This window comes from Amblyomma americanum, chromosome 8 (assembly GCF_052857255.1).
Source record: "Amblyomma americanum isolate KBUSLIRL-KWMA chromosome 8, ASM5285725v1, whole genome shotgun sequence".
NCBI lineage: Eukaryota > Metazoa > Arthropoda > Arachnida > Ixodida > Ixodidae > Amblyomma > Amblyomma americanum.
Genome location: NC_135504.1, coordinates 79,631,104 through 79,775,282, shown reverse-complemented (window position 1 = coordinate 79,775,282; position 144,179 = coordinate 79,631,104). Strand labels below are relative to the sequence as shown.

The 144,179-nt window shown below is 47.0% G+C and overlaps 3 protein-coding genes and 1 pseudogene across 3 annotated transcripts; 3 read left to right on the top strand and 1 right to left on the bottom strand.

Annotated features, from left to right (window-relative positions):
* Positions 1-4,675: 4,675 nt before the first annotated feature.
* On the top strand, positions 4,676-13,971 carry LOC144101956 (uncharacterized). The gene is made up of 3 exons (XM_077635196.1): positions 4,676-8,596; positions 9,439-9,582; positions 10,651-13,971. Exons 1-3 carry the CDS (start codon positions 8,282-8,284, stop codon positions 10,741-10,743), a joined length of 552 nt encoding a protein of 183 aa, XP_077491322.1. The 5' UTR covers positions 4,676-8,281; the 3' UTR covers positions 10,744-13,971.
* A 34,465-nt stretch (positions 13,972-48,436) lies between these two features.
* Positions 48,437-142,552, bottom strand: LOC144102536 (uncharacterized). Its single transcript, XM_077635785.1, has 3 exons — positions 142,309-142,552; positions 135,682-135,875; positions 48,437-50,309 (listed from the first exon to the last, which is right to left on the bottom strand). The coding sequence occupies exon 3, from the start codon at positions 49,946-49,948 to the stop codon at positions 48,437-48,439; it is 1,512 nt and encodes a 503-aa protein (XP_077491911.1). The 5' UTR covers positions 49,949-50,309; positions 135,682-135,875; positions 142,309-142,552.
* On the top strand, positions 74,404-80,759 carry LOC144101955 (uncharacterized). Its single transcript, XM_077635194.1, has 4 exons — positions 74,404-74,573; positions 74,659-74,818; positions 76,297-76,362; positions 80,327-80,759. The coding sequence occupies exons 1-4, from the start codon at positions 74,496-74,498 to the stop codon at positions 80,704-80,706; spliced, it is 684 nt and encodes a 227-aa protein (XP_077491320.1). The 5' UTR covers positions 74,404-74,495; the 3' UTR covers positions 80,707-80,759.
* LOC144100473 (uncharacterized) lies at positions 108,303-109,749 on the top strand (annotated as a pseudogene).
* Positions 142,553-144,179: the final 1,627 nt, after the last annotated feature.

The following is a 144,179-nucleotide window of genomic DNA, read 5'->3' as shown; positions in this document are numbered from 1 at the left end:
TGTTTCCACTAACTCTGTCAGCATGCCCATCACAGCACAATGAACGATGAAGTAGTAGGGATCCTTACTTGCCACTTGACTCCTTGGAAGAGGTGTCATTCTTGGTCCCCATTTTTTGCAACATGGAGCCTAGACTTCTCTTCAATTTTATGTCCGGCCACCTAAACTCGCAGCATGTGTACTCTGTAAAAGAATGAAAATGAATGTTAGAGACATTATTTAGGGACATATCTTGAGAAGTACAACCCAGAAACAATATGAGAAGCAATGTATTGCCATATACTGGCAAAACAGACAGGTGATGCTGCTTGAGCTATTTCCTGAATTTTGGTCAGTCAGCCAAGATGAATTGGAATTGAGATGAACTGGAATCCACTATGCCATATTGCAGTCAATATAATGCTGGTAAGTGCGGTAAGACTTGCTAGTGCTGCTGACATCAACACTGGGGTAACTACATGCTGGGATTCTGCACTAAGAATAATGGGTTCAGCTCCAGTCTGCGGCGGCAACAATGCATGTGAAAGGGCAGCAAGACATTGCAGGTGGCGCCACACACCGAAGCTTTCCTGTGCATAAAAAAATAACCTAGTTGCATCCAGCTAGGTTATTTTTAGTCTCCTGTGGCAAGTGCAATGTAATGCCCACCAGAAGCAGGCATGTAAGATATTTTCAGCAGCAAGATTTTTTCCTAACTCCTTAGCACTTTCATTTGTAGCAATGAACAATATCAATGCGAACGTCCAACCACTCAGGAAAACACTGCATAGACCATAATAAGGCCTATGCACTTGTCTCAAGGTGAAACATTAGGTGAAGAATGCAGCAGTGTAATGGCAACAATAAACCTTGAAGAGCCAGTAAGATGCAGTAACATCCAGGCGCATAAAACTATAGAAAGAGTGAGCGAGAGTGCTGACTTTAAATGCAATAACAGAGTTGGTCAGAAGATATTTAGGGAGAGAGAGCTGTATGCAGCACCGAAAAAAAGCAACCAGCTAAATGATGTCTCAATGTGAGCAAAAAGTGGTACAGTTGAGCTGGGCATGTAATAGCACTTGGAAGCAAGGCATAGAATGCAAGGAAAAAAATAGATACGAAAGGCTGCAAATAGGAAACCTGGAGGCATAGACTACACTTATACCGCCATCATTTTCTTTTATTATTTTCAATAAAATTTCTAAAACTCTGCTGTTGCAGATATTAACATACTGCCTCAGCAGTTGAACAACAAAGCCAAAATTTATGTATGCAGCAAACCACAGCACAAGATTTGTCAGTTTACAAATGTGTGCTAATTGCTTTGAGGTGCGATGTGGGCATACAGCAACAGCAGAATTATAGTCATCGATATGCAGGACACCTTTATTCAGAGCTGATTCTGTATAGCCAGCACTACGTTCAGGGTATAGGAAACTCAAAATGTGTGGCAGAAAGCATGGTGCACCAATCACTGTCCCTCCTGCAGAAAATGAGGGGTAACTTGGTCACCAGTGCAGATGACTTTAGCAACACAACCTCAAAGTTTGTGCTTACTGAATTGCTAAATTAAATGCGTTCAGATACTGATGAACTACTATTGCTTAGGTGAAACAAATGCCCTAAAATCATAAATTACAAAGGATCATTATCTAAAAAAGTTGGCCTTGAGCTATAGTTTATTGAGCATGTGATGCCTGCTATTTAAGTGAATGCCACTGAGAGGTGCAATGATAGTATCTGCAATTCCTGCTGAAATTCTTGAAAATTTTGTTTGGACATAAAAACAAATGGTGCAGCACTGAATAGGGTGCGTTTAAGAACAGGAAATATCATAAAGCCGTGAATCCTCTTGCAGCAAAAGTGATTGAGGCTGACACAAACTATGGCCAGAGTGGGTTTGAACATACTTTTGAATTCAGAGTATGTTACATGTGTCGAAGGAAGCAAATGAATGAGATGGATTACATGACGCAGGGCTGTAATGTCATCAGGATGGAAAATGTGGTCTCTGGAACCACATATTCCTTCATAAGCATTCATTATATTAGGGCATACTGCGAACAAATCAAGCAAGTTTGCATAAAAAAAGGACAAAGTGCTTTGTGCCTGATATAACAGAACTTCTTAAAAGCTTCACACAAAGGCAAACAATCAGCTTCCCGCTACGACTCTTGCAGGTAAACTAAAAATGCTATTGCTGGTTTTTCAACCTGAAATAGTATATGCTCGAAAAAATGCTCACATTTCAGCAATGAAGTCGCCTGTAACTAGAGAATGTCACAAAACGTAAAGGATTGTAGGAAAAAAATTTAGCCTAAGTAACCTCACTCTTCCTTGCTTTATTGCTTATGCGCAAATTTTCCTCCATTTCTTCGACATGAGAATCACTTAAAATGGTTACTGCATGTTAGTTATAAAAAGGTGGCATACCAAGGACTGCAGACGCTCTCTTTTGGTCCAATGCAGGTTTGACGGGGTTCTCCTTGTGGCTGTTTGCCTGCCGGCCAAAAAGTGCCTTGTTTAGCAATTCGTCATCGCTAAACACTACCCTTATTAATGCCCTTGCAAACTTGCAAGGAGCATCTCGGTAGCTCTCCTCAAGCCTGGCTAAAGTTGCTTCGGAGACCACAACACCTCCCCCAATATCTCGGTGCTGCAATAAAGAACACAACACATGAATATGTACACAAAGCATAACTGCATAGCTAAAGTACAAAACGTAAAAAATCTAACACAAAAACTACCTTAAGAAGACCCTGAAATGGCTTATTTCAGTTCCAGGACAGTGATGAGGCAGGGAGTATTGTGGGGGGAAGTGACCCCTTTGAGGTAGACTTTTCTTATTATGTTGACAATTAAGGTAGCAACACGCCAGTAAACACTGCTTTCCTTCTTTGCCGGGTCAGTCTGTGTTGTAGCTGGCTGCTCTGTCCCACACCGTAAAAACTAACCGTCAGTTTGACGAGCATCTTTTTATCTACCTTGACGAGCCGTTGGCGCAAAACGTGAAAGACTGCACCTTCGCCGTGAACGAGCGAGCGAGTAGAAACAGACGAAGAGCGCAACACAAAACAAGTAACTTGATTGGCTACCGCATAAGGGCACATCATGTGAGACACCAATGCGTGCTTCGGGCCAACACCCTCTAAAGGTTCGGGCCCGCAGTTGCGTGAAGGAGGGAGTCGTGCCTCGATGTCCTCCTCCAGGACAGCACCTTGGGCATGTAGGTTATTCATTTGTGACGGACAGTGCAGAACAAGCGGGACGGAAAAGAGACAAGTGCTGACTTACAACTCACTTAATTTTCAAGCAACGCCACTTTACACCTTCCACACCCACACCACAACACCTGTATCGCACCCATATTGCTGAAGCGACCCAACAATGGCCGCACAAATAATGGCCACACATCATAGATATGAATCAATGCGTAACAAAGCAAATTCATTCTTTGTCAACGCAAAGGATGGCATGCTTGTACAATGATCGCGCGGCCTCACTATTGAAGCTGCCTCTACGATTTCATGAACCAACTGCTCCTTGTTGTTTACCTATACTTTACACTTTCTGAATTCAGGCGCGCAGATTTTCAAGGAGCAGTCTCGACAATGAATACCTATATTTCTGCTGGCTTGTTCAAAATTGTTTGTGTTCCAAAAGCCTTTCATTCATGCTCCTGCCAGTCTACCCAACGTATTCTGTTCCATAGGTCACTGGCAATGAATGCACCAAGCCTTTGGTGCATTCCACAAACGGGCTTTGATGTTTTATAGTGCACCCCCGTTTCCTTTTGGTGGGGTTTTCATTTACTCCTCTGCAAAGACTTTTCAGTTTGTTAGCGACAGTCAGCATGACATTTAAGCCAACTTTTCGATCTATTATTTTTATGCGATGGGAAACGTTATGAATGTATGGTATCGTTACTACAGGTCTCTTTTCTTCCTTTTCCTTCGGCTCAATTAGCTGCTCAGGCATTGCCCGCATCAGGTGCTTCTTTATATGCTTGGCAACGAACACCAGCAGGTGCGAAGGGTAACCCGTGCTATCACTGAGTACAGGTGCGATCCACGACCCAATGGAAAGCCCATGTTTCTGCTAATGCTTTTTCATCCGAGACAACGTGGGTCAACCTAAGGTACACGCTAAAAGTTCCAAAAAAAGTTCTGTGGGCATCCTGCGGGCATTCTGAAATGCTACAACACCGTGCTTGTCTATGAATTCTTCAGCAGACATCGTAAGCTCATCTTGCGGAATAGAATAGTATAAATCTTTTACATCAACTGAGCATGCAGCAAAGTCACTGCTAGAATTGTTACTTCAAATTTTCTTTTGCTATGACATCTGAGGATTTTACCAGAAACTGGTCGTCAGTGATTAGTAGCTTTAGTTTAGCTTGCAAGAAAGCGCCGAGCAACTTTTGCCAAATGCCTCTCAGAAATCATTACCCTCAAGGGCCAGTTCAGTTTATGAGGTGTCTCAGAGAAAAACATGTCCAAGTTAGTTGCACGTTTTTATACCTCGAAAGAGGCTGTCAAGCTTAAGTTCTTCACAAAGCTTCATAGATGTTGATGAAGACAACACCTACGCAACACTGCCTAGCCCGCCCGATTCCTGTGATACCTGACAGCATGTCACTACTGTGATAACTGACAGTCGATATTTGCCTTAATAAGTCAAGCTTTTTGCAGCGAAGTAACATTTCGCTATTATTTGGAAGTTTGGAACTAATTTGAAGCCTGTGTTGTTGTGATGTCACATTATCTCCATCAAAGAAGCAGGGTCCGAAAAAAATCAGCTTAGTGCTGCGCCACATGCAGATTGCCAGCAATGGCGATTTATGTGCATGTGAATCTAAACATGCAAAAATCACATGGTTAACCCAGACCATTTGTGTCCTCAATGGTAGGACACTTCCCTTTACTATTTAGTCAACTTTTCAAAAGTTTGTGGGTCCCTTTGTTTAGGCATTAATTAAACTGGTGCTGAGAAGTTGATAGACAAGTGCTGCACGCCATACACTGAGCAAGTTTTTGGAGTACAACTCTTACCGTGTTCCCTTCAGGTTCGGAAGGCTTTGCTCCCTCAGCAGCTGATGTAAGCTGATTGATTGCCCGCTGCAGCCTTTTCAGCATTTTGGCAGTGTCTGGAAGAAGACGGTTTAAGAAGCTTAAGAGCGAGCGTTTCTACCACGCAGTAAGATGCACGGGAGCACCAACTACTGAAGAAACAGCTTTTATTAATGCCATGATAGGCAGCTTTGAAACTTCTATACAGGTCACGACACCTCACATTACTACGTGCCCATTCAGTTGTCTGCTTAAGCGGCAGCTACGAAACCTTGCATTTTATATTACTTGCCGCTTCTCAGTGTCCATTAATGTTAATCGTCTGCTTCAGCTTAAGCGATAGACACTTGGATATTATGAATTTCATTGTGAAACACTTCTATAGAATTAGAATGTGATAAAGACAGCACAAGAAGGTATTTAGGCCACTGGTGATGTGTATGACTAATCAAAAAGCACGTACCAATTAGATCTTTTTGCTCCTGGAGCTGCTTTTTTAATTCTGCACTTTCTTGTTTCAGGGCTTCCACTTCCAATAAATGGTCACAGCATGGCTTTTTCTGGAAAAAAATTGCTGAATTGTATAAAGGCAATGGCATGCAGCTGTCATTCAAACAGATGCCTGGGGACCTCGCGACAGTTGCTATTGCCAGTATGCAAGCTGAGGATGTTTGCACTCCATTATTGATTGAATGTTCTGCCCTTACCTTTGCCACAGTGTCACGTACTGCGCGTGCCGCTAGCTTTGACCTTTTCCGCTCCATTTTGTCTGCCTCACCTGCGGATATAATGCACATGGATACACATGCCTCTGAGCCCAGCAAATGCAGGCGCTGGGCGACTTGTACTAGTTCCACACTTCCAGACTCCACTTTTGGTTTTGAGACCCACGAAATGCACCCATAGAAGCCCGGTCATGTTTGCTTTGACTCGATGACTGTTCACTCGATGCAATCCGACGCATTGTGAGGTGGCTAATTGTTTTACGCAAAGTACAGCACGGCATGGTCGTGCAGACACCGTTACTGGGTATATGAACACTTTGCAGCAACGGGTACAACCTTCGGCATGCAGTGTTACCTTCCGCATGGCTCAAGATTACGAAAGCAGGGTGCTTATGTTTGGGAAAAAGATCCATACTGTACACGGGGTACACACGCACGAGCAGGCGATATAGCGCCGTGCGCAATATTCGCCCAGCTGGAAGGAGTCACATTTCGTAAAGGCTGAACCACACATCCGCGATTTCAAGCGCGACAGGCCAAACGACATCGATGAGCGACAAGTTCGGCTGTCACCCGCGCCGATTTATCGCCATCGCGCACATTATCGCTCAGCTCTAGGATTCTAGAGTGCCCGGAAGTTCCCAAAGCGATAAGCGTTTTGTCCCGTCATCGCTCGGTGAATCGCGCTCGTGTGGTTCCCACTAAAGTTGAGCGAAATAACGAAAGCTCGCGGATGCACACTTAGCGTATCACTATGACAGCAGCACAGACTCAGAAGGAAGCGCCGATTTAAAGCTCAAGTACCAGAACTGGTAGCAAGACAGATAAAATATAAAGTGCAGTTATTTTCACCATCACTTAGCGGCAGCCACCACGTATGCGTTACATGGCTCGTCTCCGTCTTTCCACACTATTTTAAACGTTTTGCCAGCTAAGGCCTCTACCACCGTCGGATCTTTTATAACCGAGGTGGCAGTGGCCACGTCGACCATACATCGACTTGAATAAACATCCCACTGCTCAGATGAAGCCCACTTAACTAAAATATGAGACATTACAAATGTTGTCTAAAGCTGAAGATCGTCGAGAACAAGAGAGTTGAAAAGACACAAAAGCACCTCGAGAAAGGCCGACAACTGGCTTGACTAGGCTACAACTATGGCTAGTACAACGTACTGAAGTCACAGCCGGGCATAGCTGAAGAAAACTACAGTCAGTTACCGAATTGAGAGTTGTTGCGCGGCGCCGCCACCACTGGCTGCGTTGATGTAGTTGAGGAGCGCTGCAGTCGTACCAGGCTACAAGGTTGTGCGGCGTTGTGTTTGCGAAGCGGTCGCTGCAGTGCAGTGACATTTTTAAATACACGTCACAAAGAAATAACAATTAATAAGTAGAAGTATACGAAAAAATTGATAATAAAATATAATTTGTTGTTAATGAGCACTTCTATTTTGTACTTGAACGTTGGATGTCAGTTTGGCGCTTGCTTGTTGTTGCGCCATCTATGTGCTTTTTTAAAAGCTAAAAACATTTAAAATACATTAAAAACAAGCATATTGTTACGTGGCGGCCAGCCGAAAAAAGAGACGCTATGATCGATGGCAATGAGATGATTTTAATGGCCGGTAGCCTAGCGCGAGCGCTCCTGCCCGCGCCACTGCACAGTTCGTCTTCTTCGTCACACTACCCGGGGCCACCGAGCGATCGTCTCGATCGGTGACAAAGAGACGCGCGAAGGATGGTTGGACAGGAACGAGAAAGGGGTGAGGTGCTGGCTGCCACGATGAATAAGATGGCTGAATGATTCCTGGCCTTGAAGCTTCCGGGCCGCAGGTCGCCAAGAGCTGACGGTCGAGTTCCCAGGACGCGCCGAACGGCCTGGGCAGGGGATCGATGTCTTCAGGTGTAAGCGCCATCTCGGGTCGGTGGGGTCGATAGGTCAGGTCCTTGCGTCGGGTTCAGTTCGTCGTGTTGAGTGGTCGGGGCGGGGGACGGGGCGGGGGGAACAACGGCGAGGTCGGTTCGGGTCTGAAAGGCTGGGGCACGGCCGAGCGACGCACGCCAAGAACTCACGGCTGACGACCACGGCTGACGCAGGACGCCGAAGCTTCCCGGACCAGGATGTCGATGGTACCCCGCAAGCTCCACCAAATGTTGCGTGGCGGCCAGCCGAAAAAAGAGACGCTATGATCGATGGCAATGAGATGATTTTAATGGCCGGTAGCCTAGCGCGAGCGCTCCTGCCCGCGCCACTGCACAGTTCGTCTTCTTCGTCACAATATATTTAAAACTTAGGCCTCCAGGTGGCTGTCGCGACTGCACAGTAAAAGGCGAGAAAACTCGCGCTACCGGCTCTCACCACGATGTAACGCCTGTGGTGGTTTCTGCAACGCAGGACATGTGACGTCTTTCAAGTAAGCGCAAGATACAGGCGCTGTACGTCGATGAGGTGACAATTTCTGCTGGAAATTACCAGCTACCGCCGTTTACCAGATTTGTTCTGCAGATATGCCGAAAAGATACCGAGAGTGGTTGTTCAAAGACAACGTTCCGAAACCTCGCTCAACAAAATTCAGACACGTGAAGAAAGCTGTTCATAGTGATGGCCGTTTGCTGCTTGGAGCTCCTGACAGAACGGAGGATGCAGCGGCTTCAGTGGGCATGCCGGCTGACGCTTTAAATGATGAGGGATCTTCAAGTGACGACCTCCTCGACGATCTAGACAGCAGTGCTGAAATGAACACTGCAGCAGACCCGTCCCTCGGCTTCATAAGTGATGGGCTTCCTGAAGCAAGTGATGGGCAGCTAAATATCGTGCAAAGTGTAAGTGCGAACAAACTACTCTAGTTTTTTTGCATGACCTGTTTTAACTCACAAATCTGCTATTGTGGCATCGTGAACGTTCGAATATATCAGTTTCTATTTCGTGCGTTCGCACGTAGCGTGGCCGGTGCACAGACAGGTAGAGAACAAGGCTAAGTCCACCATTAAACTTGAACAGTTCATTTGGCAAACTTGTGCCTGCAAAACAAACGAGGAAAAAAAACGGTGGTGGTGATAGCAGCCTGCGTCGACGTCTGTCGTCGAGCCGAATTATGCCCCTCTGGCTTGCACGTAATTTCTGACTCTGTTACCGAACTTATGGCTGTGCCACATTGATACAAATTATCGTCATTTGAGTTCCATCCTTTAGTTCCTTAACGGCACTAAATCCTGGTGTCGGTGCCACACGGTCGAGTTTAATGAACTAACAAATGTGCGACGACGATAGTTGTAGTTAGATTTGCGTTGCAAGCTTATCAGAAAATAACTGTCCGTTCAATTGAAAGGGTTTTTATAAAAAAAACATATAAACAGTGTTCATAGAAGTAACATGCCTATTAGTGCAGAAATCATTTGGCTGTACGAAAGTATTTGTTTATCGGCCGCTTTCAAGTGGACAGTGATTAGAAAATGGCCCTACTTTTTCTTTTAATTGTTACAACCTTCTCGCATCTGTTCAGCTGCACACTTTGAACTGTGTCAAGAAATATGCAGTTACTCTTTACAGTTGTGGCATTTGCTTTACATTCTCTGCAGTTATGTGCAATGACACAGTAAGTCCCATTAAGCCTGCATTATTGGTACACTCTTCTTAATAATACAGAACATGTCTTTTTCTGCAGGATTCAGAAGCAGGTTCTGTTACAGAAGAAGATCCTGCTGATGCTCTGCAGTATGACCTGCTGGATAATGTGTCCTCGTGCTCCAGTGATGACGAGGACTTGTCGCCCCAGCATGAACCTTTAGAAAACCAAAGATCAGAACCGGTCAGTCTTTTTAGTAGTCTTACTCATGGGCACTGGAGTCGTAAGGCAAGGACGGGCGGGTCTTTTCTCCTCCCGAAAAAAGTTCTAAGTGGGACCTAGTCTATTATTAAAAGGTTCATTCTTTCATAGTTTTGTTCATAACACTTCTGCTTGTCATGAAGGACTGTTCATTCCACATTTGTTTCTCTTTATGAGCTGTTCGTTACAAGTCACCGCGACTCCCATAACATGCCTCCGTTCGCGCTTGGCTGTCAGTTTTGCAGTTATGTGCGTTAAATTAGTCTAGTTCTGGAAATGGGCAGACATGTCTGTCTGCAGCCTTTTTCTTGGTATTCAACTAAAAAAGAGCGCATCTGTCTTCTCACGTCGTGAAGTATTAAATGAGACATTCTGTCATTACAAAAAATTGTACTGTTCAAGCAGGTGACCGTCCGCCCCTCTTTGCCTTAGCCCTTGTCATCCCCTGCACTCGTTCAGGGAAAATGGAAGAAGGTCAAAATGAGTGCTCATAACGTAATACTCCTTATGATGGATCCCTCCTCCGTCAGGCCACAATCACTGAACTGTACTAAGCACTGTTGCCACTAGTTTAGGGTAGAATTACTTCGACATATTTGACTTCTTGACACGGCGACTCATGGCGACTTGTGAAAGAACTTGAACATGATTTGCGTGCTGCTTTTTCTGAATATACACACATCAAGCACGTTGCGAATTGCGCAGTGAAGGGTGTTGTGCTTACCGAGTGTGAATTTACGGCCATTGAACTTAGGTATCTAGCTGATTAACGCAACACGTGTCTCAATAACCACAGAATAAAATAGTGCAAGCGAAGCAATTGAGTATGGAAGGAGAAGGGAAAGGAACAGGTAAATGAGAATTCTTTGTTTTGACATAGCTCGCACCTATGTGCTCCTCTTTTTTTCTTCCTTTTTGCTCACTTTCCTCACAAGGCTGAGTTTGCTTGTAAACTGACCAACCTGACAACTTTTATGTATTGTAATCCTGTATACAGGCTATGTGATGTATGACAGTTCAGTATTCAAAACTGTTTTTCTTATTTTGCAGGATGAGCAACTCTACCCTGGGTCACGCTTGACCATTGGTGAGAGCATGGTGCTTATTCTTGGACATTGCCTGCGGCATAACACCACTAACTGAGAGCCTTTTAAAGCTCATTGAAGCCCACGTGCCTAAGGAAGCTGCCATACCAACATCGATGTACATCTTTTTTAAGCAATTTACAAATGCTAAGGAGAGTGCCACACTGCACTTTTATTGCCCATCTTGCTTACTTTATCTAGGTGAGAGGCAGGCACAGGAACTCCACTGTTCCACCTGCGGTGTTGATTTTGTGGTCGACACACTAAAAAAAAAATGAAAGCTATTTTTTTACTTTTGACATTGCCAAACAAGTTAAGGACGAGCTTTCGCTCGATGAACTAAACTTCAAGTTATTGCCTAGACAGTTGTCCTATGATGTAGGCGAGCTGACGACTAGCCAAGGTTACCACAACCTGCCAATGTCTACTCATGACTTGTCAGTAACGTGGAATACAGACGATGTTCCTCTTTATGAGTCATCTGGGTACAGCATCTGGCCGCTGCTTCTTCAAATAAATGAATTACCCCAGAAACCTAGCTGGGTTGTGGTTTGGTACCACAAAACCTAAAATGTGTTCCTTTCTCAAGCCATTTGTTGAACAAATGAACATTCTTTCCGGCAGTGGTTTCCAGTGCACAAACCTGAAAGGAAATACTCTGAAGGTGCGAATTTTTCCAGGGTCCTGTTGCGTCGACACAGTGGCCAGATCCATGGTTATGAACATGAACCAATTTAATGGTTCTTATGGCTGTGCTTGGTGCATGCATGAGGGACAAGTTGTTAGGAAAGGCAGCGGTCATGTTCGTGTGTACCCTGTTGTCTCTTGTCGACCAGCGCCTAGAACACACAAGACATTTTTGCGAAATGCTGCTAAGGCAGAGGCAACACAGCAAGCCAAATGTGGTGTCAAAGGTTCAAACGTGCTGTTTCATTTGGCATTTTTTTCATTTCCGGCAGGTTTTGTTGTCGACTACATGCATGCTGTGTGTGCTGGCTTTGTTAGGCACACAGCATGTATGTGGTTTGACACCTCCGTGTTGTTTCCGTACAGTCTTGGAGGCAAAATTGATGAGATTGACCAGCAGCTGTGTGTTTTGAAACCTATCTGGGAGATTTCTAGGCTGCCGCGCTCGCTTAAAGTCCGGAAATACTGGAAAGCATCAGAGTGGCGTAACTGGTTGTTGTTTTATTCTCCAGTAGCGTTGAATAACATTCTACAAAGAGTGTATTACAAGAATTGGTTGAAGCTTGTCAAGGTGATGCACTTTCTTCTTGCTGACACAGTCGCTGTAGAAAAACTGAAAGAAGCTGGCAGGACAATGTATGAGTTTGTGAGGGAGTACCAAGATCTGTACGGAATAGCACATATGACATATAACACCCACCTTTTATTGCACCTTGTTGCATCAGTGGAAGTATGGGGCCCAATATGGAATTATTCAGCACATGCATTTGATGGCATGATTGGGCAGCTCGTTCAACTTGTAAATGGCACACGCTATGCTGGCTGGCAAGTGGTTGAGAAGTTTTATTTTCTATCAAACCTTCCCATAATATGGGGCAAATGTTCCCACTTTGAAGATGCCCATTCAAAGCACCTGCTAATGAAGTACTTTTTAAGGGGGTATAATTTGCGAAAGAACTCTCAGAGCACTTGTGGTGTTTTTTTTGGAAAGTGAGAGACTTGTAACCGTGGCATCTCATACAAAAAAGTGCTAATTGGTTCATTCCTCTACTGCATGAAAGGCCTTGATAAGTCACGCCGCCTTAACTCATTTGTGTGCATCAATGGCATATTCGGCCAAATCGAGAATATTTTGGCAACTTGTGTAGAGGGACATCAATCATGTGCATGTGTTCGCCGTGTTGTCTTTCATTTGCGCAAACTTCACATAGTAAGAACATTTGTTGCCGATAACTTGAGTGGAGCCATCATACATGAAGTTTGCATGACGTCAGAAGAAGTGGAGATGGTTTGCGAAAATCCACGAAAATATATGTTATTGCAGTCTTTGTCAAAGACATTTGTGTGCTGTGTTGCGAGCAAGTACATTTTTGAAGCAACATAAAGATGTTCTTGCATGAGGCAGAAGGTAGCCAGAAGCAACGAAATTTTTTATACTAAAATGCTAAGGGAGAAAATACTAAAATATCTTATTTTGAGCACATACTTGCTCATTGCTAGCATTTTTTTGGCAAAGCAACATTCTTCCATAAACTTAAACTGGTAGAATTTCGCAACAGTGTTGAATTTTAAATAAGAACCGATGGCACAAGTGCATTGCATTTTGGGGAGAATACTTTGACGCTTGCTTAATAAATTATAAAAATGATTTGAACTATAAGCGGCTCAAAATGATTATCACTACTTTTGTATCCCTCTCATACATGCTGTTCCAGCACTAAAAGTGCCGTTTCTCATGTTGTTGCTATAAGGTTTTTTGTTGTTGGCCCTGGTACATGCCGCTCAGTTGCTTGTGTTGTCTTGTCTACGGTAGGTGTAAATTAACCTAGTTTCTTTTGTGTTTCATACATAGGCTGCACACTATTTGTAAAAGCTTTCTTTATATAGAGGTGCAATTCAGCGCAACAGGTTGATGTATTTGTTTTCCTGGCATACAATTGTGCCTACACACGTTTATGAGAGTACATTATTTTTGTGTCCATGAAATTCTTTATTCAGTGCTCATTTCATAGACTTGAATTGCTCTCAAAAGCACTGGTCAAGTGCTCTCATACAATTGACTGAATGGTTTCTTTCAGAGCGCTAAGCCTGTCTTGCTCAAACGAAGTAAGTAAATTGGTTCATTGCTGTGAATTAGGTATAAAAACTGTTGTTTGTGCCACACAAATGTTTATTTTTTAGTATTTTGCCATAGCAGCGACACATGAATTAGTAGGTGTGCATAATATTGTACTTCTCTAACAATTGTTAGATTTTAATGTTTGAAACGTCTGTAGTTACGATCTATTTTGTTGACTTGCCTATGCACATAAATTTCATTACAGTGTTTCTGCTATGTCTTGTGTATTTCTTGGAAAATTAGTGTGCTCAGTGTGAAATCTTCACCTGAAAAGAATAACTACAGGTGCATATTGCATATATCTGCTTCTTCAGGTATGTGTCGCAGTTAACACATTGCCTGCAGTGGACGCCAACTAAATGTGATGTTGGCTTCTATTTCTGTCTTCATTGCTTTCAAGACCAAAAGTCTCATTAAGCTGCAAACTAGCACCTTTCAGTTCTTGTCAAAGCTTTTTTTTTGTAAATGAATGAATGCCAAATAAAGGTCGATTGATTGATGTATATATAACTACCTTTTGTTATCGCAGGCCTGTGTGGCCTGTAATTGTGTTCTGGTGAGCGGTTCTGTAAGCTTGTTGGAGTATAAACCTGCATACCTTCTGCAGGTCATACTTTGTTTTATGGGAATCCTATGGGTTAGCTAATGGGCATGCAAGAGATGTGCCATGAGATATTGAAATCTGCCTTAAATTGGGCATTCCTCTGGACATACCAGGAATGGGCACTCCAGTTTTAGCAAAAATCATGTACAACCCTGGTTTAACCTTAATTAGTGTTCTACTGATCAAACAAGTTTTGGTAGATGCAAGCAGGCATGATTTGTAACTAGCATCTGGCGTGAGACTGAGTGCAGAATAACCGTTATAATATATGACTTGCATCCACACTGAATTGACCGATAGTGCAACTGCTGTATTTAATGCAGATTACATAGCCACCACCTTATTTCAATTAATATTAATTGCTGTCGGTTGTAGGCACTCTCAGACTGTGTATCCGGTGGAAAGTTTAAAAAGGTAAAACTAAGGATAAAATGTCTTGGTTCAGTATACATGCATGCATACATACTTAAACACATTAGTCTGCAGAACATCTAGACCTAGTCTGCAGATTTTCTGCAGACTAGGTCTATATGAAGGTGTCTGGTGGGTGACTCACAGGTGACTGAAAGGTCAAACCAATTTAATCGTAATTATAAAATGTGTCATGGTTCAAAATGTATATATGTATATATATATACCTACACATTACACACTAGGCGCGCATATTAAAGACTAGTCTACTTGAAATCCGCTCGGCGTCTACAGACATTCTGCAGACTAAGTCTACAGGAAGGTAGAGTCTACAGGTAGGTGACAGGGGTGACTCGTGGGTGACTCATGAGTGACTGAAAGGTCAAACCCATTTTTGTAAGAGAATGCCTGTTAGCCAGTTTCCGAATGCGGAATTTATGCGCGAGAAACCTATCGAGGCTAATTTAATATTTTTTATGCTACTACGCGGATCCAGTAGTGACGCAGCTGGTCAATACATGCTGCTTCTGCAGTGCACAGGCTTGAAGCAGCCGCTGGTAGCTGCGGCAGCTGCGGTAGGCACGGGCAAGCGGAACCTGATTTGCCTGCGTAAATCGCTGCTAACATCAGCGCCACCGCATCTTCGTGACGTCGCGGGGTGAAGGAGGTCCCTAGACGTACTCCCAGCAGCAGCAGCGGCTGTAGTCCCAGCGGGGGTAGCCACGTTCCCCCTCGATGTGTGAGGATGTGGTTGTACAGTAGTTCCAGCCTCTCTTACGCTAGGTCGTGGCTGAACATCAGTTTCAAGCCTACTCGGTTTAGACCTGAATGTGTAAGGTTGTATTCTAACCGGTGCTGCAAATGTCGGTCTAAGAGCGAAACGAGCCATTAGTTTTAGTACACTGGTGGCCCGAGGGCGGCATCTGGCTGTAAGACTGTCCGGGCGAGGGAGCGCAGCTTTTTTATACATATGCCGTGACGTCAATCATAGCGCAGCGCCCCTAGCGGGAGGAGCGGGAGTCAGGTGGTGGCTGCGGCCGCGCGCGACCGCGCCAGTTGGGGCCCAGCTTTTCCTCCGTGACGTCACGCGCCGGCGCAGCGTCCCTAGCGGGAGTCAGGTGGTGGCTGCGGCCGCGCGCGACCGCGCAAGTTGGGGCCCAGCTTTTCCTCCGGCTGTCGTGACGTCACGTCACGTGGTTGCGCTAAAGGTCAATGGTGGCTGCCCGGCCGCGCCCAAGGGCTGAACTGAGTGATTGCAATATGCAACGCATAAAATGCAATGCAGCTCAGCACAGCGCGCAGTAAAACGACTGTCGGCGGAACATCACGAGCTACGCAGCCAAGCTTAGCTCGTACTGTGCAAAATGCAGCTCACTGCCACCACTTGCGGATGCGTATTCGATGTGACCGGAGTTAAAGCCAATGCAGTCAGCAACATTAACAACACTTGACGCCCTGCGGAACACCTGCGCCCCGTTCTTCATTGCATGAACACTGGCGCTCTCCAAACGGACCACACTTTTTCACCCTAAATGTGGTAAAGTTCTTCGTGAAAGAAAGAACAAGCCAAAACGCCAGTGCCCAAATACCGATTGCCTCATGGCAACTAGGGAAATTTTCCGCAGGTTCGCAAAGTCTGAGGCAGCTGGGCTTTAGCCCTACCGCTTTTGGATATGCAAAAGCTGCATCAGGCCTGCAAGACACTGCAGGATAGCTATCCTCAGAACCTGTTATAAATGTAATGTGTATGCTGGGTGTTGTGGCACATCAGTAGCTAAGGCTACCAGGCGCCAATCACAGCCCTTGAAAAGCGTCACTTCGATCCTCAGAGTTGCAGTCGGTTCTTCGGCGACTATCGTGTGTGTGATTTTCAATGATTTTATGATACCTGCCGTACAAAAGAAATCGAAATTTTTACGTTAACAGCATCCATATGGGACTGATATTTCCTGCGTTGTAAATTGTAGTCCCTGTTTCACATTCCTCTAACACGTCTCGCATACTACAAACACGCACGTTTGACCTGCCGTACTTGGCCAACCTGCTAACTTTCCGCTATTCTAAGCACTCTCATGAACTGCCAAATTGTCTACGTAGGCAGTCGCAGAACGAGGAAAACACATATTAGCTGTTAAACATTGGCACTAATTGCCAATAAACAGACAGGTACCATCAACAGTAGCGTCGATCCACGAGTATGGGAAAAATTAGAGGCCGAAAGAAACAGTCTAGCTCGATCGTTAGGGTCGCAGTTTTACCCTCCGAAGACCGTTACGAAAGCGGACAGAGCGGTCGCCCAACTGTTCGAAGTGCCCGGAGCTCGGCACAGAACATGCGAAAACGTTAGCCCGAAGGGCTCGGCGGTTGTGGACGTTGTGGTGAACACTGTCAAGAATGAAACTATTAGGCGTTCGCTATTTTTGCTGGCTCCTGTGGATATGCGCTGTCTTCACGCATGGAACACAAAGCTACATCATGACGACGCCTAACTTGGTCCGGTCAGAGGCTGAAGAAACTCGCGATCTTCAACCGGGAGTCCCTTAGGGCCGTCACCCTGACCATAGAGGACCATGCAGCGCGCCTGCGCACACTCTTCGATGATATCTCCCTAGGAGCAGGCAAGTCGGGTTGGGTTCGCCTGCACATAATCTTACGGAAGCTGAGCGCTGACAGTGCCGCTTCTCGGAGCGGACGTTAACACAAAGAGGTTCACATGGATAAAAGGAGGAGGTCCTGCTGCTAATCAGTGAGAGGAGCCACTACCTGCTGTTTCAGATCCCAAAGCCCTTGTTCGCGACAACACAGACCATCATTATAATAGGAGCTGTCTTGGGAAAGCATTTTGCTATCTATGGGTGGCCTCGAGAAAGGAATAATGTGCAGAACATAGTCATCTACCAGACCGTGCTGAGTGCAAAGAGCAACGCCACATGGATGGTCAGTAACTAGTAAAAGTTGCCGGAAAAGCCGATTCTCGGCAAGTAGAAGGCAGCCGCCACTTATGGTGCTCGACTGCCATGCGATCACCTATCCTCATCCTCAGCACTGCTCCTTAATTCAATGGCGCCTAAGGTTACGACAACCAAGAAAGACCCTAGACACCACAGGGGCTGCACCCGCGAACACAAACCGAAGGCACAGGCCTGTGAGCAGGTGACGCGCGCTCGTAGCTACCACTGGATAGCCACAGATAGCAGTCACTAAGTATACCCGCGCCACGCGTTGAGAAGTGTACCCTATAAAAAACCAAATGTCATTTATGGACCGGTTAAACCGATGACAGAACCATCATTTAAACAAATGTCCATGCTATCGCCACCCTGGTTCTCTTGTCTATTCACAATAATCATCGCAAACCAACGCACGCGCCACTTTGCATGGAACCATTTAAGACTAAAATTCGGTCTGCAGCGCTGCATCAAAGAATGTGTCCACCGATCTGACGCACAACGAATGAAAGCTTTGGCTTGCATAACCAGGGTTAGCTGAACCACGGCCGGTCTCGAGGGCAGCTCTTCTCTTCTTACGGCCTTAGCAATGGGGTCTGTTTCCGCCTCCCGCCGCACCTCGATGGGGTCGCCACTTACCCCACCGCTCCGCCTCTGCGACCGCCGTTCACGCGGAAGGAGAACGCGCGCTCGCTTCCAGTTCGGCCCGCGTCAGTGGTAACCGTCACGCCTTTATATTTTACCTCTTAAGCTTTACGCAAAGACCGCGTAGTCAGCCTCTTTGCCATCGGAGAAATCTGAAAGAACGGATTTACTATTGCGCGCCCTCTCTCCTTTAGCCCGACTGCGTATGGTCGAACGTATTGCTTCGAGAACTTACAGACTTACATCAGCTTACATAGTTCGTCTTCCGGCAGGTTCTTTATGACGGTTTGGTTTGGTTCGTGGGGGTTTAACGTCCCAAAGCAACTCGAGCTCTGAGAGTCGCCGTACTGAGGGGCTCCGAAATTTCGACCACCTGGGGTTCTTTAACATGCATTGAAATCGCACAGTATACAGGGGCCTCTAGAATTTCGCCTCCATCGAAATTGGACCGCCGCGTTCTTTATGAGTGTGTGGAATGATATGCGACATGCGACACTTGGATGGCAAGTTTCAAAGAGCAAAGAGATTCTGCAGCGTAAATATAGCTCGTAAAATTTCATGCGCAGCTTCTTTAGTTTTGCACTACAGCGGCATTAGCAAGAATTCATGGTGCTCCCCAGAAAACCGCATCATGTCTTTCGCGAAAGTAACGGGTATAGACGGAACCCAACCCTGCCCGCAGGATCAGAGCACACTTCCCGCACGCGAGTCCCGCACGAAGTTTTCAGCAACCTAACGGAGCTCCACTAAAACTCACAGCGATGCATGTTATACCAGCTGGCTTAGCTTACAATGTAAGGAACTGAAAATCAACATTTGCGATGCTTAAATCCTAATAAAAGTTCCCGAATTTAAGAAAATAAAGGGCACTGGACATTCAACTGCATAATCTGAGATCTTTTGCAAATATATTTAAACCAAATATCTTTAGGCAGCTTCAGGACATGCCGCTTCTGTTGGTAACGTTAGTCAGGCCAGAAGGACGACAAGGAAGCTTGCGTCCAAGTCGAAAATTGTTTATTGGGCTAACTCGTGTCCTCAAGCAGGCGGTGCCGCGATGAAACAAAATTTAAACGTGACAAGGAACTTTAAACTTTAGACGCCTAATGCGCTTACGACAATTTTGAACTGAAGAGAGACTTGTGCGCGGCTGCAGTCATTCCAGGGAAGTCTGATAGCCTCTCGCTTTACAACAAAATCGGAAAGGCCGCGTGGTGTTGGCTTCGAGCACGGAAGAATGCATTACAATCCTTTACGCTTGCTCGCACATTAGTAACTAGCATTCTTCTGAGCTATCGATACAGGTCTCTCGTTCAAGGAAGTTGTGATGTATATGAGGGTGAAAATAAGTACACTGAGGACGTGCGAAAAATTATATCGGTCTAATTAAGTACCATAAACATCTTCCAGCAATCGGCTTATTTGACAGTTCAGCGTTGGTGTACATTGCAAGTATCGTCTGAAGCCACCAGCTACGGCGCTATTACTGTAGCGCTATCGGATTTAAGCCTCACGCGTCGTAGAGAATATTTCCTCGATATAGTACATTTTTATGGGACGAGCGAAACACTTTCGTTCTCCAAGATTTCATTCTTTTCCCCTTAGCATTAACTTGTAATTTAATCACGGACCATGAGACATACGCGAGGAAGTGATCAAAGTATTTCCTTCTTGATTTAAAACCACAAATGCTCGACATAGATCTGAGAAACGTGAGAGTGATTCCGCATTTTAAATGCTTTCATCGAGCAAAGTTTGTAACGAAGAATCTGAACAAGCGGACTGTGTTGAATATACGCAGCTTAACTGCATTTTGTTTTCGGTGCTGCGCTCACCATGAACCAGCGGGCTACAGCGTGAAACCAGGCAAAAACCACCCGCCGCCGCACATGCAGGCGTGGAGTCAGAGGTAGGGTCGTCGCGCCTCTAGCGGCGGCGGCCGGCGTAACTATAGGAGAAAAACTCGCATTGGTTCCGCGGCGAATGCGAAGGCCGTATGAAAGAGCGCGCGCGCCCCTCTCGAGACCGGCAGTGGCTAAAAGAAGCTGCAGCTAGTTTTTTTTTTTCTCACTCTATCCACATTGGCCACTGTGCGCGTGTGTGTGAGCAAGGGGATAAGATCGGGTGGATCCGGTAAAGCATTAATGTAATTGATTTGACACGCGGTGGAAAAACCACTTTATTCTAACATTCCAGCCTTCGTCAAAGTGACCATTGTTTTTCCACCGAAAAATGGCCGGAAAATCTTTAGCCGAGGTGCACGAACAATATGATCCCCTTTTCATGAAAGAATGTCCGGAGGTCCCATGGATAGGGATAGAACCTGGATTATTGCCATCGGAATATTGCCTCTGGTGAGGTGCTTTCCTGCTACCAGGAAATGCGCGAAAATACTGCTCCCGGACCGGACGGCCTAACGGTGGCGCAGCTTGGTAAAATCTCCGTTGACGTCATCACTTTAACCGTGAATAACTTCCTTTCAGTACATTGTCTACCAGAGAACCTCCGCATGTTCAGAACAGTGTTTTACTAAAGCGTGACATCCCAGCTTTTTTTTAATGGACTCAGTCTCGGAACTTTACGGACAGAGGTTGCATACACAAACTAGTTTTGTTTAGTTTATGGGGGTTTAATATCCCAAAGCGACTCAGGCTATGAGAGACGCCGTATTGAAGGGCTCCGGAAATTTCGACCACCTGGGGTTCTTTAACGTGCACTGACATCGCACAGTACACGGGCCTCTAGACTTTCGCCTCCATCGAAATTCGACCGCCGCGGCCGGGATCGAACCAGCATCCTTTGGATCAGCAGCCGGGTGCCATAACCACTGTCCACTGCGGTGGGGTGAAAGAGATAGGAAAATGACAGATGGAGAGGAGGACAGGAAAAGGCGACTGCCGATTCCCCCCGGTCGGATCAGGCCGGAGGTGCCGTCTAAAGGAAGCTGGGGTCAAAGTAATGTGTCGCCTCCGCCGAGGGGTCTTAAAGGTCTAAACCATCGGCGTTGGCTCAACCACCAGGATCCCGCTTTCTCCGGACACGGCGATGCCACGCACGGCTAAGCGCGGGTCCTCGGGTCCGTTTTGACGCACTGTTCACCATCATCCCCACGTGGGGATGTGTCTGCGGATGCTCAGGAACCCGTGGTGTCGCCACTCACAAACATCTGCATGAAGCAGATGCCCCTGCAGGGCAAATTTTTCCTCGCATCAAACAACAGTGACTGACGATATTGCATCGTCGGATTTTGATTCCGCCCAAGAAACTGCGCAACATTACCACAACACAAGGGCACCTGTCTACCCGTAGGCTTCGTTAATCGCTTCTTGTATGTTCGTTCCTGCAGCAAGTTTTACGCTTCGCACTGATGTCATGAATGATATTCCTGGTTTCTGTATGGTTTCGACTTCATATGGGCAAGATTCACTTCCATCTGCTCAAAAGAGAATTGACTTCAGGGCCAGCAGAAATCAGCGCACTGACCTCTGATTTAGGCTCCGTGATAACCCAAAGCTGTTCGCGATGGCTGTGGAAGACTTCGAATCAGTCTTAAACCGTACAAAACGTCTTCAATAATAGTTTCTTATAAAACCAAAGCCATGCAGAGCATTTTCAACCAATTTAACGCCAAACCTCAGTATAACAAGGATATTATGAATTTTTGGCGTCGCCGTAAGGATTTGTACCTCTACTAAAGCAGAGCACACTGCGATTGCTCTAGCAGTGGCCGAAGGAAATAAATGAGGCGGATCCCTTTTGATCGTCTCACACTCTCAGACTGCCTGTCGGAATTGCCTAAGAGGCACAAGTGGCATTGAAGAAGTAGTGCGACAATTGGAATCAGGAGGAGGAGGAAGAGTTCGGATCCCAACAACAACTTTGGGAGACTGTGAGGACGAAAGCGGGCCTTTTCTACTGGGTGCCATGCCGGTATTACAAGCGTGGAGTTGCGGTTGGTGGGCCGTTCAACGAATTGGGCCTACTGCCATACTGACAAACGAGGTCATAGAACGAATGGACCCGCGCAAGCAAAGGCCGGCAGCGTTGGATGGCGGCGACGAAGACGCATTTTTCGCAACGGTGGAATCTGGACGACTGAGGGGTACACGAGTGGACCTCGTCGTTTTGGAAATCGCCATCGTGGAATGGTCCGCAACGATGGCGCGTGTACTCAGTGTGTGGAACAGGGAACGGCCGAGTGCTACTGTTATGGAGTTTCGCTCAAGTGCAGCGTTTGTCACATCGGCCACGGACCAACAGCAGCCTTGTTGCCCCGACATCGCCAACCTGTCAATACATGTAGATGAAATGTCCGCCCACTTTGTGAACGCGTTGGATGAATGCTTCGGTTTCGCTCCGGCTGAGAGCCTCCAAATCCACGCAAAATGCTGGCGACTGGACAGTGCCGACCACCTGACGCTATTTTCGAACGGGCCGCGTCAACTCACGCTCTCAACGCCGTTTGTGAAACGCGTCGCTAACTTTTTAGCGACGGTGTCATCCACGTGCAAACATGTACTGCTGCCCCAATTTGGGCTCAGGACTGTACAGCCAACCGTTTTCGCGCGTCTTACTGCCAGCAAGACTGGTAGTAACTCATTTGCCAGGGTCGATCTCGGTGAGTGCAAGCACCCAATGCCTCCGGAGATTATGGAAGCTGTGTGTCGGGTAGCATCAGAGTGTGTCGTGATCGAACATCGATTTTCTAACACAACACGATTGGGTCACAAAGTCACCGAAGGTAATCAAGTCTTTGGAAATTATTGCCGAGGATGCGGCGACAGATCAAATACGCGACTGGCTCCTATGCCCATTGCCGCGACTGCAATCGTGCTTTGTATCGCAAATATCGCCACTGTTAACGAGTGTAACACCGCATGTCCTCGTTCTTGCAAGTAGAGAATCATGAACGCGGCGGCGTAAGCGGAAAGGGAGGAGTGTCCCGATGGAAACGATAGTCTTAATTTGCGCAGCAAGTGTCTGGAAAGGTCGGTCGTGCAGTGAAGAGACTGCGTGTATACCGTTTCATTGCCGCGTTGACACGCATCGGGTGCACACAACGAGAGAAAGTGTGGTCTGGGTCTACCCACGCTGTACTTGATCGCGTCCGTCACAAATATAGTGACTAGTGCTCCGACTACGAAACACAACAGATAGACGTGTAACTTGCGAACTATGGAGGGTACGGATATCTTGAAGCATAACGTGAGTTTTCCATAGTACTCCCCACTCGAAGCATGGTGCGATTTCAATTCTACCCAACCCAATGTAAGGATCGGCAGTATCATGCACGTAGCGTATAGCATCGCGCCGGTAATCGTACTGTCTTTCTAATCGAGAGAGAGAGTGAGCGATCATCGCACGAGATGCGTGTGTGCACGGGTCTCAGTGGCGAAAAATATATCGCGAGCACGAGAATGGTAATTATTAATGTGGGTACTGCGTGCATTCCTATGACGATCTCGTATCGAGTCATGTTTCTCTCTGTCTTTCTTTTCGTTGCAGAAATGCTACATCGTGCAAGACATGCGTATGTTTATGTTCTCCTACGATTTGAAAATGATCTCCGAGGGTAACGTGTTGGAACTGAAGAGCTCCGGCAGCACCAACAACGTCGCTACACCTGTGATATCCTTTGAGCGTCTAACAAAAATTCTGAAGCCGATAAAGATAGTGTTCATCGGGAACAACCCCTGCTACATCTATGATGGTGATGGAGAGAAGCGCTTCGGGGAAGTGTGCGGGACTTTATCGTCGGCACATACTTCGGACATCGCTTGTACAGCGACATCGTGAAGCAGGCACTGTTCGATTCGACTAGATCTACCCGTCTCATTAAAGAAGTGAATGAAAGGAGCACCGCGGAGCAGTGCGACGAGTTCTACGACACGGTCAGGAAGCACGTGTTGCGCACCAACATGATAGTTGAACCGTTGCGTGAGCTGTACGAGCTAGACGACGCGTTTTGCAAGGCGGAGATCGAGGTTCGACACGTGCTCACGAATCCGGATTTGGAAGATGAGTGCGACACTGACATTCCAGGCAAGTGTTCCCCCCTTGAGGACTTGGAGGACGTAGCCAAACGTTTGGTTTCCGATCCCAACTTCATTAATGACCCCAAGATTCACGAAAAGTTCTTGGATGTGAGACGGTCTATGAAGGATTCCCAACTAATTCGCAAGACCAACATCGCTCACGTTGCTGTGAGTGCGCTCAAAGGCATGGGAGTGGCGTCTCAGAAGAGAGCTCAGTGGCTATCGACAAAGGCGGATGAGAGTGATGTGACTGATCTTATGATCGTGCTCAAGGCAGCTTGTCGATGCATAAGTGTCATGTCTATCGAGGTACGGGACGTGACTATGCTGAAGTTTGAAGCGACTGAGAAACTGCAGTTTCGTCGTCTGAAGTCTCTGGTGATTGCCAATTCGGCGGTTACTATAGATGCTATAGTTGACATGTGCCACAGTCTGACAATCGACTACTTCGAAATGGTGGATGTGCCCCTGTGTATGTTCAACTGCAGTTTCGAGAAGCTGTTTGGTGAGGTGAGCGATTTCATTGCAAATCACGTGAACTTTCGCCACGAGCACTCGCCCGCCGACGAGACTTTAATGCTACTGAAGGACCTGAGCGCGGAAATGCTCTCGGGACTGATTTCCTACGACAATCTCGGTCGCGCAAAGGAACTGTACGTTTCGTGCGTGGCTCAGTTTGTGGCCGTTCTGACTCGCGTTCGTCGCCGGTGTGTGAGATCAGTGCTTAAAGCCATGAACTGTATCAATAAGAACACCAAGCGCGTCACGCAGTCCGACCGTCTAGACATGAACATTGCCAACGACGCTAGCGAGGCTGAACTTGCAAGCATACTAGCTGCAAAGTTGGGAAATTTGTACGCCAACGTTAGCCCTTGCATGCCACTAAGTTGTGACTATACCAAGCCTCGGCACTGGCGTAGCGCGATGCAGTACTCTCTGTCTGGAAGCGGTGCCGACGCGGACGTGAAGCTAATCTTTTCAGTGGAAATCATCGCTATGAAAAAGGACGAACGAGTGAAAGATCAAGTGGAGTACCTTGTATCTGAAGTTGGAACATACCCCATCACCCGCGAAAGATACGTCAAGACTCGAGTGTTTGTCAATACAAATGGCTTGAAAGGACTGCCTACAATTGAGCAAGTGATAGGGGAGGAAGAGGCTACTCTCGTGATGATGGGTTGTAGTGACGTGGAGCTGAGCTTGGTGAACGTTCATCGCATCCTGAACAGAAACGATGACAGCGTCGGTAATCTGGAACGGTATATTGGCGCTGCAATTTCCATTTCAGTAAAGTACACATCTCCCGAAGAGTGTCTAGCATGAACGACGGCTCTTATGTTTTGAGTCGCATCGGGAAACTGTGTCGCAGTCGTTTGGACAGTTTGATCATTGCATGCAATCACTTCAAGACTAACGTAAAGTGTGACATGCACAAGTTTCTGGAGTGTACACTTGCGAGTGCGTTCAGTAAAGTCACCATCGACTCTGTAACGTGTAAGGTGGGAGACATGGACAACGACTGGATAGAGACTTTGGGTCGCAAGTTGGTGGAGAACAATGCTTGCATGTTGCTGAACAGCAAGCCTACTCATCCCGTGATCAGAGAGACTGTGAACTTGTTCAAGTATATCCCCATCACTTCCAGAGACATGGCATCTTACGACTCGTTCCTGACCGACCCCCTAGCCGTGAGATCGTTTGTGCGAACCAGTCCCCGCAACAAGTCTAACTCGCTGAACCACCTACTGAGCGTGTATTTGGGGGAAGATCGGGTCGCAGGTCTGACGATGCCCATAGTCGACTTAAGCATAAAGATGGTCATGTCTGACGAGCTGGAGTTTCTGTTTGGAGATCTGATGCTCGCGTTGAGAAGTCACGCGTATCTGGTCTTCGGTCACTCCTCGCGGAATGTCAGGGATTTTTCGCCCATGAACAGAGAGTTTCTGCAAAACAATCGAGAGGACTGGATCAAGGCTAGACAGACGGTCTTAGAATCGGAAGGCATTATGATGCGAGTGGAGAGGTGCACTAGCGACGATGTTTCTCTGGTGCGAGCGACATTCCCCAACAGCGTGCCTTCATTCCTGAGTGTGGCTGGTGAGAAACACCTGAAACGTAAGCTTTTGATTCCATTCGAAGAAAGTGTCAAGCGGGCGCGTCTCTGCAACGACTTTGTGAGTGTAGACAGCTATGACAGTGACAATGCCAGTGAGATTGCAGATGATAGTGAAACGTATCAGTTGAGTGACAATGAAGAAGAAAAAGAGAGGAAAAGGAGAGGAGGGATGTCTGAAAAAGCCGAGTCGTTGGAATCTCACAACGACAAGTCGTCGTCATCACCACCGCCTCAGACAGAGCTAGCCCTCCTGGAAGAAGACAAGGTGTCATCCCACATGGAACAGTATGAACAGCATGTCCAGGGACAAGACGCCCACTGGCAAGATACGCAAAGCCAAGAGGATCAAATGCAACTTGTAAGGGTTCGAGTGGTAACGGAGGAAGAACGAAGCAGCAGCACCGGCACAACAGAGAATGAAGAAATCATGAGCGACACCATCAGCAGCAGCAGCAGCTGCAGCAGCGGCAGCGGGGGTGTGATAGTACAAGAGGACGAGTCTCCTCAAGAGCACCATCTACGCCGGCGGAGCCAGAAACTGCGGAACGAGCAACGCGTCCAATTTACTGTAATTGACACTATTATTCATGATACTAATGTTGAGGATGATTGTGCTACCTTAATGACTAGTGTAGACATACAAGATGTCATTGTTATTAGCTACGAAGACGATAACTAACACTTATAACACTACGTGTGTGTATAACGTGTGTGAATAAAGTTTCGCGTATATATATTCTCACTACATTCGTCGTCCTTTCTTCTTCTTCTTCTTGTAGGAGGAGGATTACCTGCCGGATACTACCGAAGATCTCCACCTGGACGATTTTGTAGACGAGGACACTATTTTCGAAATTGTTAACATGAGTATACAAGACTTAACGGCTATAGTCTTGCGTGAATTTACGAACGAGGAATTTGCAGTATGCGAGGTGGATGCACAGAACCGGATCCGGGAAAGTGGTGAAAAGAATATGCCTCGCGTAACGGTCGCCGTGCGAACGTCTAACCGGCGCAGGCGAAAGCCAAACTCCAAGTGTGCTAGTGAATACGGCGCCGTGCGAACGTCTAACCGGCGCAGGCGAAAGCCAAACTCCAAGTGTGCTAGTGAATACGGCGCCGTGCGAACGTCTAACCGGCGCAGGCGAAAGCCAAACTCCAAGCGTGCTAGTGAATACGGCGCCGTGCGAACGTCTAACCGGCGCAGGCGAAAGCCAAACTCCAAGTGTGCTAGTGAATACGGCGCCGTGCGAACGTCTAAACGCAGACGAAAGCCCAACTCCAAGTATGCTAGTGAATATGATACGCAAACTCAACGAAAACCGAAAAAGCCATTGGACTTGAGAAAGATGAGTCTGGAGGAATTTCAGGAATTTTTGCGATGCGATTCTACACTGGAGGATAGCTCAGATGCGGAATGTACAACGACGTCGAGAAATCACTGCTATAGCCGCAGCAACATCGCATCTCAAACGATACGCGCTGTGGCATCGTGTAATAAAGAGATGGACATTCCACAGCAACTGCATGCGAATTGTGTGTAATAAAGTTGTACATTCCACCACTACGTGTGCATGTGTGTTGAACTCGTTCGTCCGTTTCACGAACGACGAGGCGAGTTCGAACGGAACACCAGTTGAAGTCTATTGACAAAGTCTCAGGCGCAATAGCAGGATCTTTATTTGTCAAAGTCTCGGTGTAATGTGGTAGACGTCGCGTACGAGTAACGTAGCAGGATCTTTATTTTTGTCAAAGTCTCGGTGTAATGTGGTAGGCGTCGCGTACGAGCAATGTAGCAGGATCTTTTATTTTTGTCAAAGTCTCGGTGTAATGTGGTAGGCGCCGCGTACGAGTAATGTAGCAGAATCTTTTATTTTTTCAAAGACTCAGGTGCAATGTAGTAGACGTAGGGATTGGCGTCGCGTACGAGTAACTTGTACGTAGCGGGATCGTACTGCAAAGATGACTTGATCAAGCGGCCACCGACGTGCTTGCGATTCGCAATCCGAACCATGTCCCAGGTGCTCTCTTTATGTCTCAGCCTGGAATAGTACGGGGACGCGAGTAATTCTTTGGTGATGTGCTCGTTCTTACGCTCGTAGGGTCGCGCATTGGTCTCGTTCCGCACCGCGTCGTCGTGCGCGGCGTACTGCTGAAGATGCGCAACTAGATTAGTTTCCATCACTCTTTTCTTGCGATGCGGTGGTGGTGGCGGCGGCGTCGGGAGTCGCAGCACGCTTTCTTCGCATACCGCTTGGCTATACACCCCAGCGTGCCTTCGGGGCACACGGAACACGCACACACCGTTACTTTTCCACGCCTCAAACGCTCACTAACGCACTCCTGACACGCGCAGTAACTGGTCTTATTTAATGGCGGAATGGAAGATATTTTGAGACTCTGTACGTCCAATTTGCAACGCTCGGTGTGTGCGTGTCGCGGATCGCCCGTAAAATTTTGTCGAAACGAGTCCCCTATGAGATCCACTATCGCTCTGCGCACGTCGGACCGGTGGCAGCGCTCACAATCCGTGTACATACCGTTCAGGACGGTGCCACACGAAAGTTTAGCCGCGAAGTATTTGGTGCGAGCGAGCGATACGGGCTCGTTGTCATAACTGTAGTGATTGCAAGGCGGCAGCGTCGCCGTCATGTATATGATCGATTGCGGCAGCACTATATATATATTGATACACGCGGAGCGGTTTTGGAGGAGGAAGAAAAGATGTATCTAGATTACATTATTGGATTACTTGAAAGATGGGGGGTGTCGTCGAGAGACAGACGAAGCCAGCGTACAGTCGTGGTCATGGACGACCCGTGGTTGGACCAGACCGCGGCGTCGTGCCCCGAGTACTTCAGCACGGACGACTGCGGCGTGGCCGGTTCCAAAGGAACTGTAAAGGGAGTTGGTAGATATCTGCTGTCGACGGTCGTGTACCTGCTCACTGCGTGGAGGAATAAGACTTTGGACTGCATCACATGCCCGAAAGACATAGTTGACAGACTGCATCGCGTATCCTCGTCTTTCTCGCAAGAACATTTCGGATCACGTACAGTTTGTAACTTCTTCTTGCGCGGCATCCGCAGCCACGTCGTCGTCATCCACCGCCGACACCGCGACAGCCAAGTCCAAAGTGAACAACGACTCTGCCATCTCTTTTCATTACCGCGTGTTGAACAAGTACATGGGGAACCGCATAGCCGAAGTGATCAACGCCATTATCGTGCGTCCCGAACGCTCGACTCGCCACCCTTACATATGCGGTGGTGGCAACAACGACCTGCTGCCAATCGAGGCGAAAAATTGGTACGTGTACTCTCACGCTCACTTGGAACGCGTCATCGACCACGTCTTTCGGACATGCGGCAGCATTATTGGCAGCGGCGGCAGTGACGCTATCGTGGTTACTGGAGAGTATAGCAACGAGTTCTGCTCAGTTCACGTCAAAGACGATCAGTACGTTACTTACAACGTCCACACGCAATTGCAACTCAAGAGAATGCTTCGCATGATGACTCCTAAATGGTGGTGGGGCGGTGTTGACGAGAAAATTGTCGGCGTGTACGTGGATTACACTTACGCCAACAGCGCTTACGGGCTTCGCAACAACTACCAATACGTTCCGCCTGCCGCTGGAGCCACTACCGCTACTGACATCAATTTCGACAGCACAAGCAAAGTGGTGTACGAGGTGATTGTAAGTGGCAAGGACCGAGTCTTGATCACGGATAGGTTGGTCGATTCGAAACTGCTACAGGACGTACTCGTCAACGAATGGTTCGTGTTACCCACTCAGCAACAGCATCGTCAGCATTCCCAACAGCAGCAGCAACAGCCACCGCAGTCGCAACAGCAGCAACAGCAGACAATTGAGTGTGGTGGTAGGAAACGAAAGAAAAGAGACATTCTAGACGTTCTTTTATCGGACGATGAAAATACACGAGAAGACGACGAAGAAGTAGAAGAGGAAGAAGATGAAGGCATCGATGAGGGTGGAAAGATGAACCGTGGCAGCAGCAACAGCAACGGCAACACCAATCGGGAGGAGAACACCACCAGCAAGAAAGCAGCGTGTGGAGCAGGATATGCAGCGCCCTAGAAGCTGTAACTCTGTCGTACGTTCTACTCGGCGATGAATGTGAGAGACCGCCGCCAGAACTACGACTGCTGGCGACAAACGGGAGCGAGGTATCGACGCATTCCGCTGCGGCTACGGTGGTAGCGATGTTGGACTAGCACTCGTGCGTCGTGGCTACCGCGGACAAGAGAACGCTAGACTGTAACAGAGATTCTTCTTCTTCATCAGCAGCAACAACAACGACTGCCGCAGAGTCGTACGTGACGGTGTGCATATGCACTCGATCCTTTCACTGCGACCGCAAACGATGGTGAGTGCGTTGCGCACGCATCTGTTCGATAGGATATGGCCCAACCTCACGTCGTTGGATTCAGTTTCCATGAACAAGAGGGAATTCAAGGTGGTAGCACACTTGCTGCGCTACGGGTACGATGCTTTCGCTGGCATGGTGAAACGCCTCAAGTGCGCGCACGTCCCCTACACCATTCCCGACTGTGACATCGAGTACGTGAACATGGTGCTGAACAGCGTGTCGCCTCACAGCACCTCCCGCAAACGGTTCGACAAGAACATTGTCACGACATATTCGAGACGGGCTCGCATCGTGTGGTTCAACCACGTAGCATCGTGCAGTCCCATCGTGCTGGTGGACTACGCCAACAGTGGAAACGTGTATTACTTCTACAAGACGTCCGCACCGTACTTGCACACGTTCGTCACGTACATCATCCCAAACGCACACAGAGACTTGCTCCGATGCAGCTCGAACTGCACGTGTTGCCCTCATCGGGAACTGGTGGTGGATGTTGGTCACACGTTTCTAGACTTTTTCACGCTGGTCGTAGTACACGCATCTGTCATACACCAGCGAACCAACAAAGGGAACAGTTCCTGTGAGAGAAAGAGAATAGATTTCGTGTTCTGGGAAGGAAAAGGTATGGAATGTAACGACGAATTCTAGGCTTCGTTTGAACGTTCCATTTGTCTGCCCATGACTTGTCCTCCTGATCAATCGCACGCCACCGTCATTCTAGACATGAATGACCCGGGCCGCATGCTGTTCGATCGTCGGATACGATACAGCGTGGACACACGTCCTCCGTCCACCGCTACCACCAGTACCGCCACCACAGCGTCAGCAACGACGACAACGCCCGCGTGGTGGACGTCCACTAGAAGTCTACTGGGAGGCAGATTCACGCCGAGCGAGATGGTCGCGATCGGTAAAGTGTTCACCACAGAGAGAATAGGCGGCTGCAAGCGATACGACGGGGCCAGAGCGGTGGTATACGCGTACATGTCCACGCATCACAGCACGCACGTGTTTGAGGCGGTTACCGTAACATACCTGACAGATGTCCCCACACGACGGTGTTACTCGTCGTACAGAGATTTGGTCAGCGACCGCATGGGCTGGGCCGCTTCCATGCACAGACGCCCCACCAACGAGTGGACGCGAAGAGACGTGCTTCGCATCGTGACGGACACTGCGTGTGTGTTATCGGACGGCATCGACTTGAACGCCCCGATCCAATCGGTGACACCAGTGACTTTCGAGACGCTGGCGTATCTGAAGATTCTGACCAAGGAAAGACCCATCACGGTAGGCGAACGAGCGTGCACTACGGGACTTTACGCTTTCGTGGAGCACCACTACGAGAAGAATATGGACGCGCGACGAGTGGACGGTCTGGCCCAAGTTCTGGCTCGCAACGTGATCAACGGCGCCGCCGTGATACAAGCCGTGTTGAACGACGATCCCAACGAGGACAAAACAGCCCGGTGGTGCAAAATCAGAGACAGGATAGGTGTTGACAACATGGACGATTTGTTGGAGAGATAGGACGTTATGCTTTTGCAGCGTAACAACAACCTGTAGAGCAACCACAATTGCAGTAGTGTAATAAAAGATATATTATTATTGCAATTGCGAGTTGGAGTGTGATCGTCATAAACGTTCGTACTGTAACGCAATGGACGTCGTTCCGCTGCAGAAGTACGACGCGAGTAGTGCATATATTAAGTTCGAGTTTGAAAAATTTTCCATCATTGTTAAGTGGAAGCCCACAGGGCCGATGGTACCCCCCCCCCCCCCGCACCTGTTACCAGGAGCGGTCATGCCCGAGGGGGAATCGAGGAATGTACGTCAAGGCGTGTCGCCCGCGCTTAGGGTGAAAGGCGGCACTAATCCTTTCTGTCCCGACGCGTGGCAACCGGTGCATCGAATGCGCATGCAGCGAGCGGCGCATTCCACTGGGCTCGCGACAGCCCACGGGGACAATGCCACCCCCCCCCCCCCCCGCACCTGTTACCAGGAGCGATCATGACCCGGGGAAGACATTCCTTAGCTGTCAATCCGATGCGTGGCAATCGATGGAATGTGCATGCAGCGAGCTGCGTACGCGGAGTCACGCGCCCTGCACGTTCCAGGAGGAGCGGGGTCCACTGGGCTCCGCCCACGTGTACATTGCATGGCTATTGGTTCAGATTGGGCGAGAGCTGGTTTGGTAAAGCTCCGCCCAAGTATCGAAGGGTTTAAAACCCGTGGGAAACAACGATTTCGGACGAGCGCGCCGAGTCTCAAGCTCGGCCGTTTTTAACAGCCTTTTGTAAACAGCCTTTTTTTTAACTGCCTTTTACTCACCTGCCTTTTTATGTCAGTGCCGTCTTTAATAAATAAGTTTTGTTCTAAGAAGTTGGAACTGCTGCCCCAACCGGCAACGTGTCGCCGGACGAAGACCTGAAGTACTCTTCGTACTGCTAAAAGACGTCCCCATCTGTAGGAGGGCAAAAGGAAAGTTTAACTATCATCCTCTAGCTGTCAGTGTATCCGCATGCAATTGCGCAGAAACGCCGTTGTCTTGGGAACGTTGTTCAACCATGACAGCGGCAAACAGACACATATATATACACACTAATATCTTTATTTTCCAATATCACACGGTTCGTTCGTTGGTGTCGTCGTCACACACACACGCCCCCGGCAAATAGCAGTCCACACTTACTGAATATTCTTAACAGTGTACGATGTAGATTATTCTTCACCTTTATGCTTATTCGTATGCGACGCCACGCTACGACAATCTTCATGTGTGAGCGTGCTTCAAATCGAAAGTACACAGTCACACCGGTTTTCAATGGTATACGTGATTAGAATCGATCCTATATCTACACCTATATATACACGCTGCGATTGAATTTTGTGCAGTCAGTGCGATGGACCTAGACTCATCTACCTCGTCCGTGGAACCTGCCGCTACCGACGACGATGGCAGTGGCGGCGACGCACCGCCCCCCAGGCTTTTACCATACTCGAGGTACGCAAGTCCGCCGCGACTCGTACAAGAAACGCTAGGCTTTCTTTTACGGCACTTTGAACTCGACTGGGTGAAATCCATCACGGAACGCATCTGTGCAGTCAACCGGCCAGATTCGTGGCAGTTCGTACAGAATGGCATTGAAGAAGTAGTGCGACAATTGGAATCAGGAGGAAGAGGAAGAGTTCGGATCCCAACAACAACTTTGGGAGACTGTGAGGACGAAAGCGGGCCTTTTCTACTGGGTGCCATGCCGGTATTACAAGCGTGGAGTTGCGGTAGGTGGGCCGTTCAACGAATTGGGCCAACTGCCATACTGACAAACGAGGTCATAGAACGAATGGACCCGCGCAAGCAAAGACCGGCAGCGTTGGATGGCGGCGACGAAGACGCATTTTTCGCCACGGTGGAATCTGGACGACTGAGGGGTACACGCGTGGACCTCGTCGTTTTGGAAATCGTCATCGTGGAATGGTCCGCAAAGATGGCGCGTGTACTCAGTGTGTGGAACAGGGAACGGCCGAGTGCTACTGTTGTTATGAAGTTTCGCTCAAGTGCAGCGTTTGTCACATCGGCCACGGACCAACAGCAGCGTTGTTGCCCCGACATCGCCAACCTGTCAGTACATGTAGATGAAATGTCCGCCCACTTTGTGAACGCGTTGGATGAATGCTTCGGTTTCGCTCCGGCTGAGAGCCTCCAAATCCACGCAAAATGCTGGCGACTGGACAGTGCCGACCACCTGACGCTATTTTCGAACGGGCCGCGTCAACTCACGCTCTCAACGCCGTTTGTGAAACGCGTCGCTAACTTTTTAGCGACGGTGTCATCCACGTGCAAACATGTACTGCTGCCCCAATTTGGGCTTAGGACTGTACCGCCAACCGTTTTCGCGCGTCTTACTGCCAGCAAGACTGGTAGTAACTCATTTGCCAGGGTCGATCTCGGTGAGTGCAAGCACCCAATGCCTCCGGAGATTATGGAAGCTGTGTGTCGGGTAGCATCAGAGTGTGTCGTGATCGAACATCGATTTTCTAACACAGCCCCCGCTCCCCTTACGCTCGCACACAACGCGGCTGCTGCTCAGGCGCCGGGAACGCCGTACGTAAGGTATGCAACAAGTGTTCTGGCTTCATGCCATTGTAGAAGAGCCTCGAGTAGACTTCTAACGCCAGTTACTGCAGTCATCATTGCCAGCGTAGACGACAGGTTCCATGTGTACGCGCCGACGAAGTGCACTCGCTGCGGCGTTGTCGCATTTATGAAGCAGCCCCGACCGATGATGGAGCCTACACGCATGTAGATACTCTGTTCATGCAAGCCATACCCTTGTCGGATAGGGAATTATTGGCATATTTAACAAGCGGAGCGATCTGTCACGTAAAGAATATATATATCTGGGTGAAACAATCGGAGCTGTAGGCGCTACAATAGTAAAGTTCCTTGCCAACTTTAAACACTTGAACAATCTAATCACCTTACTGCCGCGATATTGTTCTCGCGCGTCACGAAGAACTTTCATCCAGTCTATTCAGAAGAACTGCCCTAGCCTACATCGCATCTGCATGACGCGCAGATGCGACCGGAGAGATGCGCGTTAGTTTCGCGTAACGGGGTGGTCGCGCCGCCCAGTTGTAAAGATTATATAGTGTCAAGAGTGCAATGGGACAACGACGACGATGACTTGCGTGCGCCGACAGCAGCTGCAGTAGCCGCTTTCACTCGATGCACACTGTCGTGCTCACACACACCTTTCGCTACTGAAGGCCTGTATTTATTCAAATATGTGTAACCACATGAAAGAGTGCATGTAATGGTTGTAAAAATATATATTTCTTATTGCCATATTCTATCTGTTCACACTGTGTTACATTGAGCCTTGTAAAAGATTCACACTCCGTACTTTATTGGAAAGTAAGGCGAATACGCACACCTAAAGCAGTAGCAAATGTTCTTGGAATAAAATTGTTCTTCCGACGATGACGCCGATGATTCTTCGCCACCACTGTTAAAGTGCAGAGATTGCACGCGTGGCAACCTAGAGAAACAACACGATTGGGTCACAAAGTCACCGAAGGTAATCAAGTCTTTGGAAATTATTGCCGAGGATGCGGCGACAGACAGTTGGGAAGGAACGATTGTCTTTGCACTCAGAGACAGTTGTTCTATCGGATCCAGCAGTGAGTGTTCACACCCAACCACAGCCATCACGCGCGTCAATGCAGACTTTAGAAACTTGTGTGCTTTCGTTTACTCGCGCGCCACCATTTCCAGCAGCTTGGCGTTTTCGGTGCCGTGACACGCGCAACTGTCCGTGTCGTTTGGGACCGGCGGAGATCTGTATGATGCAAGATAAGCATTCACAGGACTTTTCTTCGTTGATTTCTTTACCCCACGAGCGCTCACAGTTGCTGCTACGCCCTTAATCAGAGTGTCTGACATGTCTGCATCCACGACGATCCTGCTCCAAATGGGACTTTGCATACACGCGCGGTTAACCAAAGCCACTTCACTTTCTTCTCGGTGGCGGCGCTTCGCGGGTATGTCGCTGTCGCTGGGAAGAGAGCGCTTGCGTCGTTGTTGCACCGAAGCTGCCGCATCACTCAGTTTCAGTATAGCATCCGAAAAGTCTTGGAATCTGTGGCAGTGTTTATTCATCATGGCAGTCACCTTGTCTGTCAGTTCGGAAGCAGTCAGTGTGGAACCGGCAAAGTGAAGCCGCAGTTCGTTGATCAGAGCGGGATGATTTCTGTACACCAGAAACGACAGCCAGTCCCAACCTTGTAAGGCTGTGTCCTCGGTGTCGTTCTCACGGACGATCGCAGTGATTGCCCTGCGAAACTCGGTCCTGTTGCGTAGCACCGCGGTAATCACCGCCCGAATCGAGCGAGCGTCGAATCTGCACACGGAAAATTCAGTCAGTGTGGCTTTAGGTCCACCCTCGCGCACGATCGCGTCGCAAAAGTCTTCCGTCTGGCGCTTGCAATGTGTCCACATCGATACCGAGTAGAGATTCTCGTGGTGGGCGACCCAGGGTCCCAGCTCGAGCGGCGCGTGCTGCCACTTTTCGTGGAGGACGTATAACAATTTCAGTTCAGTCAGCTTTTCCCCCACCTTGGTAGTGGTAAGTGCAGTGCTCAGTTTGCTCTCGAACCATTGCAGGTACACGGGATCTAACCAGCCGTAGCCGCACGTGTTGTCGACGGTCTTATCGAATGAAATCGTGTCAAGTTCGAGAATGACGTCTGAGGCACTCTTTGCCGTGCACATCGTGAACATGCGAAGCGTGTTCGAGAGACTATCCACGTGCAAAATGTCCACGATTGTGTCCAACATTTGCTCCAACGCGATGTCCCCGGGCTTGATGAAGAATTCCAAAGACACCAATTTGAGGGCAGACGCCAAACTCACATTCATCACGTAACGCACGTCGACCGGCGCGTTCACATCACCATTGCAGCTAGAGATCACCTCGTCAACGTCAATGTTCGCACCAGGCTCGAACGCACTCAGAGTCGCGACGCTCCGGACTTTGAAGTCGACCGCGCACCCGTCGAGACTTTCTCTCATTCCCGCGCTGGGAAGGTACTGCACTCGCACGTTACGCTTGCTCACCTCCTGGATAAATTGCTCACGACCTTCGACAGGAATATCGTTACACTCGAACATGACGACGCTGAGGGGCATAGCTTTCAGGAACGCTGTCAGGGCCGCGCAATCGGTATCACTGTCGTCGTGCGCGAACTCGTTCTCGAGGAGCGCCACGCACTTGAGGTTGGGTGCACATTCCGCGATTTTCGGTCCCAGTTGCGCGTAATCTTCCGCCAGAACATTGGCAAAGCCGCTGAGTCTAATCATCTCCAGACCCAAATGTTCTTTCGTTAAGAGTCGAGAGACCAGATCGCGGGGTCGCGCGTTGAACATCGAGTCTCCGCTCATCTCCACCCGCTTTAGAGTTGTTGCATCGCACGCGCTGACGACTGCGGCAAAGGTGTGCAACTCGTTCAGGTTTCCAGGCTTGTTGATGCACATGGTATCCACGAGCAACGCGTGTTGTTCGCGGCCGACATTCTCGAACCGGTTCAGCATTCGTTCGGTCCAAGTGTACTGCAGGCCGGAATTGCGGACCGACTTGACTGCACTGGCGTGAGACGTGGCATACGGGCATGCGAAGCGTCCGACGTCCACTCCCTGTAGAAATATATAATCTCTCACGTCCACTTCCACGACGTTGACCGTAGTGGCAAGACTAGCGGCCCACGTAGACACGACGGAGTCTACACTTCCTCTCAACACTCTAACCTGAGTGCACAGTCTAAATCCCATGCGCAAAATGGAAGATGTAAGCGTGACATTTGCCGACTTGAGCAGTCCAGTCGTGCGCACATCCAGCAGCCGCACGTGATGAGCGTGAAAGCGCAGGAACAGGTACGTCGCGACGCGTCCCAGCATTCGGCGTGCGTCGTTGCAGTTCACGACGACGGTGACGCTAGAGTTTGCAGTGACGACCAACCCGACTCCGTACGGCGCGTACGCGGTGCTGGCGTTGCACGCTAGTTTCCAGTCCGCCTCCACGGCCTCGGCAGTGTCGTAGTCCCTCCGCTTCATATACTCCTCCTCCTCGTAATTGTTCCCACCACTGTACCTGTGGTGGTTGTGCAGCTCGGCGAGAAGACCGCAGTACATCCCGGTGCAATTCTCAAATTCGTGAATCCAACGAACCGGGGGTGTCGTTCTAGAGAACGCGTCGTTCGGTCTAGTGTTGAGACGCTGAATTTTCATGCTTCGAACCAGTTGATCGACGTCACCGCCTTCTTCTTTCGGATACGCGCGCAACTCCACTTGGCCCGGCATGTGAGGCTCGATGTACGCGTCGTCCCAATGCAGCAACTCGTTCCACGCTTCCACGACGCGCGCGGTGGTCGGCGGCGCAGTCCAATCGCTGGGCCCCAGTCGCTCCACCAGTCTCGCCACGCACTGATGAACCTGCTGCACACACTCCTGCAACACGACGTCGGACCCGTACACTGGTATCGTTAGTAAAGAGTCCTTGTCGTAGATGCCGCCGTGCTGACTGGAATACGGAGATTCTGTAACCATCCTAGGAATGGGACACATTATCTTGGGCACACATCTCTCCGTGTAGGCGGTCGCTTCTCGGTCCACGGTTACCGCGTCGTAGTCGACGTCGTCTTCTCGAGTCCAGAACTTGTTATTCACCACCATTTGGGGTTCGCCTCCGTTCTTGGCGACAGCAATCTCGATGTCGGGAGGATCAATGGTGGACATGGGCAGCGCGAATTTGAAGAATAGAATGGGACACCTCCAAGGTTCGCACGAAGACTCGTCCAACTTCTTGCTCATCATCTCGTCCGGGTAGACCATTTCGATGTTGGAACGAGCCACAGGTTCGCTTTCGGATTATAGAAATGAAATGTAGACTGAGAATACCACGTTACGAAGCATGGACGCGCTTCCCTTGACAAAGTATAGAGTGGTGTCTTCGAGCAGACGTACCATGTGGTTGAGGTGAAACGTGCATTGCTTGGGTATCATACACATCGGAAATATAACGGATGAAACTTTGTTCCTAAAGTCCTTGCTTTGACCGTTACACCAGTCACTGGAACGACAGCGAGTCGCCAGCCTGCTCACTACATCTAAATCTAGAGGTGGGATAGAGGGAACGCCGCATTCCTTGGCTACGACTGCGCACGCCCTTCCGTACAGCTTGGGCGGATAGCATACTTTCTCGCGTAGATCGCGCAGCGCGGAGAACATTTTGCGCTCTCTCTTCGCCGCGCGGAGTTACGGAGTCTATATATATATATATGAGCTGCGGCGCTCCGAGCGATGGCGCTTCGAGCGACCGCACTCAAGGACACACTCGAGATACCGAGATATGGAGACAAAGACTTTATTGTTCAATGGCACTCAAGGAAACGATAGTCATCGCTTATCAATCCGGTTCAATGATAGCTGCTTGTAGTCCTTGCACAACATTTAACTGTACACACATTTCCTCTATTGTTCAATGGCATTAAAAGGTACGATAAAAGTCCTCACTTATCAGTCCAGTACGATGATAGTTTCAGTTGCGCTTGCAATCCTTGCACACACACTTTTTGACTTTGGTTGATATGTATTTTCCGGTTCTATACGCTGCACACACACTTTCCTCACTCCACTTAGAGCCGATTACGTAGTCTCTGAACGCCGCGTCCGGGTCGTCGACAGTTGTCATGAAATCTTGCAAGCACTTTACCGAAACCGAAGCCGCCAGCGCTTCGTCTTCGGTCGCGCCGCGGATCAGCATGCGCGCCAAGATATTCTCGTTGCGTGCCCCGTTCACCACCTCCTCGCTCAGTTGTTCCGCAACGAAGTGATTCGGGTGCATTTCCGATGAGTACGGCTCACTGACTCTTTCGAAGGCCGGCAATCGTTTACTAGGCACCTTTTTTGAGAAATTGGCGATGCAGACCTTGCACGTCGCACCGCTAGTCTCTGTCAGCGCGCCGACGAGTATACAGCCAGCATCGACGTTGTCTCTGATGATCTCCCACACGTGAGGCAATGTTGCACACATATTGCCTAGCTTACCATCAGAGTCTCGTTTGACAGCGTCTTTGGGGACAGCGTCTTTGGTAGGATCTTTCCGGTGCCGTAACTCGTGTAGGCTCTGGGCAAACTCGTCGTACGAGACCTTGCTAGCCGCCAGTGCGATCGCCTCCTTGGCGTGACCGTCGCTGAGAATCCAAGAATTGCACATGTTGCGCACAACGAAAGGCAGATGTGGGTGGTCTCTGTACGCCATCAGAGAAAGCGGACCCCAATCGTATGATTGCTTCCCCGCTGCCAGAACGTACGCCGCTGCTCTGTTCAACTCCGTGGCGTTTCTTCGAACTGCGTTCATAACGCAGTCGTACATGGGAGCGACTCCCGTGCTGCAAGCCATGGTGCATAGCTCCACCAGTCTGTGGTTACGACGCTCAAATTCGGCGTTGTGTAGGGAGGTGTAGAACGTGTCAGTAGCGCGTCGCTCGGTCCAAAGTGTGAGGGAGCACAGCCTCTGCTTTGAAGTATCCGGTATCCACTCGGCAAGCGCTTCAACCGTGGTGCTGCTGCACACGCCAAACAGTCGCAGCTCCGTCAGACGCGACGCCAAGCGACACGAGAACAACGAGTTCATCACGACATGTTCTTCTCCCTTGCACAGTCTCGATTCGTTAGACGCCACTCTCTGCATGTGATCGGCGACGTACGGACTCGAGTTGCACGCCAGTCCCCATGTGGTTGTCGCTATGTGATCAAATGTTCTGAGACATAGAGTTTCCACTTCTAGGATGGGGCTTTCCAGGATCATGTTGACAACGTTGCACATGTCGCGGTTGCGAATGCAGTCCGGGGCCATGGGTGGCAACAGCACGGAAAGCGTTCTGATGTATTCCATGTGCAATACGCTGGGATCTAGCCATCCGGTGACCTTAATCTCGCATTCGGTGATGCGATCCACCGTGCGACTACGAGTAATCGTCCACTTCGCATTCGAACGCCTTGGGCAACCCCTTGAACAATTCTCCCCTTTCCAGATACTCCTCTTCGTTACACAGCGTTCGGGTGTACGCAGTCAGCGTGCCCTGTATGCTCAACGACTTTGTCTTGACTCGCAGTAGAGAGTGCTTCTTCTTCAGCGACGCTTGGTGTAGTCGAGTCTCTCCGACGGCGACCACGAAATCCCGGGGGTTTTTCTTCACATCCATCACTCCAATTTCGAGCAGCTCCAACGAGTCTTGAAAGTGTCTCACCACCTTGGTCCATTGCAAACTTGGCACAATGGGGATGTTGACACTCAGCGATCGAGTAGGCACCAAGGCTAGCTTGCGCAGCGGAACGTTCTCACACACGAAGTTCACGTCGACTTCGTGGACCGCGCGCACTCCGACGATGCGCAAAATCTCCAAGTGCATCATTTCACTCACTTTCATTTTCTCCAGAATATGCGACGCGACAACGTGCGTGGTGTACAATTCCACTGTGTTGCAGTTGTTCCTCTCGTCAACCAACTCAACTTGCTTAAGAGTCTCACAACACAACGCTGCCGCGCTCATGAACATCCTAATGGCGTGCATATCTCGGGGTTCCACCATGATCAGAGTAGTGAGGTGCGGGCGAAGAACGAGTGCTTCGGGCTTTGTGAGCAAGCTGTAGTGTACGGATTGCTGAGTGACGAAGCTGGGCGTGTTGTCGCGGTCGTTGGTGAAACAATCGTTGAAACAGCGTTTGACACGTTCTTCGGGCCACTCGCCATCGTGGCTCCGGCACGCAGTAGCAGTCACTGCGACGTTCAGAAGTCGTTGCGTCCAATCCATCGTCAAGCCGGATGCCGAAATTGAGCTCTCCCGAGACACCGATCCATTGGCAAAGGGAACGGCGCAAGATGCGTCGGGTCCTCGCGCCTGCACGGATCCCCTGACTTTAACGTCCACTATGTTGATGGTACTGCCCATGCTGGCCATGCACGCCTCGGCCAGTGCCGCGTCGGCGGCCTCGACGATTTGCACGCGAGTGCACATGCGCAGCGCGCGCAAAAGCACGATCGACAGAACGTCGTCGTTGGCGGGATACTCTCCGTCCGAGCTAGACACGAGCACCTCGAGTTTCCGCACGCGATGTCCGTGCAAATGTAGAAACACGAAGAGTGCGCACAGTCCAAGGACCTTGCGAGCGTCTTGGCACGCAAACACGTCGATGTCGGAGACGGCCGTTATACGCAAACTCACACCTCCGGTGGCCGATCCGTGCCATTGTCTCTTGGCAGTAATCTCGTCCACGTACGCGGCACTCGCGTCGTTGAGTTCAACTGCCGGGTTGCGATTCGTATTCTTCTTCTTGTCCCGCTTGAATCGTCGTCTGTTCTTCACACTGCTGTTGCCATTGTCGTCGTCGTCGCTGTCGCTACAGTAGCCACCGTTCGGTGCTGAGGTTACGCGGTGGCGATCGTGCTCGTCGAACCTGGACACGCTCTGCATGCGCTTCAAAGCAACCGGATCGTCGTCTTCGCAGTCGGGATCGGAGCTGTAGCCACATTCAATGTCGCCGCTCTCCACTTTCTCCAAATATTCTTTATATCTGCGCAAACGCTTGATTCCGGTCATATTTGTGAGATTCTTCCAGAACCTAGCCATGTGGACCGGAATCAGAGTGGCATCTTCAAGTCTGAACTTGCGATGCGTAAATGGAAAGAATTGGTGATGTCTCTGTAGTGAATCTTCTTCTTTCTTTTCATCTTCATCAGCCACTTCGAAGTAGTATTGGATGGATGCGCCACACAGCTTAAACAGGCCGTTCCACGCGTTCACCACGGCGTCGCAGTCGGGAGTCATACTCCACGCGCAACCGGGAGGCAGTGCACTGGAAACGACTTTGTACACTTCGTGGGCGTGCGTTGCACACTGACGCAGCACGATGTCGATCGAAGTCAAGTCAGTGGACATTTTCATCCTCTTACCGGACGAGAACGAAGACTGAGTCGTCGAACCGCTGCGCTTCCTACTCGACGACCGCTGCAGCACGGTGATTTCTTGCACGGCAATGTGCACCGAGTGGTTGCTGATCCATTCGGCGTCCATGTTGTGGATGGGCCTCTTGTCGAGCACGACATCTGTGTGCTGCTTGCTCTGAACGACGGACAAGTCCGCATCGCACCTGGATATCGACGTCGCTGGTAGCAGTAGCGTGGTGTTCCTTGAAATCCGCGTCGTGTTGATCCGAGAAACCAAGAGAGTCAGGCCAATCGTCATACGTCGCAGGAAAGGCAGGCCTTAGGGTGGAACAAACGGTGCAAAATCGCAGTGCTGCGCCACCTCCATTAGAGTCATACCGATGTAGTGGTCCGGCATGGGATGGTGATAAACACGACTGTATACATTCTGGAAGTTACTAACTTCAGTCTGCAGATGACCAGCTATCATCCATGGCGTCGCGGGCAAACCACAAGTTACTAGCTGCTTAGACGCGTGTTTAACTTTCGTGGTAGAATCCCTCAATTTGCAGTCGTAAACTATACCTCGCTTGGGCCAGCCGCCCCAAGACATTGTCACAGAGCAGACGGCAAACGGTGGTGATTCTCACTCGCTCGCTCGACGGCTATACACATACTCCGTCGTCTGACTATCAGTCTTTCCTTATCGCTGTCTGACTCTCGTGCAACAATCGACAAACGATTGCGCAGCATTGGCATACATCCAGAACACCAGAACAATAGAACAATGACATTATCTACTGTGACGTCAGTCAAGTGGTGCGAGAGTCCGCTATCGTACGGCTACATGTTCACGTCCTTCAAGATAGTCGGTCGTCCCGCGTGGAGATTGCGTCCTTCGATAGTCGGACGGCAAGACTGCGAGGACCTGATAGACACGCTCACTGCCATGAGCGGATGGTGGTGCGAGCAAATTGTGTCGCATCACATCGTATCCGAGCGATCGCCCGACAAGGAAATGCTGGCTGAGCTAACCGAAAACGTTCGCCAAGTGTATCTGACTTTGTTGATGCGTGGTGGCCACGGGACAGCATAGAGGACGTGAAGAAAGAAGTCACGCGCGTGCTGCAAAGTTTCATCGACCGAACAGACGGTTTCATACCCCCGCCAGTCTCCACGTTCGTGCCAAACGAAATCATGATGCATCCCGGAGTGAAAATTGCCTACAAAGACCTCATCACGCAAGAAGCAGTACGTCTCACGAACACTAGCGCACCAATCGCCCTAGGACCCGTGTTGTGGGAAATCGTGCGTCTGCTGTATTTACTCCGAGCTAGTACCGGAAAGTGGCGCGGCGAATCCGACGAACTATCGCTCATCTACTGGGTCGGTCGGTTGTTTACCGTGTGCGTGTGCGGTCTTCACGCGAGGAACTACGTCGTTCGATACATGACTCCTCGCCTAAAGCGAGCCGATCTCGCGACCATCGAGGGTTCGCATCCGAAGCCGTTGCGCCCGCGCGACTTTGACGAACACGTCATAAGCAAGCTCACGGCGCACAGCGACGCGCCGCACGTGGATATGAGCATAATCAACGCGTTGCACAAATCCATTCGACTAGATGCTCGGTCGCTGGACGGACAGGCGCGACATGACACGTTCGGGCTAGCTGGTCGCACGCCCCAGTTCTCGGACGCGTATTACGTGAGTCTGTGTGTGAATTCTGTACCCGTTCTATCCGCTCCGGATCTGGAAGATCTCCTGTTTTCCGCTTGTATAGAACCGAACGTGAAAAGCGACACGCAGCTGCGTCTCGTTCGCAGCGCGTACGATATAATAAGGTCCGTTTCCGCCGCGTGGAAGAAGACCAAGTCGTACGCGGATATGAACGAGGACAGCGCATACGATCCCACCGTCCACCCATCCCCCTATATCACCGTTGCACACGAAGCGACCGAAGTGATCGAAAAGTCAGTATTCGAGTACCGCCGAGTACAATCGGTGCACGCCGCCCGTGCAGCCGTTAATCTGTGCGAACAGTCTAGATACATGCTCAACACCAACACCACGACCGTCGTACAAGGAAGGGATGCTGTTCCTAACGATTGGTGGGCATGTTTCCTTCTCTTCTGGTCAATATACAGTAGTAGACTGAGTCCAGAGTTCTGCAAGACGTACATAGGCAAGACTAGTGTGACCGCGTTATCCATGTCCAACTTGCGTCGAGCGGCGTTGGCAAATGCAGATACCGACAAGCATCACTACTCGCACGTAGACCCCAGCAGCGGCAAGCGCGCGCCGGTAGGAATGCTGGCCATCAGAGACTTCCTGACTTACGCGGCTAACGCGCCGTCTTTGCGACGACACAGATGCGCCGAAGTAGCGCTTGTAACCGCCATAACGCGATCATACACCACCGATCCCACGATGGATACCATGCTTGTCGTGCTTAAAGCGTGGTTGTACGCCGAAACTGGTCTGACCCTGTGCGATTTCATCTACGACCGCGTCAACGTCTTTGGAATTTACAATAAACGTTGAAACTGTAGCGCACGTATTTCCCGCGTCTATATTTATTATCGTGTGCATCAACGCTATGGTAAACATCGACAGTCTCGACGATGAATCGGGGGAACGGATGGCAGATTGGGTGCACATGACGCCCATTTGGACCGCGTTACGAGTGTATGCGTTCTTCAACGCGTTTGGAGAAGACAATGTTCCTTACTTTAAGTTGAAACGAAACGGAAAGACGATCGTTGGGTTCGAGCGTTTCGAACAAGCGTCTAGGGTGATCGGTACGTGGCTGTTTCCCGAGTTTGACGGCGATTGTAAGGATTCACATCTCGCATTTGTGCGGTGGCTAACTAAGGTCGTACAAGATTTCATTAAGACGCACTTTATGGTCGCGGAATGTAGTGGTGGTGACGGTGTCGAACGCTATTTATACTACGCACGCAGACCAACCGCCGTACCGGTACTAGGAGGTGCCGTGCACACGTTCGTGCTACCCAGTCTAACAGCGAGCGCGTCTGTAATCGCGAACAATGTCGACGACGGAAACGAAGACATAATGCAAATGCTCGCAAACTCCACATTCTCCACGTTATCGCACGAGCGGCAACAACAAATGTCAGATTCGTTGTCGGCGTGCATCAACGATATACATGCGACGTGGACACCGGGCGAATGGCTTAGAGTAGTCGTGTACGAGCCTAACGAAACGAGCAGCACCGTTGCCGAGCTAACGTTCGAGCACAATGCCATCTCGTTCTTGTCGTTCAACATTCTGGAAACGCTAATGTCCTTAGAGCACGTTGAGAGTATTCGTTACGCACTGTTCGTCAGTGCGGGCAAAAATTCTACGATACTTTCGGCGGCGAGCGCCAAGGAGATGGCAGTAGTAGACATTGTACCGCGTCTGTTGTTGCTTCGCGAATGGAAGGACCCCCTCGACGCTCTACGCGAGGTATTGCGAGTGGCTCCGATAGTGTACTCTACGTACGCGGATGTGTCTCCTCACGCGGATAAAGCTCCGTCTGCCGCTGAAATGCTAGAATGGTTGAGCGACGAACCGCGGCGGCAACGCGACATCTACGACGGCGGAATGTACGCCACGATGGCAAACCGAATGTTTACGGTGCTGGACAACATGGCGACTGACTTTATGTACACTTGTTACATGATCAACGACTTTGAGATCTCGCATGAGACACCGTCACAGTTCTCGTTTCAGAACTGCGACTCGCCGTCCATGCACTTGTGGTATACTACAATCTCCGAGTAAAGCACACGCTCAAGCGACGGAATGGGCAGCAGTCGGTGCCACCGACTTCCTACCATTTCTTCCCCCAGCGGTCGATTGAGCGCCTCCAACGCTTTGGTCGTTAAAGTAGCGATGGCTTTATTCGACGCGGCCACCGCTAAACATAAAGCAAATGCCGCGAAAAAATAAGGTTGTGAAAAAAAAAAGAAGACTGTGCAAAATGGCGTCGATAGACAACAACTACCACAAGTACAGGTTCCCTTCTAATGTACAAATGGTCGCGGATGTGCTCCGCATGACCGTACTCAACACACACATTCCCGTAAACTGTTCTCCCGTCGTCGAATCGCCGAAAGGAACGGGAGGCGGTCCGGTTCGCAGATTCTCGCCGGACACCGCGCATCCCGTACAATTCACGCAGTACTTGAACAAGGCCTTGCGCGCGGCCAGATCCAGTCCCAGTCAGCGACACTCGGCGTACCTGGCAACTTTCAACACCGGCGTTTCTCCTTTGGTCTCGTATCAACTCGTAAACTCTCACGAGATACCCGCCGAGTTTGCCCCGAACAATGTGATATACAATCCCATAACCGGCGAGTTGCGCTTCATCAATCGCGGTCTTACCGATCGCGAAAAGCGAACCATAGCTCAGATTAAGCGCGCTCGCATGGAAGCCGGAGACCTGGGTAACGCGCTTCCCGATCGCGCGTACTACCAGCGCATGATCGAAAACGGAATATGTAACGTCGACGCGTCCGGGTCCAGACTCTCTGCCGCAGCAGATTCGTGTTTCGTGGAAACGACAATGGACGTGCCGGGATACTTACAAACCCATCCCGTGTTTAGAGGAGTACCGTCCAAATACGTTCTCCCGACTCGCGGCCGATCGATCGGCGTTAACGACTTCGAAACGTGCAGTCGCGTCAAGCCACCCGCCGGCGTGGTCATAGGTTTGGACTCGACACTAAGTCCGATCAACATAGTCGCTCGGCAGATGGCCACGGGCAACACGGTGACTAGGTACGTATCGAACGGCGTGTACACTCGTTCGTGCGATCCCGGCTCGACCGATCCGAGCTGCCTCAACACGACGGCTGCGACCGCCGGCGGCACGACCATCGCCCCCAACGTAGCGGACTCAGTCGCAGCAATCGTTCGCGCTTGCATACGGGAAAGCGAACGCATAGGCGGCGGATCGCTCGCTTCGACGGCGTTTGGAGTGGGCAAGACCAACAGCGAAACTGAACTGGCGATCCACGACATCATTCGTTCCAGTTCTACTCCCAGCGCGTTAATCGGACAGACCATGCAACATTTGCGATCGTTACCAGACACTCCGGTCAATACGCGCGCGGCCAGATACTTCATGGCAATTCTCGTCCATATCGGCTATCTAAATCCTAACGACAGCGCGGTACGCAGAATACTTTCGGCTGACGCGGACATTTCGCTCGCCGCGTCGCAACCGCCGAGAGGTGGTCGCGGTACGTGGTGAGCAAGGAACGAGTCTTACATTGAAAATAAAGATTCTTTATTATTGTTCAATCTAGACCGTCTGTGTCTGTGTTTATGCGTTCGGCGTGTTCTTTCGCCTGGAGCAGGGCGATGCGGTGAGTCTTGATCATCGATGATGGCGTCTTTGTCACAGCTCTTTTGGTCAATTCAGGAGCTATGAAGTGTTTCTTGATGTACTCTACGTGACCCAGTAGGACGAGGGGCTCCATGAACATCGGGGACGACACGCCGCCGCCGGTGTAACCCGCCGCTCGAGAGGGGCTCGGCGTTCCGAAAGCCCGCTCGCTGCACCGATTCAAGGCTGTGTTAACCAGTGCACACGGAGAAATTTCCTCTTTCTTCCAGTTATAACATAGAGTGAGGCACTTGGCATCCGGTTCCAACGTGCGTTCGAACAGCGAACGGTAGCGCAGCGGCACGTCGTACAACTCTTGAACACCGGGAATTGTCTCTGAGAACATGCGAGTGTCCTCGATGCCGGCGAGATCGGCTAGCGCTGCAAACACGTTGGCGTAGGTGACACTTGCCAGTGCGGGAGCCGATTCGACCGGCTTACATAGTGCTTCGCGCGCAGTGTCGCGCACCTCCTCTTCAGTCGACGTTTTGTCGTCGAACCCGTCTATAACGTATTCGCTGAAGCGATGACACTCGCTGGAGTCCCAGCCGTCGAAGACGTTCAAGTATACGATGCATATTTTTGCTCGAGGGAACGGCAACGGCGGGTCGTGGAGCGATAGTAATTGCAATTTGTTCAACATCGCATCCGCGAACACTGCCGACGTATGCTTAACACCCACTGTAGCGTCTCCCACCGAGGCCAGAGCCGCCACCGCGCTACCCACGCCCTTGGCTCGCTTTCTTTTCGCCGATGATGAAGTTCGTCCCCCGTCTTGAGTCGTGAAGTACTTCTCGTACGTAGGATTCAATTGCTGAGGACAGCAAACGTACGAGTACACACCCCCGCGAGGCCTGTACCCCACGTCAGTGAAGTACTCCATTTCTGCGATTAGTTCCTCCGCGGCAGCAGCAGCGTTGTCGCTGTCACCCTTCTTTTTCCTGGACGATCTCTTGTTGTCACAGCCCCCATCGTCGCTGTCGACCACGACGACTTCGTCTTCACTGTCGGGGAAACTGCAGTTCGCTGCGGCTAGGACGTCTTTGTAAACGACCTCGTCGTCATGGCCAACGGCGCTGCTAGCGGCGTTGCGTTTCGCGGTCCGTCGAACGACTCGTCGAATCACTCTATGAGCACCATGCTCCTCTTCTTCTTGTAGTCGCAGTCGCTTCTCTTTGGTGGAACCTTTGGAGATACCTTTGGAGATACCTTTGGAGGTACCTTTGGAGGAACTTAAACGCTTGATGACCGTCGTCTTACTCGAGCTACTGCGTTTGGTCTTTGGTGTGTTATTACTGTTAACTGGAGCAGTGGATTGCTGCTGAAGCAGTTGCTGTTTCTGTTTAGAGGCACGTTCCTCTCTGCGTTTCAATACTTCTTCCATAGGAACTAAGAAGCGTTTCATAGGCCCGGTCTTCGTCATAGTCGAGATTCTCGTGGTCTCAAAATGGATAACGACGTGGAAATAGAAAGGCCACCAACGTTTGAGCCAACTCAAGAAGACGCTACAAATGCGGCAATATACGCAGAGTATCGAATGAAGGAGAAATTTAAGACTCAATCACCGATAGGGTCGGCGTTCGCAACCAGAGGATTTGTCAAATGGCAGGAACACAGCGGCGATCTCAGCAAACCGGTCCCGTATCCTTGTATCTGGGACGAAAGCCACCAGGACGAGAGCACGCGAGCCGAGATGCGTCGTCAAAGATGTCCGTACGGAAAGTATGTCTTCACGAAAGAAGGCTGTCTCGCAGTCAGTTGCCGAGCCGCAGTGGATGGAGTGCCTGTAACGAAAGAGGCGTTTCTTAAAGAACCGAAAGATAGGGTGGGTAAATACACGTGGGGAGAGTTCTGCTACTTTAACGCGGACAACGTCGGCATACCAGACTACAAGCACCCCATGGACGCCGTACTCGAGCAAGACCCCGAACTCGCGGCTCAAAATCCGCTACTGTTGGGCACGCATTCGGTGCTTACTTGGTGGGACGAAGTGGCTGGTGCGTGCAGATTGGCACCCGCCGCGCTCGCGCTCACCGACCACGAACTGGTTACTGCCGACTCTCCCAAGTACGACAGATTATATCAATGGTACATTGAAACTGACTCGGACTGGTTCGGTCGTCCCGAGCTGGCAGCCACCAAGAGATACGTGAAGAAGGGAATGCCACTCCTCAAATACGACAGACCGTACTGCGAGGGTAAAGTGAAAGTGTCGTATAACCCATATTCAATGGAGTGTTATAGGAAGCCGGGTCAGTACATCCTTGAAGAATTCGTTATCGGGGGACTGTATCGGGAGATGTTCGGTTATCAGACTGATAACTGGAGAAGTCGAGTGCCTCCCAGACTGCCGTCCGAGTAACCTGGTCAGTCTTGCACCTCACGCACGCGTGCCATGTCGCCTTTTCGCAACGCCGCAGCGGCTACCAAAGCCGATCTGGCTGCTCATTTGCGAGCTCTAAAGCAACTCCACCATCAGTCGTCTCGGAGACGCGATAGCAGCAGCAGCAGCAAGTGTGACGGCGGTGGCACCATGCTACTCGACACGAGATACAAAGGTTCGAATTGGACTCGGACTCGCCAGAAACTCGGAGACATAATCGACTCGTTCGCGTTCCGCGTCGAAGTGTGTGCCGCTCACGTCGAGAAACTCCTCGGTCTTTTGGCAGTGTGTGTTCGGCGGACGTGGTACATCAACGGTTCTCGTAACCCGAGCAGCATTCATTCGGCGACCGTGGCGTTGGTCGAAGCTCCCGACGGGTACAAATACTGGGCCAGTCTAGTTCCCACTCCAGATTCCAAGTACATCGTCAGCGCCTCATCCGGAGCGTCGGCGTTACATTCGATCAAACACTATTGCGACGTGAGGAAAGAACGCAGGACCGCTTTCGCAGCGTCGCTCGACTTCGTCGACAACCCGGTGCACTATAATCGATTCAAGTTTGCATCGCGCCTGCTCTGGAACAAGGATCGAGTGGGGTCGCGCTGTCCAGACTGCATCAAGAACTTTGCGTGGCGAACGTACCGTCGCGGATACGTGGAATACTTCGGTCTTCGGCTAGCGGACGTTTCGTCTCCGCCAGTGTCGCCCGGTAATGAAGCGGCGATCGACGCGTGGAACGACTTCTTCCGGCATCTATAACTGCACCGAATGTGGACGTCGCATCACTAATTCTCCCGACGACACTTTAATGTCTCTGAAGGATATAATGGAGCAAGTATCAACGTCTTCGTCGTTCGTCGACGAGTACCTCACGAACAACAACGGCAGTGGCAAAGTCGACGGCATAGACGCTACACCACCTTGCTCTCTAGCTCACCAAACTGCCATCGCGGCGATAGAAGGTGATGAGGAACGCTTTCCGCTGACAATGCTCGACTCGATCGACGTGAAGCCGGCGGTTGACGACCACAACGTCAATGGTGGTAGAAACGGCGACGGTGGTGGCGACGGTGCCTCAAACAACAAGAGACTCGACGGATCACAAATTAGATTGTTAAATACTCTACTAACTGGAGCGACTGCGGAAGAAGTCCTTCGCTGCGAGAGAAAGTGTACAGAAGCCGCCAACAACAACGAACATTGTAAGACCAGTAAAGGCGCTCTGCATCAGACGGGTGGACGCGTAAACTCTATAATGGACTCTATCGCGAACTCTTTGAGCACGCTTCCGAACTCTGCTTCCATGCCCAAGAAGCTGCCGTTTCGCTTCATCCGAGAAATGGTGTAGTAAATAAATGATGTCGTATCCTTCATGTATGTTCTTGTGGTGCATAATGGAACCCGAGTACGTGCGTTTGCTGTTGTCACAACCGACGCCGATACTCAAAGACTTGTGTTCGTACTATGGATTGGCGTTCGCGTATCCCGATGTGGATCCGGCGCGAGACTACCCACTCGTGATCGAACTCGACACTCGATGCTGGCTCTTCGAAACAATACATTCGTGCTTGTTGAAACATTTTAACAACAACAACGACGAGGATCGTAGTTACAAGTTCTGGGTGTACATACCGTGGTCGGTAGACGAATGCATGCGATCGTTTAGGAGTTTCATGGGATTCTTTTACGTGCGCATAGAGTATCCCAAGTACGGTACTTGCGTCGACGTGTTTCACGGTATCAACTACCTTCCCTTAGGACCGTTTGTACGAGGCGACGTGGGCATGGGAATACTCGGTCGTATAATGGTGAAAGGCAAAGAGAAATTCTTTACCGCGTTTGAGAGCATATCACCGGACGTGCCGTACATCAGCAGAGACAACGTGCTCACGACGACTCGATATCGAAAGTACCTTTCGAGATGTCGCGGCAATTCGCGTCGCAGCAACGATTGCAGCGGCGGCGGTGGCGAAACTACCACGCGACTGCGGGGTGCTAGTACGTACGACGGAAAGAGACCGTTGGACGACCGAGCCAAACGCTCGATATGTTGCGTGTTCAAGTCGTACGCTACGACAGAATACGTCCCAGTGAACATCGTTCGGGGATACTTGTCGGGATCTTCCGTTCCAATCACTGTGGTATCCACGTATTCTCCCCACAGAGAGTGTACGGTACTAGACGAACGAGACGAGCAATTTGTCGCCAACTACTGCCCTAGACTGGCTGCCGCATGTAAGATGGTTCGCATGCAATTGGATAGCTGCACGGCCGGATACAAAGGCGTTAGCAACACCAATTCGTACGCGTACAAGACCGTAAAGCAACCGTCGCACGTGTTCATGGACCACGTTCAGAAGCAGCTCAGGAAGAACATACGCACACTGCAATGTTTCATTCTACCACCACCACCACACGGCGGCGAAGAAGAAGAGTACCATCAGCTCCATCTGCTCGCTACGATAATCCGCGTCGAACATGCCAACGCCAATGTCATGACTCCTCACTATTCCCGTTTCGTGCTATCGGCGACGTCCGAGAGCCCCATAGCCAGTCTCATCAACGAATATCGTGTTATCGTCAACTTCCACAAGACCACCAAACAATCGTACATGCGCCAAGTACAGACTTCGCAGTACGGTTACGTGTCGCCCATCGCGACTCCGGACGGATCCGAGATCGGAATGACCAAACACTTGCTACCGGAGACCGAATTCTCCTTTAGACTAGTGTCTCACGCGACGCGAATCGTACGCGAAGCGGTGTTGCGATGGTGGAATCGGTGGAACGCCGAGTTCGTATCCGTCGACGGAGACGAAGTGGACTTAGTCATGTGCTGCTTCAACAACGAGCCTATAGACCGCATGGTCGCGAAAGTCACGCAACGGGCGTTGGTGGACTTTTGCACGCGATTCAGGCACGTCGCGGTACACTACGAACCCCGAGTTGCCCTGCTCATGTCCGTGTCGGGAGGCACGCTGTACAACGTGAAACGAGGCGGGACGCTGTGTCACCCGAGTAGACCGACTGACTCGGTCGTAGACTCGAGTGCCGGGTACTTTGGAAGGCACAACGACGCGGCTCGCCACACGTTAGGATTTGGGATGGTGAAACAGGCCATGTCTCGCGGAGGCATGTGGATACGGAACGGAGAGACTAAGGCGCTGTTGCTGGATCCGGCGCCGGCGTACTCGACGGAAGCGGTCGTGCTACCCATGGCCATCGGGTCCTGCTTCGAGGACGGCATCGTGTTGAGATCGTCGTTCGCGAGACGCGCGGCGTACATACACGTCAAGCGTCTCGTCGTGCCCGCGAATTCGTGCGGGTGTCTAACATTTTCGGAACGACCCGTCGAATGCTCGGTGGGGTACGAAAAAGACGTGTGGGGCGTTCCACCGGGCACGGCCATCGTCAGACGAGATCAGCCCGTCGTGGTGGTGCAGACGGCCAACTCGTACGTCAGTGTGTTTTCGGGGAAACGAGGAGTTATAGGGTACGCCTTTCAGCACTGCTATTGGATTCTGAACCACCAACAACAACGACTCGCAATCGCCGTCACGAAGTGCGCCGTACCCACGCTGGGCTACAAGTTCGCGACGCCGCACGGACAGAAGGGAGTCGTGTGTCGCATACTACCCGACTGCATCATGCCTCGCGGCGAGGTCGACGGTCTCGTGCCTGACGCAATCGTACATCCGGTTACGATTCTCTCGCGCTTGACAGTCGGCCAATTGAAACGACCCGCCGGCGCGCTGCAGCGTTTCACGTTGCCGCCGGCGCTGTCCTCGGTCGGCGGCAGCTCGCCCTACACATCAAGGGAGCCAGCAAAGAAGAAAATCAAACAGCAAGTTACGTTTCATTCTACTAAGAAGCCTAGGCTCTCCAGCTTAAGTTCGGGTTCTCAAAGCCATCTAAGCTTCAGTAAGAGAGCATAAAAGAGCAAATCCTCAATTGCAGTGTTAAGGCTACTGCAGTAATCACATCTCCAGGGCGCAACTACTTCTGAAAGATGGAATGGACCGTATGGCACTTTCTTCTGGCGATTGTCCCTGTGGTTTTTATTTTTGCTTTGCTCAACGCCGGTTACCTGGATGCCACTGACTGGACCAATGCAGCGCTTCACCAGCACCGAACCGCGAGCACGAACACCAAACGCTAGTGGACTGGGCGTTCCTGGGTAGTGTGTATTAGTAGTCTACGTTTTGTTACTTTTGTGTGCTAGTGTTTGTGTCACATAGGGTATAATAAATATGCACCTGCGTGGGTACACATGTCGCCAAGTCCATTCTTTCGGTCAGAGTGTTCTCCGGGGACCCGTGACACAGAATCTGCACCCGGTGGATATATCCCACGCAGATTATACAGTAGGCCAAGCATACAATCTGCCCATAAAAAATGCTGATCATATATATATATATATATATATATATATATATATATATATATATGTTCTGGACTGTTGAACTAAAAAAAATCTGTTTCTATGTCAGAAGAAGAATCATCTTTGCCTTCAATATCTTTGTTGTTACTTTCTTCATTGGACGCACATGTACAGAAGCCAATGACAATAACACGAAGGGATCAGATCCCAGGATTTCGCCACCCAAACGCACACTTTTGCTTGAAAGTGGGTGTTACCAAGATAGCAACCAACGCCTCCTAGCAAAACACGCATACAAGTATTCAGCCGGGTGACGGCAACGGAAGCATAGCGCTAGTATCACAGACCTTCATGATAGAGTTGCGTTGGGGATTTGAAGATATACTGAACAATATTGAAAAAAATACGCTGTATATTTTGCAAGGTGTGAAGTTGCAACTTTTAAGCATGCGCTATACTGGAAATTATGGTACACATAATACGCAATGCTTTTCAAATAGCCATGCTTGACGAGAAGCACTGTTCATTTGTCACTGATATTGAGTGCCTTCAATTTTAACACCTTTCTAAACAATATTTTCTATAGAATATTTTTTACAATTTAAACAATTCCATGAATGGAAAAGACAGAAGAGAGCCAGGTGTGCAAGTTCATGATATCTGCAGGAGCAAAAATGCCGACCAACAGAAGAACAAGGATCTATTACACTTGTAACAGGTCATGAGTGGCACGACCAGGTCGAAGCAACAATACTCGTGCGATGAAAAGTCAGGGAAGCTGCCGGAGTGGTAAGACATGCCTTACATCACTACAAGAGAAGAGGGTACTGTCAAGGTCTTGCACCAAAGGTTGCAATATGGGCACGATGCAGACATTGCACACATGAGTACGAGTGACCGGGAAAGGGCAAGCATTGTGAAAGACCTTTCAAAAGGAGTGCTCATGAATTCAATATTGAAGAAAATAAGGGCATCTATGACAAGCAAGCTAACCGCTTTCCATTTGACAAGTTGCATGGACTAGCACATAAAGCAGCAATATAACCTCACAGTTCCTCAAAGATGTCATGAAAATTATGCTGCAAGTGTAAACATATGCGTGCAAGGCATGAGAAACAAGGGGCAACATGTTTGCTTGTAGATACAGCAGGGGGTTATTGACCCAATGAGCACCTTCATACTAAAGACTGCTTTTGCACTAATGGCAGAGCCGCTGGGAAAGGCGCTGAAGGTTTTGGGTACAGGAACAGTCTGTGTTGATTCCAGACAGGGAACAACAGGGTAGCACAATTTGGATTGGTGACTCTTCCCGGAAGGTGCTGGATGAGAATGGACCAGCACTGTATATGGCTTACTTCATCTGCAGCACAATGAATGAGAAAATGTTGGGAGCATTCTTTGAATCCATGAAGTCCTCCACAGGAGCCCTGTACACTAGAACTTTCATGACAGATGATGCATCTGAACAATTTGAGGCCTGGTCAAGAGTCAGGGTCCCACCTCAACATCGACTGCTCTGCACAAAGCATGTGGATAAAAACTGGAAGCGAAAGATTACTGAGAAGATAGAAAAAAAGAGCTCGCAGCAGATGTTTACCATGCTGTTTGTGTGCTGCTAGAGTGCCCCAAGAAGAGTGAGGTGGCTATGCTTCTCGAGTCATTTCTGGCCAACAAAGACTACAGGCTTCAGGAGTTTATTCGTTAATTAAGAGGAAACTATGCTCATCACCTGGAGATGTGAGTCTAGTTTTCTAGCTCGGCTCAGCGTCAACACAAACATGCATCCTGAAAGGATGCAGAGGAGTTAAAAGCGTAGTTTTCTGGAAGGTAAGAAGAATCATTGTTTGTAGGCTCAACTTTGCAGTGATAGACATGGCATACACCTCTTTGTGAAAGGAAACAGAACCAGCAAGATGAACCCGAGAATGACCAGATTTTCCATGGCAATTACTGCGTCTACCAAAAAGACTAAATATGGAACATGGACTGTGCAATCCCAGTCCACAATAAAGCCTTGCTTACAGGGTTTAAAAAGTGACAGGTGGTGCCAACTGCCTTCTGAAGTGCAGTGATTGCATGGTGTGTGGAACAGCTATTCATGCACTCGCCAAGAGCGCCGAATGTGCCTGACAATCTGCAAACACAGTCACTTAGTGGTCATAACAAGCACATCTGAAAGAAGAAATAGAAAATCTTGGAAACTACTCAAGCAGTGTCATCAAATTCAAAGACAAGCGTGGCTTTTGACGTCGTGGAAAGTGTTCAAACAGCAGAATCATCCACAGGCATGACGAACTTGGAATTGGTCTTGGCCAAGGTGGACGTGCTCAAAGATTATGTCACAGAGAAAAAAATTCCTCAAGTGAACAACAAGGCCAGCAACGTATTGCAGCCTGTATTGAAGATTTATGAAGGTACTAAGGAAAAAGAAATGCCCTACACATCAAGGAAGCCAGCAAAGAAGAAAATCGAACAGCAAGTTACGTTTCATTCTACTAAGAAACCTAGGCTCTCCAGCTTATGTTCAGGTTTTCAAAGTCATCTAAGCTACAGAAAGGGAGCATAAAAGAGTAAATCCTCAATTGCAGTGTTAAGGCTACTGCAGTAATCACTTCTCCAGAGCGCAACTACTTCTGAAAGATGAAATGGACCATATGGCACTTTTTTCTGGTGCCTGTCCCTGTGGTTTTTATTTTTGCTTTGCTCAACGCCGGTTACCTGGATGCCACTGACTGGACCAATGCAGCGCTTCACAAGCAGCAAACCGCGAGCACAAACACCAAACGCTAGTGGACTGGGCGTTCCTGGGTAGTGTGTATTAGTAGTCTACGTTTTGTTACTTTTGTGTGCTAGTTTTTGGGTCACATATGGTATAATAAATGTGCATCTGTGTGGGTACACATGTCGCCAAGTCCATTCTTTCGGTCAGAGTGTTCTCCGGAGACCCGTGACACAGAATCTGCACCTGGTGGATATATTCCACGCAGAATATACAGTAGGCCAAGCGTACAACCTGCCCATAAAAAACGCTGATCATAATATATATATATATATATATATATATATATATATATATATATATATATATATATATATATATATATATATATATATATCATCAGAAGAAGAATCATCTTTGCCTTCAATATCTTCGTTGTTACTTTCTTCATTGGGCGCACATGTACAGAAGCCAATGACAATAACACGAAGGGATCAGATCCCAGGATTTCACCACCCAAACGCACACTTTTGCTTGAAAGTGGGTGTTACCAAGATAGCAACCAACGCCTCCTAGCAAAACACGCATACAAGTATTCAGCCGGGTGATGGCAACGGAAGCATAGCGCTAGTATCACAGACCTTCATCATAGAGTTGCATTGATTATTTGAAGATATACTGAACAATATTGAAAAAAATACACTGTATATTTTGCAAGGTGCAAAGTTGCATCTTTTAAGCATGTGCTATACCGGAAATTATGGTACACATAATACGCAATGCTTTTCAAATAGCCATGCTTGACGAGAAGCACTGTTCATTTGTCACTGATATTGAGTGCCTTCAATTTTAACACCTTTCTAAACAATATTTTCTATAGAATATTTTTTACAATTTAAACTGTTCCATGAATGGAAAAGACAGAAGAGAGCCAGGTGTGCAGGTTTATGATATCTGCAGGAGCAAAAATGCCGACCAACAGAAGAACAAGGATCTATTACACTTGAACAGGTCATGAGTGGCACCACCAGGTCGAAGCAACAATACTCGTGCGATGAAAAGTCAGGGAAGCTGCCGGAGTGGTAAGACATGCCTTACATCGCTACAAGAGAAGAGGGTACTGTCAAGGTCTTGCACCAAAGGTTGCATTATGGGCACGATGCAGACATTGCACACATGAGTACGAGCGACCGGGAAAGGGCAAGCATTGTGAAAGACCTTTCAAAAGGAGTGCTCATGAATTCAATATTGAAGAAAATAAGGGCATCTATGACAAGCAAGCTAACCACTTTGCATTTGACAAGTCGCATGGACTTAAACATAAAGCAGCAATATAACCTCACTGTTCCTCAAAGATGTCATGAAAATTATGCTGCAAGTGTAAACATATGCGTGCAAGGCATGAGAAAAAAGGGGCAACATGTTTGCTTGTAGATACAGCAGGGGGTTATTGACCCAATGAGCACCTTCATACTAAAGACTGCTTTTGCACTAATGGCAGAGCCGCTGGGAAAGGCACTGAAGGTTTTGGGTACAGGAACAGTCTGTGTTGATTCCAGACAGGGAACAACAGGGTAGCACAATTTGGATTGGTGACTCTTCCCGGAAGGTGCAGGATGAGAATGAACCAGCACTGTATATGGCTTACTTCATCTGCAGCACAATGAATGAGAAAATGTTGGGAGCATTCTTTGAATCCATGAAGTCCTCCACAGGAGCCCTGTACACTAGAACTTTCATGACAGATGATGCATCTGAACACTTTGAGGCCTGGTCAAGAGTCAGGGTCCCACCTAACATCGACTGCTCTGCACAAAGCATGTGGATAAAAACTGGAAGCAAAAGATTACTGAGAAGATAGAAGAAAAAAAGCTCGCAGCAGATGTTTACCATGCTGTTTGTGTGCTGCTAGAGTGCCCCAAGAAGAGTGAGGTGCCTAAGCTTCTCGAGTCATTTCTGGCCAACAAAGACTACAGGCTTCAGGAGTTTACTCGTTACTTAAGAGGAAACTATGCTAATCACCTGGAGATGTGAGTCTAGTTTTCTAGCTCGGCTCAGCGTCAACACAAACATGCATCCTGAAAGGATGCAGAGGAGTTAAAAGCGTAGTTTTCTGGAAGATAAGAAGAATCATTGTTTGTAGGCTCAACTTTTGCAGTGATAGACATGGCATACACCTCTTTGTGAAAGGAAACAGAACCAGCAAGATGAACCCGAGAATGACCACATTTTCCATGGCAATTACTGCGTCTACCAAAAAGACTGAATATGGAACACGGACTGTGCAATCCCAGTCCACAATAAAGCCTTGCTTACAGGGTTTAAAAAGTGACAGGTGGTGCCAACTGCCTTCTGAAGTGCAGTGACTGCATGGTGTGTGGAACAGCTATTCATGCACTCGCCAAGAGCGCCGAATGTGCCTGACAATCTGCAAACACAGTCACTTAGTGGTCATAACAAGCACATCTGAAAGAAGAAATCAGAAAATCTTGGAAACTACTCAAGCAGTGTCATCAAATTCAAAGACAAGCGTGGCTTTTCACGTCGTGGAAAGTGTTCAAACAGCAGAAGCATCCACAGGCATGACGAACTTGGAATTGGTCTTGGCCAAGATGGACGTGCTCAAAGATTATGTCACAGAGAAAAAAATTCCTGAAGTGCACAACAAGGCCAGCAAGGTATTGGAGCCTGTATTGAAGATTTATGAAGGTACTAAGGAAAAAGAAATGCCCTACACATCAAGGAAGCCAGCAAAGAACAAAATCGAACAGCAAGTTACGTTTCATTCTACTAAGAAGCCTAGGCTCTCCAGCTTAAGTTCAGGTTTTCAAAGTCATCTAAACTACAGAAAGGGAGCATAAAAGAGTAAATCCTCAATTGCAGTGTTAAGGCTACTGCAGTAATCACTTCTCCAGAGCGCAACTACTTCTGAAAGATGGAATGGACCATATGGCACTGTTTTCTAGTGCCTGTCCCTGTGGTTTTCATTTTTGCTTTGCTTAACGCCGGTTACCTGGATGCCACTGACTGGACCAATGCAGCGCTTCACCAGCACCGAACCGTGAGCACGAACACCAAACGCTAGTGGACTGGGCGTTCCTGGGTAGTGTGTATTAGTAGTCTACGTTTTCTTACTTTTGTGTGCTAGTGCTTGTGTCACGTAGGGTATAATAAATGTGCATCTGTGTGGGTACACATGTCGCCAAGTCCATTCTTTCGGTCAGAGTGTTCTCCGGGAACCCGTGACACAGAATCTGCACCCGGTGGATATATCCCACGCAGATTATACAGTAGGCCAAGCATAAAATCTGCCTACAAAAACGCTGATAATATATATATATATATATATATATATATATATATATAATCTTCTGGACTGTAGAACTAAAAAAAATCTCGTTTCTATGTCAAAAGAAGAATCATCTTTGCCTTCAATATCTTTGTTCTTACTTTCTTCATTGGACGCACATGTACAGAAGCCAATGACAATAACACGAAGGGATCAGATCCCAGGATTTCACCACCCAAACGCACACTTTTGCTTGAAAGTGGGTGTTACCAAGATAGCAACCAACGCCTCCTAGCAAAACACGCATACAAGTATTCAGCCGGGTGATGGCAACGGAAGCATAGCGCTAGTATCACAGACCTTCATGATAGAGTTGCATTGGGGATTTGAAGATATACTGAACAATATTGAAAAAAATACACTGTATATTTTGCAAGGTGCAAAGTTGCAACATTTAAGCATGCGCTTTACCGGAAATTATGGTACACATAATACGCAATGCTTTTCAAATAGCCATGCTTGACGAGAAGCACTGTTCATTTGTCACTGATATTGAGTGCCTTCAATTTTAACACCTTTCTAAACAACATTTTCTATAGAATATTTTTTACAATTTAAACAGTTCCATGAATGGAAAAGACAGAAGAGAGCCAGGTGTGCAAGTTCATGATATCTGCAGGAGCAAAAATGCCGACCAACAGAAGAACAAGGATCTATTACACTTGTAACAGGTCATGAGTGGCACGACCAGGTCGAAGCAACAATACTCGTGCGATGAAAAGTCAGGGAAGCTGCCGGAGTGGTAAGACATGCCTTACATCACTACAAGAGAAGAGGGTACTGTCAAGGTCTTGCACCAAAGGTTGCAATATGGGCACGATGCAGACATTGCACACATGAGTACGAGTGACCGGGAAAGGGCAAGCATTGTGAAAGACCTTTCAAAAGGAGTGCTCATGAATTCAATATTGAAGAAAATAAGGGCATCTATGACAAGCAAGCTAACCGCTTTCCATTTGACAAGTTGCATGGACTAGCACATAAAGCAGCAATATAACCTCACAGTTCCTCAAAGATGTCATGAAAATTATGCTACAAGTGTAAACATATGCGTGCAAGGCATGAGAAACAAGGGGCAACATGTTTGATTGTAGATACAGCAGGGGGTTATTGACCCAATGAGCACCTTCATACTAAAGACTGCTTTTGCACTAATGGCAGAGCCGCTGGGAAAGGCGCTGAAGGTTTTGGGTACAGGAACAGTCTGTGTTGATTCCAGACAGGGAACAACAGGGTAGCACAATTTGGATTGGTGACTCTTCCCGGAAGGTGCTGGATGAGAATGGACCAGCACTGTATATGGCTTACTTCATCTGCAGCACAATGAATGAGAAAATGTTGGGAGCATTCTTTGAATCCATGAAGTCCTCCACAGGAGCCCTGTACACTAGAACTTTCATGACAGATGATGCATCTGAACAATTTGAGGCCTGGTCAAGAGTCAGGGTCCCACCTCAACATCGACTGCTCTGCACAAAGCATGTGGATAAAAACTGGAAGCGAAAGATTACTGAGAAGATAGAAAAAAAGAGCTCGCAGCAGATGTTTACCATGCTGTTTGTGTGCTGCTAGAGTGCCCCAAGAAGAGTGAGGTGGCTATGCTTCTCGAGTCATTTCTGGCCAACAAAGACTACAGGCTTCAGGAGTTTATTCGTTAATTAAGAGGAAACTATGCTCATCACCTGGAGATGTGAGTCTAGTTTTCTAGCTCGGCTCAGCGTCAACACAAACATGCATCCTGAAAGGATGCAGAGGAGTTAAAAGCGTAGTTTTCTGGAAGGTAAGAAGAATCATTGTTTGTAGGCTCAACTTTGCAGTGATAGACATGGCATACACCTCTTTGTGAAAGGAAACAGAACCAGCAAGATGAACCCGAGAATGACCAGATTTTCCATGGCAATTACTGCGTCTACCAAAAAGACTAAATATGGAACATGGACTGTGCAATCCCAGTCCACAATAAAGCCTTGCTTACAGGGTTTAAAAAGTGACAGGTGGTGCCAACTGCCTTCTGAAGTGCAGTGATTGCATGGTGTGTGGAACAGCTATTCATGCACTCGCCAAGAGCGCCGAATGTGCCTGACAATCTGCAAACACAGTCACTTAGTGGTCATAACAAGCACATCTGAAAGAAGAAAAAGAAAATCTTGGAAACTACTCAAGCAGTGTCATCAAATTCAAAGACAAGCGTGGCTTTTCACGTCGTGGAAAGTGTTCAAACAGCAGAATCATCCACAGGCATGACGAACTTGGAATTGGTCTTGGCCAAGGTGGACGTGCTCAAAGATTATGTCACAGAGAAAAAAATTCCTCAAGTGAACAACAAGGCCAGCAACGTATTGCAGCCTGTATTGAAGATTTATGAAGGTACTAAGGAAAAAGAAATGCCCTACACATCAAGGAAGCCAGCAAAGAAGAAAATCGAACAGCAAGTTACGTTTCATTCTACTAAGAAACCTAGGCTCTCCAGCTTATGTTCAGGTTTTCAAAGTCATCTAAGCTACAGAAAGGGAGCATAAAAGAGTAAATCCTCAATTCCAGTGTTAAGGCTACTGCAGTAATCACTTCTCCAGAGCACAACTACTTCTGAAAGATGAAATGGACCATATGGCACTTTTTTCTGGTGCCTGTCCCTGTGGTTTTTATTTTTGCTTTGCTCAACGCCGGTTACCTGGATGCCACTGACTGGACCAATGCAGCGCTTCACAAGCAGCAAACCGCGAGCACAAACACCAAACGCTAGTGGACTGGGCGTTCCTGGGTAGTGTGTATTAGTAGTCTACGTTTTGTTACTTTTGTGTGCTAGTTTTTGGGTCACATATGGTATAATAAATGTGCATCTGTGTGGGTACACATGTCGCCAAGTCCATTCTTTCGGTCAGAGTGTTCTCCGGAGACCCGTGACACAGAATCTGCACCTGGTGGATATATTCCACGCAGAATATACAGTAGGCCAAGCGTACAACCTGCCCATAAAAAACGCTGATCATATATATATATATATATATATATCCTCGTGAGACCCAGTGTACAATTTATTGCACACTCGGTCGCAGCGTCGAAGCCCTGCTGCAGCTGCGGTACGCGCTAAGTCCTCCTGTGCAATGTATTGCACAGACATGTGCTGCCATCTGGCCAAGATTGAGAGAAGTCAATCGCGCGGGAGCGCTTGCTGGGCAGGTTCGAAAATGGCGTCCATACCGACGACGTCGTTTTATTCAATGCGACCAAGTAAGTTGCCCCTATTTACTTAACCCTTTGCTAAATGTTCTGAACTTTGCAATGAACAGGTTCAGGAATGTACAGGCATCATTTTGAGCATAATTTATCGTGAGGCAAGCGCTTATTTTGTTCGTGGCCACTTTGAACTTTTTTGTGTACATTGTATTGCACACTGGGACTGAACTACAGCACATGGGGTTGTTTTCATTCTGTTCACCGTAAGTGCTTTCCTGCGTGGGAAGACGTTATGATGATGTTCAGTTTTACTCAAAAAGTTATTTCCAATTGATATGTAAGCAACGTTTGTAATTTAGGCTTTCTTTGGCCCCTGCCAGGGTTGAATCTGAGCAGGGCAGAGGCGATTTTGGAGGCCATCGCCTCCCAGGACGGGTCGGATCTCGACTTGTCGGATGACGAGTTGAACGAAAAGTCAACACAAGCGCCACAACCAGATGTTTCCTGTTCAGGTAAGTTTCTTAATATAAGTTTTTACAATGTAAGTGCAAAATGCGGAACTTGACGCCGTTTTTTTTTTTTTTTTTTAAGACGACTCGGACGAGGAAGATTCCGGCAGTGGGCCATTAACAAGTGTGGGGAAATTCCCTCCTTCGAGGCATGCTCCGTTTGTGTCATCTCTACCCGATGTTCCGGATACTCCGGATACTGAGACCGATTCTCGAACGAATTGGACAGCTCTGGACTATTTCAAGCAATATTTTTCTGAAGAATTTTACCGCAATATGCACGAAAAGAGTGAGGTGGGCTACCATCAAAGAAAGGGGACTCTGCTCAATAGCAGCACTGCCGAAATGAAGCATTTCATAGGTGCAACGTTCATGATGAGTTGCTTAGGATACCCACAGATTCGTCTTTACTGGGCAAGGCAAACACGAGTTGCTGCAATCGCTGATGTTGTGACTCGCGATCGCTTCTTCTTGTTGCGAAAAAACATAAAAGTTGTGAATGACTTGGACATCAGTGATGAGGAAAAGAAAGCCGACCGGCTGTGGAGACTGCGACCGTTCATCGAAATGATAAGGACGGCTTGCCTCCAGCTTCCAAGAAGCCCGTCAGCAAGCATAGACGAGCAAATAATACCGTTTACAGGCAGAACTACACTAAAGCAATACGTCCCTGGTAAACCTCATCCAACAGGGCTGAAGAATTTTGTGCTCTCCAGCCCATGTGGAATGGTTCTAGACTTCGAAATATATCAGGGAAAGTCTGCGCTCGCAGCTGACCGATCAGAGCTTGGTGTGGGTGCTTGTGCTGTGCTTAGATTGTCACAGTCCATGCCAACAGGCAGTTCTTTATTTTTTGATCGCTACTTCACTTCTGCACCCCTGCTTCGTCACCTCTCGAGCCAAGGCCTGCGTGGAACTGGCACCATAATGAAGAATCGCGTGCCAAAGGATTCTAAGCTCCCTGATGACAAAGCTTTGGTGAAGAAAGGCCGCGGATCCTTTTGCCAAACTGTCAATGTGGCTGATGGCATTTGCCTCGTTAAGTGGGTCGACAACAAGACCATTACGTTCGCTTCTTCACACATTGGTGAGGAGCCAGTAGGAGAATGCAAAAGATGGTGCAAGAAGGAGAGGGTCTATAAAGATGTACCTCGGCCAGCTATCGTAGAAGAGTACAATAAGAATATGGGAGGCGTTGACCTCTGCGATAGAATGGTGAGTCTCTACCCAAGCAAGGCAAGGACAACGCGCTGGACTCTTCGTTCTCTTTGTTTTCTTGCGGACGTGGCTGTCGTTAATGCATGGTTGCAGTATAAAGAAGACTCTCAACTCCTAGGAGTTGCCAGCAAGAACACACTAAGTCTACTGGACTTCAAACTGATAATTGCTAATGATTTGCTGAGAGCAGAATTGGATGTGGGCAGCGACGACGATGAGCCGCCAGCGAAGCGCCCTGCCAGTAAGACAACACCATTGCCTCCCGTCTCCTTCCGGACAGCCGGAGCAACACACATGCCCGAACTTTCATTGCAGAAGTCCGCATCAAGATGCCGTAACCCCTCCTGTTCTGAACGCACAAAGTTTCGTTGCACTCGCTGTGACGTTTTTCTTTGTATAACTTCTTCAAGAAACTGCTTTAAACAGTTTCATGCCTAGAGATATCATTGAAGGGCACAATAAAAGCCTTCTTGCCCATTATCCATAATCTCTCATGATATTGTTTTTTTCATCCGCTGAGTCCCAATGTGCAATATATTGCACATGCTTTGCTAAGCAAACAAAAAATACTTCATCAACAAAACTTTTTTTATCGTGATAAGATAGCCTCATTGGTCTAATAAATGCGTTTTCTTGATCTGCATACAAAAATTCGTCACTCAGGTTTCACGAGGATATATATCATCAGAAGAAGAATCATCTTTGCCTTCAATATCTTCGTTGTTACTTTCTTCATTGGACGCACATGTACAGAAGCCAATGACAATAACACGAAGGGATCAGATCCCAGGATTTCACCACCCAAACGCACACTTTTGCTTGAAAGTGGGTGTTACCAAGATAGCAACCAACGCCTCCTAGCAAAACACGCATACAAGTATTCAGCCGGGTGATGGCAACGGAAGCATAGCGCTAGTATCACAGACCTTCATCATAGAGTTGCATTGATTATTTGAAGATATACTGAACAATATTGAAAAAAATACACTGTATATTTTGCAAGGTGCAAAGTTGCATCTTTTAAGCATGTGCTATACCGGAAATTATGGTACACATAATACGCAATGCTTTTCAAATAGCCATGCTTGACGAGAAGCACTGTTCATTTGTCACTGATATTGAGTGCCTTCAATTTTAACACCTTTCTAAACAATATTTTCTATAGAATATTTTTTACAATTTAAACTGTTCCATGAATGGAAAAGACAGAAGAGAGCCAGGTGTGCAGGTTTATGATATCTGCAGGAGCAAAAATGCCGACCAACAGAAGAACAAGGATCTATTACACTTGAACAGGTCATGAGTGGCACCACCAGGTCGAAGCAACAATACTCGTGCGATGAAAAGTCAGGGAAGCTGCCGGAGTGGTAAGACATGCCTTACATCGCTACAAGAGAAGAGGGTACTGTCAAGGTCTTGCACTAAAGGTTGCATTATGGGCACGATGCAGACATTGCACACATGAGTACGAGCGACCGGGAAAGGGCAAGCATTGTGAAAGACCTTTCAAAAGGAGTGCTCATGAATTCAATATTGAAGAAAATAAGGGCATCTATGACAAGCAAGCTAACCACTTTGCATTTGACAAGTCGCATGGACTTAAACATAAAGCAGCAATATAACCTCACAGTTCCTCAAAGATGTCATGAAAATTCTGCTGCAAGTGTAAACATATGCGTGCAAGGCATGAGAAATAAGGGGCAACATGGTTGCTTGTAGATACAGCAGGGGGTTATTGACCCAATGAGCACCTTCATACTAAAGACTGCTTTTGCACTAATGGCAGAGCCGCTGGGAAAGGCACTGAAGGTTTTGGGTACAGGAACAGTCTGTGTTGATTCCAGACAGGGAACAACATGGTAGCACAATTTGGATTGGTGACTCTTCCCGGAAGGTGCAGGATGAGAATGAACCAGCACTGTATATGGCTTACTTCATCTGCAGCACAATGAATGAGAAAATGTTGGGAGCATTCTTTGAATCCATGAAGTCCTCCACAGGAGCCCTGTACACTAGAACTTTCATGACAGATGATGCATCTGAACACTTTGAGGCCTGGTCAAGAGTCAGGGTCCCACCTAACATCGACTGCTCTGCACAAAGCATGTGGATAAAAACTGGAAGCAAAAGATTACTGAGAAGATAGAAGAAAAAAAGCTCGCAGCAGATGTTTACCATGCTGTTTGTGTGCTGCTAGAGTGCCCCAAGAAGAGTGAGGTGCCTAAGCTTCTCGAGTCATTTCTGGCCAACAAAGACTACAGGCTTCAGGAGTTTACTCGTTACTTAAGAGGAAACTATGCTAATCACCTGGAGATGTGAGTCTAGTTTTCTAGCTCGGCTCAGCGTCAACACAAACATGCATCCTGAAAGGATGCAGAGGAGTTAAAAGCGTAGTTTTCTGGAAGATAAGAAGAATCATTGTTTGTAGGCTCAACTTTTGCAGTGATAGACATGGCATACACCTCTTTGTGAAAGGAAACAGAACCAGCAAGATGAACCCGAGAATGACCACATTTTCCATGGCAATTACTGCGTCTACCAAAAAGACTGAATATGGAACACGGACTGTGCAATCCCAGTCCACAATAAAGCCTTGCTTACAGGGTTTAAAAAGTGACAGGTGGTGCCAACTGCCTTCTGAAGTGCAGTGACTGCATGGTGTGTGGAACAGCTATTCATGCACTCGCCAAGAGCGCCGAATGTGCCTGACAATCTGCAAACACAGTCACTTAGTGGTCATAACAAGCACATCTGAAAGAAGAAATCAGAAAATCTTGGAAACTACTCAAGCAGTGTCATCAAATTCAAAGACAAGCGTGGCTTTTCACGTCGTGGAAAGTGTTCAAACAGCAGAAGCATCCACAGGCATGACGAACTTGGAATTGGTCTTGGCCAAGATGGACGTGCTCAAAGATTATGTCACAGAGAAAAAAATTCCTCAAGTGCACAACAAGGCCAGCAAGGTATTGGAGCCTGTATTGAAGATTTATGAAGGTACTAAGGAAAAAGAAATGCCCTACACATCAAGGAAGCCAGCAAAGAACAAAATCGAACAGCAAGTTACGTTTCATTCTACTAAGAAGCCTAGGCTCTCCAGCTTAAGTTCAGGTTTTCAAAGTCATCTAAGCTACAGAAAGGGAGCATAAAAGAGTAAATCCTCAATTGCAGTGTTAAGGCTACTGCAGTAATCACTTCTCCAGAGCGCAACTACTTCTGAAAGATGGAATGGACCATATGGCACTGTTTTCTAGTGCCTGTCCCTGTGGTTTTCATTTTTGCTTTGCTTAACGCCGGTTACCTGGATGCCACTGACTGGACCAATGCAGCGCTTCACCAGCACCGAACCGTGAGCACGAACACCAAACGCTAGTGGACTGGGCGTTCCTGGGTAGTGTGTATTAGTAGTCTACGTTTTGTTACTTTTGTGTGCTAGTGCTTGTGTCACGTAGGGTATAATAAATGTGCATCTGTGTGGGTACACATGTCGCCAAGTCCATTCTTTCGGTCAGAGTGTTCTCCGGGGACCCGTGACACAGAATCTGCACCCGGTGGATATATCCCACGCAGATTATACAGTAGGCCAAGCATACAATCTGCCTACAAAAACGCTGATAATATATATATATATATATATATATATATAATGTTCTGGACTGTAGAACTAAAAAAAATCTCGTTTCTATGTCAAAAGAAGAATCATCTTTGCCTTCAATATCTTTGTTCTTACTTTCTTCATTGGACGCACATGTACAGAAGCCAATGACAATAACACGAAGGGATCAGATCCCAGGATTTCACCACCCAAACGCACACTTTTGCTTGAAAGTGGGTGTTACCAAGATAGCAACCAACGCCTCCTAGCAAAACACGCATAAGTATTCAGCCGGGTGATGGCAACGGAAGCATAGCGCTAGTATCACAGACCTTCATGATAGAGTTGCATTGGGGATTTGAAGATATACTGAACAATATTGAAAAAAATACACTGTATATTTTGCAAGGTGCAAAGTTGCAACATTTAAGCATGCGCTATACCGGAAATTATGGTACACATAATACGCAATGCTTTTCAAATAGCCATACTTGACGAGAAGCACTGTTCATTTGTCACTGATATTGAGTGCCTTCAATTTTAACACCTTTCTAAACAACATTTTCTATAGAATATTTTTTACAATTTAAACAGTTCCATGAATGGAAAAGACAGAAGAGAGCCAGGTGTGCAAGTTTATGATATCTGCAGGAGCAAAAATGCCGACCAACAGAAGAACAAGGATCTATTACACTTGAACAGGTCATGAGTGGCACGACCAGGTCGAAGCAACAATACTCGTGCGATGAAAAGTCAGGGAAGCTGCCGGAGTGGTAAGACATGCCTTACATCGCTACAAGAGAAGAGGGTACTGTCAAGGTCTTGCACCAAAGGTTGCATTATGGGCACGATGCAGACATTGCACACATGAGTACGAGCGACCGGGAAAGGGCAAGCATTGTGAAAGACCTTTCAAAAGGAGTGCTCATGAATTCAATATTGAAGAAAATAAGGGCATCTATGACAAGCAAGCTAACCACTTTGCATTTGACAAGTCGCATGGACTTGCACATAAAGCAGCAATATAACCTCACAGTTCCTCAAAGATGTCATGAAAATTATGCTGCAAGTGTAAACATATGCGTGCAAGGCATGAGAAACAAGGGGCAACATGTTTGCTTGTAGATACAGCAGGGGGTTATTGACCCAATGAGCACCTTCATACTAAAGGCTGCTTTTGCACTAATGGCAGAGCCGCTGGGAAAGGCGCTGAAGGTTTTGGGTACAGGAACATTCTGTGTTGATTCCAGACAGGGAACAACAGGGTAGCACAATTTGGATTGGTGACTCTTCCCGGAAGGTGCTGGATGAGAATGGACCAGCACTGTATATGGCTTACTTCATCTGCAGCACAATGAATGAGAAAATGTTGGGAGCATTCTTTCAATCCATGAAGTCCTCCACAGGAGCCCTGTACACTAGAACTTTCATGACAGATGATGCATCTGAACACTTTGAGGCCTGGTCAAGAGTCAGGGTCCCACCTCAACATCGACTGCTCTGCACAAAGCATGTGGATAAAAACTGGAAGCGAAAGATTACTGAGAAGATAGAAGAAAAAGAGCTCGCAGCAGATGTTTACCATGCTGTTTGTGTGCTGCTAGAGTGCCCCAAGAAGAGTGAGGTGGCTAAGCTTCTCGAGTCATTTCTGGCCAACAAAGACTACAGGCTTCAGGAGTTTATTCGTTACTTAAGAGGAAACTATGCTCATCACCTGGAGATGTGAGTCATGTTTTCTAGCTCGGCTCAGCGTCAACACAAACATGCATCCTGAAAGGATGCAGAGGAGTTAAAAGCGTAGTTTTCTGGAAGGTAAGAAGAATCATTGTTTGTAGGCTCAACTTTGCAGTGATAGACATGGCATACACCTCTTTGTGATAGGAAACAGAACCAGCAAGATGAACCCGAGAATGACCAGATTTTCCATGGCAATTACTGCGTCTACCAAAAAGACTAAATATGGAACATGGACTGTGCAATCCCAGTCCACAATAAAGCCTTGCTTACAGGGTTTAAAAAGTGACAGGTGGTGCCAACTGCCTTCTGAAGTGCAGTGACTGCATGGTGTGTGGAACAGCTATTCATGCACTCACCAAGAGCGCCGAATGTGCCTGACAATCTGCAAACACAGTCACTCAGTGGTCATAACAAGCACATCTGAAAGAAGAAATAGAAAATCTTGGAAACTACTCAAGCAGTGTCATCAAATTCAAAGACAAGCGTGGCTTTTCACGTCGTGGAAAGTGTTCAAACAGCAGAATCATCCACAGGCATGACGAACTTGGAATTGGTCTTGGCCAAGATGGACGTGCTCAAAGATTATGTCACAGAGAAAAAAATTCCCCAAGTGCACAACAAGGCCAGCAAGGTATTGCAGCCTGTATTGAAGATTTATGAAGGTACTAAGGAAAAAGAAATGCCCTACACATCAAGGAAGCCAGCAAAGAAGAAAATCGAACAGCAAGTTATGTTTCATTCTACTAAGAAGCCTAGGCTCTCCAGCTTATGTTCAGGTTTTCAAAGTCATCTAAGCTACAGAAAGGGAGCATAAAAGAGTAAATCCTCAATTCCAGTGTTAAGGCTACTGCAGTAATCACTTCTCCAGAGCACAACTACTTCTGAAAGATGAAATGGACCATATGGCACTTTTTTCTGGTGCCTGTGCCTGTGGTTTTTATTTTTGCTTTGCTCAACGCCATTTACCTGGATGCCACTGACTGGACCAATGCAGCGCTTCACAAGCAGCAAACCGCGAGCACAAACACCAAACGCTAGTGGACTGGGCGTTCCTGGGTAGTGTGTATTAGTAGTCTACGTTTTGTTACTTTTGTGTGCTAGTGTTTGTGTCACATAGGGTATAATAAATATGCACCTGCGTGTGTACACATGTCGCCAAGTCCATTCTTTCGGTCAGAGTGTTCTCCGGGGACCCGTGACACAGAATCTGCACCCGGTGGATATATCCCACGCAGATTATACAGTAGGCCAAGCATACAATCTGCCCATAAAAAATGCTGATCATATATATATATATATATATGTTCTGGACTGTTGAACTAAAAAAAATCTGTTTCTATGTCAGAAGAAGAATCATCTTTGCCTTCAATATCTTCGTTGTTACTTTCTTCATTGGACGCACATGTACAGAACCCAATGACAATAACACGAAGGGATCAGATCCCAGGATTTCACCACCCAAACGCACACTTTTGCTTGAAAGTGGGTGTTACCAAGATAGCAACCAACGCCTCCTAGCAAAACACGCATACAAGTATTCAGCCGGGTGACGGCAACGGAAGCATAGCGCTAGTATCACAGACCTTCATGATAGAGTTGCATTGGGGATTTGAAGATATACTGAACAATATTGAAAAAAATACGCTGTATATTTTGCAAGGTGCAAAGTTGCAACTTTTAAGCATGTGCTATACTGGAAATTATGGTACACATAATACGCAATGCTTTTCAAATAGCCATGCTTGACGAGAAGCACTGTTCCTTTGTCACTGATATTGAGTGCCTTCAATTTTAACACCTTTCTAAACAATATTTTCTATAGAATATTTTTTACAATTTAAACAGTTCCATGAATGGAAAAGACAGAAGAGAGCCAGGTGTGCAAGTTCATGATATCTGCAGGAGCAAAAATGCCGACCAACAGAAGAACAAGGATCGTTACACTTGTAACAGGTCATGAGTGGCACGACCAGGTCGAAGCAACAATACTCGTGCGATGAAAAGTCAGGGAAGCTGCCGTAGTGGTAAGACATGCCTTACATCGCTACAAGAGAAGAGGGTACTGTCAAGGTCTTGCACCAAAGGTTGCAATATGGGCACGATGCAGACATTGCACACATGAGTACGAGTGACCGGGAAAGGGCAAGCATTGTGAAAGACCTTTCAAAAGGAGTGCTCATGAATTCAATATTGAAGAAAATAAGGGCATCTATGACAAGCAAGCTAACCGCTTTGCATTTGACAAGTCGCATGGACTAGCACATAAAGCAGCAATATAACCTCACAGTTCCTCAAAGATATCATGAAAATTATGCTGCAATTGTAAACATATGCGTGCAAGGCATCAGAAACAAGGGGCAACATGTTTGCTTGTAGATACAGCAGGGGGTTATTGACCCAATGAGCACCTTCATACTAAAGACTGCTTTTGCACTAATGGCAGAGCCGCTGGGAAAGGCGCTGAAGGTTTTGGGTACAGGAACAGTCTGTAGCCCTGTCTACATGAACCCGATAGAGTCGAGTAGAGTTAGCTTGTCGGGTAAAAAACCAGTTGCCGGGTTCATGTAGACGCTGTCGGGTCGAGTAAAATAAGCGGCAGAGCGAGTCGAGTTAACTCGCCTGCAGGGGGTAGGTTAACTCGCCTGACCCGCCTTTCCAAAAACCATGTATACGCAGTCGGGTCACGGAGTCGGGTAACGGGGAACTCTGGGAAAGATTTCGGTCATGTGACCAGTCGACCAAAATGGCAGCCGCCGTCGGTCCCCGCGCTGTTTCCACCCGAGCTTCTTGTACCGACAGGGAAGTAGAATGTTTTTTAGCGCTAATCAGTGAAAAAAAAGTGAGCGAGGCGCTGGACAGCAGACGGCAGCGCAATCAAGATGTGTTCAAAGATCTGCAGGCCGAAATGGCCAATCTCGGCTACCACTGGATGTGGCAGCAGTTGCGGAACTGCTGGAAGAATTTGAAGAAGCGATTCACGGCCGTGAGTATAAACATTCCCTCAGCCGAATTTCGACACCCATACGGAATGATACGACGTTGCAGCACAATTCTGTCTTGTGTGACAGGAACGGTTGGAGCAAGAGAGAAGTGGAGCTGCACCGTCGGCTTGGAAGTGGTATGACCACATGAGCGCGCTTCTCAGCCACAGGCCGATGGTGCAGGCTCGCGAATACGGCGTGGATTCGCAAGATGTCCCTCCAGACTACGGCGACAACTCGCAGCTAGGCAAGTATACACCCAAATGTGTTTTCACGCTCGTTTACTTTTATGTGATGTAGCATGTCAGCAGCGCCGAAGTCGGCGACTCGGTGCTGCGTTGTTTCAGTGAGCACTGATTTGAATGCCGCAACGTAGAGCGGTTAACGCAGTTTCAATCAGCTTTCGCATTTCTAATAGCGTGATCATTTACAACCCCCTGGAAAGCGGCAGCGCTAAGGAACAAGGACGAAAGAGAGACACGAGAACACACGACAAGCGCTGATCTCGTCTCTCTCTTTCGAACTAGTTGCTTCGCGCTGTCGCTGTCCATGATGATTCACCAACTAGCCCGCAACAAGATATTAGTCCTAAATTAAATGCTATGTAAACAAAAAAAAATCGATTCCAGAAAACGTATAATCGTAAGGACAAATGCGGCACTGCTGATAACGAGTGCACACAGGTACTCTTGAGCGAGACACACAAAAATTCTTGTTTCCAGTAAAGAGCCTCAATAAGCTGATAACTGAATTTGTTCCTTGACAAATCCACTGGGCATGCAGCGGGGCTGACTTAATTTTTTTTATCATGCAATCATGTAACTGTGCAGATGTATTTGACAAATAACCAAGGTGCCCTGCACATGGTCCTAACATGAAATGCTCTTTGCTCCTAGTGCACGTTTTCATTGACTGCAGTACGCACCAACAGCTTTGAAAATGCAGTGGCTTAAAATTTGTGTGCCTCAGCACAGTTCCCCTTAAAAGCGAACTCTTAAGAGCACATTTTCTTTGGCATAGATTATTATTGTGCTTTCATGAGACATAGTTAATCTCATCCAAATTTCACTGCACTGACATAGTACACGGGCCTCTAGCATTTCGCCTCCATTGAAATGCATTTGCCGCGGCAGGAATCAAACCCACGTCTTTGGGCTCAGCAGCCCAGCACCATGAGCACTGAGCCACAACGTTGGCGTTATATACTGATGAGGTATAGACAGTGTTGAAAGGCTGATATTTCCAAAAGGAAAGTTCAACACTTCTTGCTAGTGTTTGCCTGCGGGGCTGAAACTTGGAAGCTAACAAATAAACTAAAAAAATAATGAAGGGCTGTACAATGAGTTAAGGAAAAAACAATAAGTGTAATGTAAAAAGGACACAAGAACATTGTGTATGAGAGAACATGAATTAATGCTATCTCAGTTCATTAAGAGCAGGAAATAGACATGGGTGAAACATGCAATATATAGCATGGTGTCTTTGAGTGACTGTCAAGGCAAGGCACAAGTAGTTAAAGTTAGTAGAGAGTCTGTTGCAGTAACGAAGCAAGGAAGTTTGCTGGTAACAGGGTAGGCATGCTAGTTGCAAAGAAGAGGTGATTGGAGATAGAGGGCCCATGTTGTGCAGTGGGATGGGATGGCATCTTACAATCTTTGGACTGCAAGATGTGCAATTTCAGCGCTTTTGGCTATAGGAGCAGTGATTTTTTTTTCTGTTTTGCAGATATCAGCGATGCTGACACCAGGACCGAGGAGGACGACGCTGATATCCTTCAGGAACAAAGTGAACGTAAGCTTGGGCAATTTTTAAGCACTAGATGGCATTTAATAGCTCGGCTGCAGAACAAAATTGGTTCCCTGGGCCCATGTTCACACTTCGATTTCTCGTGGTATTGATCCTTTGAGGTGCTCAACAATTGGCTGAGGCAGCGGAACCGGATGTGCTGCTCAGCTGCACTGCAAAGTGTCGTCGGACCAGCCTTGAAAATAGTGAGGTATACGTGATTATATTTCCAGACGTCGTATGAGTGGGATGGTGTGGATTCCATTGGCGCAGAGTTTTGTTTCCAAGGTTACTGCATTTTGTTTTTTATATAAACAGTTTACTGTGGCACCGTTCAGGCTTTTTACCCGCAGATGCAGACGATGCAAGTGCTGCAACTGCTTCTGCTGCTTCAACCAATCAAAGAATGCTTGCGAGTCTCTCGAGAGGTCAGAATTAGAATATTTGCCCTGCTTTATGCTTCCTGCATACTTCCTGCGTACCATTTTGATTCAGTAGTTTTGCATCTCTATGTGTAGCTGAAGATAGAAAAAGACAGCCTCATTTCTTTTCTTGTTTATCCAATAATTGTTCAAATATAACAAGAAATGACATGTTGAGTTTTTCGAGATGAAGACAAAAACATATTTGCTTCAATTTTTTAACAGAACCAACATGCACCGAAACTTGAATCTATAGCTACTAGCCATGTAGCCAATACGAAAGCAAATTTTACTCTGCCTGTCATTTTTCTGCTGAGCTTCCCTTTTGATCTGTTCTGCATCTCTCCTTCACAAAGTACTTTCTACTACGGTCCACCTCACACAGCTACGCCATGATGTAGTGTCCCGGTGATGCATGAAATACCTTGGGGTGTCACCGGGTATATCAAAGGGTATCAATTTGGGCTATGCTCCCATGACTGAATGTTAGTGCTGCGTCTAAGATGGTAGTTCGGATGTGTGGCTGGTAAGGAAGGCATTCTTTGGTGCACATTCCCAAACTGCATGGTTAAATAACTCGTAAGTATTTTTGCATCTCCTGTAGAAACACTATTCTAGAAGCTTTGGTTGTGCATTGCTCTACTTGCTGGGGAGCATGCTTTGTGGTGTGAAGAACTGATTTGAGCGAGTACCTATGCAGGAAAGGCTTGTTCATCATCTGGCTCTTGTCAGCGCAGCAGGTGCCTCAGTCTTTTGAACACAGCATTTGACAGACATTGCTGTTGATAGCCAACATGTGGAAATACCTGCGCAAAACAGCCTTACGCATAATTTCTATGTGCCCACTAAAAAGCAAAAGAAATGTTTAAATACATCCATACAAAAGCGAGGTCTTACGCTTCACGTGAGGCAAGAATAGCGCAGAATAAAAGTGTCAGCACTGAATAAAACATGCATAGTGCCTTGCTTGCATTGCCTGGAGGCTGTCAATGGATCAACTGTGTTTATAAAATTTCCAGTGTTTTTTTTGGGCATTTTTTTCATTGCAGAAATGTGAGCAAATGGAAGCTTCAAAGAAAATGGCTTTGAAAAAAAAAAGGCTGTCCTGGCTCTATTAAAGGGCAGAAAAGCATGCGAGACGCTGAATAATATTCATGAAAGTTTTGGAATTTGATATTAATCAAAAACCAAAAATCAATTTTTTTTCTTGCACTTTAGTCTTTCCTGCATCCTGGAAGAACATGAGGTGGTTCATATTAATCCAGGGCTCTCCAGTATGGCACATCTCATGGCCCATTTGTTGCTTTCGAATTTTAAACCCAAATACCGTACCATTCCACACATACTATGTTCTCTCCCTGTAAGGGGCAATGGTAAGCTGCTCTAAATGATGCAAGTGCCTGCCAAATGCCCTCCATTCCATTTGTATTCTCCTGGCTATTTCACTGTCATGGTCCAACTCTACGGTCATTACTTGCCTAAGATAGATGTATTCTCTTACAGTATACAATACTTTGCTGCCTATCTTTAACTGTTTGTCCCTTGCCAAATTACTGGACGTGACTTCAGTTTCCTTCTTATTAACTTTTAGCTCTACCATTCTGCTTGAATATTGAGGCCCTGAGTCATGCACTGGGACTCCTTCTGAGTTACGTCGCTGGACAACATGAGCAAATCAGAGGTTCCTAGGATTTCCTCCATTAATTTTTATCCCAAGCTCATCCCAGTCCAATCCTTTGACTCTTGTAAACATGCACTGTATAGCATCAAAGAGCTTATGTCGCCTTACTCTACACCCTTTCCAATGAGCATTTTGGTACATTACTCTACCCCCCAGACCTTGTTGTTCAATTTCCTCACACCCATTCTTCCTTTTTCTGGTGGAGAATTGTGGCGGTACAAGGATTTGAACCATGGGTCTCCTGCACGCGAGGCGGATGCTCTACCTCTGCGCCAGCGCAGCATCCACTGAACTGGCCACTATAGTGGCCACTGTACTGCACCCTGAATGCCTAGTGGCATTGCTGGTGCTCATCTGTATGCAGCAGTTATGAGAGAACAAGAGTAGCACACGAATTTTTTTAAAGAAAAAGTCATTCAAACACAGCACAAAGCTCTTATACCTATGCTGTTAGGAAGTGTTGTCAAAGTAAAGTGATGCAACTTGCTATCTTTAAGTGTGGTTGTTTGCAGAATCCTGATGTGTTGTATTGCCAGGAATATTTAGGTAGTGCAAACTTAAATACATATGTGACCAGTGTTTCGACAAAAAAAACTTTCTTTTTATAGTGAAAGGAGCAGTGTGCATGTGATAAGCATTGCTGAGGTGGTCAGAATTTATGCATACTATGGCATTTTCCCATTCTGGTAATTTTAATGTTTTCATCTAAAGTGTGTGTAAACTTTGTACCACAAGGTCTCGTGGACTAAGTTTCACTTGCACAAGGTTAAGGGTGAGTATGTGCCTGCAGTGTTTCACTTTTTTTGACCTCTAATTGAAAATTGTCTCTCGGTTTATTGAACATGCCTAAAGCTGTTACCTCAGTTTGTAAACATGGACATTGCTATGTATCACACAGAAATGTTACTAGTGAAAGGGGGACATCACGACACAGGACGTAGTCTCAAATTCCAGGTCTAGTACCTTGCCACAGCATCTTTCTTCTCTTTCGGAGTCAGAGCATTCTAGAATGTGTTTTCCAAAAAAAAAAACAAATTGCCTGGGCAAGCACTGGCAGCAGGAGTCTGAAGTTATTGCTGCATCCAAAGAGTGTTATATACTAGAATGATAGTCATGACGCATAAAATCAGAACTGTCTTCAGTTTCCAACCTGCATGGACTCAGAACACTGGTCCCTCTAGCAAAGAAAAAGTAAACAATGTGCAAAGAAGTGAGCACCCTGGTATACGTAGTATGTGTGCTGTTCAAGAACATGAGGCAGTGTTTATCTGTTCAATAAAGGGGTCAGCTGGCAGGATGCTATAAATGTAATGGGTGCTTGTCACATTTGAGTACGGCTATGTTTTAGGATATGCATAAACACAGAGGGAAAGCTGTGAGCAGTTTTCAGAAACTTTTTAGGATTCGCGCTGCACGCAAAAAGGATGTCGGTGATGCATGGAAAACCCGCGGAAAGGACGCGTTCACAAGCAGAAGTACACAGGGCAAAGTTGCCCTGTGTACTTCTGCTTGTGAACGCGTCCTTTCCTCTGGTTTTCCACGTATCGTGCAGAAACCGGCCCAACAAGCTACGCTTCTTCAATAGAATGTCCCTGACAACTGCTAGTACCCATTCTTTTTTTTTTTACACCAGCAACAGTGTCCTGTGTGGAAGCTTACCTGTAGCACTGTTTCATTTAAGCTCCGTGTAGTTTTCATGCAAGAATTGATTGCTTCAGCCACAGCACGTATAAAAAGTTAAAAGTTCAAACCTGTTTTTAGCAGACCTGCCTTTTTTTGGTCTGCAATTCTTCATTTTTCAGCAAAGTGTGAATAGTCCACGAAGGAAAGTTGTGACCATTTGCATGTGTTTTCCTTCTTTTTTTAGCAAGCACCTCAAGCAGATCACCGCCACAGAAACGACGCCGCATGGGAGAGGCGAAATTGGAAAAGGTGCTCTTAAATGTGCAGCGTAAAAACGAAGAATTTTGGACGAAGCAAGCAGAGATACAATTTCAGCAACAAAAACAACTGCTTGCAGATGAGAACAAGCACATGCAGGAGCTCCTGCAAGGTGTTTCCACCACCTTTCTGCAGGGCACACAAACTTTAATGGGGCAGTTTTTTTCTCAACAGGCAGCATTGGTGGCATCCCTACAACACATGCCCAGCTTCCCACAATTTATGGGACCACCAAACATGAACTTACAACACCAATTTCCACCACTGCCGCCAGCCACCAACACACCACCAACACCTAAACACTGAGGTGAACTACACCCGTGACATTGCCACCATTTTTAAGTCTCATTTAATCACTTCGAGAGTAAAAAATAGCGACTGATGCCTCCTTAACATGCAGCAGCCTCGGAAACATTAAAGGGACACTGAGGACAAATCCATCCAATCATTGTTTTTGATACAAATTATGGTTTATGGGGGTTTAACGTCCCAAAGCGACTCAGGCTATGAGGGATGCTCTAGTGAAGGTCTCAGGAAATTTCGACCACCTGGGATTCTTTAACGTGTACTGACATGGCACAGTACACGGGCCTCTAGAATTCTGCCTCTATCGAAATTTGACCGCCGCGGCCGGCATCGAACCCGCGTCTTTTGGGTCAGCGGCTGAGCGCCATAACCACGGAGCCATAGCGGCGGCTGATTCCTTGCCTCTTTCTGGCTGTATTGGCATTTCTCTAACACCAAAAGATGCATTTGTAGCAGAGAAAATTGGATTTTAAAAATTTGCCAGTAGTCAATTCGAATTCGTGACATCTGTACTTTCTGCCACCGGGCTGCCATCGTGTACAAGTGAATGGTGGTGTAGCTTAGCTTCTGGGATCCGCGCCCAAAAATCTGTGTTGATACATGCATTCCACTTCCGAAATCGGCCGCTGACGGCAATGCCTGTTTTTCTTTTCCAGCTTACAGAAAGCTCCAATTTTGGTGTTAATGGTCTCTTTGTAGTTTGAGCACGGTACAGTTACAATACAGGCCAGCTTCTATTTGTCCTCAGTGTCCCATTAATCTACCCTAATACCTTATAGGTAACTGGAATCGCCTGCCCCATGAAATCGTTGAGTGCCGTTCCGAGTCTATGTTCCGCGCGTTGCTGTCGGATGTATGAGTGCGCAGTTGGCTTTCTTTTGGCTTTTTTAATCACGTGGTCTTCGTTCTTGTTGGTCCAGCATCATTTGGTCAGTTGGCTTTTTTTTCGTCATGTTTTTTTGTTGTTTCATATTTCATTCATTTTGTACTTGCTGTGTCATGCCTTGTTGTATTGCATTTTTTTTATTCCTTTTTTTTCTGGCCTATTCTTCTGTTATGTATCCTCATCACCCCTGCAATAATGCCTTCGGGCGCTGCAGGTATTTCCAATAAATAAGGATGTGCAATATTATCGCAAACAGTATAAGTGCAATATATTAGATTCCTGACAAGTCAAAAGTGTGCAGTAAGTAAATGTACTTTTTTTGTTTTTAATAATATGCTCCTATCTTCATTATTATTATTATCTACCGAGGCAGTGGTATATCTTGAGTCCTTGTTCAGTTTCATTTTGTGTTTTTGTGTGATGTGTTTGTCAGTTCCTAATTTGTTTACAATTAATGGCAATTTTTTTTTCAGATGTATATATTAAGAGTATTAATGAAGCTTGCTTTTTGTTGGTTTCGTTTAATGAACTATATTAATGCGTGCTTTCTTTTAGTACTTGCCAAAGGTGATTTATTTTCCTTCACCAGACAGGTACTAACTGTGTGATCTGTTTCTCAGTTCCTAATTTGATTTTAAGATATTTTTGGTAATCTTGTTTCAAATGTGATAACCTTCAGTTTTAATGATGCCAGCTTTTTGTTGGAGTCTTTTAATGAACTATATTTCTGCATGTTTTCTTGTATTGCTTGCCGAAGTCATTTATTTTGCTTGACTGGAGAGGTACAAACTATGTGATATGTTTCCCAGTTCCTAATTTAAATTTAAGATTCTTGATAATCTTGTTTCAGATGTGTTAATCTCGAATTTTAATGACATCTGCTTTTTGCTGGTGTCTTGTAATGAACTATATTAATGCGTGCTTTCTTTTAGTACTTGCCAAAGGTCATTTGTTTTCCTTCGCCAGAAAGGTACAAACTGTGTGATCTGTTTCTCAGTTCCTAATTTGATTTTAAGATATTTTTGGTAATCTTGTTTCAAATGTGATAACCTTCAGTTTTAATGAGCCAGCTTTTTGTTGGAGTCTTTTAATGAACTATATTTCTGCATGTTTTCTTGTATTACTTGCCGAAGTCATTTATTTTGCTTGACTGGAGAGGTACAAACTATGTGATATGTTTCCCAGTTCCTAATTTAATTTAAGATTTTTGATAATCTTGTTTCAGATGTGTGTTAATCTCGAATTTTAATGACATCTGCTTTTTGCTGGTGTCTTTTAATGAACTATATTAATGCGTGCTTTCTTTTAGTACTTGCCAAAGGTTATTTGTTTTCCTTGACCAAAAAGGTACAATCTGTGTTTCTCAGTTCCTAATTTGATTTTAAGATTTTTGATAACCTTGTTTCAGATATGTGATAATCTCGAATATTAGTGACATCTGATTTTTATTGCTGTCTTTTAATAAACTGTATTTATGCATGCTTTCTTTTTATTACTTGCCAAAGAGTGACATTTATTTTGCTTCACCGGAGAGGTACAAACAGTGGTGTGTTTATCTGATGTGAAAACAATAGCAATCACATTAATAATCAGGGGTCCTCCTGACACTTTGACTTCTGCACCCTTTTGTGTTGTTCGAAAACACATTTACATTTCTTGTATGTGGTTTCTGAGACAAATAAAAAAGAAGATCTACATTCCAAACACGGCTGTATAATGTATTTATTTATCACATTACCCAAAGTGCCTGTTTGGCAGTACAGTGGAGGGAGAGAGTTACAACATAATCATACAATATAGTGGCAGGGAAAAAATTCTCACGGAAAATACATTGCAACATAATTTGATACAAACACAAGCATAAAATTACAGCAATGCAGCAAACAATTCATTAGATTTTGTTGAAATGACTTCCTGGGGTAACTTATTCTATTCATTTATTGTTTTTGGAACAAATGACATTTTTAGTTAATCAGTAGTGCATTTAACTTCTTTTACTTTGAAAGTGTGGTCCCTTTTTGCAGACATATAGTCTGGTGGAAATAATGGTCATGGTCAGTACCTGTTTTAGAATGGTATATAGTTCGGAAGAATTTCTGCCTAAGTACATATCTGCGTCCCTGCAGTGAAACCCATCCGAAAGACTTCTGCGTTGCTGACACACTGAAATTTTTGCTGTAAGTATTTAAAACAATGTGGACAGCCAGGATTTGGGCCTTCTGTAATTTATCAAAATTTTTAGTTTCAGGGCCCCATACTTTGCACGCATACGCATACTGTGCACGTATAGGCCTTACGTTAGTTGTGTATAGCAGTTCTTTACTTTGTAAAGGAAAACGCTTGGAATTCCTGCATAAGCAAGTCAAAATTCGACCTGCTTTTGCAGTTATTTAATTGATGTGCCTATGCCAACACAGATCACTACTTAAATACCCACTGAGATATTTATATTCGGTGATGGACAACAAATTCAGGTGACCTTTTCTTAGTAAAACACCTATAGAGACTTTTCCGGAGATTAAAAGTGACGCCCCATTTATCATACCATTTAGAAATTCTGTCAAGGTCGCATTGCAAAGCATCACGTTCAGCAGGAACAGAAACAGTTCGGTACAAAACAGTCATCTGCGAACAGCCCCAATGTAGACGATATACCAGCGAAAATGTCATTTAAAAAAATTACAAATAAAAGTGGTCCCAGAACTGACCCTTGTGGTACAGTCGCAAGTAAAAAATATTAGCACAAATCACTGCCGATCAGAATTTGTATATCTCGCCATGCGGCGCTGTGGTTTGCAGACCTGCCTATCGGGCCGTTTCCATATTTTCAGCATGGGGGGGGGGGGGGGACGGCAGGAAGTAAGCTTTATGAAGCGTGCCATTGCCCGAGCTTCGAAGTGCCGACCCTACGTGACTGTGCATGCGGCATTTATTTTGGCTCAGTTATCATGGGCAAAGATGGATTCTTTTTTATTACTGTTTTTTTATGTCCGTGATGGTTTGTCAAAAGGAACTCGCTCGGGATGATAGAGCTACTTTTAGCCAGTATTACACAAGCAAGAAAAACAGAGTTTATTTTTTCGATGCAACTAATTCACACAGGTCACTTTGTTGGGAAAGTGTAGTAACATTATTAACAGGAGCACTATCCCATCAATTCAGGGAAAGAAGGGAGGAGGACAGCCAGTTCGCTGTCGTGATGCGTGAGCAAACACGTCGTTGCACTAATGGCATGCGTAGGCCCCACCGACCGCCACAACGCTTTGAAGGCGCTCAGGGAAGGAGTCAAACAGGCTGCTTGCAAGGTCAGGAAGAGCCTGGAGCCTGCTCCATTCCTCTTGAACCGCCGCCCAAATGATATCTGGTGATGATTTGTGCATCTGCCTTACAGCTAGTCGCTTTTTCATTAATCCCCATATATTTTCAATTATATTCAAATCTGCTCCTTTTGGAGGCCATGGCAACTCCTGGATGCAGAGCTGTTCAAGCAGTTACCAAACGCAGCACGGCTGAGGCTGCTTGCAAAACTAACTGCCAAACAAGGAAAAAAAAAAACAACTATCCTATTCTTCACCCGTTGCCTGTGGGAGCAAGGTTGCACTAAACAAAAGAGAGGGCGAGACAGAAAAATAAATTTTGCTGGGCCATGACAGTCCGCTGAACCCGCCTAATACTGCAGAATGGGAACGGCCCGGCACTCTCGTTATCAGCCTCTTTGTCATCCGCAGCGCCACGCATTGTCATTCCGGCGCTCAGGTGTTCCGTCATGTGTGCTAATCTCTTTTACTCGTGACTGTACTCCTGAGGTTACAGCAACATCGTCTGATATTTCACCACTAACCACCGCCCTAAGTTTTCTTAAATGAAGGTACACTTTGCTCCATGCTACTACTTTACTGCTAATGTTATACAATGATAATTTTTCTAGTAATGAAGTATGCGGTACAACATCAAACGCTTTCATAAAATCGAGAAACATGCACTCAACAGAAACTGCTTTATCTAAAGAACTAGCTATATCATGGGCAAGTTCAGTTAAGTGTGTGACACATGAAAACACTACAAAACCCATGCTGGTTATTATTTATGAGGGAAAACTTAAGATGGTGTACAATGTAAAAAATACATGCTCCAAAACCTTGAAAACTGCACTTGTGAGGGATACTGGGAGATAATTTGAAGCCAGATTACATGGCCCTGATTTATGAATCGGCACAACATACGCCATTTTCCAATTATTGGGCAAATCACTGTCTTCAAGTGATTTTGAACATCACTCGGTTAATGCATGCATAGTAGGGCTGTTCAAGATACGAGTGAAAAAAAAAAGGCTGGCAGTTATAGTATGTCTACACTAACTGCAAAATGCAATAATACTTCGGTTTCAAGTAGGTGTTGCATGGTACAAAAGCAAAACTGTTTTCAGTACTAAAGATGACAGAGTAGCTGCCGCAGTGGCCCAGTGGTTATGGCGCTCAGCTGGTGACCCGAAAGACGCGGGTATGATCCCGGCCGTGGCGGTCGAATTTCGGTGGAGGTGAAATTCGAGAGGCCCGTGCACTGTGTGATGTCAGTGCACGTTACAGAACACCAGGTGGTCGAAATTTCCGCAGCCCGTCACTACGGCGTCCCTTATAGCCCGAGTCACTTTGGGATGTTAAACTCCAAAAACCAATCCAAACCAAAAGATGACAGAGAACACATTAACTCAGGACAGGCGTGAACTGCGAAGTGAAGAGTATTGCCGAGCCAAGCTCTCTGTGACAACCACACATTGCCAGATACAATCCACAACATAAGGAACTAGGCAGTACACAGGATTCCACATGATATATCAGAAGCAACATGTGGCACACACAGTCTCATATATTATGAGGACTATCATAATAGTTTGTCTGAAGCAGAGAACATTTCAAGCCCATTCAGTCCAAAGACACTGTAGTTCAGTTGTCACCAAAACCAGGAAAGCAGTCATTATTGTACAGCCAAATAAAATAATCCCAAGACTGCTGAGATATTGAAAGCATTAATAATTTTTCAGGCTACTAAAAACAAATGCCTTTTGCCTGAGTATTGCTTGTTGTGGTGCTCTTCACATAAGTGGCTGTGCAAAATGGACGTGCTTGATATAATGTGTGGGATCTTCTTTGCTGCCTACTTCCACAAGATGCAAGTTGTGTGTGGTAAATGCCGTAAAAAGTTGCTTGACAACAAAATTCTAGTGACACCTCATGCCTATCCTGTGCTACTGTGCTCATCGTTCCGGTCTTCTGTGCTAACAATTTTCTGCTCAATGCACTTTAGTGTTCGAACCCGACCGCAGCAGCTGCATTTCGATGAAGGCGAAACGTTAAGGCGCGCATGTGCTGTGCAATGTCAGTGCAGGTTAAAGATCCCCAGGTGGTGAAATTATTCCGGAGCCCTCTACTCTCTTGCTTCCTTTCTTCTTTTACTCCCTCCTTTATCCCTTCCCTTATGCACAGTTCAGGTGGTCCACCGATATGTGAGACAGATACTGTGCCATTTCGTTTCCCCCAAAACCAATTTTCATTTTCACTTTAGCGGAACCTACTTGTGCGAATCGGGAAGTTATGGGCTAAATAATTGCTCAGGCAGTCCCTTACATCCGACTGTTGGGTGCCTGCATAAGGCCTGCTGACGGGCTGCGGAAAGTCTTCCGATTCAGTAGCTGAAACAATGGCACCCCAGGAGTCCTCATAGGTTTCTGAATGCTGCTCACAAAAGTTGTGCAGCACGCATGCTGTGAGGGCAACAGTGGGCACAAACTTATAATTTATGTCTGTGCGCTTAAGTAAAACGCACCAACGCCCCTTCAACCTGCCAAATGCCTGTTCTACAACATTCCTCCCAGTGCTGTGGTACACGTTGAAGGACTCAGCTTCTCTCGATAGCCTCCCTGTGTAGCCTTTCAAGATCCAGGGCAGTGGGGGATACGCAGGGTCAGCGAGAAGCATGAAGGGAAGAAGCTTCCCCTCAAAGAGCTGGCTGCCCTTTGGCAACAGTTGGTCGCTGTTCTTGTAGAGTTTCGACATCTTAAATGCTGTTGAGTCATGCGCACTGCCTGGTGCAAGGCATGAAATGCTGCGAAACCTGAATGCAGAAAAAATGGGATGCACGTCAAGACAAAGAAGCTTTTGAAGGCTATCATTTACACCATCTATTAGGTGCTAAAGCACTGGTGCAAAATAAAAGCAATAAGTTTGTATTTGAATTGCACTAAAGGGAAGCAAAACTAGCCAGCAAAACAATGTCAAAAAGGAAATAGAAGTAATTACAAAATATCTTGAAAAAGCAAAAACAAATTGCAGACCACCCTGAATTGCATTCTAAAAACTTTGTGGCATCACTGCCACGAAATGTGCTACTGGACACATCCACAGGAGCTGTGTTGAGCTCGTTTCTGCCATCTTTATATATTTTTTTGCTATAGCTATGATCCTAATTTCAAATTATCCATGTGTTGCATTCATATAGCTTGTTTTTATTTAGGTGCCAGAAAGTTAGTACAGGTTTAAAAGAAATAGTTCACAAGCAAACTGTACAACACCATTAGATTGCTCAGTGGGAAGTGTGCTGAAAGTCTGCAGTGAGATTTTAAAGGCAAATAGATTACTTATGGATGTCCCACAGTTTAAATAGAACAAGATACATGCACTACAGTACCAACAAATGGATGCCATGTTAGTCAATCATGATAAGCATATCTTGGGAGAGGTCCTAGCACACAAGAATGTCAAGTTTGAAAATTCGTCATGCCTGTCCTTGCACACAAGCACAACAAAATAATTATCTGGCTTCGAATTTCAGAGTACTTAGTGTGAAACACTTCATCAGCATGCTTCATTACTGTTTTCTTTAAGTTTCAGTTGTTGCTGTTGCATACAAACAGCAAAGCTTAGTTCCAATAACGAATAAACAAATATACTCACAGTCCACGGTCGTCCACGACTGCCTGCATGTTGTAGGATGCCCACATTTTGCGATTAATAAAGTCTCTGTACCCTTTTAATGGTGCAGTGATAGGAATATGAGTGCCATCAATGGCACCACATATCTGTGGGATGTGGCACTTCTCAGAGAACCTCCTGCCAATCAATGTGGCCTCTTCAGTTGATGGCAGGTAGATAAATTTGTTTGAAAGGTGCCTTTTTACGGTAATGCAGAAAAGGTACAAAAATTTCTGCACAGTGCTTTTGTGAATTCCGAACTGATTTGCAACTACTCAGTACTCACAACAGCTAGCCAGTTTGTACAGTGCAATTGCAATTCTTTTGTCAACTGGCACTGGCTCTCGAACGTAATTACATTCTGGTGACATAAATGGAGCAAGGGCAGCAACCAATTCACAGAAATTTGCCCGTGACATTCTGAAGTTTTCTTTCCATTCACCATCGTCAAAGTTGGAGCAAACAATATTGTCCCACCAATCACGACTTCTGTTCTTCATCCACATGCGCCGCTTTGGTGGTGGTGCCAGGGATTCCAGTCCTGCAAGATACCTGGTGTTATCAATTTGACACGCACTTTTTTTTTCACTACCTTTTTATGAATATGCACAAACTGCAGGCTAGTGCGTGGATATCACAGTCCTAAAAACGAGTGTCACAAAAGATGCCATGGTGCTACCTAAGGTATAGGAAAGCATGAACTGTGTTGCTTGATTTTGAGTATTTCCAATTCACTTGCTTCTGGCTTTTAGTGCAGTTATTAAAAGTAATCATTGAAAATACAGGATTGCATATTTCTTTAGGTTACTCACTCGTTATGAGGTTAATGAACTTATGCAGCACTTACCAAAATCCTGCTACGTTATATAATTAGTTTTACCACATGTGCTTGCATCCTGCTACCCTATGAAAACCAAGAAGCAATTTATGAAAACCTCGCGATTGATGAAGCGTTATAAAGTAACGATGTTTAATATTACGTAATGCGATCATTTGCAGCCGCGTCACCATGCTGTTCAGCACTACACCAAACACAGGAGAACGTATTCCCGTAACAGCGCAGTGCATGTTTGGTAACGAGCTGTACCCCCTTTGTAAAAGCAACGGAGCAACGGGGCTAGCTTTTCAGCCCCCTTACGGCACTCCTACTGAGTGAAAAGTCCCGAAAGGTGAGTACAGGGGTTCTCCTGACCTTACACAGAATTAGAGCTTAAGGTCTGCCATAAGTGTCATGCTACTCGGCTAACATGCAAAACGCGTTGATCGGTTAGTTTTGGAAAAGGCGGCACTTCCGCACTCCATTTTTCGTCTCACACTCCACCGTTAAAACTCATGCAGCCTACTGTATTCGAGATATGTAGCTTGCGAATTTAGGAATGCCAAATCATCCGCTATATTAGTTTCTGCACTCCAGGATTAGCGAAGACAGGCGTAGAAGAATAGATACTAACCATACATGACGGCGACTTCGTGGACGGACCAACCGGCGGTGAGCGGTGTTCGGCTGTTTGATATACTCTGTATACATTGACAACGAGCCCGGTAATGAATCACCGCGGCAGAGAGAAGCATATTATGAAAGCTTATCCATGACATCAAAAGGGTCATGAAATAAAGCTGATGGAGAGTGAGCACCATAATCAAAACAGCAGACGACATGGCCATTGCGAACGCGCGGGAACCCGCGGGCCAAAAACAGGAACCGGAAACTTGCACGATAACTGCGAACCTCGACGCTAGGCGCCGCTGCGATACTTACGCGCTTGAACAGAGTTCGTTTAGACACCAATCGAGGCGAGTCAGAGGCGGGTCACCTAACCCGATGCTGACTCTACCCGGTCCTGTGGGGTTCATGTAGACAGGGCTTGTGTTGATTCCAGACAGGGAACAACAGGGTAGCACAATTTGGATTGGTGACTCTTCCCGGAAGGTGCTGGATGAGAATGGACCAGCACTGTATATGGCTTACTTCATCTGCAGCACAATGAATGAGAAAATGTTGGGAGCATTCTTTCAATCCATGAAGTCCTCCACAGGAGCCCTGTACACTAGAACTTTCTTGACAGATGATGCATCTGAACACTTTGAGGCCTGGTCAAGAGTCAGGGTCCCACCTCAACATCGACTGCTCTGCACAAAGCATGTGGATAAAAACTGGAAGCGAAAGATTACTGAGAAGATAGAAGAAAAAGAGCTCGCAGCAGATGTTTACCATGCTGTTTGTGTGCTGCTAGAGTGCCCCAAGAAGAGTGAGGTGGCTAAGCTTCTCGAGTCATTTCTGGCCAACAAAGACTACAGGCTTCAGGAGTTTATTCGTTACTTAAGAGGAAACTATGCTCATCACCGGGAGATGTGAGTCTAGTTTTCTAGCTCGGCTCAGCGTCAACACAAACATGCATCCTGAAAGGATGCAGAGGAGTTAAAAGCGTAGTTTTCTGGAAGGTAAGAAGAATCATTGTTTGTAGGCTCAACTTTGCAGTGATAGACATGGCATACACCTCTTTGTGAAAGGAAACAGAACCAGCAAGATGAACCCGAGAATGACCACATTTTCCATGGCAATTACTGCGTCTACCAAAAAGACTGAATATGGAACATGGACTGTGCAATCCCAGTCCACAATAAAGCCTTGCTTACAGGGTTTAAAAAGTGACACGTGGTGCCGACTGCCTTCTGAAGTGCAGTGATTGCATGGTGTGTGGAACAGCTATTCATGCACTCGCCAAGAGCGCCGAATGTGCCTGACAATCTGCAAACACAGTCACTCAGTGGTCATAACAAGCACATCTGAAAGAAGAAATCAGAAAATCTTGGAAACTACTCAAGCAGTGTTATCAAATTCAAAGACAAGCGTGGCTTTTCACGTCGTGGAAAGTGCTCAAACAGCAGAATCATCCACAGGCATGACGAACTTGGAATTGGTCTTGGCCAAGATGGACGTGCTCAAAGATTATGTCACAGAGAAAAAAATTCCTCAAGTGCACAACAAGGCCAGCAAGGTATTGCAGCCTGTATTGAAGATTTATGAAGGTACTAAGGAAAAAGAAATGCCCTACACATCAAGGAAGCCAGCAAAGAAGAAAATCAAACAGCAAGTTACGTTTCATTCTACTAAGAAGCCTAGGCTCTCCAGCTTGTGTTCAGGTTTTCAAAGTCATCTAAGCTACAGAAAGGGAGCATAAAAGAGTAAATCCTCAATTCCAGTGTTAAGGCTACTGCAGTAATCACTTCTCCAGAGCGCAACTACTTCTGAAAGATGAAATGGACCATATGGCACTTTTTCTGGTGCCTGTCCCCGTGGTTTTTATTTTTGCTTTGCTCAAAGCCGGTTACCTGGATGCCACTGACTGGACCAATGCAGCGCTTCACAAGCAGCGAACCGCGAGCACGAACACCAAACGCTAGTGGACTGGGCGTTCCTGGGTAGTGTGTATTAGTAGTCTACGTTTTGTTACTTTTATGTGCTAGTGTTTGTGTCACATAGGGTATAATAAATGTGCACCTGTGTGGGTACACATGTCGCCAAGTCCATTCTTTCGGTCAGAGTGTTCTCCGGGGACCCGTGACACAGAATCTGCACCCGGTGGATATATCCCACGCAGATTATACAGTTGGCCAAGCATACAATCTGCCCATAAAAAATGCTGATCATATATATATATATATATATATATATATATATATATATATATATATATATATATATATATATATATATATATATATATATATATATGTTCTGGACTGTTGAACTAAAAAAAATCTGTTTCTATGTCAGAAGAAGAATCATCTTTGCCTTCAATATCTTCGTTGTTACTTTCTTCATTGGACGCACATGTACAGAAGCAAATGACAATAACACGAAGGGATCAGATCCCAGGATTTCACCACCCAAATGCACACTTTTGCTTGAAAGTGGGTGTTACCAAGATAGCAACCAACGCCTCCTAGCAAAACACGCATACAAGTATTCAGCCGGGTGATGGCAACGGAAGCATAGCGCTAGTATCACAGACCTTCATGATAGAGTTGCATTGGGGATTTGAAGATATGCTGAACAATATTGAAAAAAATACGCTGTATATTTTGCACGGTGCAAAGTTGCAACTTTTAAGCATGTGCTATACTGGAAATTATGGTACACATAATACGCAATGCTTTTCAAATAGGCATGCTTGACGAGAAGCACTGTTCATTTGTCACTGATATTGAGTGCCTTCAATTTTAACACCTTTCTAAACAATATTTTCTATAGAATATTTTTTACAATTTAAACAGTTCCATGAATGGAAAAGACAGAAGAGAGCCAGGTGTGCAAGTTCATGATATCTGCAGGAGCAAAAATGCCGACCAACAGAAGAACAAGGATCTATTACACTTGTAACAGGTCATGAGTGGCACGACCAGGTCGAAGCAACAATACTCGTGCGATGAAAAGTCAGGGAAGCTGCCGGAGTAGTAAGACATGCCTTACATCGCTACAAGAGGGTACTGTCAAGGTCTTGCACCAAACGTTGCAATATGGGCACGATGCAGACATTGCACACATGAGTACGAGTGACCGGGAAAGGGCAAGCATTGTGAAAGACCTTTGAAAAGGAGTGCTCATGAATTCAATATTGAAGAAAATAAGGGCATCTATGACAAGCAAGCTAACCGCTTTGAATTTGACAAGTCGCATGGACTAGCACATAAAGCAGCAATATAACCTCACAGTTCCTCAAAGATGTCATGAAAATTCTGCTGCAAGTGTAAACATATGCGTGCAAGGCATGAGAAATAAGGGGCAACATGGTTGCTTGTAGATACAGCAGGGGGTTATTGACCCAATGAGCACCTTCATACTAAAGACTGCTTTTGCACTAATGGCAGAGCCGCTGGGAAAGGCGCTGAAGGTTTTGGGTACAGGAACAGTCTGTGTTGATTCCAGACAGGGAACAACAGGGTAGCTCAATTTGGATTGGTGACTCTTCCCGGAAGGTGCTGGATGAGAATGGACCAGCACTGTATATGGCTTACTTCATCTGCAGCACAATGAATGAGAAAATGTTGGGAGCATTCTTTGAATCCATGAAGTCCTCCACAGGAGCCCTGCACACTAGAACTTTCATGACAGATGATGCATCTGAACACTTTGAGGCCTGGTCAACAGTCAGGGTCCCACCTCAACATCGACTGCTCTGCACAAAGCATGTGGATAAAAACTGGAAGCGAAAGATTACTGAGAAGATAGAAGAAAAAGAGCTCGCAGCAGATGCTTACCATGCTGTTTGTGTGCTGCTAGAGTGCCCCAAGAAGAGTGAGGTGGCTAAGCTTCTCGAGTCATTTCTGGCCAACAAAGACTACAGGCTTCAGGAGTTTATTCGTTACTTAAGAGGAAACTATGCTCATCACCTGGAGATGTGAGTCTAGTTTTCTAGCTCGGCTCAGCGTCAACACAAACATGCATCCTGAAAGGATGCAGAGGAGTTAAAAGCGTAGTTTTCTGGAAGGTAAGAAGAATCATTGTTTGTAGGCTCAACTTTGCAGTGATAGACATGGCATACACCTCTTTGTGAAAGGAAACAGAACCAGCAAGATGAACCCGAGAATGACCAGATTTTCCATGGCAATTACTGCGTCTACCAAAAAGACTGAATATGGAACATGGACTGTGCAATCCCAGTCCACAATAAAGCCTTGCTTAAGGGGTTTAAAAAGTGACAGGTGGAGCCAACTGCCTTCTGAAGTGCAGTGATTGCATGGTGTGTGGAACAGCTATTCATGCACTCGCCAAGAGCGCCGAATGTGCCTGACAATCTGCAAACACAGTCACTTAGTGGTCATAACAAGCACATCTGAAAGAAGAAATCAGAAAATCTTGGAAACTACTCAAGCAGTGTCATCAAATTCAAAGACAAGCGTGGCTTTTCACGTCGTGGAAAGTGTTCAAACAGCAGAAGCATCCACAGGCATGACGAACTTGGAATTGGTCTTGGCCAAGATGGACGTGCTCAAAGATTATGTCACAGAGAAAAAAATTCCTCAAGTGCACAACAAGGCCAGCAAGGTATTGGAGCCTGTATTGAAGATTTATGAAGGTACAAAGGAAAAAGAAATGCCCTACACATCAAGGAAGCCAGCAAAGAACAAAATCGAACAGCAAGTTACGTTTCATTCGACTAAGAAGCCTAGGCTCTCCAGCTTAAGTTCAGGTTCTCAAAGCCATCTAAGCTTCAGTAAGAGAGCATAAAAGAGCAAATCCTCAATTGCAGCGTTAAGGCTACTGCAGTAATCACATCTCCAGGGCGCAACTACTTCTGAAAGATGGAATGGACCGTATGGCACTTTCTTCTGGCGATTGTCCCTGTGGTTTTTATTTTTGCTTTGCTCAACGCCGGTTACCTGGATGCCACTGACTGGACCAATGCAGCGCTTCACCAGCACCGAACCGCGAGCACAAACACCAAACGCTAGTGGACTGGGCGTTCCTGGGTAGTGTGTATTAGTAGTCTACGTTTTGTTACTTTTGTGTGCTAGTGTTTGGGTCACATATGGTATAATAAATGCGCATCTGTGTGGGTACACATGTCGCCAAGTCCATTCTTTCGGTCAGAGTGTTCTCCGGGGACCCGTGACACAGAATCTGCACCTGGTGGATATATTCCACGCAGAATATACAGTAGGCCAAGCGTACAATCTGCCCATCAAAAACGCTGATCATATATATATATATATGTTCTGGACTGTTGAACTAAAAAAAAATCTGTTTCTATGTCAGAAGAAGAATCATCTTGGCCTTCAATATCTTCGTTGTTACTTTCTTCATTGGACGCACATGTACAGAAGCCAATGACAATAACACGAAGGGATCAGATCCCAGGATTTCACCACCCAAACGCACACTTTTGCTTGAAAGTGGGTGTTACCAAGATAGCAACCAACGCCTCCTAGCAAAACACGCATACAAGTATTCAGCCGGGTGATGGCAACGGAAGCATAGCGCTAGTATCACAGACCTTCATGATAGAGTTGCATTGGGGATTTGAAGATATGCTGAACAATATTGAAAAAAATACGCTGTATATTTTGCAAGGTGCAAAGTTGCAACTTTTAAGCATGTGGTATACTGGAAATTATGGTACACATAATACGCAATGCTTTTCAAATAGGCATGCTTGACGAGAAGCACTGTTCATTTGTCACTGATATTGAGTGCCTTCAATTTTAACACCTTTCTAAACAATATTTTCTATAGAATATTTCTTACAATTTAAACAGTTCCATGAATGGAAAAGACAGAAGAGAGCCAGGTGTGCAAGTTCATGATATCTGCAGGAGCAAAAATGCTGACCAACAGAAGAACAAGGATCTATTACACTTGTAACAGGTCATGAGTGGCACGACCAGGTCGAAGCAACAATACTCGTGCGATGAAAAGTCAGGAAAGCTGCCGGAATGGTAAGACATGCCTTACATCGCTACAAGAGAAGAGGGTACTGTCAAGGTCTTGCACCAAAGGTTGCAATATGGGCACGATGCAGACATTGCACACATGAGTACGAGTGACCGGGAAAGGGCAAGCATTGTGAAAGACCTTTCAAAAGGAGTGCTCATGAATTCAATATTGAAGAAAATAAGGGCATCTATGACAAGCAAGCTAACCGCTTTGCATTTGACAAGTCGCATGGACTAGCACATAAAGCAGCAACATAACCTCACAGTTCCTCAAAGATGTCATGAAAATTATGCTGCAATTGTAAACATATGCGTGCAAGGCATGAGAAACAAGGGGCAACATGTTTGCTTTTAGATACAGCAGGGGGTTATTGACCCAATGAGCACCTTCATACTAAAGACTGCTTTTGCACTAATGGCAGAGCCGCTGGGAAAGGCGCTGAAGGTTTTGGGTACAGGAACAGTCTGTGTTGATTCCAGACAGGGAACAACAGGGTAGCACAATTTGGATTGGTGACTCTTCCCGGAAGGTGCTGGATGAGAATGGACCAGCACTGTATATGGCTTACTTCATCTGCAGCACAATGATTGAGAAAATGTTGGGAGCATTCTTTGAATCCATGAAGTCCTCCACAGGAGCCCTGTACACTAGAACTTTCATGACAGATGATGCATCTGAACACTTTGAGGCCTGGTCAAGAGTCAGGGTCCCACCTCAACATCGACTGCTCTGCACAAAGCATGTGGATAAAAACTGGAAGCGAAAGATTACTGAGAAGATAGAAGAAAAAGAGCTCGCAGCAGATGTTTACCATGCTGTTTGTGTGCTGCTAGAGTGCCCCAAGAAGGGTGAGGTGGCTAAGCTTCTCGAGTCATTTCTGGCCAACAAAGACTACAGGCTTCAGGAGTTTATTCGTTAATTAAGAGGAAACTATGCTCATCACCTGGAGATGTGAGTCTAGTTTTCTAGCTCGGCTCAGCGTCAACACAAACATGCATCCTGAAAGGATGCAGAGGAGTTAAAAGCATAGTTTTCTGGAAGGTAAGAAGAATCATTGTTTGTAGGCTCAACTTTGCAGTGATAGACATGGCATACACCTCTTTGTGAAAGGAAACAGAACCAGCAAGATGAACCCGAGAATGACCACATTTTCCATGGCAATTACTGCGTCTACCAAAAAGACTGAATATGGAACATGGACTGTGCAATCCCAGTCCACAATAAAGCCTTGCTTACAGGGTTTAAAAAGTGACAGGTGGTGCCAACTGCCTTCTGAAGTGCAGTGATTGCATGGTGTGTGGAACAGCTATTCATGCACTCGCCAAGAGCGCCGAATGTGCCTGACAATCTGCAAACACAGTCACTCAGTGGTCATAACAAGCACATCTGAAAGAAGAAATCAGAAAATCTTGGAAACTACTCAAGCAGTGTTATCAAATTCAAAGACAAGCGTGGCTTTTCACGTCGTGGAAAGTGCTCAAACAGCAGAATCATCCACAGGCATGACGAACTTGGAATTGGTCGTGGCCAAGACGGACGTGCTCAAAGATTACGAAGTGCGGTACCGAAAAGGGGCCACAAACGTGGTTGCTGACGCGCTGTCGCGCGCGCCGGTGAATGACCTCTCCCCAGGCGGTGGAGAGGAGAAGCCGCCGCAGCAACTTCCCCACGCGTCGGGAGAGCGGAGCCGAGGGGATAAAGATCTCGCTCGATTGCACGCGCATCTCGTTGGTGTGCAGGTCCCCATCGAGCGGGCATTCAGCAGAGAAGAGCTTATCAAGGCTCAGCAGGAAGACTCGTACTGTCGGAGGCTGGTCGCCGGTCTTAGTGAAGAGACGAACCGCCCGACGAATCTAATCAAAGGGCGCCGGGGAACCGCAGCAAATGCGGTAGGCGCGAGCTCTAGTGCAGCTTGCAGTGCTGCGAGTGAGCTGGAGAGTTTCCTGCTTGATGCTGACGGAGCTTTGCTGAAATACGTGCCAAGCAAAGAGGACTCAAACGAGTGCTTCAAAGCCGTCATCCCGCACCAGCTCAGGCACGCTGTGATGCAGCATTACCACGATGCGGACGGCCATGGGAGCGCGCCAAAGACATGGAAGAAACTCTGTCGGTTTGCTACCTGGCCTGGAATGAAGGTTGAAGTACGTAAATACGTACAAACCTGCCATGTCTGTCAAGAGAGAAAGCCAAGAGGGGGAAGGCCGCCCGGCTTGCTTCAGCCGATCGTGAGCACAAAGCCATGGGAAATCGTGGCGTGCGACCTGATCGGACCGCTGCCGCGCAGCAAAAGAGGGCACAGATTTGTGCTGGTGGTCACTTGCCACTTCAGCGGGATCGCTGAACTCTATCCGCTGCGAAAAGCCACTACGAAGGAGATCCTGGCGAGAATCTCGGGATTATTCTGCCGTTTTGGGTTCCCCGACCGGTTGATCACTGACAATGCATCGTACTTCACGTCAAAGGTTTTTCGTGAAACGTGCGCAGCAATGGGAGTACGGCAGCAGAAAACGACGTGCTATCATCCACAGTCCAATGTGACAGAGCGTCGCAATCGCGATGTGAAACCTTTGCTCGGGGCATACGCCCGGACGCACAGCGACTGGGACGAGCACCTCGACGCCATCACCTTCGCACTGCGAACGAGCGAAAACCGCTCTACGGGCTTCACGCCGGCTTTCCTGATGTTCGGGAGGGAGTTACAGACGCCAACAAACATTGTCCTTGCCAAAAGGAGGGATGCTGCTCCGGCCCAGACGGCAGCTGCCGACTACGCGCGGCGTGTGCGAAAACGCATAGAAAACGCAGTGAAGGAGGCCAGCCGCAATCGCGCGAGAGCCAGGGCGAGCCAGAAGGCGGCCTATGATCGAACGCATCGGGACTTGGAATTCCAAGTGGGAGATTTGGCTCTCAAACGCAACCACGCGCTCAGCGATGCGAGCACGGGATTTGCGGCAGGCCTCGCGCCCAAATGGGTGGGCCCATTCATCGTTGCTGAGAAGCTGTCCCCACTTAACTACAAGCTGAGGGGTCCGAACTCGGCTCGACTCAGCGGGCCCATCCATGTAGGGGAGCTAAAAAGGTACTTCCAAAGGGAAGCCACCGTGGAGAGAGAGGTTCCGGCCACGCGAAATCGCGGGGAAAGGTCGCTGACCCCGACGCACCCCTACAATACCCGCAGCAAGCGAAAGCGCTGCTAAGGGGACAACGGGGCGAAGGGTGCCCGAGACGGAGGGACCCCGGAAGATTGCACCCACCGGCGAAAAGGGGTGGACGAGGCCGCAAAGAGGTCAATGGACTTCACAATTCCCAGAAGGGGACCACGCGATGACCCCCGCCAACCCCTGCTCCTCAGTCGAACCGTGACTTTTCCAAATGGCAAGCTGCGACATATTCGACCCGAAGGAAAGAGCCAATGGGGAGCTCAAATGTGTTTCCCAGAGGACACTGCGGGAGGACGGTCGTCAGCCCCCAGTGACCGCGGCGCTCACTTCGAACGCACCACCATGGAGGCAACCCGTCAAGTGTCGGTGGGGCGAGCTTCCGGGCCTGAGCGTCCAGCTGACCACCAGCGGCAACGGGCTCGCCGGCCATCGGCACGAAGAACTCGGGACCAGCCGGCGCCGCGGCCCCACGCAGGACCCCTGCCGCGACCGCGGCAGCACGGAGACCGCGTCGGACGAGGGGCGATGAGACACCAAGCGGCGCAGCGGCCACAAGCAGGGCCACGGCCGCGACCGCGGCAGCACGGAGGCCGGGGTGCAGCGGAGTACCACGCCGGCGGCCCGCAAGCACCTGACCCCTATCACCAGCTTTCGGGGGCCGCGCCCGCACCTCGCCACCCAGATCGGGCAGCCGGGCGCCGAGGACCCGCTTCGGCCGGGACAGCCGGACCCCGGTGTCGGTCCATCGCCACCTGGGCGCATCAGGCCGGCGATGCGCCACCGCGCTCATACGTGAGCGTGGCGCCGTGGGACCGACAGCTGCAGGTGGAGGCGGGCCTGGCGCGAGAGCGGGTGCCTTCCATTTTCCGGGGCAACACCATCACAGACCACCTGGCGGCGCACCCGGAAGCCGTGATGCCACCGGAGCCGACGGCCGCCTACTGCCCGGAGTGCGGCGTCTTGATCGTCAGCCGGCGCACACACGTCGCCTCCAGCTACCACCGGCAGCGGCTGGAGGGGAGCAGCCTGGACGCCGAGGTGGTGCGGGCCCGGATGGCGCGGGACCCTGTGTTCGCGGCCAGGGTGCTTCGGATGGAGGTCGCCCCGGAGTCCCGAGCCCTGGTCGCACCACCCGGGCCAGGGACCGCGCCTCCTGCTGCGACGCCAACCCCAGCAGACGACAACATCGGAGACCTTGTTATGGATTTCGATCTGCTGGGGGACTTGGAAATTGTAAGCGGCCAATAAAGGTAAAGGCTTTAATGAGATCATTGCAGTCTACCGTCCGCTGAACTCGGGGGACGTTCGGTCTTTAGGGAGGAGGAGTGTGGGAGTTTCGGAGTGCCGTACCCTTCTCGGGCCGGCGGGGCGCGCCGTGGAGAAGCAGGAAAGCGGAAGCTTTCCTCCTTCCCCACGGGCGAGTAGCCAGATGGTCTGCTCGAGAGCGCTGCGCCGCCTCCTTCCTCAAAAAACCGGTCGCAAGCGCGCACCGCCAGGCGCCGCCGGAGCGGTCGCTGATTGGCCGAATATGACAACGGGGAAGTGCGCCGAGATCGGCGGGTACCGGTCGTGGCCGGAGGGAGACTTCAGCGAGAGGACGTCAGGTAATTACCTCGCTTCTTCCCTCTTTGTTGTCGCCATCTTGCCCCGTCAGCCGCACGACCAAGCCAGACGGCAAGGGTCGCAGATCAAGATTTAAGCAGCCAGCGACTTGGGAGAACCCAATAAACGTTTGGCCCCGGGCAAAGCGTCCTGTTCCGTGCTGTGTTTATTTCGCATTTCTGCTGCGCCGCCGTGAGAACGGCCGCGCGTGGTGTGCGATACCGGGAGCTCGGAGTTCACGGCCTAGACCTCAAAGGAGGCTCGACGGCTTAGTAAGAACCCCCACAAAGCATAGCACTAGTATCACAGACCTTCATGACAGAGTTGCATTGGGTATTTGAAGATATACTGAACAATATTGAAAAAAATACGCTGTATATTTTGCAAGGCGCAAAGTTGCAACTTTTAGGCATGTGCTATATTGGAAATTATGGTACACATAATACGCAATGCTTTTCAAATAGCCATGCTTGACGAGAAGCACTGTTCATTTGTCACTGATATTGAGTGCGTTCAATTTTAACACCTTTCTAAACAATATTTTCTATAGAATATTTTTTACAATTTAAACAGTTCCATGAATGGAAAAGACAGAAGAGAGCCAGGTGTGCAAGTTCATGATATCTGCAGGAGCAAAAATGCCGACCAACAGAAGAACAAGGATCTATTACACTTGTAACAGGTCATGAGTGGCACGACCAGGTCAAAGCAACAATACTCGTGCAATAAAAAGTCAGGGAAGCTACCGGAGTGGTAAGACATGCCTTACATCGCTACAAGAGAACAGGGTACTGTCAAGGTCTTGCACCAAAGGTTGCATTATGGGCACGATGCAGACATTGCACACATGAGTACGAGTGACCGGGAAAGGGCAAGCATTGTGAAAGACCTTTCAAAAGGAGTGCTCATGAATTATATATTGAAGAAAATAAGGGCATCTATGACAAGCAAGCTAACCGCTTTGCATTTGACAAGTCGCATGGACTTGCACATAAAGCAGCAATTTAACCTCACAGTTCCTCAAAGATGTCATGAAAATTATGCTGCAAGTGTAAACATATGCGTGCAAGGCATGAGAAACAAGGGGCAACATGTTTGCTTGTAGATACAGCAGGGGGTTATTGACCCAATGAGCACCTTCATACTAAAGACTGCTTTTGCACTAATGGCAGAGCCGCTGGGAAAGGCGCTGAAGGTTTTGGGTACAGGAATAGTCTCTGTTGATTCCAGACAGGGAACAACAGGGTAGCACAATTTGGATTGGTGACTCTTCCCGGAAGGTGCTGGATGAGAATGGACCAGCACTGTATATGGCTTACTTCATCTGCAGCACAATGATTGAGAAAATGTTGGGAGCATTCTTTGAATCCATGAAGTCCTCCACAGGAGCCCTGTCAACTAGAACTTTCATTACAAATGATGCATCTGAACACTTCAAGGCCTGGTCAAGAGCCAGGGTCTCACCTCAACATCGACTGCTCTGCATATGGCATGTAGATAAAAACTGGAAGTGAAAGATTACTGAGAATATAGAAGAAAGAAACCTCGCAGCAGATGTTTACCATGCTGTTTGTGTGCTGCTAGAGTGCCCCAAGATGAGTGAGGTGGCTAAGCTTCTCGAGTCATTTCTGGCCAACAAAGACTACAGGCTTCAGAAGTTTATTCACTACTTAAGAGGAAACTATGCTCACCACCTGGAGATGTGGGTCTACAATTTTCTAACTCCGCTCAGCGTCAACAAAAACATGCACCCTGAAAGGATGCAGAGGAGTTTAAAGCATAGTTTCCTAGAAGGCAATAAGAATCATTGCGTTTACAGGCTCAACTTTGCAGTGATGGACATGGCATATACTGCTTTGATTGTGAAAGGAAACAGAACCAGCAAGATGAGCCCGAGAATGACCAGATTTGCCATGGCAATTACTGCGTCTACCAAAAAGACTGAATATAGAACATGGACTGTGCAATCCCAGTCCACAATAAAGCCTTGCTTACAGGGTTTTAAAAGTGACATGTGGTGCCTACTGCCTTCTGAAGTGCAGTGAGTGCATGGTGTGTGCACAGCTATTCATGCACTTGCCAAGAGCGCCGAATGTGCCTGACAGTCTGCAAACACAGTCGCTTAGTGGTCATAACAAGCACATCTGAAAGAAGAAATCCGAAAATCTTGGAAACTACTCAAGCAGTGCCATCAAATTCAAAGACAAGCGCTGCTTTTCACGACGTGGAAAGAGTTCAAATAGCAGAAGCATCCACAGGCATGACAAACTTGGACATGGCCAAGACGGACGTGCTCAAAGATTATGTCACAGAGAAAGAAATTCCTCAAGAAGTGCACAACAAGGCCAGCAAGATTTTGGAGCCGGTATTAAAGACTTATGAAAGCACTAAGGAAAAAGAAGTGCCCTATACATCAAGGAAGCCAGTAAACAAGAAAATCGAACACCAAGTTTCATTCTACTAAGAAGCCTAGGCTGTCCAGCTTGGGTTCAGGTTTTTTAAAGCCAACTGAGCCTCAGAAAGAGAGGATAAAAGAGCAAATCCACAATCGCAATGTTGAGGCTACTGCGGTAATCATCTCCAGGGCACAACTACTTATGAAAGATGGAATGGACCGTATGGCACTTTCTTCTGGTCAGCACATCCAATCGACGTCATCTGCGCATGTAATCTATGAGGTATGCAGCTATGCGTTACCAGTTCGATGGTGTGCTGTACTAGAGAACGAGAGAGATCTCGAAGCTGGCCATATATGCTGCAGCTATGTACATTTTCCTTGCAGCAGTAGCTTAGTGGCATGAGTCGGATAGTGCGTGTGTTAGAGCACAAGAGGCACCTCCATACTGGCCATATATCTTGCAGGTAAGTATATTTTCCTTTCAGCAGTGTCCTGAGTACAGAAACAACTGCAGCACATTGGTTTTGCTGCACCTGGCTGAGGCAGGCTATTTTTTTTCTCTTGGCAGAACCTGACTGCTAGACAGCGTCTCAAAAGGTGCCAGTTAGGGAGGCTCTAACCAAGCACCTGAGGTGTGCAGCTCACAAAAAGCTCAATAAGAATGGAGGCACCTTTAGACACAGTGTATTACAAACGCAGGGTGCTTGTTAAGAATAGTGCATGCACCCGCGGATCAACAAGGGTTTCATTGCGTTCTCACATTCCTCACCTATGCATGTTTTTTTTCTCAGGTCCACGGTTGCACATTACTGGCATTTCAGAAAGTTGCTGTTAGGGTGCAATTTGATGCAGACATGTTCTGAAAAAATTTGCTGGGGGCTTGGAAAGTGTTAGCAGAGCTAAAAGAGATGACTTCTAATTTGTGCCGTTGTGATCTGTTTCAGGAAACAAGCAACCAGAGAGACATGGCAGAGACAACATTGCTGGTCTTTCACGATTGCATTGATGATGTCTTTTGGTTAAGTTACTGAAATACTTGGAAGATCACAATATATACTTTGCCTTAAATTTGCTTTAGCTTCTAGTACACTGCAATTTGCCTGGTTTTGCGCTGAAAAAAAGCAATTATATTTATTGTGTTCGTGCAACTCTGTTGTCTTCCAATCTCTTTGTAGGCAGGTGCTTCCAGAGTGGAGATTTCAATTTATCACCAGCATTGTCTGCCATGCAAGTTAACATCACCGAAGTATGGGCTGTGCATCGCTCTCACGGCACGTATCATATGATAAGCGATTGCCGCATTAGTGATGTACGAGTAGTGCTTAGTGCTCGAGGTTGTGGTTGCGGTTCGCATGTTCGTATCGCCCATAGTGACACAGCAGAGAGTTCGCAACATCCGGAATTCCACACATTGTGTGCAATACATTCCAGCCAGTGAATTTTACAAACTCATATCATCGCGAAATTCGGATCAATCGTGTCCATATCACTGAGATCCTACTGTAAGCTGCTGGCGAAAGAAGCGAGGTGGATGCGGAGCGCAGAACAACAAACAGCATTCCAGCAAGCAAAAAAGGTGCTGTGTGCACCACCAGTGCCAATGTATTTCAAGCCGAAGCACAAGTTACTTTTGGAATGCGATGCTTCACCTCACAGGGTGAGAGCTGTACTGTTCCATTGCACAAACAGAGAAAACAGACCAACTGAATTTCGGTCTTTTACCTTAATTTTGGTAGAAATGAAGTATTCTCAGATCGAACGTGAAGCACTAGCTCACGTTTAAGTGTCTCGTTTCCAGGACAACCTTCTTGGCAGAGAATTCACCCTGGTGTAAGGGACCATCACCCTCTGCTTGGCCTTCTAAGACCGGTTTGCCAGACTCCCATGATGGCTGTTGCGAGAATACACAGATGAGCTCTGCTACTGGGAGCTTGCAAATACAAGCTGCTTTGCACATCAGGCAAATTTATGGTCAACGCAGATGCCCTATGTCGTTTACCTCAATCCTTGCAGAAAATGAAGTGCAGTGGAAGATGACGCAGTTTGTTTTTGCCATCAACAAGTGGGGCCAGTCATTTATCGCTAAAGAGGAACCACTGCATGTTGCGTCGAAAACACGGATATGACTCCCTAGCATTTTTAAAAAGCAGCAGGAGTTATCTTTTTGGGACGGCTTCCTAGATGGGGACATTGTGTAGTGGTCCCCAAAGAGGCATGTAGCAGGCTACTGACAATATTCTATGAAGCACCCCAGGGTGTCTCTACTGTGAAGGTAGCACGGTCCAAATTTTAGCGGCCAGGGATAGACCTTAATGTCCACTGCATTGCTGCTGAATGCCAAAACTAGGTCCAAACACTACCACTGCCCCCAGCACAGAAGCCAGTCAGGCCAGCTATCGAGGAAAAGTGGTCCCAGTTAGGCGTTGATTTTCCTGGATGGAAAAAAAAAAGTTAATCGTGGTAGACACCTACAGCAAATGGCTCGCGGCCAGTCTACTCTAATGTGCCATGCTAACCAGCGCAATAGACGCGCTGCACACGCTCTTCAGCCAGTTCAGACTACCACTCACTGTAGTATCACATCGAATAACAGAACATCATTTGCAGAGCGTGATTTCACCAAATACATGGAGAGAAATGGCACTGCAGCTGTTAAGACTTTATTTTGTTGTCAGCAAAATGTTGGCTGCTTTGCATAAAATTTGTTCCCAACTCGTCACAAAAACTGTCCAAGGATCAATGTCTTCTTCCTTTAAGTGTCACTACCCTGGTTGCCAGTTTATTATTGACTGTACTGAGGTTATAACTGCAAAGCTGCCTACAATGGAATAAAGGTGTGCTTATTTTCACACTACAATGGTAGTTGCACCTTAAACTCTGGCTGTAACTTTAACTATTGGTAGAATTACGTTTGCATCGGATGCCTATTGGGGTTGAGCTTCAGACACCCATAAGACACTCCACTCGAGATTTCTAGACCGTACACACCCAGGAGATGTGGTGCTGGAAGACAAGAAATTTCCCGTAAATACGACTCCAACTGAACCAACTGAAGTTCTCATCTCTCCTCTTCATGATCATAAGACAGTCCAGCTCAGTCATCAGAAAGCCATGAAATTTGCAAAGGGCCAGGACCATCAGAAGTGCGATTCACTGACAATTTTCAATGATCATACCAAAAAGAAAGCTAATTTTCTATGTACTGCAAATTTCACTATAATATTTCGTCAAGAGACAGATGCACACCCGAGGACTACAAAAATTAGGATTAAAAATTCTGATCAAATTAGCCATTTTATTTCCCATGTCTTGTTTAAGCTGAGCCGAGCCGCAGGGCAACACTTCTCAGTTCTCTTGCCAGAAGCCACACCAGACAAGGACACTGTTAAGACAAGATAAAACGTCTCTCTGTACAAGCTAGCATCCACAGCGCCGAGGCTCTGAGGCACCCTGAGGGTGCCCCCGTTGTTGGGTTACCGGTCCAAAGACCTCGCGCTTGAATGGAGCACAGGCGTGAACTAAAGCCAAGGAAACCGTGAATGAAGCTGGTATTAATTATTTGTGCATTTCTGCACAGAGCGAATCGTAAGCAACACAATCCATTTACTTTCCATACACGCTTCCGATGTGTAGTTGCATGTCCCTGTGAGGTGCACAACAAATTGTCGGGGGATTTTTGAGTGTGGTGCATCGACAGCAGAGCGCTGCACGTGCCAGCCCAGCGTTGCACGTGTACACGTGCAAATGGTGATTACGAGACGACGACGAAGAGCGTGGCAAGCACAAGGAGCAGAGAGCTGATGAGTGAGGAAACTGAGGTGTGAAGGGAGACGGCGCAGTGGAGGTCGGGTCATTCAAGCGTGGAGGTGGCAGCTGTCAGACGTAGGGTCTGTGCTGCCATGGACCTCCCTTGGATCACTGACGCAAGTCTCCTGCGTCCCTTTCAAGCGTGGAGGTGGCAGCCGATGGACTGAGGTTCCGTGCTGCCGAGAGGCTCCCTTGGATAGCCTGGATTAAGCCCACGGCGTTTCGTGACTCCGTCGACGGGTCCTAGATACACTTCTCCTGCTGCTGCCAAGTTCCTGGGGCTGCTGATGGGAGCCCACTAGTGTCTTCCTATGGTCCTCTCCGCTCCTATTACCACATGGCTCCTTTCCGCCACTTCCTTCGATGCAACGCCAGCAATGCATCGCAGTTCATTTACCCGCATCCACCCTGCCTGCAAGGCATTTCCACTTCACCTGGGACGCTCAAGTTCTGGTGAACTCCTTCCTTCAACCTGCAGTGCTGTGTGTGTGTTTTTCTTAGTTTTCATCTCTTATTGGCTCTTTACTTTTAGGTTATAAACACGGCTTTGTTTTTTTATGTTTGTTGTCTCGTTCAAACCTGCACGTGATAGCATTCCTCTTGTGCAGTTGGGAACGCATTTCAAATCACGAAGTCCTAGCAAGAACACCGAGCTTTTATAGTATAACCTCTTTGGGGTTATGACTGTGGAGTTGTAAATGGTGTGCCTGGAGAGCGGCAAACTTGTAGAAGTGACCATCAGTCAGTGCGGACAGTTTGAATAAGTTTAAATGTTTGAAATTGCTCAAGGAAAGTCAGCCGCTCTGCATTTTTCTTGTTTCCAAGCATCAAGAGTGACTTTGGCAGCAGCCTTCCAGCAACATGTCCATTTTGGCAAACCTGCGAGAAGGTGAGCATTCTGTTCTCAAACTTCAGAAGGCATCGCTCCATTTTTGTAATGAATGAGCGTGTTTGAGGAAATGTGTGCTGAATGTGCATTGAGATGACGCTCCGCACAAGATGACAAGGTGAGCATTCTGTTCTCAAACTTCAGAAGACATCGCTCCATATTTGTAATAAATGAACGTGTTTGAGGAAATGTGTGTCGAATGTGCATTGAGATGACGCTCCGCACAAGATGACCTTCTGATGATTTGGTTAGTGCCAGATGTAGTTTAAGCCACCACACTGGCTCAGTGGTTATGGCGCTCAGCTGCTGACCTGAAAGACGTGATTCGATCCTAGCGCTTACTTCATTCAACAGAGACTGTTGCTTCGTGAAGCATCACCCGGGTTGTTGACGAGGTGACATGCATGGGAGGAATGAACCACAGGAAACTGCCGTTACTGTGGATGGATGAAAAGAGGGCATTCATCCCTGCACAGCATTGCCGCACATATATCAGTGGACACAGGCAAGGTGCTAGATTTCGAAGTGGGGACTAGGTTCTCCCATCTGTTTACGCAGTCTCCACTCTGAGATAAGGCAAGAAGAGTGCAAAGCAAAGCATTCTGGGCCATCTGGAGGTATGGAGGCTAGGGGTGCTATGAAGATTTTTGCACGGTCTATCCAAAAACATAGTGTGATCTACACCAAATATACTGGTGACGGGTACAGCAAGGCATACTTTGCTGTGAAAGAATCAAAACCGTACAGCAAAGATACTGAAAAGCGCGAGTACGTTGGCCATGTACAAAAGCTGTCAGATGGACTACCACTGTCTGGAAGAGGTTGCCTCACAAAGAAGGACACTGACTCCATGCAATTTTACTATGACAAGGCCATAACTGAGAACATTGATAGCTTAGAAAACATGCAAAAGGCTGTGTGGGCAATTTATTTCCTTAAGTTGTCCACTAATGAAAAGCCAAATCATAGAGAGACTATGCCCCAAGGGAGCATCATCATGGTGTGAATACAACCGTTATCTCAGTGAAGGAAATTCTGAGGGATATTGCCAACTGCTGTTCTGGAAGCAATCAAGCCACTGTTCCAAGCTTTGCCATCACCAAGCCTTCTAAGCAAGTACCTCCATGGCAAAACAAACAGCAACAAGTCCTTGAATCAGCTGATCTGGTGCCGCTGTCCGAGAACGTTTGTTTGGAACGACACATTGAAACTGGCCACTTGTGATGCTGTAGCGTACTATAATGATGGAAATCGAGCACAACTGATGTCCTGGAAACACTTGGCATTACGCCAGGTGTATTCTGCACAGTCGGTCTCAACCGGCTTGACAAGGAGCACGTTGCAAGGGCAGAGTTCCGAAGGTCACCAGTAAGCAAGGAACGTCGTAAAAAAAAAAAGCAACATGAAGAAAGGCTTTGGGGAAGATACCAAAAAAGCCAAAAGGTGCGTGTATTCTGCCAGCGTGTTTTGAACTGCTGTATTCTATGTGCAAACAGAAAATTGCGTTTTTCTCAAAATCAGTTTCCTGAAATTTTTCGAAAATGAATGTACCTTTTCTCGAAAACTATCAGGCAGATTACGTTGAAATTTTCTCAACATCTACTGAAATCCCTTTCAAATAGTCAGAACCTAAAACTTTGCAAAATTGTTAGTTATTCCAAAAAGAAGTCAATTGAAAGTCCCTCCTATGGTTGGCAACAAGTGACTAATATTTTTTTTCCTTTTGAGATGTATGTAGAAGCCCATTTTTATTTATTTATTTAGCAATACTGTAAGCCTTTGACAGGCCTATACAGGCAGTGGGTTACAAAGGTATTCACAATGTACAACACTTTGTAAAATATATTAACACTAGAACTTGTTATCTGAAACAGAACATCATTCCAACCATAATCAAACGGTAAAAAAAAAAAGAAAAAAGCTTCCGCGTTATGGCACTGAGTGAAACAAAGATTCTACCTTATTGACAAAGCTAGACACAGAATCGTCGTCAACAACATCCCCCGGCAAGGAATTCCAAATCTCTACGGACAACGGAAAAAAAGAAAACTTAAAAGTATTGCACCGTGTGACGTATGGCCGGATGTGCTTATCATGATTTTTTCGTTTAGTGTGACGGTGTGGTGGCTGCAGATACTGATCTTTATTGATACGGAGCGACCCATGGTAAAGCCCATGGTAAGGTTCGGGTTAAACCCACTATCCTGTGGAATTAGTGTGAAGTTTAACGGACATACTATGTTTTGTTTGTGAGAAAAGGTACATTTAATTTTACACCCGAGCCTAAAATTTGGTTCTCAAATACAAAAAAAAGTAAAGAAGGCTGCTGTAAAACGATTGCACCAAATGAAGGCTAAAGACATTTTTATTCAACAACCAAAATTTTACAATAAAATACAGAACAACTGATGGGCTATAAAGCTGAAACCAAGACGACCCATTTACCCTACGACACCCCCTTAGTATATGCTGAAAACACCGGTAGAAACTATAGCAACAAAAATTTTCCTACATGTCAAACTGCGTTCATTCAATATTGAGCAGATTGCTTGCCATATATAGCCGATCGTAGCCAGTTGTGCTCACCCACACTGAAGCTCACACGCGTTTTTGTGTTGCTGTGGGCTTTGCTGCATTGGGGATGCATATTATTACTCAATATGAAAAGGAAGCAGAAAAGCGCATCATCCAGCACCACACTACCTCCAATTTCAACCCGAGAAATATTGAAGATTTTGACCGGCAACGCTATTACAAAGCGTTTTCGGAAAGAGATGAGGGCTACATGGGGTGGGTACTATAACGCCCGCGTTCTTCATGCGACAGCTAGAGGATACACCACCATGTACTGTTCAATTTTTTTTTTCTGTGAATCGAGCATCGCACGACTGGTTTTCAGAGCAAAAATGACAAAAACAGAGGAAGAAATGGCTGTATGGCGTGCAAGCAGAGGAAAGCCATCCCACAGGCATGGCTTGCCTGCTAAAAAAAGGTTAGGGAACAGAGTGGCATTAGGTTGAAGTGTGCACTTAATTATGCTCGACAGCCAGTAGCAATTTCTGTAACATAGGGTTTTTGAATTGCTTAACTCATTGTAAACAGCAACACGTCAAAGTGGCCGGGACAATCATAGATTTGAATTCTAGACCCTATGTGCAAGGGCGGGCAGGTTTGTCTACACTGCTTTATCGGTGCACAGCTGGACAAATAACACAATATCTTAACGACTCTGTTTTGCTGTGGGCACCGTACTCGTGCTTTTATTGTTTGTGTAGGAATGCTGCAGCGCTTGACCGCGAGGATTACACGTTAAAACCGCTGACAGCTTTAAAGTTTGCATTACTCTGCAGAGCACAGCTTAAGCACTCTAGATATGCCTGCTCATGTCCCTACTTACTACTCCACAGTAAAGCGGTTATCTCAAGCCAACTGTAACAAAAGGTGCCAGTTATATTACTGCGACCCAGTCGATTGTTAATCACTATCTGGCTAAAGGATACCGCAGATTTAAACAAATGAAGCACTACAATATACAACTTACAAAAAAAAGTTAAAACGTTAGTGATTGTTTCAACTGCTGTGCAACGCTAACTTCAGGAATTAATAACTTAGTTGTGACTTACACTGCAAGAGTTTTCTTCTACAAGCCTCTGGCAAAGACAAACAGTGTCAAGCAGGTTTATGTCAGGTAATGTACTATAGTGTCTGGAACACAGTTTCATGAACCCATGTTTATCTACTAATTGTGCTGCACAGGCTGATGTAATTTCTTGTCTAGAAGTGTGAAAGGTCTGATTTTCATAGGTTTGCAGTGAAACGATCAGTGCATCTTGTAATGCGTTGTAAATATACGCGTAAGTGTTGAAAGCAGTGATCTGATGCTTATCTCTTAGGCTAAACTAGACAAGGCGGCCAAGGCCCTTTCCCAGCACTTGGTGGAAGAGCGGCTGCTCGCATCACCCCACTAAGCACGGCAACGCGACGAAAGATACAATAATCAGAAAATTGCGACCAGTACAACAAGGAAAGGCGACCTGTAGTATCAGATGTCAACAACTAGGTCCTTTGCTGCACGCGCCCACTCAGTGATGTGTCAAAAGGGTTTGCAGCCTCCTTGGCATTGTGATGGGAAGGCCCTTTTGTAATTGAGAAATATCTCCGGTTTGGCCTACCTTCTGCGAAACGAACACAGTGGCTGGGCAATCGGGCCTATAAACATTAACGACCTCAGAGCATACCACGAGGATCCAAATCACTAGTAAGCACACATTGATCATTGCACAATTTAGTCTGTCATTTATCGCAAATCCTGATGCTCCTAAACATGCCGGTCTTCGTTGTTCTAGCAGCTGTCGCAGGATGCTCCACGATAACTGCAACCAACAAAGCCGTCCCAGTAATTGTGGCCACTTTACGGCTTACTACAGCCATGGTCATCACAGCCTCGTCCTGAGCCCTTACAGCCGGCTGCCTATCGAGCTTGCCTTTGGCATCGACAGGCGGTGCCTGAGGCAGAAGGAGGAGTGCGAAACGTGGCAACATGGTGCCACATTGGTGGTGGCATGGAAGCGTCCTTCGCCTCAGCAGTCGCCTGGGAGACCCAGGAGTGCCCGGAGAGGGGCAGCCTACCAGCGACAGCTCTTTTTACTGGCCCTAGCCTCACGGACGTGTGCTGCATGGACCTCATCCAGCCACTCCCAAAGGCTAGCAAAGGCTGGTGTTTATGAAACACCTGCAGAGTTCATGCAGAACCTCACAGCAGCAGCGCACTACACCAAGAGCAGTAGCAGCTGCGCAATACTTTACACCAAGCTTTGGAACCTGATGCTCCAAACGTCAGGCACTGCATGCCGAGCCAGTTCACCGCAGCTATCTACCAGGGGCCGCGTACGCCACCAGCACTTCCAACTCGTGACACCATGGCCAATGGCCACCTTGTATACCTGCACAATTTTTAATACATTCTGACTGGTCCTGTTTTTTTCCTCTCATCTCAAACCCCTGCTGGGAGGGGTCCGGTCTTGTGGGAGGGGGAAATGAGGGGCATTTAGCCCCTCTGTCTATTGATAAGCGCACTAAATTTGAACTCCATCTCACATAACATCTTACATGTCATGGGGTGTAGTTCCAAAGGGCCTTTGCCTCAACTGTTCTCTTTCCATGTCAACAATCAGTGAAAAATAAAAAGACGAATGGGATAAAATACTATCAGAGGTATCGCTAAAGCTCACAGAAACTGTCGGCAACCAGAGCAAACGCAAAGCGGCCGAACTTAGAGATGTTGAGGAAGCGCAGAGATGCCAGCCTGCTTGCTCAGCGAACTCAAAAACTACAAGGGAAAAAGGAGGGACGAAGAAACCATGAGACGAGCAAAACGCTGGGGCGTGACAAAATTCCACTTGCCTCAAAAGAATACACGGAGACGAAATCGCCCAAGTTAAGCGCTAACGTTAAGATGGCAACTGTCAGCCGAGAGACTGTTCCATCTGCTCCAACACACGTGCTCGAATTTCTTGGGACGCTGTGGGATGCTTTTTTTGCCTTCAGCAAATTTTACTATCAACATTATTTTTCTTGAAATCTTGTCATATCTCAACTTATGCATTTGCTGCGTCATTATGGCATGAACTCTTTCATCAATCTGCATTATCAGCACTGCAAAACGAAGTGTTTTTTTTCCCCAGTGCAGTTGTCAGGGTGGGGCTGTTATTGAGCACGTACTTTCGTTGCAAGCTGCTTGCTTATCTCTATATTCTAGCATTGCTTCTGATACCGTAACTGCCTTTTAACTTCCACTGTGCAATTTTTTGTCCAGATTGGTAGCGCAGGGTGTGACGGCATAGCAGCCAGTTCATGTCAGCTCAGCAGCATGAATAAGGAACAGCACAACACCACACTTTCGTCCACCCTGGCCAGGGAAGAGCTGCTGTCATTTTCAATTCTTTCCAAACATGCATCGTCCAACTTCCCAGCAGAGCCTGAACAGTGCAAGCAGTTGAGAACTTTGGGCTGCAGGCTGCAGTTTTTTCTGAAGTGGTCTCTTAACAAACTCGACTGTAATCACCCTGCTTATCTATGTGAAACACTACAGGTAACACCTTCGAGTGAAGACTCTGTCATTGAGGACATCTGTCCATGGTCCACTCTGTCACCGTCAAGAGTGTAAGCAGTGACACAAGTTTGAATTCTATAAGTGCAGAAGAAAGCTCTTCAGCATTTTCACGACATGCATGTGTGCACTGGCGGCCTTTCTAAAAGTAAGTTTAATAACATCCAGCCAGAGTGCGCACATGTAGACGTCTGTGGAATGTGGCAACACAACAAATGCACTCTGCTTATTGATGGAAAAAGCTGCAAGGCTTGTGAACAACTAAACGATATGCTCCGGGTTCATCATGCCAAGCAAAGAAAAAACAGCCAAAGTGAGGCATGTTCAGCTCTAAGCAAGGCCATCAAAAAAGGCCCAAGTTGAGATGATATACAAAGCAAGAATTACCTGTTACAAATCTAAGGTAAGACTAGTGAATGGGAAAAAGAAAGTTTAGTTTATGCAAGTTTAACGTCCTGAAGCGACTCAGGCTATGAGAGACGCTGTAGTGAAGGGCTCCGGAAATTTCGACCACCTGGGGTTCTTTAACGTGCACTGACATTGCACAGAACACGGGCCTCTAGAATTTCGCCTCCATTGAAACTGGACCGCCGCGGCCGGGATCGAACCCGCGTCTTTCGGGCTAGCAGCCCGAAATTGTGGAACAGTGGAAGTTAAAAGACAGTTACAGTATAAGAAGCAATGCTAGAATATAGAGATAAGCAAGCAGCTTGCAACGAAAGTATGTGCTCAATAACAGCCCCACCCTGACAACTGCACTGGGGAAAAAAAAGCACTTTGGTTTGCAGTGCTGATAATGCAGATTGAAGAAAAAGTTCATGCCATACCAACTCAGCCACCATGGCGGCTGAAAAAGAAAGTGGAAGCAATACTTGCTAAATGTAAAGCAAAGTTAAAAGATCAGTGAGGAGACCACTGAACTTTGTTTTAAGGAGGCGAACCTTCCCGAAGCTCAGCAGCTCATTTTCAAAGAGTGTGCAACAGCCGGAAAGGCTTTCAAAGAAGGGGCGAAAGCATTCAGAAAACTGGGTATCGCTCTGCCTGCTCCTTCACGTAAAATAACGTGCAGGATAAGGGTTCCAATAGAAAATGAAGTTGTGGCATTGCCATCAATAAGAAAAACACTGTCACACACCAACTACTGTGCCATGAGTAGTCTTGTTGTCACGGTGGCTCGTGAAGTTTGTGTTGCGCGATCTTCCTCGTTCGCTTGGTGTCTAGCCAGTAATATATAATCGGCTATGCCAGTCATGGCAAGCCAAGGAAAGTACTCGGCAAAGGATTTAAAGATGAGGGTGAAAATATTACAGATCAAATGTGGTCTCTTAACAAAGGCAGCAATTATCGAGAATTACGCCATCAAGAAAACCATGTTTTCTACCTCGGTCACAAGGACTCGATCTTCGATGCCTGTCAAAAAGAGATTAAGCTCTCACAGAAAAGACTACGCATCAGCTCATCCCGAGGTGGAGAATGCGGTCATGACATGGATCAAGGACATTTGGAGCAAGAACTTTCCACTAAGTGGACCCATAATTGCTGCAATGGCAGCAGCAGACTTCGCCAGCCAAATGGGTATAAATGACTTTAGCGCTTCAGAAGGCTAGTTCTCTCGTTTCAAGGCCCATCAAAGGATTACGTTTAAAAATGTTTGTGAAGAGGCAGCAGCAGTCGACCAAGAAACGTGTGAAAATTGGGTCTCAGGCCAACTGAAGGAGTATCTTGGTGATGACTCGCTCAGCGATGTTTTCAATGCTGATGAGACCGTGTTTTATATTAAGTTGCTCCCAAACAAGACTGTCAGTTATTAAGGCGACATGTGTTCAGGCAGTAAGAGAAGCAAGGAGAAGGTAACCGTGCTGGTGTGCGCAAATGTGACTGGTATGGAATGGTGCCACTTGCTAGTATCAGGCAAAGCAGTGAAGCCTCGCTGCTTTAAAGGCCTAGACTCTCCCTGTTGGTTACACTTATAAAAAAAAGTCATGGATAACACGAGCAATTTTCACGGACTGGCTGCTCACACTCAACAGGAAGTTTGCGGCACACAACAGGAATGTTCTATTGTTTGTCGACAATTGTTCGTCACATTGTGACATCAGCGAACTGAAGGCAATCCGTCTGGAATTTCTGCTGAAAAACGCTACATGAAATCTAAGGTCTGATGAAATCTCGTCTGGTCGGGTAGTAACACATTTCATAAGAAGAAAAAGGCAGACGCCGACCAAAGGTTTTTGTCAAAACAGACGTTTCGGCTTCCATACAATAAACATTTAGTGAACAAGGCTTCCGTATGGAAGCCGAAATGTCTGTTTTGACAAAGACCTTTGGTCGGCGTCTCCCTTTTTTCTGTTGAAATGAGTTAAACGCGCTACAGCTGTGCTGCAGCCTATGAACTTCGGGGTTATTAAAATGTCAAAACATTGTACAGGCCCCACCTCCTGGAGCGGATTCTTGTGTGTACGGACAGCAGGAAGTTGCACGTCAATCTGCTGGGAGCTTGCCTCATGCTAGCAACATCGTGGAATGCCAACAAGGCAGACACTATCACAAACTGTTTTCTGAAGTGCAGCTTCAGTGAAGGCTCAGAAGCCTGCAGCACGGCAGACATGCTTGTTCAATGTGATAAATCCACCACGCTGGCCCCTGCCTATGCTGCTTTATCGGAGGATGTCGACTTCGAGAGCTTTGTGGATGTAGACAGTGGCATGGAGACATCGGGACCTTTAAGGGGAGACGCGGGTCAAAAACGGAGATTTTCAGTTAAAAAATCACTTTTGTGTTTTGACTGCTTTAGTAAACTTGAACATTCCTCTTTCATGTATGCAAAAATCAGAGCCATAAGTGATCTGGAAATTATCAAATACCTCTGTTAAAGTACTCGCGGAGGCTAGAAAAGGTGAAGATGACCCATTTTCAAGCGCGTGAGGCGTCAAATCGCGGAATCGTACTGCACTGGGCTTGCGTGAGGAGCTAGGCCTACACTTTTTTTCCCGGAGGCGGGCTTTGCCGTTGTGCAAACTGCCAGGAAATAATAATAAAAACAGCATTTTCCACCGCCAAAACCAAGAGATTCCACATCATGTGGTTCAATCGTGGCCACGCCATTGGCTCCCAGCTTGCGAAGCGGCAATACGTCGTCTGCTCTTCTGCAACGCGCACCTCTCCCTACGTGCTCTGCAAGCTATTGCAAATATTTCTGCTTATCGTTAGTATGGACGCCGACAAGAAACGTGTCAAGTTTCGGACAAAGCATAAATTCAAGGGAACCGATTGCACGTGCTGGAACGATTGTGTTTGCTTTTTTTTTCCCTGCGGGAGACAGTGTTGTGGTAACAATGAAAAAGCTGTTGGCGGGGCACGCAACCCATTGGACCAATGGTTTTGTGGTGCCTTCTGGGAAAATGTTTGTTTTTAAATGAATTTTATGTCCATTTTTGTCTTGTGTACTTTAGGGAGAAGGTCATGTACATTACGGTGTACTTTAGGGAGAAGGTCATGTACATTACGGAAATTGGAGGGTGGGCCATACACTTGTTTAACCATTCATGTTAATGGTTTGACATGATTGGGCGCTACCGAATATGGGCCGGGCCTTTAGGTCTTTAATACCAGGCCCCGAAGCCGGGAAAAACGGTTCTGGGCTACGGTCAGATGTAATGCATCTTCGGCTATGCCGAGTAGGGGCCTCCCGTAGTGTTAGCCAGTTCCAATTTTGGTTGTTTAATTTTTTGCCGCTTAAATTGTCTCCAGTGTATCAACTTGTATGTAATGTAAACATTTGTATATAAAACTTCAAGTCACACTCCCTTAATACCAGGATCTTAATTCATCACAAGACCATTTCTGACGGGGCATCCCTGTTCCGAAAAACCTTCAGTCAGTCGTCAACCAACCGTCTCTGATGGGGCACCCCTGGTGCAAAGATAAAGAACCAAGTAGGCCACAACTTCACTGGCGCAGTCGGCAAGGATCCTGTTGCTATTGGAAGATAGCACAGGAGGAATACTAAAGGCAGAGAAGGGGCCACGGGAACAAACAGCCAGCCATCAACAGTTTGGGAAGGCCAGGTGCAGGAGGGAGCAGCATTCAAGAGGACCTGCAGAGACAGCAACAAGGGTCACGTCAGCGGACCAGCGACGCAAGGCAGCCGGCCGGAAAAGCAGAGCAGCGACTGACCCGCTCCCGGGCACAAGCGAGATGGCGGCAGCAGGCTCGACGACATCGGCATCACGGAGGCAACTTGGTGTCTGGCATCAAAGGGCGAGTCCCTTCTCATTTCATGCTGGCGCGAGCATTGTTGTTCAGGAAAGCTTGAAGCTTGAGTGAGTTGTATGGATATGCGCTTCGCCTATTTAAATCTTGGTACGCAGAAAGCAAGGGCGATGAGCGACATAGATGACAACGGGATTATCGGAAGCGGGGCGAGTGAGACAGAGACGCCGGAGATGGCACAGGCCGAAAAGAGAAACGGAAAATTGCAGGACGAGCTACTGTTGGCACAAGAGAGGTGTCGGATGGCTAAGCTGGAACTTGAGCTTGCTCAGCTGAGACAACGAGGAAGCGCTGGAGAGAGCTCTAACGTCAGAGAGAAGCATGACAATCACAGCGAGCTGCAGCACTACTCAAAATTGCATGTGGGAATACTTCCCAAATTTCCGAGCGACGCAGAAGCGCCACTATAGTTCGAAGCAGCGGAGAACGCACTGAATGCATACGAAGTGCCAAAAGATTGGTGGGGCCAAACTGTTTTCCCACTCTTTGCAGACAAGGTGCAGTTTCTGTTGACACGATCAGCGCCAACTCAGCCCAGGGATTATGAGGCCGTAAAAAAGGCTGTACTAGAGGAGCTTAAACTCTCCGCAGTAGGTGTCAGAATGACAGGAAACGAAAGACTGAAGGATAGAGAGCGTATACGACGTGACTCCAGAGCTCCTTGCACTTCTATTTAGATGCACGCAGTGTCAACAGTTTTTAACGGCTCTTAGAGCTGTTAGTAGCTGACCAACTGAAAAATAATCTCTCAGAAGCAGCACCAAAGTATATTACACTGCAGGAAAGGAATGGGTGGTGCAATGCCATCGAACTAGCCGCACTACTGCAAACCTTCAAGGACGTGGAGGCGAAAAACAGCACTGGTGCAGGTGCGAGGAAGCAGCAGAACAGCGGAGCAGCAGCGAAACAGCAGAAAAGAATAGACGCTCAAAGTGCAGGTGCGAGGAAGCAGGCTAAGGAACCACCTGGATACTCTCCGGGGAGTGGTAGACATGAAAGTAGTAGACAGCATCCTGAACCACAAGGAGAAGCTTCTGGGCCAGGGAGGGATGCAGTTGGTGTTGCCTGAATGCCGCTGGAGTGTACTACAGATAGCACACGAATCAAATTAAGGAGGGCACCTGGGGTTCAGGAAAACCAAATCCAAAATTAAAGTCAGCTTTTAATGGTCAGGAGTGGAGGACGAGATCAGGCGGTATTGTAATAGCTGTCATAATTGCCAAACGAGATCGGATCTGCATCAAGCGGACATTGGCCCATAGAACCATTGGCGAGGCCACGGTATCCGTTCCAGCGGGTAAATGCCAGCATCATTGGGCCGCTGGAGCCAGCCTCGGGTAGTGGCCACAGGTACGCACTGTGTTATTGACCTGTGCATGCGCTGGCCGGAAGTCATGTGTCTATGCTCACTCAGTGCTAAAGCGACCTGCGAGGCCCAAGTTCTCATGGTGTTCAGTAGGACAGGCATCCCTGGGGTTGTATCATCAGACTGTGGAACAAATTTTACCATGTAATTGACCCAGGAGTTTCCCAGAAAGATGGGGTGCCCCCCTCGGTTTTCGACACCGGGTCACCCAGAAAGTAATGGGGCCATAGAACGCTGGAATAAGATGTTCAAAAACATGCTCTACCATGTTATCCAAAAAGACGGGAGGAACTGAGACAAGTTTGTACCATTTTTGCTGTGGGTGTACAGAGAAGTACTTCATGATACAACCGGGGTGGCGCCTTTTGAGATGCTTTATGGAAGGCAGCCGAATGGCCCACTTAGCATACTAAAGAACACCTGGACAGGAGAAAGTGAGGCCCCAGTAAGTTTGGGGCCCTCGCCAGGTTAATACATGCTAGACCTGAAAGGGCGTCTAGAAAAAGCGGCAGAAGTCACCAGCAAAATGCGTACGCCACGCAATTCAACCGGCAAGTGACCGCCAAAGACTTTGGGAAGGGAGAGAGTTTTAATATTCGATGAACAACAGCACCCAGGCAAGATGTTCCCGAAGTGGAAGGGGCCCGGCAGTGTCACTGAATGGTACCGAGACCACTCTTATTTCGTGCAAATGCTGGCTGGCAGTAGGAATTTAGTGCATGCAAGCAGAATGTGGCCCTATATGAGCCGGCTAATGAACGTGGGCGTAATGTTCGAGAGAGACAGCGTGCTCGGCGAGGTAGAGTACGCACCCCGACAGTCGACAGCACGGTCAGCGGAGGCTCGTTTGCCACAAGACACAAATGCCCATTTGTCAAAGCATGAGAGAGACCAAACCCTGGAAGCATTCGCGGAACATGAGGAGCTTTTCAGTGACCGGCCGGAAAAGGCATTGGTAAAGGAACGCAAAATTGTGCTGCACATAATGCATCTTCGGCTATGCCGAGTAGGGGCCTCCCCAAGTGTTAGCCAGCTCAGCCTTTTGCTTTTTAACCTCTTTGCCACTTAGATTGTCTCAAGTGCATCAAATTATGTGTAATGTAAATTTTTTCATACGTACTCCCTTAATACCTGCATCTTAATTCCTCGCAAGACCGTCTCTGACAGGGCACTCCTGGTGCGAAGAAAACCTTCAGTCAGTCAAGTCAACCAACTGTCTCTGACGGGGCACCCCTGCTGCAAGGAAGATATAGAAACAGGTAGGCCACAACTTTACTGAGGTAGTGCATTTTACATGGAAGTGAAGCTGATGGAAACAATACGCTGGTCAAGACAAAAGAAATGAATCTTTCTTTGCAAGTAAGCATATGTGAAACTGGAATATTATGGCTCATGACAACGTCAACAATTGCTCAAAAAAGTAGGTAAAGCTGCCAAACTGCACTGTCTGAAGGAATGCTATCCCCACCAAAAAAAGTTATGTAGCGAAAGAGGCCAAATACTTGTGTTGCCAACCCCTCCAAACTGCTTTTCCTTGATGACATGGCTAAAGAATGGGTTCTGGTTTGTTGCAGATGTCATGTGGAACATAAGCCCTTTCTGAAATGCTTTTGTTCAAATCACCTAGTGAAAAGAACTGTTCTTCAATTAATGAAGACATTATATGCTGCAGAGCAAATGATAGGACTCCTTCACTCCTTCATGCAGTGTCATGCATTGTATCCAGTGAAAGGTGCTGTGGATCAAAGCCAGGACGCAGAAGACCGCATGGATTCTTGACCCCATACAATGACAGTTTGCAGCCCTGCGCTCGGCATACTCAAGTGCTGCTTGTGGCCTTGAGGTGAGCGAAGCACAAAATCACCTTCCAAATATTTGTAGTCAGCTTTGATCCACAGAGCCATGCAGTACCTACAAATTCTTCCTTAGCCGAATGTGCATTTGAAGCATCCTGTTCTATGGCTAGACAAATTGTCATCAGTGAAAATGAAGACAGACCCCTTTACAACACTTCCATTCTCAGTTATGCCGAGATTTGCAAGTATCGTGACATCTGTGATGAATGGCTCAAGAATCTTACAAAATCTATAAGTGGCTACATGTTTACCTTTGACAAGTAGTACGAGGCGAATACCCGAGAGTGCTGACTGCAACTTTGTATCAAAATTCAGCACTGAGAGGTAGACAGGTGTCATTTTCTGCTTTCCCCTCTTTTTTTGTACCGTTTCATGCCATCCCTATCTGCACAATGCCATGGGAGCACATTCCACCATGCAAGAAGCGTGCTTTCGGTATAAATGCTTCTTGTAGGAAAAAAGTGGCGAAACATTTGCATGCAGTCACTCAAGCCACACACAAAATTTGTCTCAAGGCCACGGGCAGTGCGCAGGTGCCTAAAGAGTGCCCTTAAGGAGAAATGGTGACAGGCATATCGTGGACAACAAAAAAAGCAGATTCCTGGCATCTGAAAAAGACAAATGCTTGATTTTAAAAAATTCTTTCATGGCTTTTACTGGCCATCAAGAAGACTTTGCCAATGTAAACTCCGGACCATTTTGTGGAACGGATTAGAAACCTCCATGGAAGCAAATCATTTTTAGGGATGAATTTACCATAAAATACCAAACAAGCGACCCCACTCGTATAAGCGCCCCCTCCCCTTTATCCACAAATTTTACATTTCACTAAACTACTAAGCAAGCACCCCTCCCTCGGTCGGTCCCGAAAAGAAGTATCTTTCTCAAAGTTTTGATTTGTAGCAACAGATGTTTGTCGATCCAAGTTAATCCAAGTCGATCCAATCCCATAGTAAACGAGAGCCATGTGAACTGCCTTATTCGCCATTTTATTGTTTGAAGGCGTCGAGGACAGTGGTGTTTCCGCGTGTGCTATGCATTTGCACACAGTGCAAAAGAAAACCGAGGTCATCGAGTGGCACAGGTTCAATGGAAAGAATGTGCATTGAACATCTCGAGAGTTCAAGCTGGACTGCAAGAAAGTACGCGAATGGGACAAGAACTACGATATTCTACTACAGAACTTTGGTAAGTCTAAGGTCGGCTTGCAGACAGACATCAGCGCAGTGGTCCCTGAAGACCGCGACGAGCTGAGGGAAGAGTGTGCAAACCTCTCTTTCGGGTCAGATTCCGAGGAATAACTCGATGATTTGAGGGTGAATAGAAAGATACCGTTATCAAAAAAAAACAGTCTTCGTCAATAACTCTTGCTATGCGAGTGCAGACTAGAGTAATTATTTTTAGTGGCCGCCATCTTGAATATAGGTGCGGAACCGAGGAAGGCACCCCCCCCTATTTTGGTTGTTATCTCTGGAGTGGGGGGGGGGGGGCGCTTCCTCGGTATTTTACAGTATGTAAGTGTAATACAAAGCAGAACCCTGTTATCAGCTAAAACTGTTCTCGAAGCCATGAGCAAGCCGCTGTGCCTGAGTGCTAATCACATCTTCATTTTTACAAATGCCTCATAGTGCAAAAAAAGACAAGCAAACATTTCAAACATTTCGCATCACATTTGCTGAATAAGGAGGCCATGGGCTCAGTTCCTACCAACAGCACATGATTATCTTCTACTTTCCAATCAATTATGTTGCAAGTGAAAAATTAATCCACCACATATTTCCAATTCACCAAAACAAAAATTAAGGAAAACATCTGGCTATGTTTTCCTTGGTTGCAATGCTGGCCAACTTCCTTCATATGCATGCAGTAATAGTCTGCACACAAAATTGACTGGTGTCACACAAATAACCAAATCGTGCACAACATAAATGAGCTAACACTGAAGCTCACATGCGCATTGTATGCTACACACATATTCTAAATTTAACAGAATGATTTGTAATCTACATTGATTTTTGCTTTTCCCATGCTGCAATATAGCAAAATGCTTTACTTACTACCGTATTTACTCGCATACAGGCAGACCTGAGTTTTTTTTTTTGTACCACTGTCGAAACGTGCTTGTTCAGCTAAACTGACTACAAACAGAAATGGAAAGGTGGGGCCATCAATGAAGCTCCTCCGTTCTGGCTGCTCTTGAATTTTCACGCTGCTATCGATCAGGGCAAAACGGTTCTGCACACCTCTCTCAAGACAGTCCCGCGAAAAAGAAATTGTCAGTTAAGGACGAAATAAGATAAGCACATAACCCCAGCACATTATTAACGCATAAAATGTGCGCATTAAATGTCCTTGTAAAAACTAAACTTCTTCCAAAGAGCAGCGCGATGATTTCATAAGTGCTCAAAAGTTGTTGCACTAAATTTTGCCACGAGTGGCCGAAAGGTATGAAGTCGCAGAAGGTTGGCACAAAATATGCCCGTTATAGGTTGTAATGTGTAGTGACTGGCTCCGGTATGACTGTCTCTTGGTTTTCTGACTATGCCAGGAATGCAGACGAAGGCTTTGCTCTCTTTCCCGCATGCAGCCTTCGGCAACAAGCGTTCAAGGCAATGATGCAACGCTCTCTGCAAAGCAGTAAGCACCCGCAGCAGGCATGACTACACAAGCAGCTTGGGTTGTGGGCTTGGTAGACATCCAGGCTCAAATTCCCCGGCACGGGCGACTGCCACCTCTCCCACTAGGCAGGTGGTATTTCCCCACTCTCGGCCCAGAGCCAGCGGGCAAGAAGGCTATCCCTTTGTTATATCTCCTCTAAGGCGGTACTTAGAGATGTAACCACTAGGATTATAAATTTCTCTGAATTCTTTGGGAGAATGAGTACTGTGCCACTGCACTGGCAGTGGTATGAGCACTCACCGCCGTCTATGAACATTCAGTAGAGAATGACAAATTCTGCACATAGTACGGGGATTGACCCATGGGAGAAGGTTTGAATAATGTGTGGTTTGGTGGCCACGGCAAACTAAGTTACACAAACACCCCAACGGAAAGAGCAGCAATGCACAATGCTTTCACATTTCTCCACTAAAGCTGACTTCAGTGCCCCTGGTATACTCTTAATTGTACTGAATGTTCTGAAGCAAGTCGTAGGCTGTGAAGGTTATCGTAGTGCAGGGCTCCGAATTAATTTCGATCATCTGGGATTCTTTAACGTCATTCAAATCCCACAGCAGACGGACGTTTTTGCATTTCACTTCCAGTTTAGGAAGATACTAAAAAAAAGTGCATTCAAGCATTCCCTATACTGTTTTGCTTTTGCAGACATCCTACAGTTGCAGCTCTAAGGATACTGTCTGCAAGTGTGAAAGAACTGAACGGGCGTCAGCTTTGTGCAAGAGGAGGTAAGTTTCTCCTGATTTTGTGCTGCTAGAATGCGTGTGCAGTACTAATGAGCTTTGCTGAAAACACTGGTCAAAGACGTTGCTGAGCTTTACTGTGATACATTGAACAGGGGAAGCCTAATATCAATGCAATAATTTTAGTGTAATGGTGTAAATTTGATTACCAAATGTATCATAAATAAATAAAAATAATAAAGTTGTCATCTCAAAGGTTGTGAGTGCTGCTGGCTGGGGGCCCAAAAATTAACACTGCGCATAAACCAAAATTGCATGCATAAATATTAGGCAAGCAATTTGTATAGTGAACATTCTTTGTAATGCATTCAAAAAATGTATAACAAACAGATAACTTTATAAGAGTATCTTGTGCATGGAGAGGTGGGAATGAATGAATCCCTCATGGGCTGTTTCTAATAATGCAATATTTTCTTGCCACCACAGGACCTGAGAAATTCCTGCAACATCATGCATAGTCTTCACAGGACAGGAGATTGCTGAGGCTGACTTCCTTTATATTAAGGTGGATCGTGAGAAGCTCTTCATGGTGAAAGATGCAGAGGAGGGGCTGGTGGCTATTATGTTGGCCTACTGCCTCTTCAATATCCAGTGTGACCGGAAGCTCTTCAACACGCTTGTCGTGTTAGAGCACCTTTTTCTTGGACAGACACTGAGTACACCAAGAGTAGTGGCTACGAAGTCTCTCAGCAAAGTCCCAAAAAGTACGTAATTAATCATAGGCGAGGCGATGTGTATATTCCTGTATAATAAATTTTTCTATGTGTATATGTAGTTGTATTGTATTAAGTGTTTTATTGGTGTTTTTAATAAATTTACTCAGCTATACCAAAACTATAGCCTGCACTCTCATTAGTGCTGTTGCACTAACCGAGCCACTCCACGCCCCCCTCCTCCCCCCCTCCAACACACCCCCCCCCCTCCCCCCGTCTTGAAGGACACCAGATGTGACACGACCTCACGACGAACATCTTATTTGGAAGATTTGGAAAAATCGCAGTCTTGTCAAGGAGGGGGGCAATAAAAATGAATGGTCGGCGCCGGCGCAGCTAGCCAATCTCCAGCGATGGCCTCAGTGCCCGTGAGTGTTGACCGTTAACAGTTCTCAGGAAACAGGCGGGTACAGTGAAAGCTCGTTACTTCGAACCTCGATAATTCGAATTTTTGGATAATTCGAACTACACTACTGGGTCCGGCCAAGCTCCATAGAGGTCTCAGTATAAAAAAGCCCATTAATTCGAAAGCGAGTCGGTTCCGCTACCAATAATTCGAACTACATGCCGCCGCGTCTGCGCGGCTTGGCACACAGCACGTGGGCAAAAAAAAAAAAAAAACACCTCCGCATAGTTAGAGGCTGCGCACGTCCTAAATGGGGACAGAAGATGGAACCAGATAAAATCGTGGAAGAGTGGGTAAAGACTAAATGGCGCCATCACCGGCGCGGCGGCCGGCGCGACGGCGCCGGAGGGTAGGGGTTGGCGGTCGCGATAGCAGCTGCCTACCCTGTTTCCGCGCAGCTTCCAAAACTCACAACTAAATACTCGTTAATTCGGAATTACGGATAACTACTGTCGGCGTGGTCCCAGCCAATGCCCATGAAAGGCTAGTACGTCGGAGACGGGCACTACAAAGTACGTGCAAAAAACTTTTTTTTCTTAGCGAGTGTCGTCCATCCTTCCACCCATCAGTCGCCAACGGAAGCACGTGGTCAGCCACGGACACCGGCTTTTAGCATTGTTCGCTGTAAAAGGTGTTTGCTGCTATTGCGCGTTCCAATGATTGAGTGGCAGTAGACGGCGCCCCAATCGCCCATGGCAAGATAAGGCAAACGTACTGAAAACGAGGCTTGCACAACCAGACAAGGTTTGCTTCTCCCTCTTGCTGGAGCTCAAAAGGCAAACACACCCTGATGTTATCGCTGCGCAGCATCTTGGCGCACTACCAAGAAGTGTGTTGTGGACTGTGAGGTGTTAACCGACTGACGCTTTTTTTTTTCAAATTCTTGGGCAGACATCGGGGGTGGCTGGGTTCATTATGCGAGTGGGTTCGTTACGCAAGTAAATATGATACATATACCGTAATGCAAATGGTTCTTGTTATCTTTTCGAGGCCATTCGGTAATTCGAACATCGGATAATTCAAACTTTTTTCCCAGTTCCGTAAAGTTCGAATTAACGAGCTTTTACTGTATAGGGAAATGTCGCAAAACGAAACGGATGCGGCCACTACAAAGGCAGCTACAGCCAGATTTGAGATAACCCCACTGACCGGGTATCAGTGAGGTGTCAGCTAGCTGGAAGGCCTGGGGGAAGCTAAGCCACCAGGAAACTCGGGACTGAGCTTGGAGTTGCTCACAGCAGACGCCCCGTTAGAGCCGGACAACAGCCCTAATTGCGGGATGACGCCAGGGTCGATGGGCTTCAGAGAAACCGATTGCATGTGCTGGCACGATTGTGTGTTTGTTTTTGCTTTTTCTTTCCTGCGGGAGATTTTCTCGAGGAGGAAAGGCTTGCTTATGAAGCCTTATGCAGGACAGAAGAGGGAGCAATTCCTTCAGCAAGTAAGAAAATGCTCATGGACCAAGAAAAAAAGGCTCTCTTCTCTCACTGAGAAAAACACACTTCCACAACTGTTTCACTCTAGGAAATTATTTTCTCACTGTCAACAAGGCACTTGTGATTTTTTCCTTATATTAGATAAATCAGCGCACAAGACTTTTCAACACTGCTGTGGTGTCTAGTGCAACAGTGATGGGAATAAATTTTAAAATATGGATACTTGTTTCCAGCATGGAAAGCACTGCGTTTTCTGCCTTCTCATGGCTTCTGCAGCACATTTATTTTCAAAAAATATGCATGCAATGTTAGGAGTGGAAAGTATTGCAGGACTGTGAAGACAAAGTCTGCATGCATATGCAAGAAAACATGGATCCACAGGATTTTAGCCACGCAGAGAAGCAAGATAATGCTTGCTCAGGTCCAAAGCAACTCGACACTTGAGAGTCGTACAAGCAGGTGTGGCAACTGGCAACTATTACTCATTTTGTACATGCATTCCAACTTTAGTTTGAATTCAAAGTTGTTGATTTTTTGAAAATCCAGGAATGCAAAGTTGCTGGCGATTTTCTCAAATCCCCACTCCATTGACTGCTGCACAGAACTCATGACCTTATCGGTGCGCGTAGCTTGAACAGTATGCGGATCGATAACCCGCTCATTTTGCCATCCTGCTGATGACAACAGCGGGGCACGTGCGGCTACTCTACCCGACAGAAGCTTGGATGACATAGCTGATCTACAATCGCAGCTGACACGTGCCGATTACGTCATCGATTCCAGACAGCTGGCCGCCTCGTCTCAGCGACACTCACCGCCGTATTCATGGGTTATGGGGGCTTAACGTCCCAAAGTGACTCAGGCTATGAGGGACGCCGTAGTGAAGGGCTCCGGAAATTTCGACCACCTGGGGTTCTTTAACGGGCCTCTACAATTTCGCCTCCCTCGAAATTCGGCCGCCACGGCCGGGATGGAACCCGCGTCTTTTGGGTCAGCAGCCGAGCACCATAACCACTGAGCCACCGCAGCGGGTTATCACTGCCGTATTCAAGAATGAAACTTAAACTTAAACTACGACTTAAGTGAATCTCCGGCCCTTAAAGCGTTTCATAAGCAACGCTTTCACTTAAGCCAAGATTAAAGACGCACTTATCGACCCAAAAACTTAAGCTAGGTTCTCTGCTAGCTTAAGAGCGCAAGTGACTCTTTCCGAATTTCAAAATGGCATTTCAAAAGGAGCACAGAAGCTTCACCAGCTTCTGTGCTCGTACGGCCGAAATCGGTGAAAACAGAGCGTACAGGCATGCGCGCGCGCCGTGGCTAGTGCTCAGGGATCGGCAAAACCCTATGGAGATCTACAACAATGCCAAATTCTTGAGTAGGTACCACTTTTTAAAGCAAGCAGTGCTGGAGCTGCTTGGGAGGCTTCCGATGCGCGCCAACACTGACGAACGCATGCCGCCGCTACTTCAGCTGCATGTGGCCTTGCGGTTCTACGGCGCGGGGACCTTCCAAATCATCACCAGCGATCTTGTGAGTGTGTCACAACCCACAGTGTCGCGACACCATCGCGCGCATATCACATATAGCCAAGACATTGTTCGCGGAGCTCTTAATGTTCCCAAGCCCCACCGAAGCCCCGGGAGTTATGGAAGAATTTTATGGAGTGGCAAAGTTCCCTGGCATGACCGGCTGCATTGACTGCACCGACATCCCGATAAAGAGTCCAGGAGGAAATGACGCAGAAGTCTTCTGCAACAGGAAAGGATACTTCTCCACCAATGCTCAGGTATGTTCTGTGAAGAAAAAATTTATGCTCGGCGAATTGAGAACAAAGACTGTTCAATATTCGGTGGGAAGCACCATTTAATGCTCCGGAATACCCTTAGCGGTATAATCGGTTCCAAGGTGTTGAAGAAGTGCGATTTTTTTTTTCGCCGAGCTCATCACGGTAAGTCAACCACCCTTTGGTACCATGCTTGGAGAAGCCAGCTTTTCAATTACCTTGGCGCAAACACGGCATCGAGGCTATGTTACAACCATATTTGTATTTCTAATTTTAATTTTCTCACCCCCTCGCGCACGGTCTAAGAATAACATACTGAGGTGTTGACGCTCTCCCCCCGTCACGCGCGAGAGCGCCGCCCGCTCACGACCACAATATGTTCGGGGGGAGGGGGAAGGGTTGCTATGGAAACCAATCGCTAACTTAGAGGGCGCTGTGAAAGGCGGGCCCACGCTGGGCGGCTCGGTCCGGCGTGGCGCGGCACTGCGCACGTGTTTTTGACATTTCGGAGTGTGAGGCTGCGCTGCTGTGCTGTTTTTAACAAGTTCTTTTATTTTGCACCAAGAACTTGTGTTTGGCTATCGTCGGCAGAGTAGCCCACAGCAGGTGAGTGCTGCGCAATGGGAAGAAAGTGCTTCCGTGCGATTCCTAGGGCAAACCGGACGTTAATGCCCACTGACATGTCTGCGCCAAGCATTTTGCAGAGGACGCGATATCCCGGGCATATTACGCGAAGCTCGATGGAAGAGTGCTACTTTACGCGGAAAAGAGGCCCGCGCTTTCCAGAGATGCAGTTCCTACATTATTTCCGAACTTTCCCAAGTATTTCAAGCGGCCAGAGAGACATAGAAAGGCACCCCGGAAGAGGAAACCTGCGCAAGCATCCAAGCTACGTCGGCCGAAAGTCGACGACAACGGTGCGATGCAGCCTCTCCAAGCTTCCTTGTCTGCTTTGATGCCTGCAGATCCGGGAACAGCCTTGGAGCCAGCGGTTACGCGACAGCATCTTGACTCTGCCACTCTGATGCCATGTCTGGCACTTGATGGTGCTTCAACAAATACACCGCATCACCATTTAGCCTCCAGTGGAATTGAGCTTATTGAAAATTATGCCCGTTCTATGATAATTTTCATCAGAATAAAAATGCTGTTTTCTCAAGCTTTCGTGTTTGGTTATGGTCCACGATCCGACGCGCGCTTTCATCCCGTCTCATACATTTCCGGCGTGAGAAAGTTTTTACCTAAAAATTGAGTTGTAAATAGCCGCACTATACTAGTGATCTGTATCTTGAAAATTAGCCCACGCAATGAAACAATGTTTCAACGGTCTTCATATAGAGTGAAGAAGCAATAGTAAGCGTGAAGCAAAAACTCTCTGTGGCAATAATTGTCAGCCCTTGCGAGCGGAAAAGGGCACGAGGACCCCCACTTATGTTTATTATGCTTAGATCTATGATTACATCGAATGTAACATGAATTGAGCGAGGAAGCAAAACGTGAATGAGCTTTGAGTGCTGCTCGACCGAGTCAATATCATTAACTGCTTTGCACAAGCTAATTTCATGCAAAAAAATTTTAAGACTGCCACACTACTGATTTTAATTTCAAGCAACGAATTTCTGTTGCGTTTTGAATTCAATTCACGCCACCAAAGCGAAAATCAAGCTTGGGCAGCGGAATCTCAAGGCGCCAGATCCGCTCAACTGGGCCCGCTGACATCGGCGCCATCTGTCGGCTTGCAGCCAAACTGCAAGGCGCGCTCCGCCGCGGCCGAACATAATCGGGACGCTCCAGCGAGTGCAGTGTCAACACCTAAGTATTCGTGCAATGTGCCCTCGCGTTATGTTAGTGCCGATAAAGTAAATTCGTCATTTCCCCATCGTTACGTTGTTCCTGCTGATAACCACAAAAATAACAGCATAACAAAAGAATATGTTGCTACTAACAAACAGTTCTATGAAAAAATGTTCAAATCGGCGATTTTTTCCGGATTTGCAGCAAAAGTACAGGGCTCAGGAATGTTGCGTTGCATGCAAACACAATTCTTATTTTGAGCATAGTAAGCTTTGACAATAATTGCCTGGCAATATTTCATCACAATAAGCCTTCATTTTCATTTTTTTCACTGCACAGGTAACCTAATACAGTAGTGAATTATTTTGCACATGTAGCACATGCTTTCAGTAATATGACAGACATGGATATAACATAACAGTATGAGACAAAAGTGCATTGTTGCTGCAACATATTTATGCAGAGTCCATGAATATAAATAGCTCAAAACAGGCAGTGTTGATGTTATTTGCAAATGGTTTGCACAAGAACCCATTTTTATTCAGCTGCTGAACACTATTTACTTCCATATGCCAGAATAACGTTCTGGCCACAGTGCAGGTCAAGTCAATCTTACTAGCGCTAATTTATTTATTTTGCAGGCAATCCACTTTTTGGACCGCGTTGCCAGCTGGACCGGTTCGGCTCATGACAGCCGCATCTTTTACAATGTCGGGCCAGGGTGCAGTATGAACAGGGGGACATTCCCGGTGTCCTGCTTGGTGACATGGGCTACGCATGGAGACCATACCTCATGACCCCTTTGAGAGATGATATTCCACCAGGGAGTCCACAGTACAAGTTCAAGATGTAGTTTTAACAAAGGCAAAGGAGCACTCAATAAAGAAAAACTTTTACTTTCTACAGGTACAGCAAGCCGCAAACAAGAACACGCTGTACCATTGAGCGAACCTTCGGGGTATGAAAAAAGATTTCCATGCCTCGACATGACACTGCAGATAAAGACGGCCACGGTGCCTGCCGTGATTACAGCATGTGCGGTGCTGCACAACTTGGGCCGGCTGTGCAAGGAACCCGTCCCACCCGCTCTACAGTACGATGCCACTTGTGACTGTACTTAGCCTGTTCCTGTCTCTGGAGCAGCCCAGCCGCAGTGCCACTAGTGGATTCGGCACGTGGTTTTAGAACTAGAGACAGCATAATTGCACAGTATTTTCACTGAGGGGCATCACCATGCTGGACATGCAGCTTGTAGAAGTCATGTGTGAAGGACAACTCTCTCTTTCCTTGCCTTGTTTCTACATAAAAACCTACATCCTACCCTTCCTTTTATGAGTTCACCATTATCCATGGAATATTGTTTTTTGTTGCATTACGCACGATGGTTAAAAAATTTTTTAAGAGGAGACACGACCTCAGCTTAAAAAAAATGTGCGGGGAGAGTGCCGCCGTTGATGAGGCAGCGGTTGAAAGCTATCGGTGTAGCAGGCTGCAGTAATTGCTCCAGCAGGCCGCGCCCGAAGATAGATTTAATTGTGACAAAACCGGGCTGTTTTACATGCTGTTACTGGAAAAAAGCCCTTGCTTTCAATGGTGACCCTTGCCACGGTGGCAAGCACAGCAAAGAACGGCTAACAGTCCTTGTCGGCTGCAACATGCTCGGCACCGAAAAGCTCCCGATGCCGGTGATCGGAAAAATAAAAAAATCCAAGATGTTTTAAAGGAGCGCGTGTTCCAGTGCTGTACGAAACCAACAAGAAGGCTTGGATAACACAGCAGATTTTTGAAGATTACATCCGGAAGCTGGACAAAAAGTTCGAGTGCCATGGACGCAAACTTCTCATGCTGGTGGACAACTGCGCTGCACAAGGACCTGAAAGCCATGCAGCTGGAATTCTTGCTGCCGAACACGACGTCCCTACTACAGCCCATGGACCAAGGCGTTATCTGGTCACTTAAGCACCTCTATCGGTCATGCGTGCTTAGCCGCATAGTGTTATGAGTGGACAGCGGCAAAACCTAGTGTCAACTTGTCTGCACTCGTCATGCTTTCCAATGCATGGAAGGCAGTGACCGAGGACACACTGCGGAACTGCTTCCGCAACGCGGGTTTCACGATCAGAGATGAAGTGCCGTCATCACCCGATGATGGCGCCAGTGAATCCCATCAGCCATCTTCATCTGCTGACCTCATCGAGCACTTGCACGCTGCAGGAGCCGTTCCCATGGAAGTGACACTGGAGCAGTTTGCTAATGCTGACAGCGGGATCGAGCTCTGCGCTGAACTTACCGACGACAAAATTGTTCGCCAGGTGCTGGAAAGGGATGACTCGGGCTCCGACCGTGAGGAGCCAGAGACTGCGCTGCCAACTAGAACTAGCAGTGAACCCGAGCTCTGATGGTGCTTTCAGCTGTGTACAGTGAGAACGTCACCCTTGCCAACGTGCAAGCCGACTTACTTGTACAGCAACGTAGCGCCCCGCAGAGGCAAATTGACCACTTTTTCAAGGCGCTCGCTAAATAGACTTTTTTTGCAGAAATTCGTTTTTTCAGACTGCCTGATTTTCTGCACGCTATCTCGACCCCTTAAGGGTCCGAAAAATCAGTCGGCGAATGCATATCTCAAGAAAAAATTTGAAATCCAGGGTTTGACGGAAACCCGTCTAATCGGGTATGTACATGGCAGAAATTCTTCAAGTGCCAACCATTCACTCTAAAAAAATGACGTTTTGCCCCTGCTATGGGGGCCTTATTCATAATGACAGAAAAGGAATGAAGGTAGGTTATATATGTTTCATAATACGACATAAGCAGCGGGAGTAAATTGGGGGCAGATTGCCTTCGTTGCAATTAAGCGTGTGCACCGTCATCTGAATATAAAGGTTCTAGGTAAAGCCTTGTCATCTTGCTCTTTCTTTTCCAATTATTTTTGTGCCATCTCAGTCGATGTCATGGCCCTTAGAGACAGCATGATAAGTCAGTGCGTTGGTTGCCACAAGCTTGTTCTTGACATCATTATGATGTTGCTGCAACCTTTTCCGCAAGTCGCCTGTTTCACCAACCAATTACCAAGATTCGCCGCTACATTTCCCTAGAAACGCGTGCATCAGCATTCCAAGGTGATCTTCAATTCAACCTAACCTGCAAGGGACGGGGTGTGATTCCTCGTTCCTTACGCCTGAACAGGCCCATAGCAAGCCGGTTTGAATTTCACATAGTTTCGGAAGCCGAACGCCTTCTTCTACAAGCCAGGATCATGGGCTGCGTAGAAAAGATCCGCTCACTGAAAAACAAAGCCTTCTTCGCACGCTGCTGGCTCGAGTACAAGTGCCCCAACGATTTTGCTAGCATCCATCTGCACACCAATTTCCATGATGTTTCAGGGGCACTAGAAACTTGCCAGCATGATATATGAGCAAGTCAAAGGCGTGGATTACACAGTCCTTCAAGGTGCGCCACTTTGAGAGGATGTTGCGGTTCCAGCAACGCCAAGTGGTGATTTTTGTTGACAATTGTGCAGCACACGGTGTTGCTGACAACCCTCAGGCCATCCAGTTCGAATCTTCACGCCCGAAAACTACGAGTGTGCTGTACCCGATGGATCAGGGCTTGATTCAAAATCTCGAAGAGCAGTACCGAGCCCTTCTGCTTCGCCGCACAATCCCGTGTGTTGACGAGAAACCATACTCGGTGAGCCTTTTTTCAGCAGTTTGCATGCTTCTCGATTGATGGAAGGCCGTTCAGTCTGCAGCCATCGTGAATTGCTTTAGACACACCGGGTTTTGTGCCACGTGTTGTGACAGCGCAGCTGCAACCGACTGCAACGCAGCAACAGAAAACAGCGAAAACCTAATTGCCGACTGAGAAGCAGTGGAATGGTCATTCCGGCAGCTACTACATTCCGCGATTTTCATGCAGTTGACAATGATCCTGAACTGTACGCAGAGCCTGCTGATGACGTGATCATTACGCAGGTGCTTACGCTTCAAGAAAACAGGTGTAGCTCCGATGAAGAGTCCGTCGGTTGTCTTCAACCAATGACATCGGAAATCCTTGACTTTGCTCTCAAATGTGTACGATGAAGAAACGACACTGGTGCAAATACAAGCGGATGTCGTATCACGCAAGCGCGAAATCAGGCACGGCACAATTCATCATTATTTTAATGTTGTTCACCCGAAATAAGGTTCATTTTTTTATTTCACCATTTTCTCGGACTTCGTTTATTCGGACATATATCCCGTCCCCTTTAAGTCCGAAAAATCGGTCGGCGGCTGTACTGCCATTCATAAGACAACAGTGCCCGTGTTTCAGTGAAAGCATTTGTTCTAATCTCCAACTGCCTTTCACCAGTGGATGTGATGTGATGACAGCTTCTTAAAAACAGTTGCGCGTCTGAACGAATAAAAGAACAGATACCAGTCAAGTCATTCATGTTTCCTTCCCACTCGTTTCTGCGCCACGCAGTCAACTTCAAACGTGACCTGCCAGCCTAAATCAGACAGTGCATTTCGTGTTTATAAAAACTGAGCTGCCCCAATCAGGATCGAAGCTGCTATGGTGCGCTTAGCAACTGAATGCTTGAGCTACAGCGGTCCCGTGGCACATTGCTTTGAATAACAGCGCTTAAGCAGACCTCTATTTGCAAAGATCCAAAATCTGTACTCACCCAAGGCGCATTGCACAACATTGTCACCTCGTTTAGGAACCTCTTTGTTGCAATAGTTGGGGCAGTCACCCTTGAAGGCCCCGGTTGAAGCGCACAAGTAGGTCATGCACAGAGCCCCAGGGAACTGGCCCGTTTGGGGTGGGTTCGCCATCACAGAGTAGCAGGTGAATCAGCTGGGTTTTGCTGCCCTCAACCTGCAAGGTGATGGCCAGATTAGAGCAAGGAAAAAAAAAAAGAAGGAACACTCAAATGTGCACATTGTAGTTTAGAGCATAATCCTTCAATGCTCTTATGGTCACGAAACTTGTTAGTAATGTTATGGGATAGCTTCATATGTTGACCGCGCCTTCCACGAGGCGGCACTAAGAGTCCTGTGGGGCCAACGACGTGAGCAAACGAGCATCTGTATAGCCGCGAGACTACAGGCGGAGTGTGGCAGCAACGATGTGGCAGCAACTGTTTTCTCTTCCGATTTTGCCTTCGTTCACATACAAGTGCAGTGCACGTGAAGCGCACGCCTTTGATGACAAATACTTGCTGCATGACAGGTTGCTGTTCCAGCTACAGAGTTAGGCTGGGAAAGGCCTAGCTGTTCTATTTGCCGACCGATGCCAGGCAGCGTAAAATATGGAAGCGGGCGATACTCCGAGAGGAAAGTGGTGGATTTAGCTACGACTCCAAGCATGTCCGCGTCTGCGAGAGGCATTTCGCACCACGGATTTAACTCGGCCTGACGAGTTCGTGGTCATCGGAGAAGCAGTGTCGCTGCAATGCGAGAAGCTGAAACTCAAGCCCGGCGCCGTCCCATGGATATTCAAATGCCTACCAGTGTATCTGAGCAATAATGTGTGACGATGCTGCATTTTAGACAGCTGAACTCTTTATTGTGCTTATGGTTTTTAGTGCAAAAGCACTCCCTCACAGGGTCAAACCGAACCAAGAATCTTGTGGTCTCCCTGACTTTGAGGGTGCAGAAATAAAATAAATATTGCTGAGACGGGTTTCAAACCCGCGGCGGCGCAAACAGATCTGCTTCGCTGGCCACTGCACGAGAGCACTATGCTATAACCACAGACGATAACGTCTCGCGTTAAACTGCAACACACTCTCCCACTGTGCATTGCTCGGTGTCGTTATCAGTTTCGACCTGTGGAACGAACAGACGATATCACCTTAACACAAGTCTAATATCGTTGCCAGACATGCCAACTACCCAACAAAGCAAAACCATGACCAACCAGCTGCCTAAACACATGCGTTCAAACATCTACTCCTGCTTAGTTTAACTATGTTAAACCCCTACCGGTGTTTATAAATTTTTACATGTTGCTCCACGCTTCCTATAATTGCTAATTTTTGGTTTATTTTCGTAGCTCAAAGCTAGCACATGAGCACTAAAGAAAAATTTCAAAATTTCCCTCGTCACAGCTGGACAAAGTGGCTTATGTAGCAAGTAAATGGTCTTTAGTAGCTGGCTTTGCCCCCTTCAAAAGTGTCAGCAAAAAAAATCATTTGAGATAGCATCATCAAATTGCTGGTGCCTTCGTCATGTGATCACTTATGTAGTGCGCAATCTGGTCATAATGTCTTGTTTTCAACATTAGTGAGATTGCAGTATTTCTCACAAGGTAAATTCCAGCCATGAGCAGTTTTGGATGAGCAGCTCAGTCAACATGATAATGCCTGCATGCCAACTGAAGGAACCTCGAAAAAATTAGGTTTCCCACTAGTGCCACCCAGTGCAGATGCAAGACTGCACACAGCACCCGAGAATTTTGTTTTTAAGGAAATACGGACTTATGGAGCAGACTACTAGTATTTTATCATTATGTAGAAGCATACAGCAGGCTTTGTCATTTGGCACAACTGGCGCAGCAATCACATCGCTGGGGTATTTATAAGCACCACAGACTAGGTTAGGCCCTGTACGGAGTAGGTGACAATTCCGCCCATTCAAAGACGATACTGAGAGCGAAAATGAGAAGGGAGTTCACCGAACAAACTATTAAAGGGCCACAGAAAGGGGTGTTTGAGCTTGGCTTTAAAATGCTTGCACTATGTAGAGTGCAGGCCACCGAGCGTCCAGGCCGCTTACAAGACCTCAGAAGCAGGCGGGAAATTTACAATTCAATTTTAAAAATTCCAGCTTTAGCACCTCGCGGCGACACGCGGTGTCGGGCTTTCGTACGAAAGCCTGGCAGACGACGTCACGTCTTGCAAATGACGCCAGTAGCCGCTAGGGGAGCAGCTAGGGGAGCAGTCGACTGAATGGCGCCGCCGTTTTGGCGTGCGAGAAGAGAGGGAAAGGAGCGAAGACGCGGAAGTTCAAATTTTGTTTGCATATAACTAAGGTTCCACAAAATGCATTAAAATAATTCTTGCAGGAGGATAATTACGAACTGTCATCTTTTAACATCTAAGACATATCGCACCTTTATTGAGACCCCCTTTCTGGGCCCCTTTAAGTGCAGAAATAAGGTTGCACAATGCTACCTCAGATGGAGGAGAGATATAGTGGCAAATGTCCCAACAGTGACAACTGCGCATCACAAGGAACAAAAGTGCTGTGAAGCAGGCGGAAGAGAGGTGAAAAGAGAAAAAAAAATGGAAAAAGTGGGTACACAAGACCCAGTGAAATAGTACCTACATTGGCACCCCATTTCCTACAAAATATATACGAAAAAATTTGCATAAAAAAAGCCATGCAGTTCCCAATCATGTAGAAAAGTTGACCTGTCTAAAATCAGCTATTACAAAAATCTGAAGCCAACAGTACCATGTTAATCCCATGTAATGCTATCCATTGCCTTGGCATATCAGGAAGTTCACTACTTTTTGCATTTCTGTGGTCTGCCGGATCAATTAGCACACAGACATTCAAAACATTTTTTATATTCGTTTCCCTTTATCTACGGTGAGATATCTTAGGTTTTCGCTCCAACAATGCTCGGAAAGATACATGCTCTGGTTCTGTTCACATAGGGTTTAATTGTAAGCACCACACATATCCTCTTTTCTCACCCTAGTTTTTCTGCTACGCATTGCCCAGGATGGCACCATACTGACTAGCCAAACATTCCGTTCACCTAAAATAAGCTGCAAAGGAAAAACCTAGCAGCTGCACATATCAGTAGAATGAGTTATACCTTGCAACACTAGAAAGGAACACAACAGACAACAGATTAAAATTTTTGCTGCTAGTCAAATAGATTATATATGAATATTTCTGGCAATGCTGGAGCAAAAGACACATTTGTTACTGAGAAAATTAGATTTAAAATCTCCAACCACTTCACTGAAACCTGAGACGTCAAGACCAATCAAATATAAATCAACATGGTAATGAAATTATCAACATCTGAATTGTTAAAGTTATTGCAAATTTGTTAAGGTTATGGCATCAAAACCAAGAGCACAAAAATAAAAAAAGGAATAAAAGAGAAGCAACCAAAGTGTCAGTTCGCTGGTTGCTGATGCATTGAACAAATTTTTTTCCATGCTTACGAGCACATGTTTACATATAACCTGCCTGCACAATAGGAGCAACTTGATAACATAATTTTCACGCTGGAACATGGTCACATGGAAACGACCACCATCAAGTGAAAGACACGTGCTGCTTTGGGAGCATGCAGAACCCATGTGCAAAGTTGTACTACAATAGCAACTAGCATTAGAGAATAACTGATGGAACATTAATTTATGAAACACATGCAAACTCGTTTGCCTGCATGGCCCGCCCCCGTAAGGGTGAAGAGCGGCTCCTTGTGGCTTTTTTCCCAAAATATCAGTGCCCAACACAACTGCGTTGGCAAACAGGCCCGCATATTAGGAAGGGTGCAGAAAGCATATCTCGACCACAGGCATGTGCTGTCATGATAACGCTGATATGGAGTTCTGTCAGCATTCCGTTGCGTCCTCACTTTTGCTCAGGCCTGGACAAGACAAAGCAAACAGCAAAGTGACGTTAATTTACAAAGGCTACAGCTGAACAGCAGCTCAGGTTTCACACGAGAAAGGAGCGGTTGCACAGCTAGAGGCACTATGGGCGTAACGGTCTGATATCTGCCAACTAAAAGCAAAGGTACTAGGTCTAGTGGACTACTCTACAAGGGGAAATTTTGAGGAACATGAAATACCTGGAAAAAAAATGAAAATTTGAATGATACGATACAATCCTTGGCAGAACTGGCAGATCCAGCCGTGCAGTACATAAAGGGAGTGCACAGACTGAAATGTAAAGAAGGGTCAGTGCCTCCAATATTTCTAGCTCACAAATTTGCAACACACAGATCAAGAAATGAATCCCCCTTGCAGAAGAGAAAGTATGCATCAATGAGAAATATAGCACCTCATACGAAAAAACTGTTATCGACAGCAAAGAAATTGGCTGGAGAGTAAGACTATAAATTTTCTTGGCTCAAAACGGGAGTTATTCTTCTAATACAAGAAGGGGCAAAAGTAATCAGAATAGAAAGTGAGGACAACTTAGTCAGCATTAGATAGTATGAATAAGGAACAACTCTGGACAGAAGATTAGGAGGTACTCGCAGAGGATTGCATTAGCAAAGAACAACGAAAAGCCTGCTTAGATAAAATACCCATAAACCTAAATTTCAATTCCAAACACCCTACTAGCCACAAGGCATCAGTCGTCTCCTCTCTTCTGAGAAGAGCAAAGTCAAACCCTCCGAAGCATAGAAAAATGAAGAAGCCACCATTTTCGCTGACTTACAGAAGAATGCCTACACGCGTGGCTTTATTCAACGCATTGGTCTTCTTCAGGCTCGGAAGGAAGGGGGACCAGCCAACAGTGAAATGAAATGCACGTGCGTTGTGCTTCCATACGAGAGGGGAACCAGCGAGGCACTTGCACGCATTCTAGGGAAACATGGAATCTACGTGGCTCACAAGCCTGTTATGAAAATAAGCCGCTCCTTACCACAACCAAAAGACCTCGCCCCCAGAGGAAAACAACCGGGTGTTGTTTACAAAGTCCCATGCTCCAAGTGTCCGGCTTCAGACATCAGAATAACAAAAAACCTCTGCCAAAGATTAAGGCAACACAAAAATGACATCCGGCTAATGAATTCAGAAGACAACCCCCTCACCGAACACTACAAGTGCGCCGACCACCGAACAGCCTTCAAGGAGGTGAGAGTCTTGGCCGTGGAGCCAAACTTGTTCAAGAGGCAACATGTCGAGTCATGGCACATCTAGCTAACAAAGACGGCTATGAATATGGCTCGAAGAACGCTCCCGTCCGTGTATGCTAGTAAACTGCGCCACATGCTAGCAAAGGGAGAGCGAAGGCAGCAACCCTCTGCTGCTGGGACACTTTAGTCAACCCTGAAGAAGAGACAGAGTTGGTCCCGAAACGTTGGGTAACGATAAAATATTGGTTTGCATCAGTTTTATCTCAATTATCTCAAGAACCCAACCAGACAGACGTCCGCCGAAGATGTTTTCGTTCAAAACATGTCTACGAAACATTGGGACCTCTTTAAAATGTATTTGGAAATTTAGAAAAATGTCTTTGCACTGGCACTGGCATTATCTTAGCAGAAGCAAATGTTAGCAGCAGCACAGCAAATGTATGCAAAGAAGACATAAAAGGCAGAAGGGTTTTGATCTATGTGAAATGCAGCTGGCCCTGTGAACAGAAACTAATGTCAGTTGAGGAAGCAGAGGTAATGCTGCTCACGGTAGAAGACGGAAACCACACGTTTGTCATGTGTGCAGTGTACCAGCCCTCTAGGATGATATAAACTCGCATGCTCATTAACAACACCAAACAAATGGCATCAGCAATCGTAGAAGGGAGCTCTCACCACCAAGCACAAGGTGACAATAATCCAAGTCCAGTCGTAGATTTGAACTGCCAGTGGCTATTCATAAAGTAAACAAACACATGCATATATAAACGAGCGATCGCTCAAGGAGGACGCCAAGCACAGATGGTAACGTTTTCTTGGCACATTTTTACACTGCGCGCCGAAGGACAAAGCGTTGTAACTGCTTGTTTACGAGCCTTCACGTCTGTGCACACTGCAGTCAGATAGACTGTATGCTCAGTATTACACCACTGGGTCGTAGGCCATCTGACAGTAGCTGTCTCGCCCCATCCACATGCAGCGCCCCTGAATAAAACGGTTTCTAATACGGCTGTCTCAAGCATAATGTTGGGTAGTTTGGCTGCCTAACACTTGCACAGGCAGGTCAGACGGAAAAGTAATCGCGGGTTCGATACCGGCCGCGACGGTCGCATTTCGATGGAGGCGAGACGCGAGACAACCGTGTACTGTGCGATGTCAGTCCGTTGAAATTATCCGGAGTCCTCCGTTCCGGCACCCCTCGTGCGCTGAGTAGCTTTGGATGCTAAACCTCGCAAAAACAAGCCAAAATGCAATCGAGGTCACTGCAGGAGCGTCCTTAACAATTTCGCGCTGCGTGACAGCATGCCGCAAAAGTCAAAACAAAGGCAACAGCAGCGGTAAGCCGGCTGCGCACTTGCCTGCCTGCCGCAACATACGAAGTGACAAAACCTTACTCTTTCGGCCATAATACAATGCATTTTTCTTCTCACGCCGTTACGATGAGTCGAGGGACGATGACAAAAACACTCACGTCAGGTCCGCAAGTCGCACATTGGAGCCGGAACGATCGGCGTGCAGCATGCCGGAGGAATTAAGCCACGCGGAGTTCCAAGTCATCTCAAACGTTTCACTGCTTACAAGTGATGCCGGTTGCACGCTTCGTGTGAACTGTCAGACGCAACTCATTCGGTATTGGTCAACACGTGCATCGTACACTACACAAGTACTAATCGCACCGACGCGCATTGTTGCAACGAATTTCGCGGTGGTGCTCTGGCGGCAGTGATGCCAACTCAGGTAAACGTTTTATCCCTAAAATGAACCCCCAAAAATCTTTAGATTGAAGAAAAATCCCTAGCTTTTAGTTCTTTACTTGTTAATGTGGCGATTACATCTTTAACAAAGTCTCAACGCAGTTCACGCTTTGTTTCATGTCTTGTACATTTTATCGGAGATAAATAAATGTGTGTTAGCCGCAACTGTAGCTTTTCTCTTTATTTTTTGTAGAGTTACCATGCATAGAAGGTCCACAGAAGGCACCACCAGATAAAGGGGGAGTCAGCAACGATGCTGACTCCCACTCTATCTGAAGTAAAATTCGAGCAAACGACTCCTGTTTCACCGCACCGCCTTTTGAGCTGCTCCCTCAGCAGGCTCATCTTTACGCGCAAAGACCCCTTGCAGCCCTTTGTAAATAGAATGGAGTTTATCCCAAGTTGAAAGAGCTGGCATTGTTTGCTAAGCCCTTTTTAAGATGCAGACAGAAAGACGAACACGTTTGACTTCGTGAAAGTCCCCTTCTCGCCTCAAACAGAACACTCAGAAGCGGTGAAATGGCGTACCTCACCGCCCAGTACTTAATTTATCAAAGTTTCAATCAAAGATCGTCAAATTAACAGTAGTTGGAGCGACTAAGAAATGACATCACGAGAACTTGACATCCTCAAAAATGTAGTCTTGCTAGTTATATAGCAGTGATTCAGACGTAGAGTTGGTAATTACAAAATCAGAAAATGGTTCCTTAAAACTGAGAATATATATGTTGTTTTGGAATTGAGCAGCACGTTGAAACGAAGCGGTCTAGCAAACGCTTGATGTAGCATTCAAGTATGCATTTCAGCATGGCTGAAACTTTTTCATGGAGCAAGTGGATTCTGGTTTCTTCCGACTGCATTTCCTTATTTAGGTTAGTGAAAAAAGGCAGGACATACTCAAGGAACTCGAGGTAGAGTTTCGTTGACGGGTCAATCAGTTTTTCTAGAATGGCTTCTGCAGCAAGCAGGCGGTCGTCAGTGGCGGCTTTTTTGAAAAACAAAATCAGGGCAGACATCTGCTCAAGTAAGCGTGTCACAACAACTTGTAGAGACAGCCACCTTGTTTGGCTTGGGTGCAACAGCTTGTGTGGTTTCACCTCTGCAAGCTTCTGGAATTCTTGGAAGGCAGATGTCTGCTTCGGCGACAAAAGGTAGTTGAAAACATCGCGTGCCAGATCCTCAACTCCTCTCGGAAAGTGTTTTACATACATACGAGGTGCACAGATGCAACGAATGACAAACGCACTTCATAATGAAGGGGCCTGGAATTTCTGCCTGTAGCAGCGACGTGACGGAATGATGTGCACCCATCATCACGTTCGCTCCGTCGGCCGCAAAACCAATCAGATATTTGTCGTACGGAATTTCCGCAGCACTGAACACTGCCTTCAGGCTAGTGTAGAGAGGGCTGGCAGTCGCATCACTGAGTGGCACTAAGTCCAAAAACGCATCCATTATGCCGCCGTAGACGTTCATTACTCGGGCGACGAGGGACAGATGCTTCACCGTTGCCATGTCAGTGGATTCGTCGACTAGAAGGGAGAATTTCTGTTTGCGCAAAAGCTCACAGAGCCCTTCGCGACTCTCC

What these genes read in the sequence shown, in the direction of transcription:
- LOC144101956 (XM_077635196.1), top strand. Translation starts at nt 8,282, where the DNA reads ATGCCGAAAAGATACCGAGAGTGGTTGTTCAAAGACAACGTTCCGAAA. An exon ending in AGCTAAATATCGTGCAAAGT is followed by an intron (nt 8,597 to 9,438) that starts GTAAGTGCGAAC and finishes CTTTTTCTGCAG; the next exon opens with GATTCAGAAGCAGGTTCTGT. An exon ending in AAAACCAAAGATCAGAACCG is followed by an intron (nt 9,583 to 10,650) that starts GTCAGTCTTTTT and finishes CTTATTTTGCAG; the next exon opens with GATGAGCAACTCTACCCTGG.
- LOC144102536 (XM_077635785.1), bottom strand. Translation starts at nt 49,948, where the DNA reads ATGACGAAGACCGGGCCTATGAAACGCTTCTTAGTTCCTATGGAAGAA.
- LOC144101955 (XM_077635194.1), top strand. Translation starts at nt 74,496, where the DNA reads ATGGCCAATCTCGGCTACCACTGGATGTGGCAGCAGTTGCGGAACTGC. An exon ending in TGAAGAAGCGATTCACGGCC is followed by an intron (nt 74,574 to 74,658) that starts GTGAGTATAAAC and finishes CTTGTGTGACAG; the next exon opens with GAACGGTTGGAGCAAGAGAG. An exon ending in CCTTCAGGAACAAAGTGAAC is followed by an intron (nt 76,363 to 80,326) that starts GTAAGCTTGGGC and finishes TTCTTTTTTTAG; the next exon opens with CAAGCACCTCAAGCAGATCA.